This window comes from Ranitomeya variabilis, chromosome 6 (genome assembly GCF_051348905.1).
Source record: "Ranitomeya variabilis isolate aRanVar5 chromosome 6, aRanVar5.hap1, whole genome shotgun sequence".
Classification (NCBI taxonomy): Eukaryota; Metazoa; Chordata; class Amphibia; order Anura; family Dendrobatidae; genus Ranitomeya; species Ranitomeya variabilis.
In genome coordinates this window covers 330,328,752-330,472,930 of record NC_135237.1, presented here as the reverse complement: position 1 = coordinate 330,472,930, position 144,179 = coordinate 330,328,752, and the positions used below count along the sequence as shown (strand labels likewise).

At 43.8% G+C, this 144,179-nt stretch overlaps 1 protein-coding gene across 1 annotated transcript; it reads right to left on the bottom strand.

The window, feature by feature from the left end:
• Positions 1–46,812: 46,812 nt before the first annotated feature.
• On the bottom strand, positions 46,813–142,312 carry CDYL (chromodomain Y like). The gene is made up of 7 exons (XM_077269809.1): positions 141,926–142,312; positions 110,542–111,205; positions 61,895–62,148; positions 58,320–58,492; positions 55,275–55,485; positions 47,660–47,803; positions 46,813–47,569 (listed from the first exon to the last, which is right to left on the bottom strand). Exons 1-7 carry the CDS (start codon positions 141,947–141,949, stop codon positions 47,411–47,413), a joined length of 1,629 nt encoding a protein of 542 aa, XP_077125924.1. The 5' UTR covers positions 141,950–142,312; the 3' UTR covers positions 46,813–47,410.
• Positions 142,313–144,179: the final 1,867 nt, after the last annotated feature.

Below are 144,179 nucleotides of genomic sequence, written 5' to 3'. Positions count from 1 at the left end.
ACGTTTATGAGCCACCTTGCACACATGCAGCATTACCGCTGTACAAGGTGGCTGTAAAATGTACAAATGCCTGGGGGAGGGGGGACAGGTTCCCTTCAATTTCAGTTCTTGTGTCTGCGTGGCTTTTGCAGGACACGATGCCGGCTGCACAGCAGGGGAACAGCTGGCGGTGCTGAACCCCACTGACACATTGGCTGGTGTTTTTCTCTGTGCAGCTAGCAGTACCGGGCCCCAACTGGTGGTGTTAGAGCCCGGGGGCAGCAGGAGGAGGAGAGGGAGCAGAGTGTAAGCCGAAGCCTGCACTGGCGGCAGCTTTGGGTCTGTTGTGTCTGCGTGGCAGTTGCAGGACACGTTGCCGGCTGCACAGCAGGGGAACAGCTGGCGGTGCTGAACCCCACTGACACATTGGCTGGTGTTTTTCTCTGTGCAGCTAGCAGTACCGGGCCCCAACTGGCGGTGTTAGAGCCCGGGCTCTGCAGGGGGAGCAGAGTGTAGGCCGAAGCCTAATTGAACCAATTTCAAAGGTAACCTTTAACCCCCCCTCAGGGGTTACAAAGTAGAAGAGCCACAGCTTATGCAGCAGTAGTGCTGCACAAGTCAAAGGTTGCTCTTTTAATTTTGCTCCTTGCACACGCTGAAAGGAACACGTATAACATTTAGGCCCTTACACAGTCAAACTGATTTTGAGGCGTGAGTTCCCTTCGTAAAGAGACGCAGTACAGCTGGCAAAAATGCCACCTTGGTGCTTTGCGCGGCCTCCTGAGCATCGTTATTTGTTGCACAGGAGTCTGCGCTTTTGTGTTATCCCTTGGCCTTGCGCTGTTAGCGCTGCCCATCTTCTGGCATCATTTAATGTCGGCCGGTGCGGTTCGCGATGACCATGAATCCCAGCCCCGCAGTGTCTTAACATTGTTAAAACACTGCGGGGCTGGGATTCATGGCCTGGCGCAGCACATATGTTCGCCTCTCACACTCGGGTCCTTACACCCGCTTCAGACTGTGCGGCGTCAGCTGATCCCTTCTCGCATGCCACGGCCATGAAGACGCACAGTCCGAAGAAGGCGGAAGGAGATGAGGGACAGGCGAAGAAATGCACCGTTCATGCCCATCAATCACACCCTCGCAGTCCCAATAAATAAGACACCGAGGGGCGTTGTGTGGGGCAAGGCGGCCGCAGAGGCGCAGGCAGCCAAACAATGATGCCAGAAGACGGGCAGCGCTACCAAGGAGCTTGTTGCGTGTCAATACAAAGGAAAATCACACCTGAGGGACGTTTTAATGGTCGCAGAGGACTCATTTTTAGACGTGTTCACTTCAACATGGGCAAGGAGAATAAGTTTCTGAGCCACCTTGCACACATGCAGCATTACTGTCGCACAAGGTGGCTGTAAAACGTAAAAACGCCTGGGGGAGGGGGGACAGGTTTCCTTCAATTTCAGTTCTTGTGCCTGCGTGGCTGTTGCAGGACACGTTGCCGGCTACACAGCAGGGGAACAGCTGGCGGTGCTGAACCCCACTGACACATTGGCTGGTGTTTGGCTCTGTGCAGCTAGCACTTCTGGGCCCCAACTGGCGGTGTTAGAGCCCAGGGTCAGCAGGAGGAGGAGAGGGAGCAGAGTGTAGGCTTCGCGAAGCCTGCACTGGAGCAAGTTGAAAGGGAAACTTTAACCCCCCCCCCTAGGCGTTTGTAGCTGAAAGAGCCATCGTGTACAGCACTAATGCTGGAAAAGGTAAACTTAGCTCTTTTAATTATGGTCCTTGCACATGCTGAACCTAACACTTATGAAAAGTGTCCCCTCCTGCCGTGATACCGTCCGGTTGGTGGAACTTTCCTTTGTGATGTGACGCAGCACAGCCGTCATTCTTACCCCCTTGGCGCCGTGCGCCGCCTCCTGAGCGTTGTTTGAATCAGTCCCGTAGCCTGCGCTGTTAGGTTAGCCCTTGGCCATGCACACATTTTGCGCTGCCCGTGTTCTGACATCATTTGGTGTCAGACTGGCTGCGCCTGTGCGCCTGCGCTGGCCGAGATCCCGCCTCGCAGTGTCGTCTAATGTAATCCCACCGCGGGCCTGGGATCTGTGGCCATGCGCAGTGCATATCCTCGCCTCTCACTCCCCTCCCTACGGCTTCTTCAGACTGTGCGGTGTCACGGCCGTGGCATGCTATTAGGGACCAGCTGACACCGCACAGTTTGAAGAAGCCGTAGGGAGATGAGTGAGAGGTGGAGGTTCAGATATGCACTGCGCATGTCCATGGATCTCAGGCCCCCAGTGGGATTAAATCAGAAGACAGTACGAGGCGGGATCTCGGCCAGCGCGGCCGCACAGGCGCAGCCAGCCTGACACCAAATGATGTCAGAAGACGGGCAGCACAAAATGTGTGCATGGCCAAGGGCTAACCTAACAGCGCAGGCTACGGGACTGATTCAAACAACGCTCAGGAGGCGGCGCACGGCGCCAAGGGGGTAAGAATGACGGCTGTGCTGCGTCACATCACAAAGGAAAGTTCCACCAACCGGACGGTATCACGGTAGGAGGGGACACTTTTCATAAGTGTTAGGTTCAGCATGTGCAAGGAGCACCACGAAAAGAGGCACTTTTTCCCTTTGCATCATTACTGCTGCACAAGGTGGCTCCTTCAGTAACAAACGCCTGGGGGGGGGGGACAGGTTCCCTTAAATTTAACTTGTTGTGCCTGCGTGGCGGTCGCAGTACACGTTGCCGTATACACAGCAGGGGAACAGCTGGCGGTGCTGAACCCCACTAACACATTGGCGAGGTGTTTGGCTCTGTGCGGACAGCACTTCTGGACGGCAACTAGCGGTGTTGGAGCCCAGGGACAGGAGGGGGAGGTGGAGGTGGAGGAGATAGGAGGGATTGCCACACACACAGCAGGGGAACAGCTGACATTACTGAACCCCAATAACAGAGGAGGGACTGTTGGGACTGTGCGGACAGCACTACCAGGCAACAACTAGCGGTGTTGAAGCCCAGGGACAGGAGGGGGAGGTGGAGGTGGAGGAGATAGGAGGGATTGCCACACACACAGCAGGGGAACAGCTGACGTTACTGAACCCCAATAACAGAGGAGGGACTGTTGGGACTGTGCGGACAGCACTACCAGGCAACAACTAGCGGTGTTGGAGCCCAGGGACAGGAGGAGAAGCAGAGGAACACAATGTAGGCCGAAGCCTGATTGGAGAAAGTCAAAAGGGAACCTTTAAGGCGTTTGTAGCTGAAAGAGCCAGCTTGTGCAGCAAAAAAGATGCAAAAGGAAAAGGTGGCTCTTTTCATGATGCTCCTTGCAAACACAGAACTAAACACTTATAAAATGTGTCCCCTGATACCGTGAGACCGTCCCGGAGGTGGGACTTTCCTTCGTAATATGACGCAGCACAGCCGTCATTCCTACCTCCTTGGCGCCGTTCCCCGGCTCCTCAGCGTTGTTTGATTCCGTCCCGGAGCCTGCGCTGTTATGTTATCCCTTGGCCAGGCACACTTAGCGCTGCCCATCTTCTGACATCATTTGATGTCAGGCTGGCTGCGCCTGTGCGGCCTCGCTGGCCGAGAGCCCGCCTCGCAGTGTCGTCTAATGTAATCCCACCGCGGGCCTGGGATCCGTGGCCATGCGCAGTGCATATCCTCGCCTCTCACTCCCCTCCCTACGGCTTCTTAAGACTGTGCGGTGTCACGGCCGTGGCATGCTATTAGGGACCAGCTGACACCGCACAGTCTGAAGAAGCCGTAGGGAGATGAGTGAGAGGTGGAGGTTCAGATATGCACTGCGCATGTCCATGGATCTCAGGCCCCCAGTGGGATTAAATCAGAAGACACTGCGAGGCTGGCTCTCGGCCAGCGCGGCCGCACAGGCGCAGCCATCCTGACACCAAATGATGTCAGAAGACGGGCAGCGCTAAGTGTGCCTGGCCAAGGGATAACATAACAGCGCAGGCTCCGGGACGGAATCAAACAACGCTGAGGAGCCGGGGCACGGTGCCAAGGGGGTAGGAATGACGGCTGTGCTGCGTCATATTACGAAGGAAAGTCCCACCTCCGGGACGGTTTTACGGTATCAGTGGACACATTTTATAAGTGTTAAGTTCTGCGTGTGCAAGGAGCTAAACAAAAATAGCTACCTTTTCCTTGTGCAGCATTACTGCTGTACAAGGTGGCTCTTTCAGTAACAAACGCCTTGGGGGGGGGGCAGGTTCCCTTACATTTCAGTTGTTGTGTCAGCGTGGCGGTCGCAGGACACATTGCCGGCTACACAGCTGGGGATCAGCTGACGTTACTGAAACCCAATAACACTGGGTCGTATGTTTTGACTGTGCAGACGGCACTTCTGAGCCTCAACTGGCGGTGTTGGAGCCCAGGAATTTAAGTTCAGGTGGTAGAAAGATGAACACAACAGGAGACCTGGATACTGTAGACAGTCACCTAATTATTCAATCAGGAAGAGGAGTGGCAAATTCCTGCGAGATCCAGGCCTTGTTCATTTTCAGGAAAGTAAGCCGGTCAACGTTATTGGAGGATAGTCGCATGCGACGGTCAGTTAGTACACCACCAGCAGCACTAAAGACACGTTCCGATAATACACTGGCCGCAGGGCAAGACAGCACCTCCAATGCATACTGGCTTAGCTCTGGCCATGTATCCAGCTTTGAGACCCAAAACTTGAAAGGGGAAGAGCCGTCTGGGAGTACAGCAAGAGGGCAAGACATGTAGTCTGTCACCATCTGACGGAACCGTTGCCTCCTGCTGACTGGAGCCGTCTGTGATGGTGTAGACTTTTGTGGCGGGCACAGAAAACTGTGCCACAGTTGGGCCATACTGGTCTTGCCTTGGGCAGAGGCACTGCTTCTGCTCCCTCTTTGTGCAGAGCCTCCACCACTGCCTGGACGCACTGAGCTGCTTTGGAATGCACTAGCAGCACTTCTCTCAGTTGGAATGGAGAAGATGATGGAATTCACCAGTGTGTCTTTGTACTCCCGCATTTTTCGCTCCCGGTTCAACGGTGTGATGAGGCTTTCTACGTTGTCCCGGTAGCGAGGATCGAGGAGGGTGAACACCCAATAATCAGACATGTTGAGAATGTGGGCGATGCAGCGGTCGTTTCTCAGGCACTGCAGCATGTAATCCACCATGTGCTGCAGACTGCCAACTGCCCAAGAAACGCTGTCCCCTACTGGAGGCGTGATCTCTGCCCGCTCGTCATCACCCCACCCTCGCTGTACACACTGAGTACTGGACAATTGTGTAACTCCCTCCTCTGGACGGATGTCTTCCTCCTCCATTGACTCCTCCTCATCCTCCTCACAAACTGTCCCCTGCCTACGCGTTTGTGAGGAACCACGTGGCGCTGACTGTCCAGAAGATGATGGAAATGCTGAATCCTCATCCTCCACCTCTTCCACAACATCATCCCTTAGCGCTTGCAGTGATTTTTCAAGCAGGCAGATAAGGGGGACAGTCATGCTGACTAGTGCATCATCTGCACTCGCCATCCGCGTGGAATAATCAAAGGGACGCAAAACCTGGCAGACGTCATTCATAGTGGCCCACTCTGTGATTGTGAAGTCTGTACGGCGCTGAGTGCGACTTCTTTGCACCTGAAGCAGCTGGTACTCCATTACAGCTTGCTGCTGCTCACACAACCGCTCCAACATATGTAATGTGGAATTCCACCTGGTAGGTAGGTCACATATGATGCGATGTTCCGGCAGGTGGTGTCGGCGCTGCAGAGCCGCAATGCGCGCTTTTGCCGTGCTGGAACGCCGCAAGTGAGCACACTCTAGGCGGACCTTGTGCAGCAGTGCATCAAGATCCGGATAGTCCCTCAGAAAACTCTGCACGACCAAATTGAGCACATGTGCCAGACATGGGATGTGAGTGAGGTTGCCGAGGCCCAGAGCTGCCACCAGATTTTGGCCATTATCACACACTACCATGCCTGGCTGGAGATTCGCTGGCACAAACCACACATCGCTCTCCTGCTTGATGGCATTCCAGAGCTCCTGCGCTGTGTGGCTTCGATTCCCCAAATAAATTAATTTCAAGATGGCCTGTTGACGTTTGGCCACGGCTGTGCTCATGTCGGTCGTAACAGGTACACGTTCATCACGGGTCCATGTGGAGGTGGACTGTGACGGCTCCTGCAGCGATGATTCTGAGGAACTGGTGTAGGAGGAGGAGTCAATGCGTACAGAATGGATTCCTGCAATCCTTGGAGTGGGCAGGACACATCCTGCGCCACTCGCACGGTCTGTACCCGGCTCAACGACATTAACCCAATGGGCAGTGAGGGAAAGGTATCGCCCCTGTCCATGTTGACTGGTCCACGCATCGGTGGTGAGGTGGACCTTGCTACTGACGGCGTTCAGTAGCGTGTGTTTTATGTGTCCCTCCACATGCTTGTGCAGGGCAGGGACGGCTTGCCTGCTGAAGTAAAAGCGGCTGGGCACATTGTACTGTGGGACTGCCAATGACATCAAGTCACGGAAGCTGTCAGTCTCCACCAGCCTGAATGACAGCATTTCCAGTGACAGAAGTTTGGCAATGCCTGCGGTCAGAGCCTGTGCTCGTGGGTGGTTTGACGAGAAAGGCCGCCTTTTCTCCCATGCCTGTACTACTGATGGCTGTAGACTGGGCTGGGAATGTGTGGATGACTGGGAAAGTGGTGCTGCGGGTGGAATTACAGCGGGTCTCTGGACAACAGGGCCAGAGGTTCTTCCACGGCGATCCTGGGAGGAAGCCGAACCAGCTGCGTGTGAGCTGGAGGAAGAGGCAACATGAGCTGAAGAGGTGGTAGCTGCCGCTGTTGGTTGGCCTAGCTCTTCAGTGTGTTTTTCTAACTCCGCCGGGTGCCTGGTGCGCACATGTTTCCACATGTTGGAGGTATTGAGGTTGCTGACATTTTTCCCTCTTGACTTTGTAATGACACACCTTGCATTTGACATAGCAAATGTCATCTGCAACTGTGTCAAAAAAGGACCAGGCGCTGCAAGTCTTGGGAGCGCCCTTTTTGGCTTTTGGAAGAGACATGCTCCTAACGGGTGCCAAAGCGGAGGCTGCAGGATCCGCAGTCTTCCCCCTCCCTCTCCCTCTTTGGGCCGTACGGGGAATCTCTTCCTCAGAGCTGCTCCCACCACCTTCCTGTCCCTCACGCCAAGATGGGTCAAGGACCTCATCATCTACACTACCCTCTGCCCCCAACTGCTCCTCCTGGGTAGTCTCAGCAGCAGAGCACGCACCAGTAAGTGGCACCTGAGTGTCATCATCAGCTGATGCGGCCTGCGATGTGGTGAACGGAGCCACTGGCCCACCCGCCTCTTCAGAGGAAGAGAGAAAAAGCTGTTGGGCATCACTGCACCCTGCCTCTTCTTCCATTTCTCCAATGCTGCTTGGCTGGCCCCCTGTTTCCAAGCCAAGAGATTCAGAGAACAGAAGTAGAGACGGCTCCTGTCCTGGGCTCTCTGTCTGCCTGGGCAATTTGGCAGGTGGTGAAGAGACAGATGGCTGCTCTCCAGTGCTCTGTGTCTGAGAGGATGTGGCACTAATTGAAGTTGATGCATTAGCTGCCATCCATCCGACAACGGCTTCAATTTGTTCTTCACGCAGCAGCGGTGTACGGCGCTCTGCCACAAAGCTGCGCATGAATGACTGTTCCCTTATGAAAGTGGGTGCTGATGAGTCACCGGTGCCCGCAGCAGGCACAGAATCCCCACGTCCCCTCCCTGCTCCGCGCCCACGCCCACGTGCCTTACTCACTGCCTTCTTCATCTTGGTTGACTGATAAAGATAAGCAGAAAAGTACTAACGGCTTTGTGTGCTTATTCCTGAACAACTCCTCCTAACAGGTATAAGAAACACTAATTTTCTAAAGTGTGGACTAGACTTTAATATGAGCTAATGTGGCCTACACAAATGTAAAGTGGTGTCACTGGTGTGTTTGGTGAACTTTATTATTTATTTATTTTTTTGGGGCTGAACTGACAACGGATAGAGCTGCAGTCACACGGAGACCGTGCAGACAGCCGTAAACAGCGCTGCAAGGCCCAAAAACCCTCCTCTACGTTATCCTATGTAGTGTTTTTCCACAAATTAGCTGGAGACGGGTGGAAAGACACTAATAGGAATTTTTTGAAAAAATGTGCAGCAGCCTGCACTACTTAAAACAAAATGAAAATTGATTTTGCGGTATGACGCAGTGAAGAACCCTGAGCTGGAGACAACCAGGCTATGGCTGCTCACAGACTACAGGGCGAGCTGCAGTCACACGGAGACCGTGCAGACAGCCGTAAACGGCGCTGCAAGGCCCAAAAACCCTCCTCTATGTTATCCTATGTAGTGTTTTTCCACAAATTAGCTGGAGACGGGTGGAAAGACACTAATAGGAATTTTTTGAAAAAATGTGCAGCAGCCTGCACTACTTAAAACAAAATGAAAATTGATTTTGCGGTATGACGCAGTGAAGAACCCTGAGCTGGAGACAACCAGGCTATGGCTGCTCACAGACTACAGGGCGAGCTGCAGTCACACGGAGACCGTGCAGACAGCCGTAAACGGCGCTGCAAGGCCCAAAAACCCTCCTCTACGTTATCCTATGTAGTGTTTTTCCACAAATTAGCTGGAGACGGGTGGAAAGACACTAATAGGATTTTTTTGAATAAATTAGCAGCAGACTACACTACTTGAAAAAAAAAAAAAAAAAAGGCAGTATGAGGCAATGAACCACCCTCCCTGAACTGAATACAACCAGCTATGGATGGCCTATGTGGCTGCACTCAGACTAGAGAGTGGGCTGCACTCACACACACACACACACACAGACCTTGCAGATTGCTGTGAAAACAGCGCTACAAGGCAAAAGCAAGGTGAATAGTAGGTGAACACAGCGGTTGCTAAATTAGCCTTTGGAAAGCACAAAGAAGCAAATCGCTATCTCTAAACTGGCCCTCAGTCAGCAAACAGCGTCCTGTCACTAACTGAATTCACAGCAGAGTGATCGCAAAATGGCGCCAGCGACTTTTAAACTGCATCATGACATCATTTCAGCAGCCAATCACAGCCATGCCAGTAGTTTCATGCCCTCCATGTTGAACAGGATGTGCCCACACTTGAAATCATTCTCATTGGCTGAATTTGTGCATTTTGAATCTGGGAACTTCCGATTCCGGTATCCGATACGCGGCAAGTATCGGAATCCCGGTATCGGAATTCCGATACCGCAAGTATCGGCCGATACCCGATACTTGCGGTATCGGAATGCTCAACACTAATATAGACCCCTCAAAATGACTTCAAATGTGATGTGGTCCCTAAAAAAAAATGGTGTTGTAAAAATGAGAAATTGCTGGTCAACTTTTAACCCTTATAACTCCCTAACAAAAAAAAATTTTGTTTCCAAAATTGTGCCGATATAAAGTAGACATGTGGGAAATGTTATTTATTAACTATTTTTTGTGACATATCTCTCTGATTTAAGGGCATAAAAATACAAAGATTTAAAATTACAAAATTTTAATTTTTTTTGCCATATTTCTGTTTTTTTCATAAATAATCGCAAGTAATATCGAAGAAATGTTACCACTAACATAAAGTACAATATGTCACGAAAAAACAGTCTCAGAATCAGCAGGATCCATTGAAGCATTCCAGAGTTATAACCTCATAAATTGACAGTGGTCAGAATTGTAAAAATTGGCCTTGTCATTAAGTACCAAATTGGCTCTGTCACTAAGGGGTTAAAATAGCACGCCGAACGCAACATCTTGCATTTTCTTGCATTCAGCGGGCAAGTGAAAGCCTGCTAAAGTCTGTGTTACTTGCTGGCTCGTACGGGTGCCCACATAGTGCATTAAGTACAAGGTTAAGATCCCAGGGTGGGACATGTCTCCTCACCAAGGGCTTCAGCCTCTGTGCAGCACTGGATAATCTCACTATCCAGGGGTGTGCCACTAGGGGATAATCAGAAAATACGCTTAATGCTGAAATCTGTACTCTCAGGTTACTTGGTCTGAAGTCCCTGTTGAATTCTGCCTGCATCCTGGATATATCAGGGCGAGATGTATCTACCGAGGATCCCAAGCACTCCATAAAGAATCGCTTCCAGATCTTGCTGTATATGGATGATGTTACAGGCTTTCTACTTGCCTGAAGGGTAGATATCGCCTTATCGGAAAACCCCTTTAACTCAGGACCTGCCTCTCAGGATCCATGCAGAAAGGTGCAGACTGTCTGGGTTCTGGTAAAACACTGGGCCCTGGAAGAGAAGGTCTTCTCTCCGTGGGAACAGGATAGGCTCGTCCACTGACATTTTCCTCAGCAGAGGAAACCAGCTCCTTCTTGGCCAGAAGGGCAATACTAATATTATCTTTGCCCTTTCCTCCTGCACCTTCCTCAATATTCTTGGAATCAAGGGAAGAGGGGGAAACGCATAGGTCAGTTCTCCCCCCCGATTGGGATAACGATGTTTGCTGGATTGTCTAGGGGATTTAGAGAGAATTCTCTGACCTTTACATTCTCTTTGGATGTGAAAAGGTCTATTTGTGGGATTCCCCAATGCTGGCACAGAATGCGGAACACTTCGTTGCTTAACACGCACTCTGTGGGCGATATCCTCTGCTTACTTAAGAAGTCCGTTACCTGATTTTTAAACCCTTCTAGGTGAACCACTGAAACAGATAGAACTGTTTTTTCTGCCCATCAAAAGATCTTCCCTGCTAGATGCTGCAGAGAGGGATATTTTGGACCTCGCTGATGGCATAGAAAAGTCACGGTGTTGTCTGACAGGATTGTCACATGTCTTCCCTTATCTACCGACAGGACCTGGAGCAGGACCTTCCATACAGCATACAGTTCCCTGTAATTTGAGGACCTGGCTCGGATTTGTGGAGTCCATGTTCCTTGGAAAAATCTTCCTTCCATATGACCACCCCAGCCTACTTGACATGCGTCACTGGTGATCACCGTGCAGGGGAAGAGAACCCAAAGGACTCCCATCCCGAGGTTTTCTGGAACGGTTGACCAGAATAGAGATCACCTTACTGAGGCGAAGAGGGGCATCACTGTGTCCAGGGACAGTGGGTGTGTGTCTTAGGCAGATAGAATGGCCCTGAGGATGCCCCGCAATTGGAACTGACTCCACTGAACTCAGGGGATACAGGATGTCATTAGTCTCATCGTCCTTGTCACCTCTCTGACGGAAAAACGGCTTCTTGATGGATCTTGTCCCCTGCGGATACCTGCTTCACTGCTGGTAAATAGATGTTCTTAGGTGTGAGTCTAGGAGAACTTCTTCCTGGATTCTAGAGATCTGACTTCTTCCAGTTTATTACCCAGCCCAGCTTTTCAAGCGTGCAGACTGAGGTCTGACAGTGCTCCACGAGTTCTTCCCTGGAGCTTGCTATGATATGGAAGTCATCCAGGTAGGGGAATATGATAATATCTAACTTCCTTAGATAGGCAACCACCTCCACCACTAGCTTTGAGAACACTCTGGGTGCTGAGGCTAGGCCGAAGGGAAGGCACTTGAACTAGTAGTGATGGTACCACCCCTGGACCCTTAGAGCGAACCTTAAGTGCTGTTGGAAGGAAGTATGGATGGGAAAGTGATAGTACACGTTCTTTAGGTGTAGGGTACACATCACTGTGTTTTTGTCTATCAGGGGGACTGTGGACCTGATTGACTGTTCTTGAATTTTTTGTGCTTCATCCAGCGGTTTAGGTTTCAGATTTATCATTGAAAGTCTTGAAAGTATTGAAAAGAGACTGAAAAGAGACTGGAATAGTGATACTTGAATCTTTCTTCCTTGGGAACACAAAGGATCGCTCCGATCTTCAGAAGATCTTGAACATCCGACCACATGGGGGAAGCAGCAGACTGGAGGTGGTAGTTTGCTAGAATTAACACTCCTGGTGGGGTCTGGGTAAAATCTATCCTGTAACCTGAAGAGATTATCCCCAACACCCACTGATTCTCCAAGATCTCTCACCAACCTTCCAAGTACAGTCTTAGCCGTCCCCCCACTCTCATGGCATCATTTTCTACCTGACCCTGAACTAAAGATAGAGCCTTTACCCCTACCTCCTTTGGGGTAGTTTCATCTGCCTGAATTACCCTTTCCCTTGTAGCCTGACCTCTGGTTGGGTTAGGATCTACAAAAGGGCTGGAACTTTTTTTTGTCTCTTAAGGAGACCATCTGCTTTCCGCTCCATTGGCTCCTTAAAGCTAGATGAGTCTTCAAACAGAATTGAAGTCCTTTTTGCCACCTTGGTATAGGAACATCGACTTTTGGGATGTGCTCTGTCTCGAAGGGAAGGCAAAGCCTAAAGTCTCTGGGGATAAGCATTTTCTCGACATCTTCCCACTTCTCCATGATCATCAAGCGGATGTGGCTGGTAATCGGGAAGACTCTTCCTCCGGGATCTTAAACCACCAAACATCTTGTCCTGTATAGAGAGAGACTTCTTCCTCCACCTGCATATCCTCAACTTGGCCTTTTGGCACAGGGACTATTCTCTGGGGTAAGGAGACTGTCAGTGGGTATCTACACCAACCCTCTACTCACATGCCCCTGGCCTTGTTCAGTTGTAATCTCAGCTTTGGCAAGTTCCTAAATGCTCAAGCATAGAGTAGGGCAGCCCTGCAGACGTTTGGGACCCTATTTATACGATTCTCACAGACAATGCATCGCTAGGATCCTTGCTTCATCCGCATACTTCCTGCGTTCCACCATGGAAAGCAAGTTGGCCGCGACCCAGAAGTGCTCTGCCCGGCCCGAAGTGATGATGCTACCGGAAGTGCGCTCACAGGGGATTCAGCATGCCGAACGCCGGAACCAAGAGCCTCCTAGCAGGAGGAAGCAGCTCAAAGCCCGTGAACAGTGCTCACCAGGTAAGGCTGAAGGACCCCCTTCGAGAAGGGAGAGGCTGGGCCCCTCGATCCGCACTGGGTCTGCCAGATACAGCCAAAAGAGATACGCTGGAGCTCTTCTCTCGTTCCTATCCTCAAGGGGACAGGAAAAACACTGAGGGGTGGAGTTGGGAGGGTCCTTTTAACATCTCATTGTTTCCTGTCCCAGCAAAGATAAGGACGACCTCCATAGTGCTGTCAGGAGGGATGACCTGGAAATGTCTTTTTAGATTGGAAGCTCTTGTAAGAGCATTTTTATGATTGACTGAGTATGCACTGATTTTGAGCTCACACCATTTGTTTTCATCTGTCATACACTGACACAAAATATTTTTTATATTGAGTTAAATGCTCAAATACAGCTGACTTTATTGAAAGCTTCTTATACATTTTGTAATCATATACATTTGTTCCCAAAATAATTTGGACTATTGATTTATACAGTTTATTGAAAGTTTAGATATGGTTTAAGAAGTAATTGCCTTAATCCTGTTTTCCTGTTCATGTTAGCAGTTCTTGAGATGAGTGCAGGGCTGCAGGAATTCCTTATCAGTGCCTTTTTGCTCTGATCTGTAGAGGAGGAGCTTTACTGTGGATCATGTATTTAAAGTGCAGCACAGATAAATCTCAGGGGGAAGCGGTATTTTGAACGTGAAAAGAGCGTCGGGGTACGTGGCCGAGGGCAAGGCAGGACAAACTACCACTATGGGTAATTATTGCTTTATTTAAATATGTTTGTATGTTAACTCTGTGGGTAGCAGTGGTGATCATTGTATCATGTGTCATGGTGGTCAGCTTTAGTACATTTAGGTATATGGATATGATGTGCTTCAGTCCATGGTGATATATTATATATTTGGCAGCTGCAGCCCTTACATACTGTATATATGTCCTGACCTTTCTTCGGCCTCAGTTTTTCACACCTGTGGATTTAATCATCTATTGATTCTTTAAACCCATATATTGTACCATTGCAGATGTATGGTTAATTTGTTATGTATTTGCGTTGATTTTTGCATAAATAAACTTTGATCTAATTTTATTGGCTATGTAGACTCGATTTTCTCCGTGATTATTTATAGTATAGCGAGTGGCCTTGTATATGGGTATATTACATTATACTACTGGTATTTTATTTGTGGATCTAACTAGAGTAGATAGTTGAGAAAGCCAATTGTACTGTTAGTATGAAATGTCTGATTTAGCCATTGAAGCAATTCCAACAATAATCACTTCTGCATGGTAGTCACATTTTTCGCAGACTGTTAGGACAACAGAATGTGGAACTCTGTAACCTAGAAGCCTGCTAATGGATTCACAAGGCAGCATGGAGAATGTCTAAGGCTACTTTCACACTAGCGTCGGGCTCGGCCCGTCGCAGTGCGTCGGGCCGAGGTTACCGACGCTAGCGTTCTCTGCGCCGCACAACGGGGGCAGCGGATGCATTTTTCCAGCGCATCCGCCGCCCCATTGTGAGGTCCGGGGAAGTGCGGGGAGGTGGGGGCGGAGTTCCGGCTGCGCATGCGCGGTCGGAAAAAGCGGACCGTCGGCAGCAAAAAACGTTACATGTAACGTTTTTTGCAGCCGACGGTCCGCCACAACACGGCGCAACCGTCGCACGACGGTTGCGACGTGTGTCAATTCGTCGCAATGCGTCGTTAATGTTAGTCTATGGACAAAAAACGCATCCAGCAAGCACTTTTGCAGGGTGCGTTTTTTGACCAAAACGACGCATTGCGACGGAGGACAAAAAACGCCAGTGTGAAAGTAGCCTAAGATTACCTTGCTCTGTTCTCACAGATTCTTCTGATTAACGGATAGCTCTTAGTAGGTTTAACCCCTTCACCCCGAAGCCTGTTTTCAACTTCCTAACGAGGCCATTCTTTTCAATTCTGACCACTGTCACTATACGAGAACATAACTCTGAAACGCTTCAACGGATCCTGATGATTCTGAGACTGTTTTCTCGTCACATATTGTACTTTATGATAGTGGTAAAATTTCTTCGATATGACTTGCGTTTATTTGTGAAAAAAAAATGGAAATTTGGCAAAAATTTTGAAAATGTCGCAATTTTCAATCTTTTAGTTTTTATGCCCTTAAATTAGAGAGTCATATCACACAATCTAGTTAATAAATAACATTTCCCACATGTCTACTTTACATCAGCACAATTTTGGAAACATAATTATTTTTGTTAAGAAGTTATAAGGGTTAAAAGTTGACCAGCGATTTTTATTTTTTTACAACAAAACTGTAAAACCATTTTTTTAGGGACCACCTCACACTTGAATTGACTTTGAGGGACCTATACGACAAAAAATGCCCAAAAGTGACACCATCCTAAAAACTGCACCCCTCAAGTTTATTAACCCTTATGGTGCTTCACAGGAATTTTTGGAATGTTTAAAAAAGTGAACATTTAACTTTTTTTCACAAAAAATTTACTTCAGATCCAATTTGTTTTATTTTACCAAGGGTAACAGGAGAAATTGGACCCTAAAAGTTGATGTGCAATTTGTCCTGAATACACTGATACCGCATATGTGGGGGTAAACCACTGTTTGGGCGCACGGCAGAGCTCGGAAGGAAGGAGCACAGTGTTTCTTTTTCAATGAAGAATTGGCTGGAATTGAGATCGGGCGCCATGTCACATTTGGAAATGTGCCTAAACAGTGGAAACCCCCCAATTCTAACTCCAAACTTAACCTCCCACACACATCTAACCCTAATCCCAACTACACCCCTAACCGGAACACACCCCTAACCCTAATCACAACCCTAATCACAACCCTAACCCTAACACGACCTTAACCCTAATCCCAACCCTAACCATAACCCTAACCACACCCCTAACCCTGACACACCTCTAACCCTAATCCCAACCCTAACCCTAATCCCAACCGTAAACGTAATCCCAACCCTAACTCAAACCCTAACTTTAGCCCCAACCTTAAACCTAATGGGAAAATGGAAATAAATATGTTTTTTTATTTTATAATTTTTCCCTAACTAAGGAGGTGCTAAAGGGGGGTTTGATTTACTATTTAAAGTGGGTTTTTATGTTTTCCAGCTGTCACACACTAAAAGATGCTTTTTATTGCAAAAAATAGTTTTTGCATCACCACATTTTGAGAGCTATAATTTATCCATATTTTGGCCCACAGAGTCATGTGAGGTCTTGTTTTTTGTGGGACGAGCTAACGTTTTTATTGGTACCATTTACGGGCACATGACTTTTTTGATTTCTTTTTATTCTGATTTTTGGGAGGCAGAATGATCAAAAAACAGCAATTCAGGAATTGATTTTTTAATATATTTTTTATACCGTTCCACGTGTGGTAAAATTGATAAGGCAGCTTTATTCTTTGGGTCAGCACGCTTACAGCAATACCGCACATATCTTTTTCATGTTTCGGCGCTATTACACAATAAAAACTATTTTATAGAAAAATCATTATTTTTGCATCGCTTTATTCTGAGAGCTATAACTTTTATTTTTCGGCTGATGTAGCTGTATGGTGGCTTGTTTTTTGAGGGACAAGATGACGTGGTGGTACCATTTTTATTTACATCTTTTTTTGTCACGTTTTATTGCACTTTTTATTCAACAGTATGATGATAAAGCATTGTTTTTTGCCTCATTTTTTACTTATTTTTTTACGGTGTTCACTGAAGGGGTTATCTAGTGGGATTGTTTTATAGAGCGGGTCGTTACGGACACGGTGATACCAAATATGTGTACTTTTATTGTTTTTATTTACATAAATAAATGGATTTATTGGAAAAATATATATCTTTTTTTTTCTTTATTTGGGGATTTAAAAAAAAATATATTTTTACACATTCTAATTTAAAAAAAAAAAAAACTTTATAACAATGTACCAGCAACAACAAATTCAAAGCAACGGATAAACAAGGGACCCAGGCAAGAAAATAGGTGACATTTTAAATTAAATTTTATTACACTGGTCAACAGTAGTGTTGAGCGATACTTTCCGATATCGGAAAGTATCGGTATCGGAAAGTATCGGCCGATACCGTCACAGTATCGGAATCCAATCCGATACCGATACCCGATACCAATACAAGTCAATGGGACTCAAGTATCGGACGGTATTCCTGATGGTTCCCAGGGTCTGAAGGAGAGGAAACTCTCCTTCAGACCCTGGGAACCATATAAATGTGTAAAAGAAAGAATTAAAATAAAAAATATCGCTATACTCACCTGTCCGACGCAGCCGGGACTTCAGCGAGGGAACCGGCAGCGTTGTTTGTTTAAAATTCGCGCTATTACTTGGTTACGTGAATTCCCGGCTTGTGATTGGTCAGGTCGGCCATGTTGCCGGGACGCGGACCAATCACAGCAAGCCGTGACGAAATTACGTCACGGCTTGCTGTGATTGGTCCGCGTCCCGGCAATATGGCCGCCCTGACCAATCACAAGCCGTGACGTCACGGGAGGCTGGACACGCGCTCATTTTAAAATGGGCGCGTGTCCAGCCTCCCGTGACGTCACGGCTTGTGATTGGTTGCGCCGCGATCAACCAATCACAAGCCGGGAGGCTGGACGCGCTCATTTTGAAATGGGCGCGTGTCCAGCCTCCCGTGACGTCACGGCTTGTGATTGGTTGCGCCGCGATCAACCAATCACAAGCCGGGAGGCTGGACGCGCTCATTTTGAAATGGGCGCGTGTCCAGCCTCCCGGCTTGTGATTGGTTGACCGCGACGCAACCAATCACAAGCCGTGACGTCACGGGAGGCTGGACACGCGCCCTTTTTAAAATGAGCGCGTTTCCAGCCTCCCGTGACGTCACGGCTTGTGATTGGTTAATGGCGGCCATGTTGCCGGGACGCGGACCAATCACAGCAAGCCGTGACGTATTTTCGTCACGGCTTGCTGTGATTGGTCCGCGGCCCGGCAACATGGCCGCCCTGACCAATCACAAGCCGGGACTTCGCGTAACCATGTAAAAGCGGGAATTTTAAACAAACAACGCTGCCGGTTCCTGCGCTGAGGTCCCGGCTGCGTCGGACAGGTGAGTATAGCGATATTTTTTATTTTAATTCTCTATTTTACACATTTTAACATTAATGTTGTTCCGATACCCGATACCCGATACCACAAGAGTATCGGAATCCCGGTATCGGAATTCCGATACAGCAAGTATCGGCCGATACCCGATACTTGCAGCATCGGAATGCTCAACACTAGTCAACAGCATTTTTGGTGCCAAAGATATTTCATCGAATTTAGGGTATTTTTGGGGTGCTGATTCTGAATATGTCATCAGTTTTGCCAGATTGGCTCAAGTTTTTGACATTTTTGGTATCTTATTTATAGCACTTGTTGGTAAATGCGACTCATCATCTCATTAATTTCTTTGGATTAGTACTTGAACTGAGCAGTTCTCAATATAGTTTTGTGTTAATTAGTGTTCTAAAAGTTTGTTCATAGCTTGATTTTTGCACTAACTTTATGTTGTTGTCTGTTTTCCAGTGAAAAGCATGAACTCATCAAGAAGAAGTTGTCTTAACGATCCAGACTCATTCTGTTACATTTGTGGTGAATACACACTGCCAAAACATAGAAGAAACATAACAGACTTCGTAAAAAAAGTGTATTTTGCCTATTTTGGGGTTATGCTTGGGGACCAAGACAAGTTTTGGGCACCACACATAGTGTGCAAAGCATGTATCGAATTATTACGAAAATGGAGCAAAGGACAAAGAAAAAGCTTCAAATTTGGTGTTCCAATGGTGTGGAGAGAGCCAAAACATCATCATGATGACTGTTATTTATGGTAAACACAGGTACAGGCACATCTTCACAATGAGGGACAGGCCTTCTTGCAGATTCCATGTTACTCCCATTTTCGTTTCTTATGCTTATTGAATCCTTGCACTTGCACTGCACAGAAATAACAGTCATCATGATGATTTTTTGACTCTCTCCACACCATTGGAACACCAAATTCGAAGCTTTTTCTTTGTCCTTTGCTCCATTTTCGTAATAATTCGATACATGCTTTGCACACTATGTGTGGTGCCCAAAACTTGTCTTGGTCCCCAAGCATAACCCCAAAATAGGCAAAATACACTTTTTTTTACGAAGTCTGTTATGTTTCTTCTATGTTTTGGCAGTGTGTATTCACCACAAATGTAACAGAATGAGTCTGGATCGTTAAGACAACTTCTTCTTGATGAGTTCATGCTTTTCACTGGAAAACAGACAACAACATAAAGTTAGTGCAAAAATCAAGCTATGAACAAACTTTTAGAACACTAATTAACACAAAACTATATTGAGAACTGCTCAGTTCAAGTACTAATCCAAAGAAATTAATGAGATGATGCGTCGCATTTACCAACAAGTGCTATAAATAAGATACCAAAAATGTCAAAAACTTGAGCCAATCTGGCAAAACTGATAGCATATTCAGAATCAGCACCCCAAAAATACCCCAAATTCATTAAAATATTTTGGACACCAGAAAAAATTTTTTTTTTGTTGACCTGTGTTATAGTATAGTATGGCAAACAACATTCCACAGAGATAAAAGAAATATAGAAACAAATGCGCACGTATGCTGGACCTATTAACCCCTTAAAGGTATATTACTTTTATTCTATACCCATTATACTGTGCAAGTTAACTTGTTATTTCTTCACATGCACTTGTTCACTTTATAGTCTGTCAAAGAGTGTATTGATGTATTTAGGGGCCACTGGTCCTTCACTTTGTAAAGTATTGATGATTGGCTGCTTTGCACTTTCTGAGGCTGTAGCCCTCACCTTTCTATATTTGAATATTTAACATTTTTATATATACTTCACATTGTTTTTGTAACCTCCCCCTATTTTTAACACAGTATTTGGGTCTTAGTATGATACTATATTTACTCACCTTCAGGGGCCTTTAATTATTTTTTTTCCTATATATACATCTATATATATAAGAGGCATCGTGATTACTCGCTAATCCCGCCCCCTGCACAGTAGCTCCGCCCCCACCACATCACCACACATAATCCTGCCCTCCGCCACATTACTACACACAATCCGCACCACATCACCACACACAATCCCGCCCCCCACAGATCCCGCCCCCCCACCACATCACCACACATAATCCCGCCCCCCACCACATCACCATATATAATCCTGCCCCTTCAACACATCACCACACAATCCCGCCCCCCAACACATCACCACACAATCCCGTCCCCAACACAACACCACACATAATCTCGCCCCCCCACCACATTACCACACATAATCCCGCCCCCCACCACATTACCACACATAATCCCGCCCCCCACCACATTACCACACATAATCCCGCCCTCCACCACATCACCACACATAATCCCGTGCCCCCAACACATCACCACTAGTGTTGAGCGATACCTTCCGATATCGGAAAGTATCGGTATCGGAAAGTATCGGCCGATACCGTCAAAGTATCGGATCTAATCCGATACCGATACCCGATCCCAATGCAAGTCAATGGGACGAAAATATCGGAATTAAAATAAACCCTTTATAAACTTGTAGGTTCATTCTACATGAAGGAAAACAACTAAGAATAATGTAGGATGTATTGGGGGACGTGGCGGAGACATTAAAGGCACAGAGGTTTAGCCCAATCTAATAGAATAGCAGGATTTTGTTTTGTTTTTTATGACGTTCGGCGTTAGAAAGATTTTGACTATGTTAATTTTTTTTTTATCTTGTCAGATATTGATGTTTCACTACTTCCACGCCCTTCACCTTCTTTTTTACTTCTCCCACACTTTCTTCTTCATTATCTTCATCATCAGCTTCTTTGACATCAACTTCTTCACCTTATTCATCTTCTTCTTCATCTTCTACCTATTATTTTTTTGGTTATATTGTTCATATTCTTTTTATTTTACTATTATCTTCATCATATTCTACTTCTTCATCATATTCTTATTTGTGACAGGCATTCCCGTAGTTGTTATCTATAAAAGTTTGAAGATTACACCTTCCGTTCTGCCTGTCACAAAACAGTTACATTTGTCCGCGTTCAGTTTGGCCTGCAGCATCAGGCTTTATCCAGGAGCACCACGAGGAGGAACGGACTCACCCCCATACACTGCTTAGTCTTCTTCTGCTTATAATTTAGATAATATCTTTTGCTCTGATATTTAGTGTTATGCTTAATGTTCTTCTGCTCTTTGTTCTGCAGCCTCTTGTTCTTCTGCTTCTCGGTCTTCCAGGTCGTCGTCGTCTCCAGGGTCGTCGTCTCCGGGGTCGTCGTCATCGGGGTGGTCTTCAGGGTCATCGTCTCCAGGGTCGTCGTCATCACGGTGGTTGTCGTCTCTGGTGTCGTCGTCATCTTAGGGGTGGTCTTCCGGGTCATCGTGTTTAGTCTCTTGAACTTGGAAATGTAGCAGAAGGTACAAGAAGGCTGAGAAAATGCCGAGAAACAGCTGATGGAACTGGAACTCGGATGGCTACCCGAAGGTCCAAGAGCCAATGGAACTACCGAGGACCAGCTGACGTTACTGGAACCCGGTTACTAAGCAGGAGGTACCCGTGCCTGAAAGCACTACCAAGGACCACCTGACATTGGTGGAACTCGGATACCCAGAGGGAGGCACCTAAGCCAAAGGCTCTGCCTGGAACCAGCTGATGGTACTGGAACCAGGATGGGGAGCAGAAGGTACAAGAGCAAAAGACACTGCCGAGAACCAGCTGACGGTGCTGGAACCCGGATGGGTAGCCGAAGGTCCAAGAGCCAATGGAACTACCGAGGACCAGCTGACGTTACTGGAACCCGGTTACTAAGCAGGAGGTACCCGTGCCTGAAAGCACTACCAAGGACCACCTGACGTTGGTGGAACTCGGATACCCAGAGGGAGGCACCTAAGCCAAAGGCTCTGCCCGGAACCAGCTGACGGTACTGGAACCAGGATGAGGAGCAGAAGGTACAAGAGCAAGTGTCTGCGTGGCTTTTGCAGGACACGATGCCGGCTGCACAGCAGGGGAACAGCTGGCGGTGCTGAACCCCACTGACACATTGGCTGGTGTTTTTCTCTGTGCAGCTAGCAGTACCGGGCCCCAACTGGCGGTGTTAGAGCCCGGGGTCAGCAGGAGGAGGAGAGGGAGCAGAGTGTAGGCCGAAGCCTGCACTGGCGGCAGCTTTGGGTCTGTTGTGTCTGCGTGGCAGTTGCAGGACACGTTGCCGGCTGCACAGCAGGGGAACAGCTGGCGGTGCTGAACCCCACTGACACATTGGCTGGTGTTTTTCTCTGTGCAGCTAGCAGTACCGGGCCCCAACTGGCGGTGTTGGAGCCCGGGCTCTGCAGGGGGAGCAGAGTGTAGGCCGAAGCCTAATTGAACCAATTTCAAAGGTAACCTTTAACCCCCCCTCAGGTGTTACAAAGTAGAAGAGCCACAGCTTATGCAGCAGTAGTGCTGCACAAGTCAAAGGTTGCTCTTTTAATTTTGCTCCTTGCACACGCTGAAAGGAACACGTATAACATTTAGGCCCTTACACAGTCAAACTGATTTTGAGGCGTGAGTTCCCTACGTAAAGAGACGCAGTACAGCTGGCAAAAATGCCACCTTGGTGCTTTGCGCGGCCTCCTGAGCATCGTTATTTGTTGCACAGGAGTCTGCGCTTTTGTGTTATCCCTTGGCCTTGCGCTGTTAGCGCTGCCCATCTTCTGGCATCATTTAATGTCGGCCGGTGCGGTTCGCGATGACCATGAATCCCAGCCCCACAGTGTCTTAACATTGTTAAAACACTGCGGGGCTGGGATTCATGGCCTGGCGCAGCACATATGTTCGCCTCTCACACTCGGGTCCTTACACCCGCTTCAGACTGTGCGGCGTCAGCTGATCCCTTATCGCATGCCACGGCCAAGAAGCCGCACAGTCTGAAGAAGGCAGAAGGAGATGAGGGACAGGCGAACTGATGCACTGCTCATGCCCATCAATCACACCCTCGCAGTCCCAATAAATAAGACACCGAGGGGCGTTGTGTGGGTTAGGGCGGCCGCAGAGGCGCAGGCAGCCAATGATGCCAGAAGACGGGCAGCGCTACCAAGGGGGTTGCAGCGTGTCATTACAAAGGAAAGTCACACCTCCGGGACGGTTAAATGGTCACACAGAGGACACATTTTAGACGTGTTTTCAGTTCCACATGTGCGAGGAGAATACGTTTATGAGCCACCTTGCACACATGCAGCATTACCGCTGTACAAGGTGGCTGTAAAACGTACAAACGCCTGGGGGAGGGGGGACAGGTTCCCTTCAATTTCAGTTCTTGTGTCTGCGTGGCTTTTGCAGGACATGATGCCGGCTGCACAGCAGGGGAACAGCTGGCGGTGCTGAACCCCACTGACACATTGGCTGGTGTTTTTCTCTGTGCAGCTAGCAGTACCGGGCCCCAACTGGCGGTGTTAGAGCCTGGGGTCAGCAGGAGGAGGAGAGGGAGCAGAGTGTAGGCCGAAGCCTGCACTGGCGGCAGCTTTGGGTCTGTTGTGTCTGCGTGGCAGTTGCAGGACACGTTGCCGGCTGCACAGCAGGGGAACAGCTGGTGGTGCTGAACCCCACTGACACATTGGCTGGTGTTTTTCTCTGTGCAGCTAGCAGTACCGGGCCCCAACTGGCGGTGTTGGAGCCCGGGCTCTGCAGGGGGAGCAGAGTGTAGGCCGAAGCCTAATTGAACCAATTTCAAAGGTAACCTTTAACCCCCCCTCAGGAGTTACAAAGTAGAAGAGCCACAGCTTATGCAGCAGTAGTGCTGCACAAGTCAAAGGTTGCTCTTTTAATTTTGCTCCTTGCACACGCTGAATGAAACACGTATAACATTTAGCCCTTTATACAGTCAAACTGTGTTGGAGGCGCGAGTTCCCTTTGTAATGAGACGCAGCACAGATGTCAAGAATCCCACCTTGGTGCTGGGTGCAGCCTCCTGAGCGTTGTTTTATGCTGTACAGGAGTCTGCGCTGTCGTGTTATCCCCTGGCCTAGCGCTGTTAGCGCTGCCCATCTTCTGACATCATTTAATGTCGGCCGGTGCGGTTCGCGATGACCATGAATCCCAGCCCCGCAGTGTCTTAACATTGTTAAAACACTGCGGGGCTGGGATTCATGGCCTGGCGCAGCACATATGTTCGCCTCTCACACTCGGGTCCTTACACCCGCTTCAGACTGTGCGGCGTCAGCTGATCCCTTATCGCATGCCACGGCCATGAAGCCGCACAGTCTGAAGAAGGCAGAAGGAGATGAGGGACAGGCGAACTGATGCACTGCTCATGCCCATCAATCACACCCTCGCAGTCCCAATAAATAAGACACCGAGGGGCGTTGTGTGGGTCAGGGCGGCCGCAGAGGCGCAGGCAGCCAAACAATGATGCCAGAAGACGGGCAGCGCTACCAAGGGGGTTGCAGCGTGTCATTACAAAGGAAAGTCACACCTCCGGGACGGTTAAATGGTCACACAGAGGACACATTTTAGACGTGTTTTCAGTTCCACATGTGCGAGGAGAATACGTTTATGAGCCACCTTGCACACATGCAGCATTACCGCTGTACAAGGTGGCTGTAAAACGTACAAACGCCTGGGGGAGGGGGGACAGGTTCCCTTCAATTTCAGTTCTTGTGTCTGCGTGGCTTTTGCAGGACACGATGCCGGCTGCACAGCAGGGGAACAGCTGGCGGTGCTGAACCCCACTGACACATTGGCTGGTGTTTTTCTCTGTGCAGCTAGCAGTACCGGGCCCCAACTGGCGGTGTTAGAGCCCGGGGTCAGCAGGAGGAGGAGAGGGAGCAGAGTGTAGGCCGAAGCCTGCACTGGCGGCAGCTTTGGGTCTGTTGTGTCTGCGTGGCAGTTGCAGGACACGTTGCCGGCTGCACAGCAGGGGAACAGCTGGCGGTGCTGAACCCCACTGACACATTGGCTGGTGTTTTTCTCTGTGCAGCTAGCAGTACCGGGCCCCAACTGGCGGTGTTGGAGCCCGGGCTCTGCAGGGGGAGCAGAGTGTAGGCCGAAGCCTAATTGAACCAATTTCAAAGGTAACCTTTAACCCCCCCTCAGGTGTTACAAAGTAGAAGAGCCACAGCTTATGCAGCAGTAGTGCTGCACAAGTCAAAGGTTGCTCTTTTAATTTTGCTCCTTGCACACGCTGAATGAAACACGTATAACATTTAGCCCTTTATACAGTCAAACTGTGTTGGAGGCGCGAGTTCCCTTTGTAATGAGACGCAGCACAGATGTCAAGAATCCCACCTTGGTGCTGGGTGCAGCCTCCTGAGCGTTGTTATTTGCTGTACAGGAGTCTGCGCTGTCGTGTTATTCCCTGGCCTAGCGCTGTTAGCGCTGCCCATCTTCTGACATCATTTAATGTCGGCCGGTGCGGTTCGCGATGACCATGAATCCCAGCCCCGCAGTGTCTTAACACTGTTAAAACACTGCGGGGCTGGGATTCATGGCCTGGCGCAGCACATATGTTCGCATCTCACACTCGGGTCCTTACACCCGCTTCAGACTGTGCGGCGTCAGCTGATCCCTTATCGCATGCCACGGCCATGAAGACGCACAGTCCAAAGAAGGCGGAAGGAGATGAGGGACAGGCGAAGAAATGCACCGTTCATGCCCATCAATCACACCCTCGCAGTCCAAATAAATAAGACACCGAGGGGCTTTGTGTGGGGCAAGGCGGCCGCAGAGGCGCAGGCAGCCAAACAATGATGCCAGAAGACGTGCAGCGCTACCAAGGAGCTTGTTGCGTGTCAATACAAAGGAAAATCACACCTGAGGGACGTTTTAATGGTCGCAGAGGACTCATTTTAGACATGTTCAGTTCAACCTGGGCAAGGAGAATAAGTTTCTGAGCCACCTTGCACACATGCAGCATTACTGTCGTACAAGGTGGCTGTAAAACGTAGAAACGCCTGGGGGAGGGGGGACAGGTTTCCTTCAATTTCAGTTCTTGTGCCTGCGTGGCTGTTGCAGGACACGTTGCCGGCTACACAGCAGGGGAACAGCTGGCGGTGCTGAACCCCACTGACACATTGGCTGGTGTTTGGCTCTGTGCAGCCAGCACATCTGGGCCCCAACTGGCGGTATTAGAGCCCAGGGTCAGCAGGAGGAGGAGAGGGATTAGAGTGTAGGCCGAAGCCTGCACTGGAGCAAGTTGAAAGGGAAACTTTAACCCCCCCCCAAGCGTTTGTAGCTGAAAGAGCCATCGTGTACAGCACTAATGCTGGAAAAGGTAAACTTAGCTCTTTTAATTATGGTCCTTGCACATGCTGAACCTAACACTTATGAAAAGTGTCCCCTCCTACCGTGATACCGTCCGGTTGGTGGAACTTTCCTTTGTGATGTGACGCAGCACAGCCGTCATTCTTACCCCCTTGGCGCCGTGCGCCGCCTCCTCAGCGTTGTTTGAATCAGTCCCGGAGCCTGCGCTGTTAGGTTAGCCCTTGGCCATGCACACATTTTGCGCTGCCCGTCTTCTGACTTCATTTGGTGTCAGGCTGGCCCACTCTGTGATTGTGAAGTCTGTACGGCGCTGAGTGCAACTTCTTTGCGCCTGAAGCAGCTGGTACTCCATTACAGCTTGCTGCTGCTCACACAACCGCTCCAACATATGTAACGTGGAATTCCACCTGGTAGGTAGGTCACATATGATGCGATGTTCCGGCAGGCGGTGTCGGCGCTGCAGAGCCGCAATGCGCGCTTTTGCCGTGCTGGAACGCCGCAAGTGAGCACACTCTAGGCGGACCTTGTGCAGCAGTGCATCAAGATCCGGATAGTCCCTCAAGAAACTCTGCATGACCAAATTGAGCACATGTGCCAGACATGGGATGTGAGTGAGGTTGCCGAGGCCCAGAGCTGCCACCAGATTTCGGCCATTATCACACACTACCATGCCTGGCTGGAGATTCGCTGGCACAAACCACACATCGCTCTCCTGCTTGATGGCATTCCAGAGCTCCTGCGCTGTGTGGCTTCGATTCCCCAAATAAATTAATTTCAAGACGGCCTGTTGACGTTTGGCCACGGCTGTGCTCATGTCGGTCGTAACAGGTACACGTTCATCACGGGGCCATGTGGAGGTGGACTGTGACGGCTCCTACAGCGATGATTCTGAGGAACTGGTGTAAGAGGAGGAGTCAATGCGTACAGAATGGATTCCTGCAATCCTTGGAGTGGGCAGGACACGTCCTGCGCCACTCGCACGGTCTGTACCCGGCTCAATGACATTAACCCAATGGGCAGTGAGGGAAAGGTATCGCCCCTGTCCATGTTGACTGGTCCACGCATCAGTGGTGAGGTGGACCTTGCTACTGACGGCGTTCAGTAGCGCGTGTTTTATGTGTCCCTCCTCATGCTTGTGCAGGGCAGGGACGGCTTGCCTGCTGAAGTAAAAGCGGCTGGGCACATTGTACTGTGGGACTGCCAATGACATCAAGTCACGGAAGCTGTCAGTCTCCACCAGCCTGAATGACAGCATTTCCAGTGACAGAAGTTTGGCAATGCCTGCAGTCAGAGCCTGTGCTCGTGGGTGGTTTGACGAGAAAGGCCGCCTTTTCTCCCATGCCTGTACTACCGATGGCTGTAGACTGGGCTGGGAGTGTGTGGATGACTGGGAAAGTGGTGCTGCGGGTGGAATTACAGCGGGTCTCTGGACAACAGGGCCAGAGGTTCTTCCACGGCGATCCTGGGAGGAAGCCGAACCAGCTGCGTGTGAGCTGGAGGAAGAGGCAACACGAGCTGAAGAGGTGGTAGCTGCCGCTGTTGGTTGGCCTAGCTCTTCAGTGTGTTTTTCTAACTCCGCCGGGTGCCTGGTGCGCACATGTTTCCACATGTTGGAGGTATTGAGGTTGCTGACATTTTTCCCTCTTGACTTTGTAATGACACACCTTGCATTTGACATAGCAAATGTCATCTGCAACTGTGTCAAAAAAGGACCAGGCACTGCAAGTCTTGGGAGCGCCCTTTTTGGCTTTTGGAAGAGACATGCTCCTAACGGGTGCCAAAGCGGAGGCTGCAGGATCCGCAGTCTTCCCCCTCACTCTCCCTCTTTGGGCCGTACGGGGAATCTCTTCCTCAGAGCTGCTCCCACCACCTTCCTGTCCCTCACGCCAAGATGGGTCAAGGACCTCATCATCTACACTACCCTCTGCCCCCAACTGCTCCTCATGGGTAGTCTCAGCAGCAGAGCACGCACCAGTAAGTGGCACCTGAGTGTCATCATCAGCTGATGCGGCCTGCGATGTGGTGAACGGAGTCACTGGCCCACCCGCCTCTTCAGAGGAAGAGAGAAAAAGCTGTTGGGCATCACTGCACCCTGCCTCTTCTTCCATTTCTCCAATGCTGCTTGGCTGGCCCCCTGTTTCCAAGCCAAGAGATTCAGAGAACAGAAGTAGAGACGGCTCCTGTCCTGGGCTCTCTGTCTGCCTGGGCAATTTGGCAGGTGGTGAAGAGACAGATGGCTGCTCTCCAGTGCTCTGTGTCTGAGAGGATGTGGCACTAATTGAAGTTGATGCATTAGCTGCCATCCATCCGACAACGGCTTCAATTTGTTCTTCACGCAGCAGCGGTGTACGGCGCTCTGCCACAAAGCTGCGCATGAATGACTGTTCCCTTGTGAAAGTAAGTGCTGATGAGTCACCGGTGCCCGCAGCAGGCACAGAATCCCCACGTCCCCTCCCTGCTCCGCGCCCACGCCCACGTGCCTTACTCACTGCCTTCTTCATCTTGGTTGACTGATAAAGATAAGCAGAAAAGTACTAACGGCTTTGTGTGCTTATTCCTGAACAACTCCTCCTAACAGGTATAAGAAACACTAATTTTCTAAAGTGTGGACTAGACTTTAATATGAGCTAATGTGGCCTACACAAATGTAAAGTGGTGTCACTGGTGTGTTTGGTGAACTTTATTATTTATTTATTTTTTGGGGGCTGAACTGACAACAGATAGAGCTGCAGTCACACGGAGACCGTGCAGACAGCCGTAAACGGCGCTGCAAGGCCCAAAAACCCTCCTCTACGTTATCCTATGTAGTGTTTTTCCACAAGTTAGCTGGAGACGGGTGGAAAGACACTAATAGGAATTTTTTGAAAAAATGTGCAGCAGCCTGCACTACTTAAAACAAAATGAAAATTGATTTTGCGGTATGACGCAGTGAAGAACCCTGAGCTGGAGACAACCAGGCTATGGCTGCTCACAGACTACAGGGCGAGCTGCGGTCACACGGAGACCGTGCAGACAGCCGTAAACGGCGCTGCAAGGCCCAAAAACCCTCCTCTACGTTATCCTATGTAGTGTTTTTCCACAAATTAGCTGGAGACGGGTGGAAAGACACTAATAGGATTTTTTTGAATAAATTAGCAGCAGACTACACTACTTGGAAAAAAAAAAAAAAAAGGACAGTATGAGGCAATGAACCACCCTCCCTGAACTGAATACAACCAGCTATGGATGGCCTATGTGGCTGCACTCAGACTAGAGAGTGGGCTGCACTCACACACACACACACACACAGACCTTGCAGATCGCTGTGAAAACAGCGCTACAAGGCAAAAGCAAGGTGAATAGTAGGTGAACACAGCGGTTGCTAAATTAGCCTTTGGAAAGCACAAAGAAGCAAATCGCTATCTCTAAACTGGCCCAGTCAGCAAACAGCGTCCTGTCACTAACTGAATTCACAGCAGAGTGATCGCAAAATGGCGCCAGCGACTTTTAAACTGCATCATGACATCATTTCAGCAGCCAATCACAGCCATGCCAGTAGTTTCATGCCCTCCATGCTGAACAGGATGTGCCCACACTTGAAATCATTCTCATTGGCTGAATTTGTGCATTTTGAATCTGGGAACTTCCGATTCCGGTATCCGATACGCGGCAAGTATCGGAATCCCGGTATCGGAGTTCAGATACCGCAAGTATCGGCCGATACCCGATACTTGCGGTATCGGAATGCTCAACACTAATCACCACACATAATCCCGCTCCCCCACCCCATCATCATACATAATCCCGCCCCCCACCCCATAATCACACATAATTCCGCCCCCCACCCCATCGTCACACATAATTCCACCCCCCACCACATCACCACACATAATCCCGCCCCCCAACACCACCACACATAATCCCGCCCCCCACCCCATCATCACACATAATCCCGCCCCCCACCACATTACCACACATAATCCCGCCCTCACCACATTACCACACATAATCCCGCCCCCCACCACATTACCACACATAATCCCGCCCCCACCACATTACCACACATAATCCTCCCCCCCACATTACCACATATAATCCCGCCCCCACCACATTACCAGATAATCCCACCTCCCACCACATTACCACACATAATCCCGCCCCTCACCACATTACCACACATAATCCCACCCCCACCACATTACCACACATAATCCCGCCCCCCACATTACTACAGATAATCTCGCCCCCCCACCACATTACCACACATAATCCCGCTCCCCAGATTACCACTGTCACGATATGGTATGAAATATCATATAAGTTTAGTTTCTCTTGTCAGCCCAGGATGTGGGCTAAGAAACCCCCCTTCTCTTTTTCTTCAGAGTTGAGCTGCCTTTCCACTGTGCATGGGGGAAGAGAGTTTTATAGACGAAAGGCATTTACGACCGGTATTTCCTGTAGTAGACAGTGCTCAGCTTTAACTGTTAGAGAAGATTCTAGAATCATGAAAGTCCTTTGTTCTGTTTTTGAAAGATATTAGGCAAACGATTTAAAATACGAACACAAAAATATATCGTCATAATCACACTCGGAGGATCTACCCATCCCTCGAAACACAGGTTTCTAGCCCCCTCTGGTACAGAGGTAGGGATTTCTCGGTCAGTGTGCGTGACAAATAGGACTTATTTGATCTCATCGGAATGCCCACGATACTACGAGATGAATGATGGGTATGGTGCGATTATTTTATGTTCTGTAGCGAAGTTACGGGCATCAGATATATTTAATGCCCAGTGAGTAATACTGAAGAAGTAGGAGGGGTTGGAAAAGCCAGCCCTTTCTGTGAGGTCACAGCCTGCAGGTTTTAAGTTGCTGGGAGACTTTCAGGAGGCAGATTTGGAGTTTTTCCTGGACAGACCTGAGCACGCCCAATGAGCTGGGACGTGTGGTTGCCTGCAATGCAATGATCTAAGAACATGTGAGTGTTATCTTTTCTTCCTTTAATCCTTTTATTTTCATAATTACCTTGTACATATTTGCAATTGTCTCATTTGTAACATCTTTGTAAAATATTTTATAAACACTGCCTAAAAATCATTTATGGGGTATAATATTTATTACTAGTTCGTTTCCATGCTCTAAAAACGTACCCTGTCTTTGAAGGGAATTTACGCTACTGTTTTGGGTTAGCAGCCGGACCCGTTTAATCGGCGCTGGTGGCAGCTTACCGTGTGCCGGCTTTTGGGGGTCACTGTAGCGACTGCGGCTTGATAATTATTGTTCCTGCCTGAGTGGGAGTAGTTATCGCGTCGCTGCAGTGCACCCAATAGCCAGTACATAGCAGGCAGCGTTTCTGGCGACTAATCACCCTAGGTGCAGTACCTAATCTGACCTGAGAGAAAGGGGGGCGCCAGAGAGCTGCAAGTGTTAAGTGGAACTGTAAGCGGGATAGACACAAATCCCTGCAGTTCCTGGTATACTGAAGAGCAGTGGGATACCTAAAATAAAGCCCCTGCTGTAAACAAGAGGTCAATAGCCTCGTGTGTGGTTTTTTTTCATCACATTGTGGCAGTGGAGGGATAACTAGGATAAGCCCCCTGCACATGTGACAGCCGTCTGCTGGTCTAAAGTCACCCCGATCCGTGACCTATTGTGGGCAGCGGCTGAGGGATCTTGACAGTCACGGTGTGAATCGTGACAACCACACATAATCCCGTCCCCCACCCACATTATTACACATAATCCCATCCCCTAACCACAATACCACACATAATGTGTCCGCAGGAGATGTCGGTCCCAGAGTCTGGCTCAGGCAGATACTGTGCGCTTGGTTACTGCTGATCTTCCAGACCCTGCCATTGTAACCAGCACTGTTCTGCGGTGAGCAGATGCTCCTGGGACTAAATCCTGCTTTTCCTCTACTGGGCATGCCCAAGGGACGATCTCTCATTGGAGGTCGGGGGTCACATGCTCAGGTCCTGAAGCAGTTCCTATTGGACCACTAGGAAGGTCCTGGAGAGCTTCCTCTATAAAAGGTTCGCATGGCCGCACAGCCATGCGCTAGTATCAACTTAAGTTCATGTGTGTATGAGCTTAGCTACTTTTGTGGTCGCTGTCAGCATGTGCTCAGGGTCGGCTGTATAGCCACTAGAATTCTGGCACCTCCGGAGAGGAGTTTGTGAGAATGAATTCAGGGCTGGCGTATAGCCACTAGAATTCCGGCACCTCCGGAGAGTTGTTTGAGTGCTGTTGCTGACTGTGTGACTACTATATGCTACTTGCTCAGTTAGAGAGCTGTGACCCTCTGTGAGGTTAACAGGGCACAGCGTTATCCTTTATTCCGGCGACTCTGTGAAGCAACAGAGTTCGCTCCTATACAGACCGGGTGAGGGAACCCGTGTCTGTTCAGGCATAATACCGCCATATAGTGCCGCCATTTACTAGCAGCAGGTTCCACTCCTGAACGGGGGAACCCCGGGCTGCGAGCACACCAATATTATCTCCATATTTACTTGGTGCGTTCCGCCAGCCTTAACAGTATACTAGCGCCAGGGTCTGACTAGTAATGGCAGATGAAAAGCGACTGCAGCCGTTCATCCAGCAGCTGGAGGGCAGGTTGGCTGCTCTCGAGCGTGCAACCTCAGCTGTGGATGTTACCGCAGCAGCTGTTCAGGCTGCTAGCGTGGCTGCAGCAAGTTTGTCCACTGCCACCCCTGTTCCGACCTTATCCCACCTTCCGCTGCCTGATAAATACTCTGGTAATTGCAAGTCATGAAGCGGATTAGTGAGCCAGTCCGCAATACACCTCGAGCTTCTGGCAGTACGCTTTCCCACAGAGCGGGCAAAGGTGGGATTCATTATATCCCTTCTGTTGGACAGGGCGTTGGAGTGGGCTACGCCATTGTGGGAGCACAACAATCATGTGGTGCAGAGTGCTCCGTTGTTTCTGAGCACTCTGAAACAGGTCTTTTTAGGACCTCGAGTCACCCATGATACGGAGCTCCAACTGCTGGCATTGTCCCAGGGCTCATCCATGGTCAGCCATTTTGCCGTCCACTTCCGTACTTTAGCATCTGAGCTGGACTGGCCGGAAAAAGCCCTCATCCCTATATTTTGGAGGGGGCTGGCTGACCATGTGAAGGACGCTTAGGCCACCAGGGAGATTCCAGCCACACTGGAGGAGCATTGACCTCCGTTTTAGTGAGCGGAGGTTAGAGCGAGCCCAGTGTAAACAGAGGTTTCGACTGGCTCACACCTTTGCCAATCCTTTGGAATCTCTGGTCCGGGCGTCCGAGTCACATGAGGCCATGGAGATGTCCCGGACCGCACGTGCACTCAAGGTCTGTCATGTTTGCCGGCAGTCAGGACATTTTGCCTCCAGATGTTCCCAGTGGTCGGGAAAACGTCAGCGTCTAGTGGTTGTTGGAGGAGGTACACTAGACACGGCGAAGTTTTCCTCCAAACTGTCCTTCAAGGGGACAATTATCATACGCCCATCCACTCTTACAGTTGAGCTTTGCGTGTATTCTGGGGTGGAGGGGAATTTTATGTCCTCTGCCTTCGCCCAATGCCACGCAATACCCCTGGTGATGCTCGCCAAGCCGGTGACTGTACGAGTGGTGAATGGGTCGACACTGCCCTCACAAACAACACACCAGACCATCCCAATTTCATTCTCTCTGTCTCCATCTCATCAGGAGATTATTTCCCTTCTTGTCATTCCCGAGGGAATAGATGAGATTCTGCTAGGGATACCCTGGTTACATTACCACTCCCCTCATATAGAGTGGTCCTCAGGGAAAATTTTGGGATGGAGTGAATCTTGTGAGGGCAGATGTCTGAGGGAGTGCGTTCAGGTTGCTACTACTGAAGTACCCACAAATCTTTCCTCTCTCCCCAAGCACTATTGGCCCTTTGTGGACGTATTCTCAAAGAGGGCTGCGGAGACCCTTCCGCCCCACCGCCCCTATGACTGTCCTATTGACCTCTTGCCTGGTGCAGAGCCTCCCCGAGGTAGAGTCTATCCACGGTTTCTCCCGGAGACGGAGGCAATGTCCCAATACATCCAGGAGAATCTGGCAAGAGGATTCATTAGGAAGTCAGTGTCACCTGCAGGGGCAGGGTTCTTCTTCGTGCAGAAGAACGGAGAATTACGTCCATGCATTGATTACAGGGGTCTTAACGCCATCACCGTTAAGAACAAATACCCTCTGCCTCTGATATCAGAGCTATTCGATAGGTTGCGGGGAGCGAGGGTATTTACTAAACTTGATCTGCGATGTGCTTACAACCTGATTCGCATCCGTGAGGGGGACAAATGGAAGACGGCATTTAACACCAGGGACGGGCACTATGAATACCTGGTGATGCCCTTCAGGCTCTGTAATGCGTCTGCCATTTTCCAAGACTTTGTGAATGATATCTTCCACGATATGCTCTCCACCTCGGTTTTTAGTCTATCTGGATGATATTCTCATCTACTCTCCAGATATAGACTCCCACCGGAGAGATGTTTGCGAAGTCTTCGACCTCCTATGGGCAAACTCCCTCTACGCCAAGTTGGAGAAGTGTGTGTTTGAGCAGGAGTCCTTGGCTTTCCTTGGCCATATCATCTCCGCCCAGGGATTGGCTATGGATCCTGCCAAGCTACAGGCTGTGATGGACTGGCAGGAAACCCATTCTCTCAAAGAGGTGCAGCGCTTTATGGGGTTGATTAATTACTATCGCCAGTTCATTCCCCGCTTCTCAACTTTGGTAGCTCCCTTGGTTGCCCTCACCAAAAAGGGAGCAAATCCCAAATTGTGATCGGAGGAGGTCTCCAAGGCCTTCCTCTCTATTAAGTCCCACTTTGCTAGCGCTCCCATTCTACATCGCCCCGATGTAGATAAACCTTTCATAATGGAGGTGGATGCCTCATCTCTTGGTGCTGGAGCAGTCCTATTCTAAAAGGATGCTCAAGGTCGGAAGCATCCTTCTTTTTCTCTAAGACCTTCACACTGGCGGAGAGGAAATATTCCATCGGGGACAGGGAGTTGCTAGCTATGAAGTTGGCCTTCTCGGAGTGGAGACACCTCCTGGAGGGGGCTCGTTTTCCCTTCCAAGTCTATACCGACCACAAAAAATTTGGTTTACTTGCAGACTGCCCAGCGGCTAAATTCTCGCCAGGCTATATGGTCCTTGTTCTTCTCCAATTTTCACTTCACTCTCCATTATCTGTCCGGGGAGAAGAACATCCATGCCGACGCTCTCTCCCGCTCCGTAGTATCATCAGTGGAGGAGCCTCGGTTAATTGTCCCTTCAGAGAGCCTGAAGACCATGGCTCCGGTTTCGCTTGAGTCAGTGCCCCCGGGCAAGACTTTTGTGCCATCAAATTTGCGACCGGAGGTTCTCTCTTGGGCTCACTTGTCCAGGGTGGGTGAACACTTTGGGACCAAAAGGACATCTGAGCTTCTGGCGAGGACGTACTGGTGGCCGCATATGGTCCGTGACGTTGGAGACTATATTCGGGTGAGTGTCTCCTGCACCAAGAATCTCTCCTCGACAAAGGCCAGCTGGGTTACTTTACCCCCTGCCGGTGGCGGACAGGCCCTGGTAGATGGTCGGGATGGATGTGGTGGGCTTACCCAAGTCCCGTGGCTGCACCATTAGTTGGGTAATCACCGACCATTTTTCCAAAATGGTGCACTTGGTGCCTCTTCCACAGTTAGCTTCTGCACGGGTCTTGACAGCGTTATTTATCAAACACATTTTCTGCCTACACGGTATGCCGGACAAGATTGTCAGTGACCAGGGTCCCCAGTTTGCGTCTCGGTTCTGGAGAGCTTTGTCGTCTTCTCAGCATTGAGCTGAATCTCTCTTCAGCATACCATCCCGAGACGAATGGGTTGGTGGAAAGGGCCAACCAGACATTTTCTGTTAGTACAATAAACCTCATTTCAAGGCAGAAACATTACTGTGTCCAACAGTTATTAGATATATCAAACTGAAATAGCTGTTGCAAAAAAAACAATTTTCATAAAACATTAAGCTTAAGATTAATAGGAGTGCCCAAACTTTTTCATATAACTGTATCTGAGACATTTTGTTTCTGCCAGGCAAGATGACTGGGCATCTTTGCTACTGTGGGCGGAGTTTGCGCTGAACAACGCCGTAGCCGACTCCACTGGGCAGACCCCATTCCTCCTTAACTACGGTCAGCATCCGCGGGTTCCTGTGCCTATGCCCGTGTCTTCCACCGACTCCAGGGTGGCAGACAGGGCTGTGGAGGCACGTGACATTTGGGACCGTACACAGGATGCTATCCGGGCCTCCAAGGAGAGAATGAGGGTCTCTGCCGATGCACATCGGCGCCCCGCTGACTCTTGCTCCTGGCGACTTAGTGTGGCTCTCCGCCCGTAATATCAGGCTGCGAGTTGAGTCCACTAAGTTTGCACCTCGCTACTTGGGTCCCTTCAAGACCCTGGAACAGGTTAACCCTGTGGTCTACCGTCTGGCCCTTCCTCCACACCTAGGTATCACCGACACCTTTCATGTGTCCCTCCTAATGCCCGTTCACATGTTCCGGTTTTCTGAGTCATCTGCCGGGACATCGGGTTCATCTACGGATGATTATAAGGTGAACGCTATCTTGGGGTGTAAGGTGGTACGTGGCAAAAAATTTTATTTGGTGGATTGGAAGGGTTATGGCCCAGAGGACAGGTCCTGGGAGCCAGCGGAGCATATTAGGTCTCCGCAGCTTATTGCTGCCTTCGAATGTAGCGAGGTCCAAGGAGGGGGGCCCTAAGAGGGGGGGAAATCTTAGGTGTCGAGTTCCCACCGCTGCACAAGGGGAATCTTGAACCACCTCCGCTGTGGTCTCCCATTCTCCTGCCGCAGTGGAGCCTGCTCAGCGGAGACGTCGGTCCCAGCGTCGACGTCGGTCCCAGCGTCTGGCTCAGGCAGATACTGTGCGCTTGGTTACTGCTGATCTTCCAGACTCTGCCATTGTAACCAGCACTGTTCTGCAGTGAGCAGATGCTCCTGGGACTAAATCCTGCTTTTCCTCTACTGGGCATGCCCAAGGGACTATCTCTCATTGGAGGTCGGGGGTCACATGCTCAGGTCCTGAAGCAGTTCCTATTGGACCACTAGGAAGGTCCTGGAGAGCTTCCTCTATAAAAGGTTCGTATGGCCGCACGGTCATGTGCTAGTATTAACTTTTATTGTGCTCAGGGTCGGCTGTATAGCCACTAGAATTCTGGCACCTCCGGAGAGGAGTTTGTGTGAATGAATTCAGGGCTGGCGTATAGCCACTAGAATTCTGGCACCTCCGGAGAGAAGTTGTTTGAGTGCTGTTGCTGACTGTGTGACCACTATATGCTACTTGCTCTGTTAGAGATGCACATATACCCAGACTCAATGAAAGGTGGCCCAGGAAAATATCCCGGCCCCTATATTTATAACTCCCAATACATCATATACCAACACAGGAGGACAACAGGAGTATTTATCAAAGGTAAAAATATTTAAAGTTTATTGAAAACATCAGTAAAACATTATTTTATAACACACTAAAAAAACACCAAGTGAAGACACCATAGGATAACATCAGAACCCTTATCCTTGCTAACAACCATTGACAACCGCACAGGATTTCTACATATAATGATGTTTAGATGAAGGAACTGTAACCTTTAGAAACCTCCCCAGACCTGAGTTATACAGTGTTAAAGTATGGCCCATCTATCAAAAATCATGCCTGATCTGACATATCATAAGGCTCCAACACTAACACAGCTCAGGGAAGGGGGTATAGCCATGGAGAGTACCTACGGGGGATGCAAGTAAAAAGCCCACCGGCGTAAGAGGGCTCCCCATCAGGACACAACCCATGGACAATTCTTACCGGGTGCTGAAGATCCCTGAATTGGGCGCTCAATTCAGGGATCTTCAGCACCCGGAAAGAATTGTCCATGGGTTGTGTCCTGATCGGGAGCCCTCTTACGCCGGCGGGCTTTTTACTTGCATCCCCGTAGGTACTCTCCATGGATATACCCCCTTCCCTGAGCTGTGTTAGTGCCTTATGATATAACTCAGATCAGGCATGATTTTTGATAGATGGGCCATACTTTAAAGGGACACTGTCACCTGAATCTTGCCTTGTGCAGGCGTGTACTATGGAGGACAGAGAATGAACTTCAATCCCATATTGCAGCCAGCATGCAGCCAGCGGGTAAAGAAAGGGTGAATCAAACACCCGAAAACCCCGCCCCTATGGCTAAAGATTGTTCCCTCCAAATTCAGGTGACAGTGTCCCTTTAACACTGTATAACTCAGTTCTGGGGAGGTTTCTAAGGCCTTGTTCACACTATCCTTTTTTTGCTGCGGATTTTTCAGCTGTGGATTTGGAAAAACCGCAGTGCAAAACCGCGGTGGTTTTCACTGTGGTTTTTTGTGCGGTTTCTACTGCGGATTCCACTGCGGGTTTCCAACTGCACTTTCCTATTGGTGCAGGTGGAAAACCGCTGTGGAATCCGCAGAAAGAATTGACATGCTACTTCTTTTTTTCCGCAGAAAATCCGCACTGATTTTCAAGCGGAAAAACGCGACGTGGGCACAGCGGTTTTTGTTTTCCATAGGGTAACATTGTACTGTACCCTGCATGGAAAACGGCTGCGGATCCGCAGCTGCAAATCCGCTGCGGATCCGCAGCAAAAACCGCAAAGTGTGAACATAGCCTAAAGGTTACAGTTCCTTCATCTAAACATCATTATATGTAGAAATCCTGTGCGGTTGTCAATGGTTGCTAGCAAGGATAAGGGTTCTGATGTTATCCTATGGTGTCTTCACTTGGTGTTTTTTAGTGTGTTATAAAATAATGTTTTACTGATGTTTTCAATAAACTTTAAATATTTTTACCTTTTATAAATACTCCTGTTGTCCTCCTGTGTTGGTATTTGCTCTGTTAGAGAGCTGTGACCCTCTGTGAGTTTAACAGGGCACAGCGTTATCCTTTATCCTGGCGACTCTGTGAAGGAATAGAGTTCGCTCCTATAGAGACCGGGTGACGGAACCCGTGTCTATTCAGGCGTAATACCGCCATATAGTGCTGTCATTTACTAGCAGCAGGTTCCACTCCTGCACGGTGGACTCCGGGCTGCGAACGCACCAATATTATCTCCATATTTACTCGGTGCGTTCCGCTAGCCCTAACAGCTGGTCTGACACTTTGCATAGCACTGTGTCAGATCAGCGATCTGACAGGCAGTGTAGGAGGCTTGCCGGCGCCTGCTCGCAGCAGGCGCTGACAAGCCACCTCACTGAAGGACCTGGAAGGACACCGTGGCCATTTCGGAGCTGGGGGTCTCCATGGAGACCATCGGAACAATGCGATCAAATGGTGTTCTGGTGGGAGAGCGCAGGGAGCCCCCTCACTGCGTGATTTTTCTCTATGCCACTGTCAGTACTGACAGCGGCATCAGAGGGGTTAAATGCCCATGGTGGGCGCTAGCACCGATCGTGGGCATTGCTGCGGTGTCAGCTGTCACATACAGCTGACACCCGCACACGATCGCCTCAGCGCTCACCGTGAGACAGCGTGAATGTGCCACCGTACTAGTACTGCGGTTTGCAGGAGCGCAGTTCCCGCAGAACAGTACTAATACGGCACATGTCGGGAAGGGGTTAATATGTTGAAGAGGCCAACCAATGAAAAATTTCCAAAATCCAGGACACATACAGACTCCAAAGTACAAACATGCTATCCTAAATACAGCCAGTAAGAAAAGTACTATGTGTTGCTCCTTTAAAATATGCACTGCTGAGCGCTGCAACATCATTAACCCCTTTACCCCCACGGGTGGTTTGCACGTTAATGGCCGGGCCAAGTTTTACAATTCTGACCACTGTCCCTTTATGAGGTTATAACTCTGGAACGCTTCAACGGATCCTGATGATTCTGACATTGTTTTCTCGTGACATATTGTACTTCATGATAGTGGTAAAATTTCATTGATATTACCTGCGTTTATTTCTGAAAAAAAATGGAAATTTGGTGAAAATTTTACAATTTTCCACATTTGAATTTTATGCCCTTAAATCACACAAAATACTTAATAAGTAACATTTCCCACATATCTACTTTACATCAGCACAATTTTGGAACCAAATTTTTTTTTTTGTTAGGGAGTTATAAGGTTTAAAAGTTGACCAGCAATTTCTCATTTTTACAACACCATTTTTTTAGGGACCACATCACATTTAAAGACACTTTGAGGGGTCTATATGATAGAAAATACACAAGTGTGACACCATTCTAAAAACTGTACCCCTCAATGTGCTCAAAACCACAATCAAGAAGGTTATTAACCCTTCAGGTGGTTCACAGGAATTTTTGGAATGTTTAAAAAAAAAAATGGACATTTAACTTTTCTTAACAAAAAATTTACTTCAGCTCCAATTTGTTTTATTTTACCAAGGGTAACAGGAGAAATTGGACCCCAAAAGTTGTTGTGCAATTTGTCCTGAGTAAGCTGATACCCCATATGTGGGGGTAAACCACTGTTTGGGTGCATGGCAGAGCTCGGATGGGAAGGAGCACTGTTTTACTTTTCAATGCAAAATTGACTGGAATTGAGATAGGACGCCATGTCGCATTTGGAGAGCCCCTGATGTGCCTAAACATTGAAACCCCCCACAAGTGACACCATTTTGGAAAGTAGACCCCCTAAGGAACTTATCTAGATGTGTGGTGAGCACGTTGACCCACCAAGTGCTTCACAGAAGTTTATAATGTAGAGCCGTAAAAATAAAAAATCTAATTTTTTCACAAAATTTATCTTTTCGCTCCCAATTTTTTATTATACCAAGGGTAACAGAAGAAATTGGACCCCAAAAATTGTTGTGCAATTTGTCCTGAGTACGCTGATACCCAAGATGTGGGGTAAACCACTGTTTGGGCGCATGGCAGAGCTCGGAAGGGAAGGAGCGCCGTTTGACTTTTCAATGCAAAAGTGGCTGGAATTGAGATCGGACGCCATGTTTGGAGAGCCCCTGATGTGCCTAAACAGTGGAAACCCCCCAATTCTAACAGAAAACCTAACCCAAACACACCCCTAACCCTAATCCCAACCCTAACCACACCCCTAACCACACCCCTAACCCTGACACACCCCTAACCCTAATCCCAACCGTAAATGTAATCCAAGCCCTATCCCTAACTTTAGCCCCAACCCTAACCCTAGCCCCAACCCTAATGGGAAAATGGAAAAATACTTTTTTTAATTGTATTATTTTTCCCTAACTAAGGGGGTGATGAAGGGGGTTTGATTTACTATTTACAGCGGGTTTTTAGCGGATTTTTATGATTGGCAGCTGTCACACACTTAAGACGCTTTTTATTGCAAAAAATAGTTTTTACGTCTCCACATTTTGAGAGCTATAATTTTTCTATATTTTGGTCCAGTCATGTGAGGTCTTGTTTTTTGCGGGACAAGTTGACATTTTTATTGGTACCATTTTCGGGCACGTGACATTTTTTTGATCGCTTTTTATTCCGATTTTTGCGAGGCAGAATGACCAAAAACCAGCAATTCATGAATTTCTTTTGGGGGGCGTTTATATCGTTCCACGTTTGGTAAAATGGATAAAGCAGTTTTATTTTTCGGGTCAGTACGATTACAGCGATACCTCATTTATATAATTTTTTTATGTTTTGGTGCTTTTATATGATAAAAATTATTTTATATAAAAAATAATTATTTTTACATTGCTTTATTCTGAGGACTGTAACTTATTTTTTCGCTGATGACGCTGTATGGCGGCTCGTTTTTTGCGAGACAAGATGACATTTTCAGTGGTACCATGTTTTTTTATATCCTTTTTGATCGCATTATTCCACATTTTGTTCGGCGGTATGATAATAAAGCGTTTTTTTGCCTCTTTTTTTTTTTTTTTTACGGTGTTCACTGAAGGGGTTAACTAGTGGGAATGATTTATAGGTCGGGTCGTTACGGATGCGGCGATACTAAATATGTGTACTTTTATTGTTTTTTTTTTTAATTTAAAGAAATGTATTTATTGGAACAATATATTTTTTTTCTTTATTTAGGAATTTTTTAAATTTATTTATTTATTTTTTACATGTGTAAATATTTTTTTTTTACTTGTTTACTTTGTCCCGGGGGGGACATGACTATATAGTGTCAGATCGCTGATCTGACATTTTGCAGTGCACTGTGTCAGATCAGCGATCTGACAGGCATTGCAGGGAGGCTTCAGGCACTTGCAAGCCACCCCCCTGCAGGAGCCGGCAGGCCCCCTGTTGCAATTTTGGATCCAGGGCCTGCAGGGAGGAGGAGGTAGGCGACCCTCGGAGCAATGCGATCACATCGCATTGCTCCGAGGGTCTCAGGGAAGCACGCAGAGAGCCTCCTCCCTGCTCGATGCTTCCCTATGCCGCCGGATGCTTAATTGCAGTGTTCCGGGGGTTAATGTGCCAGGAGCGGTCCGTGACTGCTCCTGGCACACAGTGCTGGATGTCAGCTGACACCTGGCCCCGATCGGCCGCGCTCCCCCCGTGAGCGCGGCTGATCGGTGATGACGTATTATCACGTCTGTGGTCATATGGGCCCATACCACCTCGACGGGATAGTATGTCATATGTCAGAAAGGGGTTAAAGGCAATCTGTCAATAGAACTTACAATCTATATTATTATTTTACTCCACTTATATAGTGCCATTAAATTCCACAGCGCTTCACAGACATTAATATCACTGTCCCAACTGGGGCTCACAACTCACAATCTAAATTCTCTATCAGTTTGGTAGAGGAGCAACTGATGAATGTCATAGGTGTGGGGAATCGGGAGCAAATTTTTGGCACCTTATTTGGAACTGTAGAATTATACAGAGATATTGGAGTGACGTCATAGATACACTGGAGCAGATAATTGGGATGCCGATCGAATGTAGTCCGGAGTTGTGCATCCTGGGTGCCGTGGATGAGGAGATGTGGGTTCACCATGATATAATATCTGTTCGGGAAGTTCTATTTATGGCTAGGAAAGCGGTAGCGTTGAGGTGGATGGGGGGGAAATCTCCTTCGATTAATCAGTGGAAGAAACTAGTGAATAATAGAATTCCTTATGAAAACATATTATACAGAAACAGAGGATGTCCCCAGAAGTTCTACAGTATAAGATTTGGGAAAAGTGGTGTAACTCACCCTTGATGCACTTGGCTCCTAATGCTATGGTCTCCTCGATCTCACGATACAGTCCCTGATGTATATTCCTTCTAGACCATGAAAGTGATGATTTGTGTAGGCTTAATAATGTGTCTATTAGAATCTGATTTGGTACGAGTTTAAAACTTTTATAAAGAATCTGTTGGTATGGAGGTGCAATGCCTGGTAGAGTGCATTGTGCTGAATGCTATATTTCATTTGTTTTGTTTGTTTACTTTATTATTTAAAGTGTGATGTCATATCTATGTCAATGTGAACAATGATTTTACGGATTATTTTGACTTTATACTACATTGTCATACGTTTGTTATCTTATTCTGTAGAATCTTTCAATAAAAAGAGTAAAAAAAAATCTCTATCAGTATGTCTTTGGAGTGTGGGAGGAAACCAGAGAACCCGGAGGAAACCCACGCAAACACAGGGAGAACATGCAAACTCCTTAGAGATGTTGTCCTTGGTGGGATTTGAACCCAGGACCCCAGCGCTGAAAAGCAACAATTCTAACCACTCATCCACCGTGCTGCCCTTTTATAGATATGAACATATGGACAAAAGCGCATTTTGAACAAAACTAGAAAAATCTTTATTAATCCACTAAAACTTGTAACCATTTAAAAAGTAGCCAATAGTGCTCAGAGTTGAGCCAAAAAGACTGAAGTGGCATCACCATAGGGCTGGCAATACTATCGCATCAATGGGCAGCACGGTGGCGCAGTGGTTAGCACAGCAGCCTTGCAGCGCTGGAGTCCTGGGTTCTAATCCCACCTTGGACAACATCTGCAAAGAGTTTGTATGTTCTCTCCGTGTTTGCGTGGGTTTCCTCCGGGCACTCCGGTTTCCTCCCACATTCTAAAGACATACTGATAGGGAATTTAGATTGTGAGCCCCATCGGGGACAGCGATGATAATGTGTGCAAACTGTAAAGCGCTGCGTAATATGTTAGCGCTATATAAAAATAAAGATTATTATTATTATTATAATGTAACAATGATTATACAGTGCAATGTACCCATGCATTTATGGTATATCCAGAGACAAGAGGAGGGCACTATTAGTACCGTATTTTCCAGCGTATAAGACGACTTTTTAACCCCTCAAAATCTTCTTAAAAGTCGGGGGTCGTCTTATACACCGGGTACAGACAAATGTGCATATGGTGGGTGGGGGGGGGGAGTGGTCCCGATGACGAAGAGGGGGCGTCTCACAGGAAAGTGTGAGTGGAGTAGCCCCGTTACCTCATTGCGGCAGTGTGGGGGTCTCTGTGCTGGGGAGCGGCGGCTCCTCATTGTGGTAGCATAGGGTTTCTGTGCTGGGAGCGGCAGCTACTCTTCGTGCCGTGGGGCGGTGCATCTTCTTGCAGCGTCGGGGCTCCTCCGGCATCTCCTCAAGGCCCGGAGGCACCGGCAGCTCCATTGCTGCGATGCGGTGGCCTCCGGGAAAATGGCAACTGGGGGCGGCGCATGCTCAGATTCAGATCTCATCCCGAGTGCCTTCCCTGACGAAAGCATGCCGCCAAAACGCGCATAGGGGCAGTGGCACCATCATTTGGGCATTGGTAAGGTATACTTATAATTAATTTGAGCTTTACTGTTTGTGCAAATGTTTATGTATTAGTACGGACCAGTGATACAGAGCTATGGGGTTTGGGCATGCTATATGGCTTAACCGACTTAATATAATATAATGTACTAATACTGCCCTCCTCTTGTCTCTGGATTTACCATAAATGCATGGATACATTGCACTGTATAATCATTGTTACATTGATGCGACAGTATTGTCAGTCTTTTTGGCTCAACTCTAAGCACTATTGGCTACTTTTTAAAAGGTTCCAAATTTTAATGGATTAATAAAGATTTTTCTAGTTTTGTTCAAAATACTCTTTTGTCTATATGTTCATATGAATTTTGCTTAGCCACAGTTCTTTATATTATCCGACTTGGATACAATAACTGTTTGTATTTCACCTTTATAATATATGGTGTATCAAATGTGTATCCTATAGCGGGAGTAATAATCAGATTCCTTTTATAGATATGTAGGTCATAGAAAGTTGAATCAAATAATACCGTAATATCTGCAATTTGATGTGTTTTTTCTGTGAAATCCACATTCCTGAAAGCAGGTTTGCTTTGGGATTTATGGGCAGGACACAGATCTCCCTGAGAATCTGCCCAAGAGCTTATTTTAAATGACTTTGGGGAGTTACCAGTGTGAGACATCTAGACTATGAGAACAGGCTGTCAGTTATTAAATGTCTCACAGTGGTAACGCCTCCAATCATTTAAAATGAGCTCTAGAGGCAGATTCTCAGGGAGATCTATGTCGGGCCATAGATCTTAATAACTAATTTACATATTAAGAAAACTGTGGATTGTTCTGAAAAAAGACATGGCTCTCAGATATCAAGGTATCAATTTATTCAACTATCTATGACCTACATACTCATATAGACGGCTTAGGAGGGTTGATCCTACTGACAAGATTCCCTTCAAAAGAACCACCACACCAAACAATATAAGTTTTCATTAAAAGATCTGATCTTTACTCCATGATACTACTTGGAAAACAGGAAGAAATGCTGTAACCTCCTATCAAACATTATTATTTTAAAGCAACAGATCAATAAATCATGAACGCCTACCAGGACAATATTAATTAAGTTAAGAAAAATTAGTTTTATTTTAGCCAATTTCACAGCTGTATATTTTAGAAAACTTTACAGACTGTACACTTTATATATATATTTATATATATATTTAATCTTTAGAACAGAAGCATAGGTCCAATGAATGCAAATACTGTACCAACCCAAGCTACAGGCAGATTTACACAGAGCAATTCTCTGACAAGAATGGGAAATTGTAAAGTTTGAAGTAAAAATGTAAAAACTGTACAAAAATAATGTGGAGTATTTTTCTCCATACATTCAGCTACTTTGCAAGCACAGATATTTTAGTATCCATAGTATTATATATCTGTAGTCACAAATCAGTGATTCTCTCTGGGAATTGATGGCACATTTCATATATTTACAAGACACTCCTAAACTATACAGAAAAGTAAAATATATATTTGGGATTTATATAGTGTATCGATTAAAAAAGGCAATAGAATAGAATAGCACACTCCTAATAAAAAAGGTAGTTTGGGAAGGGTATTTTGCAATTTAATAGTGTACCAAAATTAACTTATTAAATAAAATATATTCTAGTGAGACCTAACATTTATACATGTATGAACATAAAATAATTTTTGGTGTAGTACAGCTAGGAAATTTTACTCTGTAACTAAACAGCTACATAAAATTGCCTCTCAAGAATAAATGAACCTCACCCTTAAACACCAGTAAATCAGTGACCTGTTAATACTGCATCACACAAAGGAAAATACCTTGACAGTGGTTTCATCATGCTAACGTAAAATTAACTAGACATGTTCCCGTCAGTATATGAAGATCCTTTCCATTTTATTAGCATATGTCCTGAGTACACATACACTTTTTTTTGGGGGGGGAGGGGGGTGTTAAAATTCATCCTTACACAGATATAGTCCTGTGGGAATTGATTATGTTCTTTTTTTAAAAAAGAAAAAAAAATAATAAAAAGTCCATGTCTGAGGTATTTTACATTCTTATGAACAAAAGCATTTCCACAGTCCAACCTCAGTGGGCAATGAAAGTTAGGGCTTGCCGCTACCCGTTTTTCATTTTAAATATATACTTTTTATAATTTCATATATATATATATCTCTTATGAACAAAAAAAAATGCATTTTTCCATACTTCCTTGTTACGCACAGGTCTTTGAACATCTTCTTTCGGTACAAGGTTTCAAGAATTCAAGATGTAAGTATACTCCATATCTTGCTTATGCCTGGGAAGAATTGATGGCAGGCTTCAGATTTTTGTTCAAAGCGTAAAAAAATAAAAAATAAAAATGAACAGAAAAACAAAACCAAACAAAAATTTTAAATAAGCTAAGGTATCACAATGGGTGCAAATGTCCCGTTAAGTGTTTCAAGGCTACTTCATAAAAAAGCAATGGATTTTTAGAATTCATCAATCTTTCTTTGCAAGTATTTCAACATGGAGTCCATTCCTTGTGCAGATCCCCAAATTTTCTTAAGCAGTTCACACTCCCTTTCATTTGCTTGTTCCAAATCTCCTCTCATGACATTCCGAACTAAAGCTTTGGACTCTTCAAGTACCTGATAAACAAGGAAAAATCAAATTAATATTTTCCACCTCCTCTATAACCAACCAAAAAGTACAATAGTCATAACATCAGATTCACTTACGACGGGATTGCAGGTCACAAGTTCCTTAATGCGGACCATTACTTCTTGAGTGAATGTCCCAGGCCAAAACACCTGAGATACAAGGCCTTTTGCACATGCTTCTTGAGCAGTCAATTTTCTTCCACTAAGTAACATCTCATTAGCCTAAATAAGAAAGAAAATGAAATGTTTGCACAAAAGCCAGAAATGTTTGCAATTGTTCACCTAACTAGAAAAATCAAAATCCAAAATATACTATGTTGCTAAACATCTACACCAAAATACAATCTTAGACCATTTTAACATTGTGTTCTAGTATGATGCTAACAGTTAACATAATATATAAAATCTTGTTTAGAGTAACATTTAGGCTGTGTGCACACTTTCCGGATTTTTCGTGTTTTTCAGCTATAAAACCGCGAAAAAAACACTCACATTAAGCATCCTATTAATAGAATGCAATCCGCATTTTGTATGCACATGCTGTGTTTTTTTCCTGAGCGGAAAAGCATTCCAGAAAAAAAAGCAGCATGTTCATTAATTTACGGAATCACGGGGATTCCACACTATAGGAATGCATTGATCTGCTTACTTCCCGCATAAAAGGTTTTTTCTAAACAACCATGTTCATATTTTAGAGTATGGATTCTTGATAGAGCAGTTCAAAGCAGCTTATAAAAGGGCATGGACTGGTGCAGCAACTTCAGCATGGTGGTGGAGAAAGCAAACAGAAAGCAAAATAAAGTAATGGGATGCATTACATTTGCAAAGGCTGATCAAGAACAAAAATAAAAAATAAAGTTTAACTACTTTTTAAAGAGAACTGGTCACCTGGTCAAATATTTCCAGGTTTTTTTTCATATTTTATTTTGACTGCTACTTAGTATTTGTTTTTTTCTGTTTGAAAAAAACCATACAATTCCAGATATATGGGTGCCTAGAGGTTATTTTTATGGTCTTTACCAGGAGAGCATTGCTCACAGGATTCTCTGGGGGTCTTGCCTTTTAGGCTGCTTTGCATTAATCCCCTTTAACCCCTTCACCCCAGGAGCTTTTTTTAGTTTTGTGTTTTCGTTTTTTCACACCCCTCCTTCCCAGAGCCATAACTTTTTAATTTTTCCATCAATATGGCCATGTGAGGGCTTATTTTTTTGCAGGACGAGTTGCACTTTTGAACAACACCATTGGTTTTACAATGTTGTTCACTACAAAATGGGAAAAAAAATCCAAGTGTGGTGAATTTGCAAAAAAAGTGCAATCCCACACTTGCTTGTTTTTTGCTTGGCTTTTTTGCTAGGTTCACTAAATGCTAAAACTGACCTGCCATTATGATTCTCCAGGTCATTACGAGTTCATAGACAGCAAACATGTCTAGGTTATTTTTTATCTAAGTGGTGAAAAAAAAATCCAAACTTTTTACAAAATTAAAAAAAAATAAAAAAATAATTATACCATCTTGGTGTGCAGATACGTTCTTTTGATCGCCCGTGATTGCATTTTAATGCAATGTCGCGGCCACAAAAAAAACATAATTTTGGCATTTTTACTTTTTTTCTCGCCACGCCATTTAGCGATCACGTTAATCTTTTTTTATTGATAGATCAGGCGATTCTGAACGCAGCGATACCAAATATGTGTATGTTTGATTTTTTTATTGTTGTATTTTGAATAGGCAAAATGAGGGTGATTTAAACTTTTATATTTTTTTATTTTTTTTATATTATTAAAAACATTTTTCTTTAACTTTTGTCATGCTTCAATTGTCTCGATCAGCTCAGCTATATAGAGGTGATGATCAGTTCATCTCTATAGCAATCCGGCACTGAGAACCATAGAGGTCTCAAGGAGACCTCTGGTTCTCATGCCGACAAGCGATGACCCCCCGATCACGTGACGGGGGTCACCGATGCGCAAATTTCTGGCCCGATGGCCAGAAGGCTGCTGTCAGAGTTTGACAGTGGTATTTAACTAGTTAATAGCTGGTGGATCGCAATTCCACCCGCCGCTATTGCGGGCACATGTCAGCTGTCCAAAACAGCTGACATGTCCCGGAAAAGATGTGGGCTCACCGCCAGAGCCCACATCAAAGTGGGGGATACTGACATCGGCGCACTATTATGCCTGATGTCGGTAAGGGGTTAAGCACCAAACCCTTTTAAAGGGCCATAAAAATAGTACTATATAAAAAGGCTCATAACTCTGGGACCGTATGTCAGATTTAAAAAAAAAAAAAAAAAACTAAAAAAACAAACAAACAACTGAATACTCAGGGGAGCAGCGGCAAAAAGAAAAGAACAAAAAATGGCCACTATTGACCTGGAGACAGGTCTTCAATAACTATTAAACAATTTTGAAAGAATGTTAAAAAAACAAAACAAAAAAAAAAAAACACCTTTCATTCACTTCAGTCCAATAAAAAAAAAAGAAGATTCAAGACATAACAGTATTTTTAAAAAATGGCAGTTGTACACAACTCAGTAAAGTGTGTTAAGTAATTCTACTATATGTATAACTGTACGTTGGATACCAATACCAATTAACTATCACATGTTCACATCAAGGTAAAAGTAAAAATTACGTGCCCTATTAGAAGTATTTGTATGAAAACACAGTTTTTAATTATAAAACCACTGAGCAATTATATTTGAACAACAATTTAATTATCTGACAAGTAAAATTTTGAGGTCCTCTAAAGATATATTATTGCAATTTCCACAAGTCATCTGCAAATCATTACACAAACAAAATGAATTAAAAATGGTCACAGCATGTGCATTACTGAAGTGTATAAAACCACTTCTATTTACACATACAGGTTGTTACAGTCAACATTTCCATTCTATATAAAAAATGTAATATGCATCTAATGGTAAAAAGCAATTAAGCAATTACATTTTTTTGTAATATTAGTTATTCCGCAAACTATATATTTTTACAGATCTGAGAGAAAAATTACCGTTGTTGAAAATTATATACGGTATATATACAGCTCTGGTAAAAATTAAGAGACCACTGCACAGTTTTATAAAAATCAGCTTCTCTACATGTCATTCCATTCCAGTGTCAGTTGAATTCCAACCAGAGTACACCTCATTCTACTTAATGTGCTTCTGATTAGGTGATCACCTGAACCAAATCTTATTTAATGAGGGAAAGTATAAAAAACACTGCTGTGGTCTCACAATCCTCTTGCAATAGGACAAGCTGAATGGCAAAACAAGTGCTAGTAATATCCCAAAAGTAATCGGAAAAAAAACCCAAAAAACTTTCAACCATGCCAAATGAGTTGAAAAGAAAAGTTTTGCGTGAGGAAAAGAAGGGCTCAATTCTGGCTTTACTAGCAGAGGGACACAGTGAGCGTCATGTTGCCTCCATCCTTAAAATTTCTAGGACAGCAGTCCATTACAAGGTCAAGCAGCAGACATTGGGGACAACAAAGCCTACAGACCGGCAGAGGGCGAAAACGACTGTCCACTGACAGGGATGACCGTCATCTTATTCAAATGTCACTCAGCAACCGCAGGAAGACATCAAGTGACCTACACAAGGAATGGCAAATGGCAGCTGGGGTGACGTGCACGGCAAGAACAGTTCGTAAGAGGTTCCTAGAGATAGGATTCAAGTCATGTAAAGCTAGAAAAAAAGCCTTTCATCAATGAGAAGCAAAGGAGAGCCAGGCTGAAGTTTGCCAAAGACCATAAGGATTGGACTATAGAGGACTGGAGTAAGGTAATTTCAGCTTTGCACAACACCTGGTCGTCTAATGGTTAGACGGAGACCTGGAGAGGCATACAAGCCACAATGTCTTGCACCCACTGTGAAATTTGGTGGAGCAGTAGTGATGGTCTGGGGATGCTTCAGCAAGGCTGAACAGTTGATTCTTTCTGCTCAGGCAATGTTCCCCAACTCTGACAACTGGTTTTTCCAGCAGGACAATGCGCCATGCCACACAGCTAGGTCAATCAAGATGTGGATGAAGAACCACCACATCAAATCCCTGTCATGGCCAGCCCAATCTCCAGACCTGAACCCCATTGAAAACCTCTGGAATGTAATCAAGAGGAAGATGGATAGTCACAAGCCATCAAACAAAGCAGAACTGCTTAAATTTTTGTAACTGGAGTGGCATAAGGTCACCCAAAAGCAGTGTGAAAGACTGGTGGAAAGCATGCCAAGATGCATGAAAGTGGTGATTAAAAATCATGGTTATTCCACAAAATATTGATTTCTGAACTCTTCCTTTTTCTTTAAAAAATTAGTATTTTTGCTTCTAAATGATTATGAACTTTTTTTGCATTATTTGAGGTCTGCAAGCAATGAATTTTTTTGTTACTTTGACCACATCTCATTTTCAGAAAATACCAAAAATCAATGCTTTGAACTTCGGAGACATGTTGTCAGTAGTTTATAGAATAAAAGAGCAATTTACATTTTACTCAAAAATATACCTATAAAGAGAAAAATCAGACAAACCGAAAATTTTGCAGCGGTCTCTAAATTTTTTTCTGTATATATATATATATATATATATATATATATATATATATATATATATATATATATATATATATATATATATATATATATATATATATATATATATATATATATATATATATATATACACAGTATACTAGACTGTGGCCCGATTCTAATGCATCGGGTATTCTAGAATATGCATGTCCCCGTAGTATATGGACAATGATGATTCCAGAATTCGCGGCAGACTGTGCCCGTCGCTGATTGGTCGAGGCAACCTTTATGACATCATCGTCGCAATGGCAACCATTATGACATCTATGTCGATACTGTGCCCGTCGCTGATTTGTCGAGGCGAATTCGCGGCAGACTGTGCCCGTCGCTGATTGGTCGAGGCAACCTTTATGACATCATCGTCGCTATATATATATATATATATATATATATATATATATATATATATATATATATATATATATATATATATATATATATATATATCTATATCTATCTATCTAATATATAAAGCTGAATGTGTGTATGTCCGGGATTGGCATCCGAACCGTCGCAGCTACAGGCACAAAATTTTGCACAGTCACACGTCTGGACCCCGAGAGCGTCAAAGCTATGTTGTGAGGTGAAATTTTAACCCCGCGCTTTCCAATTCACCAAACAATTTTGCCCCTATCTACATAATGGGGAAAAAATGAAAGGAAAAGTGTTGGAGGCAAATTAACAGCTGCCAGATGTGAACAAGGGGGACTTAAAGAATGAGAGCGATGGCGCCAAAGAGTATATACTGTACAGTTCCTAAGGTGGGGCCCCGACATGGGATAATCACACCACCACGGGGATATGAACACACAAAATGCGCCACACACTACCACGTGCTCGAACACATATACCACCCTCAGCGCACATTTCACCACACATACACCAACCTCGCCACATAAAAGTCGAAACACAAAAGTCGCCGCTCAAAACTCGCCACGCGCAAAACTCTCCACATGCAAAACTCGCCACACGTGCAAAACTCACCTCATGGAAAACTCGCCACACGCAAAACTTGCACAAGCGGAAAAATTGCCACATGCACAAAAGTTGCAACACATGCAAAAGTTGCCTCACAAAACTTGCACATACTCAAAAGGCACCACACATAAAACTCGCCACGCGCAAAACTCACCATGCGCAAAACTTGCTGCACACAACTTGCTACACTAACCTGTCACATGCAACTCGACACACAAAAAGTTGCTACACGCATGTCGCCACACGCAACTCAACACACACAACTTGACACACGAAACTCGCCCTAAAACACACACAAGTCTGGTATTATCCTTCAAAAATAAAAATCTGATTAATAAGCAGACAAACTACAAGAGCAACAAATGTACCATATAGGAATCCGGCAGCTGTCAGTCACATGACCAGTCTATTATGTGTATGTGTGAGCTAATATATACTGCCAGGGGGTGGGCTTACTGTTGGCTGGGGATTTATCAGGCTGCCAATTTAGCTTACAAATACTGAGGTAAAAATACTGACCAAATAACGTGTGAACGAGGTCTAATACAGTAGGAGATGACATACAGATATATACTATATACAGGAGATGACACACAGGTATATACTATTTACAGGGGAGATGACACACAGGTATATACTATATACAGGAGGAGATGACACACAGATATATACTATATACAGGAGAGATGACACACAGGTATATACTATATAGAGGAGATGACATACAGGTACATACTACATACAGGAGGAGATGACATACAGGTATATACTATATACAGGAGGAGATGACACACAGGTATATACTATATACAGGAGCAGATTACCTACAGGTATATAGTATATACAGGAGGAGATGACATACAGGTATATGCTATGTATAGGAGGAGATGACATACAGGTATATACTATATACAGGAGGAGATGACACACAGATATATACTATATATAGGTGAGATGACACACAGGTATATACTATATACAGGAGGAGATTACATACAGGTATATACTATATACAGGGGAGATGACACAGCAGGTATATACTATATACAGGGGAGATGACATACAGGTATATACTATATACAGGAGATGACATACAGGTGTATACTATATATAAGGGAGATGACAAACATGTATATACTGAGGTGAAAATGAAAAGGTGTGAGTGCAAAATGAGAGGAGTGAGGGAAAATAGTGGAGTGATCGGAAAATGACAGATGTGAGGTCGAAATGACAAGTGTTAGGGGGGAATGAGAGGAGTGAGGGAGAAAATGAGAGATGTGAGGGGGAAAATGAAAGATGTGATGGGGAAAATGAGAGGCGTGATGGGAAAATAAGAGAAGTGAGGTGCTATAACTAACCACAGATATTTACTATGCCCAGTCAACGCCGGGCTCTTCAGTATATATATATATATATATATACCCACATACATACACACACAGAATTTGTTACCAGCTATAAACTATCTGGAAGTTCAAAATTTGCAAAATATTTTGGTAGGCTTCTAATTACCCCTTCCCCCCTCTTTTGTGTCTTCTTTTTTATGTGGAAAGCTTTTAGTTTAGGAATGTTTGTTGCTTTTATTACCTGCAAATTTCAATATCTACCTTAGAGGACTGTAAAAACCATTATAAATCTTAATTTTTTTTAATGTTCTGAATAATTTGTTTGAATCAAATACTCCAGAATTCTGTGCGCCCCACAAAAAAAAAAAAAAAACAAACAAAACTATCTTTCATGACCTGCGTTATACTATAGATGTATATAAGGCACTTTCCCTGCCTTAGCTGGAAATTGGCGAGGCTTATTGAGAAAGAGGAATGGTGTAACATGTGACAAAGTGTAGGAAAAAATGCCGCAGAATTGTGGAGCATCTTTCTATTGATATCAGCATTTTAGAACATCATAGACTTCTCAAACAGGAATGAGCCACTTCAAAAAACTAGCGCAGTTTAAGACTTTCTAGACTAAATTTGTGCTGTTGAAGAATTATACAGTATTGAGAAATATTGACAAGTCTTCCCCATTACCATCTAATATGCTACTACTGTAGAGCTTCAATATCTTCATTGAAGCCGAGAATCTCAAATATGAAATATCCAAAATCTATAGAAACAATACTTACTGAAGCAATGCCCATTATTTTAGGAAACAGTAATGACGAACAACCATCTGGGCTTTGTCCAAAAGTAGTGTACGGCGTTTGAAACCAAGCTTTCTCATTAGCCCATATAACATCACAAAGAGGTAATATGGATGCACCAAGGCCAATTGCAGGTCCATTTACAGCAACGATAATTGGCTTCTTAAATTGTATAAAAGTATTCACAAACACTCTGCAACATAAAATAATTAACAGTCATTATAAAAAAAAACATTGATAGATCTTGGAAGGAAAAAGTATAATAGCCATTCTGAATTTGTCATACAGTTGGTAATCCAATGATTCCAGTGCATGTGAGGGCTGTCTTGACACATTTATTTACAAAATGACCAACATGTAAGCTGTCGCCAGAGAAGGATTTCAACACTGACTGTTGCATTCATTGGAAAACTTTATAAGAATCAAATGGAATAAAACTGGTAAAAAGAAACCTCAAGTGTAAAAAAGGCACACAGACAAAATAAAAAAAATTCAAACAAACCTAACCTTGCTTCATATTGCCCTTTCATTGGAAAGTATGCTTTATCATACAGAAATCAAAAATGAGAAATATACAGCATAAGGGACCGTAGAATTGGCCCTTCCTCGTCTTTAGAAGCACACCTACAGTTGTGGCCAAAAGTACTGACACCCCTGCAATTCTGTCAGATAATACTCAGTTTCTTCCTGAAAATGATTGCAAACACAAATTCTTTGCTATTATTATCTTCATTTAATTTGTCTTCAATGAAAAAACACAAAAGAGAATGAAGCAAAAACAAAACGTTGATCATTTCACACAAAACTGCAAAAATGGGCCAGACAAAAGTATTGGCACCCTCAGCCTAATACTTGGTTGCACAACCTTTAGCCAAAATAACTGCGACCAACCGCTTCCGGGAACCATCAATGAGATTCTTACAATGCTCTGCTGGAATTTTAGATCATTCTTCTTTGGCAAACTGCTTCAGGTCCCTGATATTTGAAGGGTGCCTTCTCCAAACTGCCATTTTTAGATCTCTCCACAGGTGTTCTATGGGATTCAGGTCTGGACTCATTGCTGGCCACCTTAGAAGTCTCCAGTGCTTTCTCTTAAACCATTTTCTAGTGCTTTTTGAAGTGTGTTTTGGGTCATTGTCCTGCTGGAAGACCCATGACCTCTGAGGGAGACCCAGCTTTCTCACACTGGGCCCTACATTATGCTGCAAATTTGTTGGTAGTCTTCAGACTTCATAATGTCATGCACACGGTCAAGCAGTCCAGTGCCGGAGGCAGCAAAGCAACCCCAAAACATCAGGGAACCTCCGCCATGTTTGACTGTAGGGACCGTGTTCTTTTCTTTGAATGCCTCTTTTTTTCTCTTGTAAACTCTATGTTGATGCCTTTGCCCAAAAAGCTCTACTTTTGTCTCATCTGACCAGAGAACATTCTTCCAAAACGCATTAGGCTTTTTCAGGCAAGTTTTGGTCAACTCCAGCCTGGCTTTTTTATGTCTCGGGGTAAGAAGTGGGGTCTTCCTGGGTCTCCTACCATACAGTCCCTTTTCATTCAGACGCCGACGGATAGTATGGGTTGACACTGTTGTACCCTCGGACTGCAGGGCAGCTTGAACTTGTTTGGATGTTAGTCGAGGTTCTTTATCCAACATCCGCACAATCTTGCGTTGAAATCTCTTGTCAATTTTTCTTTTCTGTTCACATCTAGGGAGGTTAGCCATAGTGCCATGGGCTTTAAACTGCTTGATGACACTGCGCACGGTAGACACAGGAACATTCAGGTCTTTGGAGATGGACTTGTAGCCTTGAGATTGCTCATGCTTCCTCACAATTTGGTTTCTCAAGTCCTCAGACAGTTCTTTGGTCTTCTTTCTTTTCTCCATGCTCAATGTGGTACACACAAGGACACAGGACAGAGGTTGAGTCAACTTTAATCCATGTCAACTGGCTGCAAGTGTGATTTGGTTATTGCCGACACCTGTTAGGTACCACAGGTAAGTTACAGGTGCTGTTAATTAGACAAAATTAGAGAAGCATCACATGATTTTTCGAACAGTGCCAATACTTTTGTCCACCCCCTTTTTATGTTTGGTGTGGAATTATATTCAATTTGGCTTTAGGATAATTCTTTTTGTGTTTTTTCATTTAAGACAAATTAAATGAAGATAATAACAAAGAATTTGTGTTTGCAATCATTTTCAGGAAGAAACTGAGTATTATCTGACAGAATTGCAGGGGTGTCAATACTTTTGGCCACAACTGTAGCTGTCACGCCACTGGCTGCAAAATTTCTGCAAGACTGATTGTCGGTGTACAAAAAAAATGTAAAAATATATATAAGAGCTGAACAGTAACTGAGCTACAGTGTCAATGAACACCTTACTAACTGCCTTTATTAATTAACAACTAATTGACGTCTGTTGACATTGCTGTGTTGAAGCTCCTGCAGTTTAGCAGGAACATGTCGCATGCCTTGAGAAGACAATAGAAGCAGGTTATAGCTGCTTCTGTCACTAGTCTCCAGTCTGAGATGGATGCCCTAGTTACAAACTTATAGTTAGTATTTAGTATGAAATACGTTTATTTTCTTGCACAAATATTACATTAAATCAAAAGGTCTACATTTATTAGGAGACCACACACCCATAGTAAACAAAATAGTTCTATATGTTATTTACTCTGAAAAGTGAACCAAACAGAAAAACACCCAAATCATTTATTCATTGTGCAAAAATGATTTATATCCTGTAGATTACAAATAATTGATAACAGATTAGTTTGCAAGCATCTCCAAACAGAGTTCCCAAAAATGATAATTTTTCAAGCATAAAACAAGGTCGCATTAAAGCCATATTTGTAAGAAATAACAATAATAATATTAATGCATTATAGAAACTGAAATGCAAAGAGGAAAAAAAATCTGGTTAAGTCATTAATTGATGCCTTTTCAGGCCCACATTAACGAGTTAATCCATTTTCCAATGCTTAAAATTGTTCTAAAATGCAGCCAATTTATGGAAAACATACATACCTAATTGCATCAGCCATTTTAGTGCTTTCTTTTTTTCGATCATCTGTCAAACGTCTTATAAAATAAATAAAATCCAGGCCACAGCAAAACACGCTCCCAACTGCACTGAAGAGAACAAGTTTGCTGTCATCTGCAGCTGCTGTAGCAAAAGCACCTTGGACCTCCTTCATTACCTGCAACACAGAGAGAATGTTCAATTTACACGATTAGATTATTCTCGGCCAGGCAATGGGAAACTGCTAAATCTAGTTATTAGCAAGAAACGATGGCTGCAGAAAAGTTTGTTTTGGGGTTGGGTTGTCTAGCATTTATTTTTTAAGACTGTAATGTGAAGGATAAAAAATGTAAAGTGAACTTGAATCAATTAGGATATACTAGCAAATAATGAAGGTGTGCAGCTGTAACAATCAAGTGTCTAAAGAACTGTATACACACCAGAAAAAGTACAGTTACAGGAAGTTAAATCCATGTTCTAACACAGCACATTTCTTTCACAGCATATTCATTAGCAGCCGTGCAAGGAGGTCATCTCTTTTTCATTGCTTGCTTGAATATAAGAACATGACTCCTCTCCTTCTCCAACAGATGCTTCATTGTATTCTATAACTTTTACACATTAACGGACAGCAGGATTGTGCTGAGTAATCTGCAGACAGTGTCAGGTTGGCGCTGTTATACTGATTAAAATAATACTTTGGTTGATGAAACCCATTTTGTGGTTGTTGTTTAATCTGCATTTGTTGTTTTGAGTTAATGAGATTCTCGTGCTCCAGGGTGGCCCTTTATGTGGTGCTCTGCTTAGGTTTTCATACTGATGGCTTCTGACAGGTCACTGATCCCTCAGTGACCTGCCCCCTATTTTACATACTGAATATAACATGTATTGAAAATAAAAAAATAAATAAATCACATTCGGCAGGCAGGCACAGCAGCATGATTTAATCTATAATATGCATTAAATTACTTTATTTCGTGATATACATTTATTCTGGAAAAAAAAAATCGGTCTCAAAATGGCACTGGCCGTACCTGAGCAGTAGCATCTATCGGCAATCTTGGTGGAGACAATTTTTTTTTTTTCCTGTAGCATCTATGGGATTGCCGCTTTAAGACAGATTTTTTTTTTTTTTCAGAATGTAAAATAGGGGGCAGGTCAGTGAAGGATAAGTGACCTGTCACAAGCCATACAGATGCATATGTAAGCTGCGCACCACATAAAGACCGCCCACAGGCTGTCCTGATACACGAGAATCTCATTAACTGAAAACGTACAGATTAAACAATAACCACAAGAAGGGTTTCATCAACCCAGGTAATATTTTAATCAGTATAACGGCACCAACCTGACACTGTCTGTAGGTTACTCAGCACAATCCTGCTAAAAGGTTCCCTTTAAAGAAATATTAGGATTTAAAAAAGAATTCCGATAAACAGAATTATTAATACCACACAAGATGCCTCTGTTGAAAATAAAAGTAGTATTACCTTTAAATTAAATAGCTTTAAAAACTATTGCATTTAAAAGAGGATGTCAACAGTGGAGTTTTTTTAAATGGTCAGAATGTCATAAAAAGAAACAAATAATACCACTCTAACCCTAACCCATCTATGCCACTCGCATTCCAATGCTTCCTGGGTGCCTCCCTGGTCTCTATTTTCTGCACCCTCTTGTCAAACTGGAAATGACTGCTCAGCCAATCTCCTGATTCCTTTGGAGGTAGAGACCTGCAGAAAACAGGCACCATTGGACTGTAAAAGGCAATGAATCTGTCAGGTGGGGATCAATTTTTTATGCCATTCTAATCCATGCTTTACCTTTTCTGCTTCAGCCGAAGTCACTGGAGCAGCACCAGACATGAGTATAAGGTGTTTTTAATCCATGTGGGGAATATTATAATTGAGAAAAATTTGTCGAATAGTTGCCAACCACTTTAAGAGACAAAACTTTCAGAGGATTAAAGGAAATCTGTGAGCACAATTCACACCCCCTCAGAAATATAATGTTGTCCACACTTTTACAGCTCCCTGACTGAAAAATCGCTATTTAATAAATAGTTAAATTAGGCTTAAAGGGCCACTGTCACCCCCCTCCAGCCGTTATAAACTAAAAGAGCCACCTTGTGCAGCAGTAATGCTGCATTCTAACAAGGTGGCTCTTTTAGTTTTAGGTTCAAGCATACCCCAAATAAAACGTTTTTATACTTAGCCACAATTCCTGTCTCTAGCCAGGTAGGCGGGTCCTCACTCCCCAGCTTGGCCAGCTCCTCTGCCGTCACTCACATCTTCCTGCGCTTTCGGCGCCGCCCCCTCAGCGCTGTTATCGTTTCAAATCCGGCGCCTGCGCTGTGTACTGGTGTCCTGCGCAGACGCAGTAAGCTCTGGCCATCTGATGTAATGGCTGATACCAGAGAACAAGACATCCACAGAACACCAGGATGGATCTGCTGCACAGCAAATAGCTGTAGGACCTGCGATGATGTCACTGCCATGTGATTAGGGCAATCACATGGCAGTGACGTCATCGCAGGTCCTACAGCTATTTGCTGTGCAGCAGATCCATCCTGGTATTCTGTGGATGTCTTTTGCTCACTGGTATCAGCCATTACATCAGACGGCCAGAGCTTACTGCGTCTGCGCAGGACACCAGTACACAGCGCAGGCGCCGGATTTGAAACGATAACAGCGCTGAGGGGGCGGCGCCGAAAGCGCAGGAAGATGTGAGTGACGGCAGAGGAGCTGGCCAAGCTGGGGAGTGAGGACCCGCCTACCTGGCTAGAGACAGGAATTGTGGCTAAGTATAAAAACGTTTTATTTGGGGTATGCTTGAACCTAAAACTAAAAGAGCCACCTTGCTAGAATGCAGCATTACTGCTGCACAAGGTGGCTCTTTTAGTTTATAACGGCTGGAGGGGGGTGACAGTGGCCCTTTAAGTGCTCTGGGGGTGCCAAAGAACTTAGAAAAGTCTCTGCTTCCCTGGCTCTATTCACCGCCCAGTCTCCTCTTCCTCTATCTGATGGGACAGTTCACTGGCTGTGTAGTAAAGCCAGTTTGCTGTCAGTCAAGTAGAAATAGGTGGGGCTGAGCAGAATATAAACATGGGCAGGCAGAGACTTTGAAAATGCTTTAACACTCCCAGAGCTCTTAAGCCTCATTTGAATATTTATTAGAACAGCGATTTCTCAGTCAGGGAGCAAAAGATTGCAAAAATAAATGTAAAGATACCATTATCTTTCTGAGAGCAATATGACCACATAAGCAGTTGGTGTGTATGTGTGGGGGGGAGTGGAGGAGTTAAAACAATCTGTCAGATTCCCTTTAACAGCGTATGAAGTATTTTTCCAAAGTTCTTGAAAGAGTCAAGAAACAGAAATATCATTATGTGCCAGTCTAAGATGCCATTTATATCATAAAAAAATTGCATATTTCCAAGGTATATTTGCAATCAGAGGCTCAAATTAAACAGCCAGGACTTCACACAAAGCAGACACCAAACAGCACATGAAGATTAAAAGAAAAATCACATGATTATGTTAAAGTAAAACTTGCAAATGAATAATTTACTGCTAAAACTAACCTCAGGATTCAGTGAATTATTCTCCGAGGATTTTGTGGAAAGTAATATATGTGTGAATCCATCCTGTTTCCGCACAACAATATCCCTGTATCGGTAAGCACTTTCTGTTTGTCTTACACTGAACCGTAGCCTTTTATCAAAAGACTGGTCTCTTCGCTCATCAATAAACCGCCGCTTTCCCGTAACTCCTGCCACTGATGTCTGCAAAGTGTTGGTACCATTTGCAGTCAATGCTTGCATAAAAGTAGATGGCCCTACAAATAGTTAAAAAAATGTTATGCCTTGGTTATATTAAAGATTGTTATATACATAAACCATTCTGTAAATATTCCAGATGTCGCCCTAGAAATGAATGAGAGGGTTTTTTTTTTATTAAATTGTGGCACTTTTTGATTCCAATTGCTATGAAATCCACTGTTTAATGTGGTATATGTGATGTAGCATTACACATCTCTATCCATTCAGGTGTGGTTCCAGCCACAACAGAAAATTTTATATCTCACTGCTCAACATACTTCTCCCAATGATCCGAACCTAAAGACATGCAGCCAGGTAAAGGCCAAAAATAAAGAAGTGGCAGGAAGACAGCAGTCCATCACAAAACATCACCTGCAATCTTCATAACATTCAATCCATAGCCAAATTATACTATACTTAAAGGGTTTTTATTGTCACAAATAAATATACAGTGTACAATGAGTCCGCTGTCAGTCGGTGACTGAAGCAGCGCCTCTGACAAACTTGGAGGCTGCAGGGAAGAATAAGCTTCATTTCTTACCAGTGGCCGGGCTTCCCCTCCCCTCTCTCACCACACTAACCCATTCACTCACCAAGTAACCAATCTACCGTACTTTATTTTCACTTACATAGGGTTACACCTTTACCACTTTCATTGATCACCTGCTCTTTATACTATATTGATCTGGTAGCACTAAATGTGCAATGACCATCCACTTATGTATGGTTTTAATATTAGTCTACCTTACACTATCCCCTTATCAATTTTCTTAGTTCCCAATTAAAACCATCCACTTATATATGGTTTTATTATTGTTCTACCTTACACTAACATTTTTTTAGTTCCCAATTATCAGCACTGGCACCATTCACCCAGCATGATGTCATTAACTGGCTGAATTCATCCCGTTCATCACATTTCCTGGTCCCCAATTACCAGCATGCATTCATTATGTCACCTTCATGTATCTATTGTACTTTTTTCACTATGTCCTTACCCCACTGGTGATTCGTCAATGCACATGCGCCACTGGCGTCACGCTGGACTGTCTTGCCTCTGGCACCCGATGGTAGTGGTGACTTCCGCCCGGCTCTGGCCGGGTGGAATGCATGCATTCCATTGAAGCCGGAAGTGGGAGGTCCCTTGCTACGGTGACGCCAGGACCGAATGCGCTGTTGGTTCCCTGCACCAGTGAACCTGGCCAACATGGACAGGATGATGCTGACGTTAACACCTGAATTCCTTCTAACAGACATCACATGTTCACACAGGCACTCTTGGATTGGTTCGCGGGCATTTATATAGTTATTCTGCAACTCCTGCCGCGGGTATATCGCATGCGGAATTGGCGTGCATATTCCCGCTAAAAACTAGCGTTTTGCAAGCGTAATTAGCTTGCAGAATGCTAGCGTTTTCCAAGCGATCTGTACCATCGCTTGGAAAACTGAATGACAGGTTGGTCACACTTGTCATAGTGCTTGACAAGTGTGACCAACTTTTTACTATTGATGCAGCCTATGCAGCATCAATAGTAAAAGATAGAATGTTAAATAAAAAAAATGGTTATTTTCACCTTCCGCACACAGCCGATCTCCTCAGCGGCTTCCGTTCCTATAGATGCTTTGTGTGCAGGACCTTCGATGACGTCGCTGTCACGTGACCACGACGTCATCGCGGTCATGTGACCGCGACATCATCGCAGGTCCTTCACACAAAGCATCTATAGGAACAGAAGCGGCCACGTGCACCGTTGAGAGGCGGGAAGACTCCAGGGCCATCAGAAGGTGAGTATATCACGATTTTTTATTTTAATTCTTTTTTTTTACCAATTATATGGTGCCCAGTCCGTGGAGGAGAGTCTCCTCTTCTCCACCCTGGGTACCAACCGCACATGATCTGCTTACTTCCCGCATGGTGGGCATAGCCCCATGCGGGAAGTAAGCAGATCAATGCATTCCTGGTGTGCGGAATCCCCGCGATTCCGCAAATTTAATGAACATGCTGCGTTTTTTTCTGGAATGCGATTCCGCTCAGGAAAACACAGCATGTGCACAAAAAATGCGGATTGCATTCTATTAAATAGGATGCTTAATGTGAGCGTTTTTTTCGCGTTTTTATACCGAAAAACCACGAAAAAAACATGAAAAATCTGCTACGTGTGCACACAGCCTTAATCATTCAGCCGAGGCGATGTAAACTAATTCTCCGAGCACTAAAAAAATACTCAGAGGACACCCGAGCGTGCTCGGGAAATCTCGAGTAACGAGTATATTCGCTCATCACTAATTAGCAGGTCTCAAAAAAACACTTTCACAATGAAAGAAAAAGACACGAGGCAGAAATAATATTCATAAGAGAGATGAAAGGTACAAAGCAGTGCTAACCAAAAAGAGCAGAAATGTTTGTTTCACATGTGCCAAAAATATCTAAATGACCTCAAAGACTTTTTGGATAATATTTTGTGGACTGATAAGCCAAAAGTAGAACTTTATGGCAACCATATGTCTCATTATTACACCCAAAAATTCATTGTACAGTCAAACATGGTGGTGCTAGTTTGATGTTGCTTTCCTTCTACAGGAAGGGAATAAGCCGGATTACTCACCGGTAATGCTCTTTTAATGAGTCCACGACAGCACCCCACATGAGAGAGAGGGATCCGCCCATAGGAACAGGAAACCTACAGAATAAAAGGAGGCGGTCCCCTCTCCTCCTCAGTTTAGTTTACAGAGTATAAAAAGGGAACCGCAAAAGCTTTAGTATTAATTCTTATTCAGCAAAATATCTTAAAAACTCTATACAACCATTATTTGTGAATTAAAGAAAGGGCTGTGCATAATCAGGGAGGGTTGTAAATGGGTGCTGTCGTGGACTCATTAAAAGAGCATTACCGGTGAGTAATCCGGCTTTTTACCCTTCGCCACGACAGCACCCCACATGAGAGACTTTCAGAGAGTCATTATTCGGGTGGGATTACTGTACTAAGCACAGCTCTACCAAAGGTCAAATCAGAAGATGAAGATAGATCAAGTCTATAATGGTTGTAAAAGGTAGAAGGTGTAGACCAAGTTGCGGCCTTACATATTAGATGGATCGGGACATCCGCTTGTTCCGCCCAGGAGGAAGCCATGGCTCGTGTTGAGTGCGCTTTAATACCCACTGGAGGAATCTCGCCTTTTGATGTATAGGCCAAGCAGATAGCATCTCTGATCCACCGAGATATGGTAGCTCTCGTGACCCCATGTCCTTTCTTGTGGCCCTGAAAGGAGATAAACAGAGCCCTACTCTCCCTCCATGTTTGACACCTTTCTATATAAGTCAGGATGGCTCTTCTGACATCTAAGGTGTGGAACTTATGTTGTTCAGGGGTTACAGGAGAATCAAAAAAGGAAGGGAGAAATATTTCCTGTGACCTGTGGTAGGTGGATGCTACCTGAGGGAGGTATGAGGGGTCTGGTTTTAGGACTATTCGATCATGGAATATCAGTAAGAATGGTGGGTCTACTGATAGGGCCTGGATGTCGCTAACACGTCTGGCTGAGGTCAGGGCTACCAAGAGGGCTACTTTATATGTGAGGACATTTAGAGGTATAGAATCTAGAGGCTCAAATGGGGAGCTGGTTAAGGCTTCTAGCACTAGATTTAAATCCCACGGAGGTAGACGGGGAATATGTACCGGGTTACTTCTTTCACAAGACTTAATGAATCTGGAGACCCATCTATCAGCGGCTATATTATATCCATATAGGGCTCCTAACGCTGATATCTGGACTCTTAAGGCTTTTCCTACTGCTGTTAATTCTTTCCAATTTGACGAACATGATGATTCTGACTGATTCCAGGTATCCTGGACTATGTCATCCTCCATATGTGCACCCCATCCCGTAGGGCTGGCGTCTGTAGTAATTATTTTGGATGGATCTACTATCCACGGTACACCCCCTGAAAGGTGCCCCATATCTAGCCACCAGGATAGAGATTCTATGGCATCTCTAGAGAGAGTTAATTTACTCTCTAGGTGTCCTTTCCGTCCCTGGGCTGACAGTACTTCGTACTGTAATTGGCGGGTATGGAATTGAGCCCATGGTACAGCCGGGATACATGAGGACAATGATCCTAGTAAGGACATAGCCTTTCTCAGTGTCATGTAGGGGTTTTTTATTGCTTCTGACACCTTTGACTGTATAGTCGTTTTCTTTGAATGCGGGAGGAAGCTTTTTTGACTTACGGAGTCTAGCTGGATCCCTAGAAACATTTGAGTAGTGTCTGGATTCAGTCTGGACTTTTCGAAGTTGATAATCCAACCCAACTCCTGCAGGGATGAGATTGTGTTAGACAACCGCAATTTACATTGAGCCACAGAATTCCCTATCACTAAAAAGTCATCCAGGTAGGGTATTATTAAAGTGTCCCATTGGCGTAGATGAGCCATTACCTCTAACATTACTTTTGTAAAAATGCGGGGGGCCATAGAAAGCCCAAATGGCATTGCTACGTATTGGAAGTGACGAACCTGTCCCTCCAGGATGACCGCTACTCTTAGATACTGCTGGTGTTCGGCATGTATAGGAAGGTGATAGTAAGCATCTTTTAGGTCTATCCCGGCCATGACACACCTAGGAAACAAAAGCTTGATGGTAGAACTAATGGATTCCATTTTGAAAGTGTGGTTACGTAAAAAGGAATTTAGTTTTTTGAGGTTTATGATGGTTCTGAATGAACCATCTGGTTTATTGATCAAGAATAAAGGGGAATAGAACCCCCTCCCTTCTTGATCTCGGGGAACCTCTATCAGTACTTTTTTAGATAGAAGCGACAGGATCTCTGATTCCAGAGCTTCTTGTTGTTGTTGACCTCTCGGAGATGTTACAATAAAAGAATCCCAAGGGATCCTATCAAATTCTAATCTTAATCCGTTTCCAATAATGTCCAGAATCCAAGGACTAGATGTTATCAACTTCCATTTAGCAAAGAAATATTTCAATCTACCGCCCACTTCATAATTAACGGTACTTATTACGTTTTTGGTTATAGGATCCGGAAAACAGAGCACCTCTTTGTTTTGGATCCTTTGCTTCCCAGCGCTCCCTTTGTTCAGTAGGTTTGTTCCTGGTGAAGGGGCGCCTCCTGAAAGCTCTCCTGTAAGAGGGAAGGTACTGGTTAGGGAAGCCTTTCTTCCGCTCTCCTGCCTTATTTAAGAGCTCGTCCAGAGTTTTCCCAAATAGGAACTCACCCTGGCAGGGGATCGCACAAAGTTTTGCCTTGGCCTGTGCGTCCCCTTTCCAATTTTTCAACCAGAGTGCTCGCCGGGCTGTGTTTACTAGGCCGGCTGACCTGGCTGTTAGACGTAGCGAATCCACCGACGCATCGGCTAGAAATGCTACTGCATCTTTCATTAGAGGGATTTTCGACAGAATTGTATTTCTCGAAGCTCCACTTCTAATTTGTTCCTCCAGCTGCTCTGTCCATACTAGCAGTGACCTTAGAGTACAGGTGCTAGAGATGACTGGTCTGAATGCCCCCGTATTAGCCTCCCATGACCTCTTAAGTAAGGCTTCTGCTTTTCGGTCTATCGGATCAGTTAAGAGTCCCTGAGTCCTCCACAGGCAAGACCGACTGTTTAGAAGTTGAAGCCACTGCCGCATCAACTTTTGGTATTTTTTGCCAGGAATTAAGTTCTTCGTCACTGAAGGGGTAGCGTCTTTTAGCAGAGGATGGTAAGAATCCTCTTGTATGTTGTTTCTCCCACTCTTTTTTAACCAGCTCCTTAATTGTGGGTATGGCGGGGAAGGACCTTCGTTTTCTTTGTCCTAACCCCGCGAACATGATGTCCTGCGCTGACTTCTTTCCCTTCTCATCTGGGCACCCCATCGTGCTCCTGACGGCTTTAATTAAACTGTCTACACTACTATTTGGTAGACAAAGCCCTCCTTCATATTCTGATGAACTTGGCTGGGACTCCTCTTCATCAGAGGATTTTTGTACTACCTCTGACTCCGAGCTTACTGGAGATCGGGACCTGCTAGGCTGACGGGTACTGGTGCTGCTTGTATGGGCCAGACCCTGCATCTCTTCACGAATTATGGCTCTAACGTCAGACGGAGTCATTACATTTTCTTGCCGTAAGGTCAATACGATGCACTCTGCACATAACCTCTTAGTATATGAGTCCGGGAGGGGTTGCAAACATAAGGCACATTCTCTGTGTTTGGTTTTATGTGTCCTTTTCTTAGTCTAGAGGAAGGGGATATAGGAGGAACATATATCAGCATATGGGAAGAGACTCTTTTAAACTCACCCAGTGAAGCTGACAGGTACCGGTTCTGGAGGCGGATTCTTAGCTGAAAGACCTTTCTGTTTGGTGGCAGATCGCTTTTCCTGGGATCGATCTCCACTTTTGGTGCTGCTCCTGGTGCTTGTCTCCTTACTGGGAGACTGCTCTGTTGCAGACAAGTGCGCTACATCGGCCGGTGAAGCCATACTTACACACACCGGCCGACGCTAGTGCTGCACTTTTAAATCTGGCGCCGAATCTCCTGCCTCCCCGGACCCAACCCGGAAGTGCTCCAGCGGCTTCCGGGTTAGACGCGCCGCTCCTCCTTACCATGCGGCGGCTGCTGGATAAGAAGCCGGCCGCTGAGCGCGCGCGTCCTCATGGATCCGGGCGGACCAGCGGCACCGAACCCGGACCATGGCGATGATCAGACGAGGGGGGAGGCTGCAAACAGTGGCTCCCCCGCCGCTGCCTCTGGTACCGCAGCCCCTGCCGTTCCCACAGAGACCGACGCAGGCGGGTGCATGGCCCAGGAATCCTCTTGGACTGCAGGTACTTCGGGTTCCCATAGAAACAGGAAACCTAAACTGAGGAGGAGAGGGGACCGCCTCCTTTTATTCTGTAGGTTTCCTGTTCCTATAGGCGGATCCCTCTCTCTCATGTGGGGTGCTGTCGTGGCGAAGGGTAAAAACTTGTCATAATTGCTGGAACTTTGAATTCTGCAAGCTATGTGAAAAGGAGAAAGTCCGCCCATTGGTGTATGACCTTAAGCTCATTTGCAGTTGGTTTATGCAGCAAGATAATGATCAGAAGCACTCAGGCAACTCCACCACTGAATGGCTCAAAACAAACAAAATTAAAAAGTTTTGAAGTGGCCCAGTCAAAGTCCTGACTTTAATCCCTTTGAAATTCTGTGGCAAAACCACAGAGAGTTCATGCTTAAAAACCTCTCTTTACTTAATGGACACATTTCTTCAAACAAAATTGGGCATCTACCATAAGGTAAAAGACACATTCCAAGTTATTTCAAGTGTTTAATTGCAGTTGATCCTGCTAAGTCACGCAACCTGTTTATGGGGGAAATTACTTTTTCACATATAGGTTTTAAATAAATCTTTATCTAATATATAAAGCTGAATGTGTGTATGTATGTATGTATGTATGTATGTATGTATGTATGTATGTGTGTATGTCCGGGATTGGCATCTGCACCGTCACAGCTACAGCCACAAAATTTTGCAGTCACACGTCTGGACCCCGAGAGCGTCATAGGCTATGTTGTGAGGTGAAATTTTAACCCCGCGCGTTCCAATTCACCAAACAATTTTGCCCCTATCTACATAATGGGGAAAAAGTGAAGGGAAAAGTGTTGGAGAAAAATTGACAGTAGCCAGATGTGAACAATGGGGACTTAAAGAATGAGAGCGATGGCGCCAAAGAGTATATACTATACAGTTGCTAAGGTGGGGCCCCGACATGGGATACTCACCACACACGGGGATATGAACACAAACACAAAATGCGCCACACACTACCACGTGCTTGAACACATATACGACCCTCAGCGCACATTTCACCACACATACACCAACCTCGCCACATAAAAGTCGAAACACAAAAGTCACCACTCAAAACTCGCCACGCGCAAAACTCGCTACATGCAAAACTCGCCATATGCAAAACTAGGCTCACGCAAAACTTGCCACACGCAAAACTCACCTCATGGAAAACTCACCTCATGCAAAACTTGCACACACAGAAAAATTGCCACATGTACAAAAGTTGCACCACATGCAAAAGTTGCCTCACACAAAACTTGCACATACTCAAAACGCACCACACATAAAACTCGCCACGCGCAAAACTCGCCATGCTCAAAACTTGCTGCACATAACTTACTATACTAACCTGTCACATGCAACTCGACACACAAAATGTTGCTACACGCATGTCGCCACACAAAACTCATCTCACAAAAGTCGCTACATGCATGTCGCCACACGCAACTCAACACACACAACTTGACACATGAAACTCGCCCTAAAACACACACAAGTCTGGTATTGTCCTTCAAAAATAAAAATCTGATTAATAAGCAGACAAGAGCAACAAATGTACCATATAGGAAATACGGCAGCTGTCAGTCACATGACCAGTCTATTATGTGTATGTGTGAGCTAATATATACTGCCAGGGGGAGGGCTTACTGTTGGCTGGGGATTTATCAGGCTGCCAATAGCAACCAATCACAGCTCAGCTTCTATTTTGCTACAGTTAATTAATCTGAGCTCTGATTGGTTAATATAGGCAACAAAGACATTCTCAGTATAACAAAGCTAATATATGTTGTGAAATTCTTCTATTAGCTTAGTTTTTGCCTTTTAATAATTACATTTATATCTATTTGTTTTGTGTTTTTTGTGTGCAGAATAAATTTTTGTTAACACATTCTATTTTGCTAACAGCAGTCATTAACCCGGGCGAAGCCGGGTAGTACAGCTAGTCTTCAATAAACACCAATTTGTGTTTACTTGTTTCGTATTTATCTTCTATTAAAATTAGTTGGATGATCTGAAACAACAATTTGAGAATTTATTTTTTCACAGCAATGTACACATCATGAGATATGATTGTGGCTGATGATTTATAAGACAGTGGACATTTTTAGCAGCATTCTTCTTACAGAAATGTTACACTTTTAACCCCTTCACCCCCAAGGGTGGTTTGCACGTTAATGACCAGGCCAATTTTTACAATTCTGACCACTGTCCCTTTATGAGGTTATAACTCCGGAACGCTTCAACGGATCTTGGCGATTCAGACATTGTTTTCTCGTGACATATTGTACTTCATGATAGTGGTAAAATTTCTTCGATATAACTTGCGTTTATTTGTGAAAAAAAACGAATATTTGGCGAAAATTTTGAAAATTTCGCAATTTTCCAACTTTGAATTTTTATGCCCTTAAATCACAGACATATGTCACGCAAAATACTTAATAAGTAACATTTCCCACATGTCTACTTTACATCAGCACAATTTTGGAACCAAAATTTTTTTTTGTGACGGAGTTATAAGGGTTAAAAGTTGACCAGCAATTTCTCATTTTTACAACACCATTTTTTTTTAGGGACCACATCTCATTTGAAGTAATTTTGAGGGGTCTATATGATAGAAAATACCCAAGTGTGACACCATTCTAAAAACTGCACCCCTCAAGGTACTCAAAACCACTTTCAAAAAGTTTATTAACCCTTCAGGTGTTTCACAGGAATTTTTGGAATGTTTAAATAAAAATAAACATTTAACTTTTTTTCACACAAAATTTATTTCAGCTCCAATTTGTTTTATTTTACCAAGGGTAACAGGAGAAAATAGACCCCAAAATGTGTTGTACAATTTGTCCTGAGTACGCTGATACCCCATATGTGGGGGTAAACCACTGTTTGGGCGCATGGCAGAGCTCGGAAGGAAAGGAGCGCCATTTGACTTTTCAATGCAAAATTGACTGGAATTGAGATGGGACGCCATGTTGCATTTGGAGAGCCCCTGATGTGCCTAAACATTGAAACCCCCCACAAGTGACACCATTTTGGAAAGTAGACCCCCTAAGGATTTATGCAGCCAAGCTGGAATCTCTGGAGAGGCAGATTCACCCTCCATGACTTTAGTTAGATGTGGAGTTTTTGTATTATCTGTGGTGGACATTTCATAGTATTTTAATACTGACCGCATAGTTCTCTGTCCTATCTTTCCTATTTTAGCTAGATTGGCCTCCTTTGCTAAATTCTGTTTTCAGCCTGTGTATGTTTTTTCCTCTCCTCTCACAGTCAATATTTGTGGGGGGCTGCCTATCCTTTGGGAATTTTCTCTGAGGCAAGATAGTTTTCCCTTTTCTATCTATAGGGTTAATTAGTCCTCCAGCTGTGTCGAGGTGTCTAGGATTGGTAGGTACATCCCACGGCTACTTCTAGTTGCGGTGTTAAGTCCAGGGTCTGCGGTCAGTACAGTTACCACATTCTCCAGAGTACGTCTCATGCCGCTCCTAGGCCACCAGATCATAACAGTAATGGGGAGCCAGTGCAGGGATTGACAGAGGGGAGAGGCTGGGGAATAGCGTGGGGACAGGTGGATTAGTCGGGTAGCCGAGTTTAGAATAGATTGGAGGGGTGTGAGAGTGTAGAGGGGAGGCCACAGAGCAGGAGGTTGCAGTAGTCAAGGCGGGAGATGATGAGTGCATGGATCCGGGAAATATTTTTGAGTTGGAATCGGCAGGAAGTGGAAAGGGCTTGGCTATGTGGTTTGAAGGAGAGATCAGTGTCAAGGATTACCCCGAGGCAGCCAGCTTGTGGGACTGGGGAGAGTGGGCAGCCATTTACTTTAATGCATAGGTCTGTTGGGGGAGTCAAGTGAGATGGGGAAAGATGATGAATTCTGTTTTGTCAATATTAAGTTTTAGAAATCTAGCAGAGAAAAGGGTGAAATGGCAGTCAGACATTGTGGGAATCTGGTTAGTAGGGTGATGATATCTGGTCCAGAGATGTAGATCTGTGTGTCGTCGGCATAGAGATGATACTGAAAACCATGGTATTCCAAAGGCCAAAGGTATAGATGGAGAAGAGTAGAGGCTCTAGGACTGAACCTTGCGGGACTCCGACAGGTAGGGGGCGAGGTGAGGAGGTGGTGTTAGAGACGCTGAATGTCCGGTCTGTTAGGTATGACAAAATCCTAGATAGGGCCAAGTCAGTGATGCCAAGAGATGAGAGGGTCTGTAATAGTAGGCAATGGTCCACTGTGTCAAAGGCAGAGGACAGGTCTAGGAGGTGGAGGACAGAGGAGTGCCGCTTGGCTTTGGCAGTTAATAGGTCATTGATGACTTTAGGGCAGTTTCAGTGGAGTGATGTGTCTGGAACCCAGATTGAAAGCAGTCGAAGGGGGAGCAGGAAGAGAGGTGGGAGGACAGCTCAAGATGCACGTGTTGTTCCAGTAGTATTGAGGCATAGGGAGAAGTGATATGGGGCGATAGCTAGATGCATAGGATGAGTCAAGAGAGGGCTTTTTGAGGATAGGGTCAAGTGCACAGGTGGTGAGCTGTGATCTTGAGAGTAGAGTGGAGAGTCGAAATTCTGTAATGGTGGAAAAGTTTGTTTTGTAGGAGGAGGGCTGGGCAGTTAGGAGGAAGGGCTTCGGGGGTTGTGGACCAAAACTGTCTCTGATGTTATCAATCTTCTGCTTGAAAAATGAGGCAAAGTCTTCCGCCGAGATGAGTGGAGAGGGAGGGGAGTGCTGGGGGACAGAGGAGAGAATTGAACTTGTTGAATAACTGTTTAGGGTTGTGAGACAGGGAGGATATGAGAGATGAGAAGTAGGTTTGTTTTGCTGCAGTGAGTGTAGCCTTGAAAGTAGTGAGGGACATCCACTGCTGCTTGTTTCTGGAAAACATCCATAGAGTCAAAATCATCACTACACCTGTAGATAAACTCCCAAAGGGGTATCCATTTTAAAATGGGGTCCCTTAATGGGGGATTCTGCTCTTCCAGCACTAAGAGACTCTGTATTTGAAGTCTGTAAACTATTCTATCAAAATCTGCACTCTAGTAGGCAAATAGCTCTCTGTCCCTCCCGAGGCTAGCTGTGTTGCTAAGTAGTACTGTACAGCCACATTTGGGGTATTTCCACATTTTTCAAAAATTGTATGAGAAATTGTGGTGCCACTTCTTGTGTGAAAATGTAAAATCTGAGGCTAAAACAAAATTTTGGTGCTAAAAATGTAATTTCTTTCCTCACTGCCCAATGGTATAATATTCTATGACACAGCCATGGTGTCAATATGATCACTGCACCCCTAGAGTAGTTCATTGAGAGGTGTAGTTTGTAAAATGTGGTCACTTATGGGGGGATTCTGCTGTTCTAGCACCTCAAGGCCTCTACCAATGTGACATGGCACCCTCAAAGCAGTCCAGCAAATCTTTCACATTACTTCTGACCTTTGCACTGTGCCTCACAAGTAGTTTTCGACCACATATGGGGTATTAGTGTACTCAGGAGAAATTACACTATTTTCTCCTGTTACCCTTGTGAAAAAAAAAATTGAGGCTAAAAGAACATTTTGATGGAAACAAATGTGAATTTTTTTTATATTTTTTTATTTTTAATGGCTCAATGTTATAAACTTCTGGGAAGCAACTGGGGGTTCAAGGTGCTCACTGCTCACCACGCATCTAGATAAATTCCTTGGGGGGGTCTAGTTTCCTAAATGCGGTTACTTGTGCGAGTTTTCCACTGTTTAGGCACATCAGGTGCTCTCCAAATTCAACATGACACTTGCAGAGCATTCCATCAAAATCTGTATTCCAAAATGTAACTTCTTCCTTTCTGAGCCCTGCCGTGCGCCTAAACAGTAGTTTTTTTCCCCACATGTGGGGTATCTGCATACTCAGGAGAAATTACACAACACATTTTGGAGTAAATATTTTTATTTTAACCTTGTGAAAATAAAAAAGTTTTGGCTAAAAGAAAATTTTGGGGGGAAAATGTAATTTTTCTTGCCATTTTAAAAATTAAAAAAAATTATTTGAGTCTAAAGTTGAATTTTTGTTAAAAAAAAAGTTAAATGTTAATTTTTTCATTCCACTTTCCATTAAATTCTGAAAAGCACCTGAAGGGTTAATAAACTTCTTGAATGTGGTTTTGAACACCTTTTTAGAATGGTGTCACTTTTGGTTATTTTCTATCATATAGTCCCCTCAAAGTCACTGCAAATGTGATGTGTTCCCTAAAAAATTATTTTGTTGGAAAAATGGGAAATCGCTCCTCAACTTTTAACCCTTATAACTTACTAAAACAAAAATGTTTCAAAAATTGTGCTGATGTAAAGTAGACGTGTGGGAAATGTTATTTATTACCGTAACTATTTTGTGTGACATAGCTATAATTTAAAGGGAATCTGTCACCCCACTTTTGGCCTATAAGCTGCTGTCACCTCAAAAGGGCAAATCAGTATGCCTGGGCAGGAGCCGCTACAGGAAGCAAGGAAGAGGACAACATCGTATGAAGATGGGAGGCGCCGGACCCTGACCGCGATGCCCATTGGACCAGACCACATCGGGACCGCCCCTGGGTGAGTATAATCTAACTTGTTTTTCTTATCTTTAAGGTTACATCGGGGGCTTATCTACAGCATTATAGAATGCTGTAGATAAACACCTGATGGCGGTGGCCGCTGCTTATAGGCCAAAAGTGGGGTGACAGATTCCCTTTAAGGGCATAAAAATTAAAAGTTTGAAAATTGCTAAACTTTCACAAAATTTCTGATATTTTCACAAATAATTGCAAATCATATCGAACAAAGTTTACTACTATCAAGAAGTAAAATATGTCAAAAGAAAACAATATCAGAATCGGTGGTATCCGTTGAAGCGGTCCAGAGTTATTACCACATAAAGTGACACTGGTCAGAATTGTTAAATTTGGCCTGGTCAGGAAGGTGAAAACGTTCTTTGGGGTGAAGGGGTTAAGCTTAGTTAAAAACCTGAGATCACAAATACAGTTTACTACCTAGAGCAAATAAGTAAGGGTATAACAAATATCCAGGAACGGTTTAACCAGATGCTATTGTGACGTTAAAATCCCCAGTTAAATCCCTCAACACAAAAGTCCTGCCTGGCTGCTGAGGTTGGCACCCTGTTAAACACAAATGGCACCCCTCTCAATGTAGTCTCGCCCTTTTTCTTTTTACAGTTTCGTTAGGAGTATATAATTTCCAAAATAGTGCTTAGCTCAAGAAATGCTGGTAGTGGTAGCGCATTGGTGGTTCAGTTCCGCCTGGTCCTGATGTAGGATGAAGGAGAGTCCCTCTATGAATGGGACTCTCCTACATGCTACATTGGGACCAGGGAACATTCTCACTTTTTTGTTCTAGGTCACTTTGAGGTATACTCTATTTGTGAGCCCAGGTTTTTTTTTTTCTATTCTTAAGGTCTTTCTACATACTTTTTTAAAATTAATAATCAATAAGTTTTACGAGTAGTATTATTCTGTGATCTACTTTTACTCTATAGTATTTATCTACTTCACTCAGTGATTCAAGCCCAGATATTACTCTAGGAAACTCTGTGACCCAAAAGCCAAATGCATTCCTCTTCTAAGCCTTACTGTGTGCCCAAGCAAAAGCACATGACCACATGTATGGGGTATTACCGTTCTTGGGAGAAATAATGTAATAAATCAGCATTCAGTATAAATTGCTTAACACATTTTTTTGTGCGTTTTCTCTCATTACAGCTTGTGAAAATGGAAAATTTGAGGTTAAATCAACATTTTAGTTGAAAGAATGTAATTTTTCATTTTAGTTATTAGTACACTTTTTCATTAATTTCTGTAAAGTACCTGAAAGGCTAACAAACAACCTGAATGCAGTTTTGAAGACTTTTGAGCATGGCTGTGGAGTCGGTAAGGCTACTTTCACACTTCCGTCTTTTTGCCTCCGTCGTTATGGCAAAAAAACGGATCCTGCAAATGTGCCCGCAGGATCTGTTTTTTTGCCATACACTTTAATGGATGACGGATTGCAACGGATGGCCACACGTCGCATCCGTCGTGTGACGGATGCGTCGTGTTTTAGCGGCCCGTCGTGACAAAAAATGTTCAATGTAACGGTTTTTTGTCCGTCGGATCCGCCATTTCCGACCGCGCATGCGCGCCCGGAACTCCGCCCCCTACTCCCCGCTCATCACAGTGGGCAACGGATGCGTTGTAAAACTGCATCCGCTGCCCACGTTGTGCTAAATTTAGCACAACGTACGTCGAGCCGACGGTTTGCGACGGCCCCGTACCGACGGAAGTGTGAAAGTAGCCTAAGCCAAACCACCGACTCCGACTTTGAATCATCAATTTCCCTGACTTCCAACTCTAATTACACAGCCCTGCCTCACTACTGAGCATGAAGTTAAAGTGCAGCACAGATTCATCTCAACTAAAAGCTTAGATCAGGAATAGAACAGGCATTTATAGGACATTTCATAACTTTTCCAAATTATGGAAACATTTACAGCACATCATGCACTGAACTACTGAACCCAACTTATTATACATTTTCAGAGTCTGTCCATTTTATAGTGACTCCACCAAAATGGACTCCGACTCTTGACTCCACAGCATTGTTTTGAATGGTATAGTTTTTTTTTAAAGTATGTCTATGGAGAGGTTTCTGACATATAGGCCCCTCAAAGTCACTTCAGATCTGCATAGGCCTATAAAAAAATATATTTTGGAAATTTTTGTTGAAAAAATGAAAATTGTTGTTTAAGTGTTAACACTTCTAACCTGATAACAAAATGAAAAAGGGTGTTTCAAAAATTACACTGATGTAAAGTGTATATATATGGGAATTATTTCTTAATTATATTGTGTGGCATGACAGTCTGTTATAAAGACATAAAAAATAAAAGTTTAAAAATTTCTCATTATACTAAAATTTAATGATGTCATGATTAAGGGAGCTTAGTCTCCAGAAACGCGTTGAGATTCTTACCCATATGGCTTGTGCTGAAGTCTGTATCCTCTATGCTTAAAAGTATGTGAATAAAGAAAACTCTTTTTTACGGATTCGGTGAAGCTGGACATTCCTTTCTTTTTTGGACTATCATTAAGTACAATGTGTCACAGAACACAATATCAGTATTCTTGGTATATGAAGAAAGTCCTAAAGTTATTATCACATAAAAGTGACACGTCAGATTTGGGCTGTGTCAGGAAGGTGAAAACAGACTTCAACGATAAGGGTTTAATAACTTGCGTACTCCACAAAGCTACCATTGAAATATATATCTTGTGCCACTAAAATAAGACCTTACTAAACTGAACTAAGTAGAGGAGGCTGTTGCGCTCTGATTGGGAGAGCCGCCGCCTGTCCGTACACTGCGTTCTATCACGGTGTGATTTATAGGGACGTCTTGTCCGAATACTGACTAGTCAAAATTTGCACTAAAGGTACCTTCACACTAAAGGACTTTGCAGCGATAACGACAGCGATCCGTGACGTTGCAGCGTCCTGGATAGCGATATCGTTGTGTTTGACACGCAGCAGCGATCTGGATCCTGCTGTGATATCGCTGGTCGTTGCTGAAAATTCAGAACTTTATTTGGTCGTCAGATCGGCGTGTATCTTGTGTTTGACAGCAAAAGCAACGATACCAGCGATGTTTTACAATGGTAACCAGGGTAAATATCGGGTTACTAAGCGCAGGGCCGCGCTTAGTAACCCGATATTTACCCTGGTTACCATTGTAAAAGTAAAAAAAAACCACTACATACTCACCCTCTGATGTCTGTCACGTCCCCCGGCATCCGCGCTGCTGCTCAGAGCTTCCTGCACTGACTGTCAGTGCCAGCCGGAAAGCAAAGCACAGCGGTGACGTCACCGCTGTGCCCTGCTACTGCCGGCGCTTACACAGTGCAGGGAAGCGGACGCCGGGGGACGCGAATGTAAGTATGTAGTGTTTGTTTTTTTACATTTACACTGGTAACCAGGGTAAACATCGGGTTACTAAGCGCGGCCCTGCGCTTAGCAACCTGATGTTTACCCTGGTTACCCGGGGACTTCGGCATCGTTGGTCGCTGGAGAGCTGTCTGTGTGACAGCTCTCCAGCGACCACACAGCGACGCTGCAGCGATCGGCATCGTTGTCGATATCGCTGCAGCGTCGCTTAGTGTGAAGGTACCTTAAGAGTTGGTATTGATAACGTTAACTTTTTCCGACGTCCTTAATAATACGTCCCTATGTACGTATTGACACGGGACGGATTATTACGTCCACGTGCTCGTGCACGCACACAGGCTGTGTGTCATCCAGCTGACAAGTGGCGCTAAGTTTCAGGTACAGTTACGCACCGCTTAAGGCACTTTAACCACCTAAATGCTGTGATCAAATTCTATCGCAGCATTCCAGGAGCTGACAGAGGGATAACATCCCTTCTGCCCTTGGATCGGAGACCCTGCGGCATCACGCGGGGTTCCAATCGTTGCCATACGATACGATACACTTTATTGATCCCGGGGAAATTACGGAATGGTGAGCCGATTGCCATGGTGACCCGATTGTCGTCATGACTAAATTCGTGTAACCAGAGCTAGTAAAGCTGCTAGATCATGCTCAGAGCATGATCAGCAACTTTCTGTCAGTGCAGAGCTGACAAATTGCATAGCATAGGGATGCTGCTGCATCTCCATGCTGTACAAGTAATCAGCCTGCAAAAAATGATAGTTCCATATTGGGACAAAGTATACAAAAAACTTTTAAATTATTGTAAAAATATTTTAAAAAAAATTAAATACATAAAAAGAAATCAAAATATATTGTACCTCTAAATAAAGACAGCTCTGGCAAAAATTTAAGAGACCACCACATCAAAACCCTGTCATGTGCAGCCCAATCTCCAGACCTGAACCCCATTGAAAACCTCTGGAATGTAATCAAGAGAATGATTGATAGTCACAAGCCATCAAACAAAGAAGAACTGCTTAAATGTTTACACCAGATGCAGTGTGAAAGACTGGTGGGAAAGCATGCCAATATGCATGAAAGCTGTGATTAAAATTCATGGTTATTCCACAAAATATTGATTTCTGAACTCTTCTGGAGTTAAAACATTAGTATTGTTGTTTCTAAATGATTATAAACGTGTTTTCTTTGCATTTTTTTGAGGTCTGAAAGCATTGGGGGTTTTTTATTTTAACCATTTTTCTATGTCAGGAAAAAAAATACAAAATGTATTGCTTGGAAATTTGGAGACATGTTGTCAGAAGTTTATAGGTTAAAAGAACAATTTACATTTTGCTCAAAAATATACCTATAAAGAGAAAAATCAGACAAACTGAACATTTTGCAGTGGTCTCTTAAGTTTTGCCAGAGCTGTATAAAAGGTCATTTCGGAGTAAGAAATGTTTCCACAGGAGGCTTCCAAAAGAGCAAAGTAGATGTGAAGAGGGAAACAAGAAAGGTAGAGGTTTTATCTTTGGGAGTTCCTCTAATGATAGGAAAACCTCCTAGTGACGGTCCTTCCCAGGTGGGGGGCAGACTATTCTGCTTCTTTCCGGCCTCGGGAAAAAATGTCCAGCAGTCCCTGGATACTAAGCCTAATCAAGTCAGGCCTAAGGATAGACTTTCATTTCCATTCCCGAACTTTGTAGTAACTCTTCTATGGTCCTCTACGGAGGAACAACAGGCCTTGGAAAACGAGGTGTTCCATCTAGTGGACAAAGCTGTGCTCCAGGAAGTCCCTCTTCGGGAAAGGACGGAAGGATTCTACTCCCCATTGTTTCTGGTGAACAATGTAAACTTGAAACAACTGAACAAGTATGTAAGGACTCAGACTTTCAAGATGGAGTCACTAAAATCAGCCATCAGAATATTGTTTCCCGATTGCTTTAGGACAGTCCTGGACGTGAGAGATGCATATTATCACATCCCCATAGGGGGAGAAATAAAATTATTTCAATACAAAGCCCTTCCATTTGGCTTGTTGGTGGCCCCTCATGTATTTACCAAGCTGTTGGCGGATGCAATGGCGCACCTGAGGGAGCAGGACATCTTGATCATCTCTTATTTGGACGATTTCTTAGTGATAGGCAACTCAGTCCAACATAGCGGAGTGCAACTTGAGAGAGTAATGACCTCTTTAGTGAACCTGGGTTGGCTATTGAATGTATAAAAATCAAAGATCGAGCCAAAGATGCTACAGGAGTTTCTGGGGCTTACATTAGACTCCCAGAAGCAAGAGTGTCTCCTTCCAGAGGACAAAAGGGAAACAATTGCGGGTCAGGTATTGAGGGTATCACAATACCAATCTATGACTTTGAGAAAGGCCATGTCCCCCTGTTAGGTTCCCTAACCTCCTGTTTGCCAGCGGTTCAGTGGGCCCAAATACACACAAGGGAGCTTCAGTGGGACATCTTTAAAAATCAGGTCTCCCTATAAGGTCAATTAAAAGCTCATATGACTCTGTCTTCAAAACTATTCGTTCCCTGGGTTGGTGGAAAGAAATGGGCAATCTGACCAAAGTGTCCCTTGGGTGACCACAGTGTCTCAAGTAGTCACCACAGATGCAAGCCCCACGGGGTGGTGGCCTCATCTGGACAACAGGGTTACTCAGGGGGTCTGGACGGGTCAGCAGATGTATTTCCTCAAACCAGAAGAAGGAACTATTAGCAGTCAGTCATGCCCTGATAAAATTCTTAGATGAGCTTCAGGGTCAATATGTATGAGTATTTTTGGACAACCAGGTAGTGGTAGCCTATCTGAACCATCAAGGAGGAAACAGGTCACGGGCCTTGATGGACGTAACCCAGATATTCCGGTTGGCGGAAAGCAATCTCCTCTCCATGATAGCGCTCCACATTTGGGGGATAGAAAACCACAAGGCAGACATTCTGAATTGCACTTAGTTGAAACAGGGTGATTGGGTACTAAAAGAGTCCATTTTCAACCAGATTGTGGAAATGTGGGGTCTCCCGGTCATAGATCTCTTCGCCAGTATCAACAACAAGAAGGTTTTTGCTCCATAGATCCCAGAGGGAACCCTCAGGTTCTAGATGCCTTTATGATTTCGTGGAATCAAAGCCTGGCCTATGCCTCAAACACAGTTATCCTGATCCCAGCGGTTCTAAGGAGGATCAGAGAAGACAGGGCAAGACTAATGATGATAGCCCCTTTCTGACCAAGAAGAATTTGGTTCTCCTGGCTGAGGATGATGTCCATCGCCTACCCTTGGGTACTACGAGAAGTTCCAGACCTTTTCTCACAGGGACCGCAGCGAATTTACACTTAACAGTGTGGAACTTTTAAAGGGCGCTTTTGATTGACAGGGTTTTCCCCAAACTTGGTATCCACCCTACTTCAGAGTAGGAAAATTGTCACTACCAAAGCCTACGGTAAAACTTGGAAAAAAATTCCTATCTACCTTGGGGGTCAGAGTCAAGGATGGGGTTCCAATTGTGGCCATCCTGGAGTTTTTACAAAAGGGGTTAGAGCAGGGCCTTTCTACTAGCACCTTAAAGGTTCAGATGGCTGCTTTGGGGGCACAGTATAATCATGATATAGCGGGCAATCCTTGGACAGCAAGATTCATTACAGCCTCTGCAAGATCTAATGCCATAAATTGCCACCATTGGATTTAAATTTGGTCTTATCAACCCTAACGGGTCCCCCCTTTGAACCCTTAAATTCTGCCTCGCTCAAGATTCTTTCCATCAAAACGGTCCTTCTAGTGGCTCTGACATCAGTCCATAGGGTGAGCAACATTCAGGCCCTATCTGCAGGCCCTCCCTTTACTAAAATCCTAGAGAACAGAGTTATTGTAAAACCTGACCCTGCTTACTTGCCCAACGTAGCATCTCTGTTCTATAGGTCCCAAGAGGTAGTCCTTCCTTCCTTTTGCTCCAACCACATATGCAAGAGAAGAGACTTTCCATTCATTAGACATAAAAAAGTATTTGGTTCAGTACCTAACGTCCACCCAGGGGTGTAGGAAGGATGGGTGTCTGTGCTTCCAGGGGCCTAGGAAGGGTCTCAAGGGCAAGATGGATAAGAGATGCAATCTCATTACCTTACTCATCTAGTGGAAATGTCGCCTCGGAGGATTTGAGGTCATTCCGTGAGATCATTGTGAACCTCCTGGGCGGAAGGGTCGGATGTATCAATAGATAGAGCAGATTTGTAAGGCTGCCATTTGCTCATCACCACCTACCTTTTATAATCACTATCGGCTGGACCTAGCCTCTTCTGATCTAATTTTTGTGAGAAGGGTTCAACAGGCTGTAGTCCCTCCCTAAGATACAATTCTCTGCAATTCTCTCCGTGGTGTTGTCATGGGCTCTAAGATACCCTGTTACTGGTAAGTAACTATGCCTTTCTCCTTCCCCCATGACAGCATAGTACTTTTTTTTTTTTGACCCAGCATTGACAAGTCTCTATGAGTGGTTTGTTTATAATGATAAGGATCATTTAAGTAAAGATTAGTACTATAGGCAGAGTAGCCTTAGGGTACCGTCTCACAGTGGCACTTTGATCGCTACGACGGCACGATCCGTGACGTTCCAGCGATATACATACGATCTCGCTGTGTCTGACACGCAGCAGCGACCAGGGACCCCGCTGAGAATCTTACGTCGTAGCAGATCGTTTGAAACTTTCTTTCGTCGCTGGATCTCCCGCTGTCATCGCTGGATCGGCGTGTGTGACGCTGATCCAGCGATGTGTTCGCTTGTAACCAGGGTAAACATCGGTTACTAAGCGCAGGGCCGCGCTTAGTAACCCGATGTTTACCCTGGTTACCATTGTAGATGTAAAAAAAAAAAAAAAACACTACATACTCACCTTCTGATGTCTGTCACGTCCCCCGGCGTCTGCTTCCCGCACTGACTGTGAGCGCCGGCCGTAAAGTAAAAGCAGAGCACAGCGGTGACGTCACCGCTGTGCTGTGCTTTACGGCGGGAAGCCGCCGGCGGGGGACGTGACAGACATCAGAAGGTGAGTATGTAGTGTTTTTTTTTTTTTACATTTACAATGGTAACCAGGGTAAACATCGGGTTACTAAGCGTGGCCCTGCACTTAGTAACCCGATGTTTACCCTGGTTACCCGGGGACTTCGGCATCGTTGGTCGCTGGAGAGCTGTCTGTGTGACAGCTCTCCAGCGACCACACAACGACTTACCAACGATCACGGCCAGGTCGTATCGCTGGTCGTGATCGTTGGTAAATCGTTTAGTGTAACGGTACCCTTACTATTGAATTATGTTTACCCCTATGCTTTAACTGTTTGCCTTACAGCTAAGTATTTCTATTCCTAAAAGTGGGTCTGGCAGATAGCAACACAGATAAATTAACCATGAAGTTTAAAATAAAATTTAAAAAATAATATCATACTCCTCCCATCCCCAACATGTCACGGATGTGGATTGTGGAACCAGTGTGCCAAGGACCGTGGAGAGCCTGGAGGGGTGTGACTAAGCAAACACCTGACTGTTCACTAGAACCTCTGATGGTGAGGTTAGACTTGGCTCCCGAGCAGCTGTTCCCAGAGAACAGACAGGTTGGAGCAGCTGGCAGAGTTCGCATCAGAGTGCGGCAGACAGTGTTTGTATCAGCGTGCAGCTGACAGGATCTGCAGCACAGTGCAGCAGGCAAGGTCTGTATTAGAGTGCAGCAAGCAGGCTCTGCAGTTGAGTGCAGCGGGAACAGGTATGCAAACTTACACAACTTAGACTGCAAAACAGGAAGGTTGCTCAGGCACCTCCCCAGTGGGGAGGAAGCAATATATGCATAATGTCCCATAGTCATTGGCTTGGGAGGAAATGGTAAGTGCACATGCTGGGCCTTTAGAGGGCGGGAGCGCACGCGCGCATTCCCTAAGGACATGGCTAGAGGACTCCTTGGAAGCATGCTGAGCATGATGAAAGGGAAGAACTGTCTGCAGCATGGGTGAGTGAAGAGACACGCTGGCAACCCTGCCAGTCAGAGCAGGGATCCGATGTGGTGCTAACACATGTATATATTCTATCTGGCACCTTAGGCCAGGTGCACACGATCCGAAAGAAGTAGCGATTTGGATGCAGCGCATGTTCGCTGTGTCAAAAGCACTGCTGTCTATTGAATGCAGGTTAATCTTCATGTGTTCACTGAACTGTGCAGATTCACTACATCTAATACATTTAACGGGTGAAATTTATCTTGTGGAGGCTCGCGTCTCCACAGGATAAATAGACATGCTGCGGTCTGGAAAGACACGCCACATGTCAGTCTCCGTGGGTGATCCGCAGGTGTCTGTGGACGCATAGTGGGCATGGGATTTCTTAAAATGCCATCCACTATGCTGTAACATCTGACTGCTGCGGGTTTGACGCTGCACAAGTACGAAGCGTGAAACCCCCAGCAATTACTGATGTGTGCACATACATTTATAATCATAGGCATCTTTATATAACTTTACTTAACCCCTTCCTGACATCTGACGTACTATCCCGTCGAGGTGGGGTGGGCCCGTATGACCACCGACGGGATAGTACGTCATACACGATCGGCCGCGCTCACGGGGGGAGCGCGGCCGATCGCGGCCGGGTGTCAGCTGCATATCGCAGCTGACATCCGGCACTATGATGTGCCAGGAGCGGTCACGGACCGCCCCCGGCACATTAACCCCCGGCACACCGCGATCAAACATGATCGCGGTGTACCGGCGGTATAGGGAAGCATCGCGCAGGGAGGGGGCTCCCTGCGGGCTTCCCTGAGACCCCCGGAGCAACGCGATGTGATCGCGTTGCTCCGAGGGTCTCCTACCTCCCTCCTCGCCGCAGGTCCCAGATCCAAGATGGCCGCGGCATCCGGGTCCTGCAGGGAGGGAGGTGGCTTACCGAGTGTCTGCTCAGAGCAGACACTTGGTAAGCCTGCAGCCCTGCACAGCAGATCGCAGATCTGGCAGAGTGCTGTGCACACTGCCAGATCAATGATCTGTGATGTCCCCCCCTGGGACAAAGTAAAAAAGTTAAAAAAAAATTCCCCACATGTGTAAAAAAATAAATAAAAAAAATATCCTAAATAAAGAAAAAAAATATATATATAATTATTCCCATAAATACATTTCTTTTGCTAAATAAAATAAAAAAACAATAAAAGTACACATATTTAGTATCGCCGCGTCCGTAACGACCCAACCTATAAAACTGCCCCACTAGTTAATCCCTTCAGTAAACACCGTAAGAAAAAAAAAAAAAAAAAAAACGAGGCAAAAAACAACGCTTTATTATCATACTGCCGAACAAAAAGTGGAATAACACGCGATCAAAAAGACTGATATAAATAACCATGGTACCGCTGAAAACGTCATCTTGTCCCGCAAAAAACGAGCCGCCATACAGCATCATCAGCAAAAAAATAAAAAAGTTATAGTCCTGGGAATAAAGCGATACCAAAATAATTATTTTTTCTATAAAATAGTTTTTATCGTATAAAAGCGCCAAAACATAAAAAAAATGATATAAATGAGATATCGCTGTAATCGTACTGACCCGACGAATAAAACTGCTTTATCAATTTTACCAAACGCGGAACGGTATAAACTCCTCCCCCAAAAGAAATTCATGAATAGCTGGTTTTTGATCACTCTGCCTCACAAAAATCGGAATAAAAAGCGATCAAAAAATGTCACGTGTCCGAAAATGTTACCAATAAAAACGTCAACTCGTCCCACAAAAAACAAGATCTCACATGACTCTGTGGACTCAAATATGGAAAAATTACAGCTCTCAAAATGTGGAAACGCAAAAAATATTTTTTGCAATGAAAAGCGTCTTTCAGTGTGATGGCTGCCAATCATAAAAATCCGCTAAAAAACCCGCTATAAAAGTAAATCAAACCCCCCTTCATCACCCCCTTAGTTAGGGAAAAATTAAAAAATTAAAAAATGTATTTATTTCCATTTTCCCATTAGGGTTAGGGTTAGGGCTAGAGTTAGGACTAGAGTTAGGACTAGAGTGAGGGCTAGGGTTAGAGCTAGGGTTAGGGTTAGGGCAAGGGTTAGGGCTAGGGTTGGGGCTAGGGTTGGGCTAGTGTTACGGCTAGTGTTACGGCTAGTGATAGGGCTAGGGTTATTGCTCGGGTTAGGGCTAGGGTTGGGGCTAGGGTTGGGGCTAGGGTTGGGGCTACAGTTAGGGTTGGGGCTAAAGATAGGGTTAGGGTTTGGATTACATTTACGGTTGGGAATAGGGTTGGGTGTGTCTGGGTTAGAGGAGTGGTTAGGGTTACTGTTGGGATTAGGGTAAGGGGTGTGTTTGGATAAGGGTTTCAGTTATAATTGGGGGGTTTCCACTGTTTAGGCACATCAGGGGCTCTCCAAACGGGACATGGCATCCGATCTGAATTCCAGCCAATTCTGCGTTGAAAAAGGAAAACAGTGCTCCTTCCCTTCAGAGCTCTCCCGTGTGCCCAAACAGGGGTTTACCCCAACATATGGGGTATCAGCGTACTCAGGACAAATTGGACATCATCTTTTGGGGTCCAAGTTCTCCTGCTACCCTTGGGAAAATACAAAACTGGGGGCCAAAAAATAAGTTTTGTGGGAAAAAAAAGATATTTTATTTTCACGGCTCTGCGTTGTAAACTGTAGTGAAACACTTGGGGGTTCAAAGTTTTCACAACACATCTAGATAATTTCCTTGGGGGGTCTAGTTCCCAATATGGGGTCACTTGTGGGGGGTTTGTACTGTTTGGGTACATCAGGGGCTCTGCAAATGCAACGTGACGCCTGCAGACCAATCCATTTAAGTCTGCATTCCAAATGGCGCTCCTTCCCTTCCGAGCTCTGTCATGCGCCCAAACAGTGGTTCCCCCCCACATATGGGGTATCAGCGTACTCAGGACAAACTGGACAACAACTTTTGGGGTCCAATTTATCCTGATACCCTTGTGAAAATACAAAACTGGGGGCTAAAAATCATTTTTGTGAAAAAAAAAAGAATTTTTATTTTCACGGCTCTGCGTTATAAACTGTAGTGAAACACTTGGGGGTTCAAAGTTCTCACAACACATCTAGATAAGTTCCTTGGGGGGTCTAGTTTCCAATATGGGGTCACTTGTGGGGGGTTTGTACTGTTTGGGTACATCAGGGGCTCTGCAAATGCAACGTGACGCCTGCAGACCAATCCATTTAAGTCTGCATTCCAAATGGCGCTCCTTCCCTTCCGAGCTCTGTCATGCGCCCAAACAGTGGTTCCCCCCCACATATGGGGTATCAGCGTACTCAGGACAAACTGGACAACAACTTTTGGGGTCCAATTTATCCTGATACCCTTGTGAAAATACAAAACTGGGGGCTAAATATCATTTTTGTGAAAAAAAAAAGAATTTTTATTTTCACGGCTCTGCGTTATAAACTGTAGTGAAACACTTGGGGGTTCAAAGCTCTCAAAACACATCTAGATAAGTTCCTTAGGGGGTCTACTTTCCAAAATGGTGTCACTTGTGGGGGTTTTTAATGTTTAGGCACATCAGGGGCTCTCCAAACGCAACATGGCATCCCATCTTAATTCCAGTCAATTTTGCATTGAAAAGTAAAATAGCGCTCCTTCCCTTCCGAGCTCTGCTATGCGCCCAAACAGTGGTTTACCCCCACATATGGGGTATCGTTGTACTCCGGACAAATTGCACAACAACTTTTGTGGTCTAATTTCTTCTCTTACCCTTGGGGAAATAAAAAAATGGGGGCGAAAAGATCATTTTTGTGAAAAAATATGATTTTTTATTTTTACGGCTCTGCATTATAAACTTCTGTGAAGCACTTGTTGGGTCAAAGTGCTCAACACACATCTAGATAAGTTCCTTAAGGGGTCTACTTTCCAAAATGGTGTCACTTGTACAGGGTTTCAATGTTTAGGCACATCAGGGGCTCTCCAAACGCAACATGGCGTCCCATCTCAATTCCAGTCAATTTTGCATTGAAAAGTCAAATGGCGCTCCTTCCCTTCCGAGCCCTGCCCTGCGCCCAAACAATGGTTTACACCCACATATGGGGTATCAGCGTACTCAGGACAAATTGCACAACAATTTTTCGGGTCCAATTTCTTCTCTTACCCTTGGGAAAATAAAAAATTGGGGGCGAAAAGATCATTTTTGTGAAAAAATATGATTTTTTATTTTTACGGCTCTGCATTATAAACTTCTGTGAAGCACTTGTTGGGTCAAAGTGCTCAACACACATCTAGATAAGATCCTTACACAGATAAAGCTGGACAAGAAAAAACATGCAATGCACTGAACAATGAGGCCCACAACATGTGGGCAGAAAAACAAGCAGAACTTATCTTGTAGAAATGAACTGCAAGCAGGAGCGACCAGGAAGGGATGTGAATCCTCCAGAAACAATGAACAACTGGCACTCACTAAAGGGTGAAGCCAGACTAAATAGCCCCGTCCGAAGTGGATGCACCTGATGACTGCTGTGAAGGACAAACAGCAGCACTACCACTTATAACCACCGGAGGGAGCCCAAGAGCAGAACCCACAACAGAATTCACAACAGTACCCCCCCCTTGAGGAGGGGTCACCGAACCCTCACCAGAGCCCCCAGGACGATCAGGATGAGCCAAATGGAAGGCACGAACCAAATCGTCAGCATGAACATCGGAGGCAACAACCCAAGAATTATCCTCCTGGCCATAACCCTTCCACTTGACAAAATACTGAAGTCCCCGTCTTGAAAAACGAGAATCCAAGATCTTCTCCACAACATACTCCAACTCCCCATCAATCAACACCGGGGCAGGAGGATCAACAGAGGGAACCACGGGCACCACATATTTCTGCAACAAAGATATATGAAAAACATTATGGATGGAAAAAGAGGCTGGAAGGGCCAAACGAAAAGACACTGGATTGATAATCTCAGAAATCCTATAAGGACCAATAAACCGAGGCTTGAACTTCGGGGAAGAAACCTTCATAGGAACATGACGAGAAGACAACCAGACCAAATCCCCAACCTGAAGCCGGGAACCCACACGCCGACGACGGTTGGCAAAACGCTGAGCCTCCTCCTGAGACAACACCAAATTGTCCACAACATGAGCCCAAATTTGCTGCAACCTGTCAACCACAGAGTCCACCCCAGGACAATCAGAAGACTCAACCTGCCCTGAAGAAAAACGAGGATGAAACCCAGAATTACAAAAGAATGGTGAAACCAAGGTAGCAGAACTAGCCCGATTATTAAGGGCAAACTCGGCCAATGGCAAGAAAGCCACCCAATCATCCTGATCGGCAGACACAAAGCATCTCAAATAAGTTTCCAAAGTCTGGTTAGTTCGCTCGGTTTGGCCGTTTGTCTGAGGATGAAATGCGGAAGAAAAAGACAAATCAATGCCCAGCTTAGCACAAAAGGACTGCCAAAACCTAGAAACAAACTGGGAACCTCTATCGGACACAATATTCTCCGGAATGCCATGCAAACGAACCACATGCTGAAAAAACAACGGAACCAACTCAGAAGAGGAAGGCAATTTAGGCAAAGGTACCAAATGAACCATCTTAGAAAACCGGTCACAGACCACCCAGATAACCGACATCCTCTGGGAAACAGGAAGATCCGAAATAAAATCCATAGAAATATGCGTCCAAGGCCTCTCAGGGACCTGCAAAGGCAAAAGCAACCCACTGGCGTGGGAGCAGCAAGGTTTGGCCCGCGCACAAGTCCCACAGGACTGCACAAAAGAACGCACATCCCGTGACAAAGAAGGCCACCAAAAGGACCTACTAACCAAATCTCTGGTACCAAAAATCCCAGGATGGCCAGCAAACACAGAACAGTGAACCTCAGAAATTACTTTACTAGTCCATCTGTCAGGAACAAACAGTTTCCCCGCTGGACAGCGATCAGGTTTATCAGCCTGAAACTCCTGAAGAACCCGTCGCAAATCAGGGGAGATGGCAGAAAGAATCACCCCCTCCTTCAGAATACCAACCGGCTCAAGAACCCCAGGGGAATCAGGCAAAAAACTCCTAGAGAGGGCATCAGCCTTAACATTCTTAGAACCCGGAAGATACGAGACAACAAAATCAAAATGGGAAAAAAACAGGGACCATCGGGCCTGTCTAGGATTCAGCCGTTTGGCAGACTCGAGGTAAATCAGATTCTTATGATCGGTCAAGACCACAATACGGTGCTTGGCCCCCTCAAGCCAATGTCGCCACTCCTCAAATGCCCACTTCATAGCCAACAACTCACGATTGCCGACATCATAATTGCGTTCCGCAGGCGAAAACTTTCGAGAAAAGAAGGCACACTGTTTCATCAAGGAACCATCAGAATTCCTCTGAGACAAAATGGCCCCTGCCCCAATCTCAGAAGCATCAACCTCAACCTGAAAAGGAAGAGAAACATCCGGCTGACGCAACACAGGGGCAGAAGTAAATCGGCGCTTAAGCTCCTGAAAGGCAGAAACAGCCTCAGAGGACCAATTCGTTACATCAGCGCCCTTCCTCGTCAAATCGGTCAGGGGTTTAACCACACTGGAGAAGTTGGCAATGAAACGGCGATAAAAATTAGCAAAGCCCAAAAATTTCTGAAGGCTCTTCACGGATGTGGGCTGGATCCAATCATGAATGGCCTGAACCTTAACCGGATCCATTTCTATAGATGATGGAGAAAAAATGAAGCCCAAAAAAGAAACCTTCTGTATTCCAAAGAGGCACTTAGACCCCTTCACAAACAAGGCATTATCACAAAGGACCTGAAATACCATCCTGACTTGTTTCGCATGAGACTCCCAATCATCTGAAAAAAATCAAAATATCATCCAAATATACAATCATGAATTTATCAAGATAATTCCGAAAAATATCATGCATGAAGGACTGAAACACAGATGGGGCATTAGAGAGTCCGAATGGCATCACAAGATATTCAAAATAGCCCTCGGGCGTATTAAACGCAGTTTTCCATTCGTCACCCTGCTTAATACGAACAAGATTATATGCCCCTCGAAGGTCAATCTTAGTAAACCAACTAGCTCCCTTAATCCTGGCAAACAAATCAGAAAGCAAAGGCAAAGGGTATTGGAATTTGACCGTGATCTTATTCAAGAGGCGATAATCAATACAGGGTCTCAAGGAGCCATCCTTCTTGACAACAAAAAAAAAAACCTGCTCCTAATGGAGAAGATGGCCGAATATGCCCCTTCTCCAAAGACTCCTTAACATAACTCCGCATGGCGGTATGTTCAGGCACAGACAGGTTGAAAAGTCGGCCCTTAGGGCACTTACAGCCTGGAATCAAATCAATAGCACAATCACAGTCCCTATGCGGTGGAAGGGAACTGGACTTGGGCTCATCGAAAACATCCTGGAAATCTCACAGACACTCAGGAATTTCAGAAGAGGGGGAGGAGGAAATTGACATCAGAGGAACGTCATCATGAACCCCCTGACAACCCCAACTAGTCACAGACATAGATTTCCAATCCAACACCGGATTATGTACCTGTAACCATGGAAACCCCAGCACAATAGCATCATGCAAATTATGCAACACCAAAAAATGACAATCTTCCTGATGGGCTGGCGCCATGCACATGGTTAACTGTGTCCAAAACTGAGGTTTATTTTTAGCCAATGGTGTAGCATCAATGCCCCTCAAAGGGATAGGACTCCACAAAGGCTGTAAGGGAAAACCACAACGTCTGGCAAATTCTAAGTCCATTAAATTTAAAGCGGCGCCTGAATCCACAAATGCCATGACAGAAAATGACGAAAATGAGCAGATCGGGTCACAGATAACAGAAATTTAGATTGTACAGTACTGATGGTAACGGAATTAGCGATTCTCTTGGCACGCTTAGGGCAATCAGAAATAACATGAGCAGAATCGCCGCAGTAAAAGCACAACCTATTCTGACGTCTGAATCCTTGGCGTTCAGCTCTAGACACAATCCTATCACACTGCATAGGCTCAGGACTCCGCTCGGAAGACAACGCCATAGTGTGCACAACTCTGCGCTCACGCAAGCGCCGATCAATTTGAATGGCCAGAGACATAGAATCACTCAGACCTACAGGCGTGGGGAACCCCACCATAACATCTTTAACAGATTCAGAAAGACCCTTTCTGAAAATTGCCGCCAAAGCATCCTTATTCCACTTAGTAAGCACAGACCATTTTCTAAATTTCTGGCAATATGATTCTGCCGCTTCTTGACCCTGACACAGGGCCAACAAGGTTTTCTCAGCATGATCCACAGAATTAGGTTCATCATACAATAACCCAAGCGCCTGAAAAAAGGTGTCTACATTAAGCAAGGCCGGATTCCCAGATTCCAGGGAAAATGCCCAATCCTGAGGTTCGCCACGCAACAGAGATATGACAATTTTTACCTGCTGGATGGGATCACCAGAGGAACGGGGCTTCAGAGCAAAAAACAGTTTACAGTTATTTTTAAAGCTCAAAAATTTGGACCTGTCCCCAAAAAACAGATCGGGGGTAGGAATTCTAGGCTCTAAAACAGGAGTCTGCACGATATAATCAGAAATACCCTGTACTCTAGCAGCAAGTTGATCCACACGAGAAGCAAGTCCCTGAACATCCATGTCAGCGCCTAACTCCTGAGCCACCCAGAGATAAAGAGGGAAAAAAAAAACACAACAGAGTACAGAAAAAAAAAATGGCTCACCACTTTCTTTCCCTTCTTTTGAGATGCGGTTAACTCATTGTTGGCCAGTTGTACTGTTATGATCTGGTGGCCTAGGAGCGGCATGAGACGTACTCTGGAGAATGTGGTAACTGTACTGACCGCAGACCCTGGACTTAACACCGCAACTAGAAGTAGCCGTGGGATGTACCTACCAATCCTAGACACCTCGACACAGCCGGAGGACTAATTAACCCTATAGATAGAAAAGGGAAAACTATCTTGCCTCAGAGAAAATTCCCAAAGGATAGGCAGCCCCCCACAAATATTGACTGTGAGAGGAGAGGAAAAAACATACACAGGCTGAAAACAGAATTTAGCAAAGGAGGCCAATCTAGCTAAAATAGGAAAGATAGGACAGAGAACTATGCGGTCAGTATTAAAATACTATGAAATGTCCACCACAGATAATACAAAAACTCCACATCTAACTAAAGTCATGGAGGGTAAATCTGCCTCTCCAGAGATTCCAGCTTGGCTGCATAAATCCTTACACAGATAAAGCTGGACAAGAAAAAACATGCAATGCACTGAACAATGAGGCCCACAACATGTGGGCAGAAAAACAAGCAGAACTTATCTTGTAGAAATGAACTGCAAGCAGGAGCGACCAGGAAGGGATGTGAATCCTCCAGAAACAATGAACAACTGGCACTCACTAAAGGGTGAAGCCAGACTAAATAGCCCCGTCCGAAGTGGATGCACCTGATGACTGCTGTGAAGGACAAACAGCAGCACTACCACTTATAACCACCGGAGGGAGCCCAAGAGCAGAACCCACAACAGAATTCACAACAGTACCCCCCCCTTGAGGAGGGGTCACCGAACCCTCACCAGAGCCCCCAGGACGATCAGGACGAGCCAAATGGAAGGCACGAACCAAGCCCAAGAGCAGAACCCACAACAGAATTCACAACACATTACCCAACGACTCCAGTTCACAACCCTAGCCATGACATACAAAGTCATCCACAACCTGTCTCCTACATACATCTGTGACCTCGTTTCATGTTCATGCTTCTGGAGACCAGCACTTTTAAACTAGGCGGACTCTCATAGCTATAGAAATTCTAAACATATGGACACTAAATGTGCTTTAAGTTTAGGCACACTGTGGGGCTCAGAAGGAAGGGGGGCATTTGGATATGGGAGCACAGAAATTGCAGAGTATCTTTTGGGAGGGGGGGTGTGAGGAGTTACAGCACTTTTAGAGAGACTTTGTACTACCAGTAATGTGGAAGCCCCTACATTTCCATTGACAGATGGACCTGAGTGGGGACTTGCTTTTTTGTGGATTGAGTTGAAGCTTTTGTTGGGAACATTTTATATACCATTTGAGATCACAATTATCTGGCGCTCAACGCTGAGCACTTAAATAGGGTTTACATCTAAATTTCCAAGTGATGGGATTCAAATGAAACTCACAAGGGATCTATTCACTATAATGAGGCAGCAGAGTTACTAAGGACGCCACCTGGTCACTGTTAAGTCATGCCCTTCTTTTCAGAAGTGCACAAAATTGTGGCGGACTGCACTTTCATGCACGCCTAAAAAGACGGTCACCGCCGTATCGCAGTGCCTCCATCTGCCTTATTATTGGGAATCTTCTGCCAGGAGTTCAGTCTGGATCACGTATTTCAGAGACTTACATGGTTACCCCAGTTTAAGTGCTCAGAACAGAGTGCAGGATAAATGTGAGTCGAGCCTGCAATCTTTGGGAGGAAAAAAAAAAAAATTCAACAGCAGGTGAAGAATTGGTTTTATTTTTTTAAGTCATTCATCGTGTAGATTAAGTGATTAGTTGACTTTGTTCTTTGAGTCGGTGTAATTACAGGGATACCAGTCAAAGCCCGAAGGCCCCCGCTCATCCGTTAATACTATTTTGTGGTGACCTCCAGGAACATGGCCACCGGGAAGATGGCCGCCGGGCCGGGGGCAGCGCATGCGCTGATTCAGATCTCATCCCGAGATCTTGGGACAAGATCTCGTTGCCGGGATTTGAATCTGAGCATGCGCCGGCCCGGTGGCCATCTTCCCGGAGGCCATGTTCCCGGAGGCCACCGCAACATAGCATTAACGGATGAACAGGGGCCTCTGAGCTTTGACAAAATGCCGGACCAGTCCCCCACAGAGCACAGACAACCGCCGCCACTACCCCGGAGCACAGCCTGCCACCACCACACCGCAGAGCCCGCCCCACCAGCCTGGGAAAGGAGGCTGCATCGGAACCACAGCCACAGCCACAGGATTTGAAAGTATACTGCGACCATAAGACGCACCCCCATTTCCCTCAAAAGTTTTGGGGGAAAAATTGAATCTTATAGTCCGAAAAATACAGTATACACCATGTTCCAAATTATTATGCAAATTATATTTTTCTCGGATTTTCCTAAATGGTCGGTGCAAATGACAGTCAGTCTAATAAAAGTCAACATCTGTTAGAGTATACATCGAATTTTATTGAAGAAACCTCCCAATGATAACAGTATAATCTCCAAAATGAATAAAATCTCAAAATGCACTGTTCCAAATTATTAAGCACAATTGAATTTCTAAACATTTGATATGTTTTAAAGAACTGAAAATGCTCATTTGTTGAATCTGCAGCATTAGGTCACATTCACTGAAAAAAAAAAGCTATTTAACTCCAAAACATCCTAACAGGCCAAGTTACATGTTAACATAGGAACCCTTCTTTGATATCACCTTCACAATTCTTGCATCCATTGAACTTGTGAGCTTTGGGAGAGTTTCTGTTTGTATTTCTTTGCATGAAGTCAGAATAGCCTCCCAGAGCTGCTGTTTTGATGTGAACTAACTCCCACCCTCATAGATCTTTTGCTTGATGATACTCCAAAGGTTCTCTATAGGGTTTAGGTCAGGGAAAGATGGTGGCCACACCATAAGTTTATCTCCTTTTATGCCCATATCAGCCAATGACTCAGAGGTATTCTTTGCAGCATGAGATGGTGCATTGTCATGCATGAAGATGATTTTGCTCCTGGAGGCACGTTTCTGCTTTTTATATCATGGAAGAAAGTTGTTAGTCAGAAACTCTATATACTTTGCAGAGGTCATTTTCACACCTTCAGGAACCTTAAAGGGCCCTACCAGCTGTTTCCCCATGATTCCAGCCCAAAACATGACTCCTCCACCTCCGTGCTGACATCGCAGCCTTGCTGGGACATGGTGGCCATCCACCAACCATCCATCTGGACCATCCAGGGTTGCTCGACACTCATCAGTAAACAAGACTGTTTGAAAATTAGTCTTCAAGTATGTCTGGGCCCACTTCAACCGTTTCTGCTTGTGAACACTGTTTAGGGGTGGCCGAATAGTAGGTTTATGAACCAAAGCAAGCCTTTGAAGGATCCTACACCTTGAGCTTCGAGGGACTCCAGAGACACCAGCAGCTTCAAATATCTGTGCGCTGGCTTGTAATGGCTTTTTAGCAGCTGCTCTCTTAATCCAATGAACTAGCCAGGCAGAAACTTTCCTCATTATGTCTTTATCAGCACGAACATGTCTGTGCTCAGATTCAGCTACAAAACTCTTAACAGCACGATGATCACGCTTAAGTTTTCGAAAAATATCTAATGTTGTCATCCCTTGACCAAGGCATTGCAGTATTTGATGCTTTCCGGTAGCAGAGAGATCCTTTTCCTTTCCCATGTTACTTGAAAACTGTGGCCTGCTTAATAATGTTGAACATCATTTTTAAGTAGTTTTCCTTTAATTAGAATCACCTGGAAAACTAATCATCACGTGTTTAAGATTGATTTCAGTGATCCATTGAGCCCTGAGACACAATACCATCCATGAGTTACGGTAATTTGAAAAACATAACAATTAAATCTTTATGACACCAAAATCCAATCTGCATAATAATTTGGAACACGGTGTATGTGAAAAAAATAAAGAAAATATATACACTTGTGAGAATGTGGGTAACAATCTGTGGGGTCCACTTTTTGATGTTACCTCTTGCAAAACTGAGAAATTTGGGAATAGAGCAAGATTTTTGCAAAATAAATAAATAAATAAATAAAAAAAGCTTTTTCAATATGATGACTTAATAAAATTCTCTATAGTATCTGAGGATTCAAAATGCTCACTATACCCCTGGATAAAATCCTTAAGGGGTGACGTTTCCAAAATGGGGTCAATTGTGGGGGGTTTCTGGTGTTTAGGCTCCTTAGGGGCCCTGGAAATGCGACATACATAGTGGCTGCCATCTCTTTCAGCCAAATTTGTGTTCCAAAATTTAAATATTGCATATGCCACTCTGAGCCCTGCAGTTTCTCCAAACAGAACTTTTTGACTACTGGGCTATCGCCATGCTCATCAGAAATTGTGTAACAAACTGTGAGGTCCACTTTTTGGGGGTTACCGCTTGCAAAAGTGAGAAATTTGGTGCTAAAGCAAGATTTTAGCGGTAAAATTTATTTTCATTCCACTTTTGCATTAATTCTTGTGCAGCACCTGAAGGGTTAAAACATTTCCCTACAACAGTTTTGAAGTGTTTAAGGGGAGCAGTTTTAAAATGGTATCACTTTGGGGGCTTTTCCAATATATAGGCCCTCACTGTCTATTTAAATCTGAATAGTTCCTTTAAGAAACAAGTTTTGTAAGTAGTGTTGAGCATTCCGATACCGCAAGTATCGGGTATCGGCCGATACTTGCCGGTATCGGAATTCCGATACCGAGATCCGATACTTTTGTTGTATCGGGAATCGGTATCGGGATTAATATCAATGTGTAAAATAAATAATTAAAATAAAAAATAGGGATATACTCACCTCTCCGGCGCAGCCTGGACTTTACCGCCGTAACCGGGAGCCGTTGTACCTAAGAATGCGCGCTTGAAGGGCCTTAGATGAGGTCACTGCGCTCTGATTGGTCCGTAGCGGTCGCGTGACCGCTACGCGACCAATCACAAAGCCGTGACGTCACCTAAGGTCTTTCAAGCGCTTGAAATACCTTAGAAGACGTCACGGCTTTGTGATTGGTCGCGTAGCGGTCACGCGACCGCTACGCGACCGATCAGAAGCTGCGGACGTCTTCTAAGGTATTTCAAGCGCTTGAAAGACCTTAGGTGACGTCACGGCTTTGTGATTGGTCGCGTAGCGGTCACGTGACCGCTACGGACCAATCAGAGCGCAGTGACCTCATCTAAGGCCCTTCAAGCGCGCATTCTTAGGTACAACGGCTCCCGGTTACGGCGGTAAAGTCCAGGCTGCGCCGGAGAGGTGAGTATATCCCTATTTTTTATTTTAATTCTTTCTTTTACACATTGATATGGATCCCAGGGCCTGAAGGAGAGTTTCCTCTCCTTCAGACCCTGGGAACCATACAGGATACCGTCCGATACTTGGTGTCCCATTGACTTGTATTGGTATCGGGTATCGGTATCGGATTAGATCCGATACTTTGCCGGTATCGGCCGATACTTTCAAGTATCGGACGGTATCGCTCAACACTATTTGTAAGTTAAACGAAAAAAAATGAGAAATTGCTGCTAAAGTTTTAAACCCCTCTAACATTTTAACAAAAAATAATGTTTCAAACATGATGCAGATGTAAAGTAGACATATGGGAAATGTTATTTATTAATTATTTTGTGTCGTATAACGATTTGATTTAAGGGCATACAAATGTAAAATAATAAAATTGCTAAATTTTCAAATTTTTTGCAAAATTTTCGATATTTTCATAAATATACACAAATCATATTGACCGAAATTTACCACTCACATGAAGTACAATATAATACGAAAAACCAGTCTCAGAATCACTGCGATATGTTGAAGTGTTATGACACTGGTCAGTTTTCGAAAATTTGACCTGGTCATTAAGCTCAAAACTGGCTCCGTCACTAAGGGGTTACATTTTCATTTGTACAATTATGGACTACATAACATTTCTTTGAATCATTTTTTTTTTAGATTTTTAAGTAGTAAAGTGAACAAAAAAAAACCATTTTATAGATTATTTATTTATTTTTTACTTTTTAACGCCATTCATCAAGAAATGATAAGAGAAATGTATGTTTTCGGTCAGTACGACCATAGTGATACCATAGTTTTTTTATGTTTTGCTTCTCCTGCACACTAAAAACTATTTTTTACAATTTGCTTTTGTGTGGTCATTTTTTGAAAGCTTTAACTTTTTATTTTTTTGCCAACAGCCATATAAAGGCATATTTTGTTTTTTTTTGCAGGACAAGGTGACGTGTTACTTTTTTCTATATCTACACATGACTTTTATAGAGAGGGTTGTTACGGATGTAGCAATATTAATTATGTGTACTTGTGCGTTTACTTTCATATTTACAGAAAAACTGCGCTTTTACTTTCAAAATATATATTTTTTGTTTTGTTATTCTTCGGCTACTTTCACACTAGCGTTGTTGGCTGTACGTCGCAATGCGTCATTTAGGAGAAAAAACGCATCCTGCAAAGTTGTCTGCAGGATGCGTTTTTCCCCATAGACTAACATTAGCGACGCATTGCGATGTATGGCCACACGTCGCAACCGTCGTGCAACGGTTGCGTCGTGTTTTGGCGGACCGTCGCCACAAAAAAAGTTACATGTAACTTTTTTTGCGCGTCGTGTCCGCCATTTTCGACCGCGCATGCGTGGCCGAAACTCCGCCCCCTCCTCCCCGGACCTTACAATGGGGCAGCGGTAGCGTCGTAAGACTGCTTCCGCTGCCCACGTCGGGCATTATTTTCACAAAGCACTTTGGGCCGAAGCATAGCGACGGCCCAGTGCCGACGCTAGTGTGAAAGCAGCCTTAATATCACTTTCGGTTGTTTAATTGCTAGTCTACTACTCTACAATTCTTATGAATTGCAAAATATTAGACCTATTACCCTTACACTGACAGGAAGCTTGTCAGGTCCTGTTTATGGCTAGCCCAAGGTCATCATGGGTGCCATCGACAATGTGTGATCGCAATTGCATGGTGCCGATGGAGACAAGTAGGGATCCTCCTCCTTCACATAAGCAGAGAAATGCCACTGTAAGCGTCAACAGTGGCATCACAGGGGTTCCATGGCCGTGACCAGTGCTAGCACCTACTGCAACCTTTTACAGTAGGGTGTCACCTATGAAATATAGCGGACATACACTGATGATTTTGAGAGCAAGCAAAATCACTGTCGCACACAAACAGCAGTTTGCGAAAACGCACTCTACACTGTGCTGTACATGAACTGCAGATGTTGGGAAAGGGTTATTTAGCTTTAATTTTTTAGGGTATTAACCTTAAATAATTAAAGCTAAATAACCCTTTTCCGACATCTGTTGTGCATGTACCCTAAAAAAATTAAAGCTAAATACGGTAACCCTTTCCAGACATCTGATGTGCATGTACAGCACAGTGCAGCGTGAGTTTTCACAAACTACTGTTCGTAAAAACAGCAATTAAACCACTGTAATAGAAATAACAACATTTGGTGTATATATGCTAAACATAATAGCAGTAACTTGATTTTACTCATGGCTATGAATTTGGCAATAACAAATATGTACACTTTTGATTTCTCCATTTTACCAATATTTGTAAATTTTTAAAGAGAACATAAGTTTTTTTCTTCAATTTTTTTCTAAAATAATTGTTATTTTATAAATGAATTTCCAAATGTCGTATTATGATCTTTATTACATTGTATCATGTCCTGTGTTTTATTGACAATCTAATAGGCCTTGCCTTGGGCACATTGCACATTAGATTGTCTGTGAAGATGACCCATTGACACCAATGCTCTGTTAGACATGGCCTGGTAGGATGCCTAAAAAAGTACCTATAATTGGCATCACCATATCTGCAACAATTCTAATGATAAAATTATATTTTTAATCTGCAAGATAAATACCACGAATAAGAAAACAATGAGAAATAATAAAAAATGAGTTATTACTCTCAGAGTATTGTGATACAAAGCCAAATAATTTTCATAATAAAAAGGGTTTTCATGCTGCAAAAGTAGTAAAACTTGAAAAAAAAAATGTAAATAAAAACTCATTGTACTAACCCGCAAAACAAAATTAAAATGTTATACTTACTGATTAGGAAATAAAGCAACATTTAAAATGGGTGAAAAAATGCAATAAATTACATTTTTTCTCCAACAACTGGAGGGTGTTTGAATTGACGCCCATCTCATAGTCAGAAAGCACTGATCAAATGTATGTCCAGCTCCACAAACTGGGTGGAAACCTAATAAGCAATGCACTTTGCTACACTGCATTGTGATCAACAGGTTTTTCAACATCTGTTTAATGCACATAGCCTGGTATAAAACTCTTCCTACAATGCAACAAAGCAACCCACGTTGACTGTACAAAGGCTGAAGATTCAAGTGTACTGAAATTAGATTGGAATCCAGATAATATATTTCGTGCAGCATTACTTGGGACTGAATAATCCAACATTAGAAAAGCATTTACAATTTACTTAACATTATATAGAAAACTGTAAAGTGAGATATTAAAGTAATTCTATGATGTAAAAGGTAAAATATACAAAAAAAATTTTTTTAAATGAAAACATTGGCAATGCAAACTACAATAAATGAGGCCAGGGCTTAGAATAGTCATTTTTATATAATGTATGCATTTCAAGGCTCTACCACTGCTGCAAAGAAAAGGTAGAATATGGAATTAGAGCGTGTTATTTTCTAATGTTGGTTTTCTATGGACTAACCCCTTAAAGTCCAATGACGGGCAGAGTCCATCATTGGACCCCTCCCCCTGTTTGGTGTGGGCTCCAGCGATGAGTCCATATCTTTTCCGGCACATGACAGCTGATCTGATCAGCTGACATGGGCCCCTATGAGCCGCGGGTGGAATCGCGATCTACCTGCGGCTGTTAACATGTTAAATGCCACTGTCAAACTCTGACAGCGGCATTTAACATGCACGCGCAGGAAGCTCGTCATAACCTCCATCGGCGACCATGTCACATGACCGCGAGTCGCCGATGAGTTGGCATGAAAACCCGGGGTCAGCAGGAGACCCCTGTGGTTGTCATAGCCGTATAGATATGAGCGCCGCAAGTGAGCATATCTGCTTCATAGAACAAGGCTGCAGCCCTGCTCTATGCAGCACAAGCGATTGGATGATCGCAGCTTCTAGTCTCTCATGGGGACTATTGAAGCAAGTAAAAAGTAAAAAACTTTAAAAATATTTAACCCCTTCCCGACCTTTGACGCATACGCTGCGTCATGAAAGTCGGTGCCAATCCGACCTGTGACGCACCGTATGCGTCATGGAGGGATCGCGTCCCTGCAGATCGGGTGAAGGGGTTAACTCCAATTTCACCCGATCTGCAGGGACAGGGGGAGTGGTACTTTAGCCCAGGGGGTGTGGCTTTGCCCCCACGTGGCTTTGATCGCTCTGATTGGCTGTTGAAAGTGCAACAGCCAATCAGAGCAATTTGCAATATTTCACCTATGAAAATGGTGAAATATTGCAATCCAGCCATGGCCGATGCTGCAATATCATCGACAATGGCTGGAAATCCTGATCTGCCCCCCCCCCCCCACTGCCACCGATCTGCTCCCCGGTCCTCCGTTCAGTCCCGTACTCCCCTGCGTCCGCCTGTCCGCTCCCCCGTCCTCGTGTCCGCTCCCCCCGGGCTCCGATCCACCCCCCTGCGCTCCGATCCACCCCCCCTTCATACTTACCGATCCTCCCGGAGTCGGTCCGTCTTCTCCCTGGGCGCCGCCATCTTCCAAAATGGCGGGCGCATGCGCAGTGCGCCCGCCGAATCTGCCGGCCGGCAGATTCGTTCCATGTACATTTTGATCACTGTGATATAACCCATCACAGTGATCAAAATAAAAAAAATTGTAAATGAACCCCCCCTTTATCACCCCCATAGGTAGGGACAATAATAAAATAAAGAAAATATTTTTATTTTTTTTTCCACTAGGGTTAGGGTTAGGGGTAGAGTTAGGGTTAGGGTTAGGGCTAGGGTAAGGCTATGTGCACACGTATTCTGGTACTCTGCGGATTTTTCCGCAGCGGATTTGATAAATCTGCAGTGCAAAAACGCTGCGGATTTACCGCGGTTTTTCTGCAGATTTCACTGCGGTTTTACAACTGCGTTTTCTATTGGAACAGTTGTAAAACTGCTGCGGAATCTGCAGAAAAGTGACATGCTGCGGAATGTAAACCGCTGCGTTTCCACGCAGTTTTTTCCGCAGCATGTGCACAGCGTTTTTTGTTTCCCATAGGTTACATTCAACTGTAAACTCATGGGAAACTGCTGCGGACCCGCAGCTGTGGAAACGCTGCTGCGGACCCGCTGCTGCGGATCCGCAGCGTTTTCCGCAGCGTGTGCACATACCCTTAGAATTAGGCTATGTGCACATGGTGCGGATTTGGCTGCGGATCTGCAGCGGATTGGCCGCTGCAGATTCGTAGCAGTGTTCCATCAGGTTTACAGTACCATGTAAACCTATGGAAAACCAAATCCGCTGTGCCCATGGTGCGGAAAATACCACGCAGAAATGCTGCGTTGTATTTTCCACAGCATGTCAATTCTTTGTGTGGATTCCGCAGCGTTTTACACCTGTTCCTCAATAGCAATCCGCAGGTGTAATCCGCACAAAAAACACTGGAAATCTGCGGTAAATCTGCATGTAAAACGCAGTGCCTTTTACCTGCGGATTTTTCAAAAATGGTGCGAAAAAATCTCACACGAATCCGCAACGTGGGCACATAGCCTTAGGGTTAGGGTTGGAATTAGAGTTAGGGTTGGAATTAGGGCTAGGGTTGGAAATAGGGTTAAGATTAGGCTTGTGGTTAGGGTTATGGTTAGGGGTGTGTTGGGGTTAGGGTTGTGGTTAGGGTTAGGATTAGCGTTAGGGTTGGGATTAGGGTTAGGGGTGTGTTGGGGTTAGGTGTTGTGGATTCTGTTTTTGGGCTCCCTCTGGTGGTTACAGCTGGTACTGGGTGACTTTGGTGGGTTGCGGTCTCTGGTTTCCACCTGTCCATCAGAGGCTGGGTGTTTCCTATTTAACCTGGCTTTCCTGTCATTCCCTTGCCGGCTATCAATGTATCAGTGTATCTCTGTTACCTTTGCTACCTGCTCCTAGGCCTTCAAGACAAGCTAAGTCTGGATTTCCCTGTTTCATGTTTGCTTTCATGTTTTTAGTCCAGCTTGCAGATATGTAATTCTCTGCTGCTGGTTGCTCTAGTGGGCTGAAATTACCACTCATGTACCATGAGTTGGCACATGAGTTCAAGTAATTTCAGGATGGTATTTTGAAGGGTTTTAAGCTGACCGCGCAGTTCACCTTTTGTATCCTCTGCTATCTAGCTTAAGCGGGCCTCATTTTGCTGAATCTGTTTTCATAACTACGTTTGTGCCTTCCTCTCATTTCACCGTCATTATATGTGGGGGGCTGCTATTTCTGTGGGAATATTTCTCTGGAGGCAAGATAGGTCTGTGATTCTTCTGATAGGGGTAGCTAGATCTCCGGCTGGCGCGAGACGTCTAGAGTCCCCCCAGGAACGTTCCCCGGCTGCTGTTAGTTGAGTGTTGAGGTTCAGGATCGCGGTCAGCTCAGGTTCCATCACCCTAGAGCTCGTCCTGTTTTTGCCCGTGTTATGTGTTTAATTCCCTGCCATTGGGAACATGACAGTTAGGGTTGTGGTTAGGGGTGTGTTGGGGTTAGGGTTGTGATTAGGCTTATGGCTAGAGTTGGCATTAGGGTTAGGGGTGTGTTGGGGTTAGTGTTGAAGTTAGAATTGAGGGGTTTCCACTGTTTAGGCACATCAGGGGTCTCCAAACGCAACATGGCGCCACCATTGATTCCAGCCAATCTTGCGTTCAAAAAGTCAAATGGTGCTCCCTCCCTTCCGGGCCCTGACGTGCGCCCAAACAGTGGTTTACCCCCACATATGGGGTACCAGCATACTCAGGACAAACTGGGCAACAACTATTGGGGTCCAATTTCTCCTGTTACCCTTGTGAAAATAAAAAATTGCTTGCTAAAACATCATTTTTGAGGAAAGAAAAATGATTTTTTATTTTCACGGCTCTGCGTTGTAAACTTCTGTGAAGCACTTGGGGGTTCAAAGTGCTCACCACATATCTAGATAAGTTCCTTGGGGGGTCTAGTTTCCAAAATGGGGTCACTTGTGGGGGGTTTCTACTGTTTAGGCACATCAGGGGCTCTGCAAACGTAACATGATGCCCGCAGGCCATTCCATCAAAGTCTGCATTCCAAAGCGTCACTACTTCCCTTCCGAGCCCCGGCATGTGCCCAAACAGTGGTTTTCCCCCACATATGGGGTATCAGCGTACTCAGGAGAAACTGGACAACAACTCTTGCAGTCAAATTTCTCCTGTTACCCTTGGGAAAATAAAAAATTCCGGGCTAAAAATCATTTTTGAGGAAAGAAAAATTATTTTTTATTTTCACGGCTCTGCGGTATAAACTTCGGTAAAGCACCTGGGGGTTTAAAGTGCTCACTATGCATCTAGATAAGTTCCTTGGGGGGTCTAGTTTCTAAAATGGGGTCACTTGTAGGGGAGCTCCAATATTTAGGCACACAGGGGCTCTCCAAACGTGACATGGTGTCCGCTAACGATTGGAGCTAATTTTCCATTCAAAAAGTCAAATGGCGCGCCTTCCCTTCCGAGCCTTGCCGTGCACCCATACAATGGTTTACCCCCACATATGAGGTATCGGTGTACTCAGGAGAAATTGCCCAACAAATTTTAGGATCCATTTTCTCCTGTTGCCCATGTGAAAATGAAAAAATTGAGGCTAAAAGAAATTTTGTTTGAAAAAAAGTACTTTTTCATTTTTACGGATCAATTTGTGAAACACCTGAGGGTTTAAAGTGCTCACTATGCTTCTAGATAAGTTCCTTGGAAGGTCTAGTTTCCAAAATGGGCTCACTTGTGGGGGAGCTCCAATGTTTAGGCACACAGGGGCTCTCCAAACGTGACATGGTGTCCGCTAACGATGGAGATAATTTTTCATTCAAAAATTCAAATGGCGCTCCTTCCCTTCCGAGCCTTACCATGTGCCCAAACAGTGGTTTACCCCCACATGTAAGGTATAGGTGTACTCAGGAGAAATTGCCCAACAAATTTTAGGATCCATTTTATCCTGTTGCCCATGTGAAAATGAAAAAATTGAGGCTAAAATAATTTTTTTGTGGAAAAAAAGTACTTTTTCATTTTTACAGAACAATTTGTGAAGCACCTGGGGGTTTAAAGTGCTCATTATGCCTCTAGATAAGTTCCTTGTGGGGTCTAGTTTCCAAAATGGTGTCACTTGTGGGGGAGCTCCAATGTTTAGGCACACGGGGGCTCTCCAAACGCGACATGGTGTCCGCTAAAGATTGGAGCCAATTTTTCCTTCAAAAAGTCAAATGGCGCTCCTTCCCTTCCGAGCCCTGCCGTGCGCCCAAACAGTGGTTTACCCCCACATATGAGGTATCAGCGTACTCAGGACAAATTGGACAACAACCTTCGTGGTCCAGTTTCTCCTTTTACCCTTGGGAAAATAAAAAAATTGTTTCTAAAAGATCATTTTTGTGACTAAAAAGTTAAATGTTCATTTTTTCCTTCCATGTTGCTTCTGCTGCTGTGAAACACCTGAAGGGTTAATAAACTTCTTGAATGTGGTTTTGAGCACCTTGAGGGGTGCAGTTTTTAGAATGGTGTCACTTTTGGGTATTTTCAGCCATATAGAACCCTCAAAATGACTTCAATTGTGAGGTGGTCCCTAAAAAAAATGGTTTTGTAAATTTTGTTGTAAAAATGAGAAATCACTGGTCAAATTTTAACCCTTATAACTTCCTAGCAAAAAAAAATTTTATTTCCAAAATTGTGCTGATGTAAAGTAGACATGTGGGAAATGTTATTTATTAACTATTTTGTGTCACATAACTCTCTGGTTTAACAGGATAAACATTCAAAATGTTCGCCAAATTTCCATTTTTTTCACAAATAAACTCAGAAATTATCGACCTAAATTTACCACTAACATGAAGCCCAATATGTCACGAAAAAACAGTCTCAGAACCGCTAGGATCCGTTGAAGCGTTCCTAAGTTATTACCTCATAAAGGGACACTGGTCAGAATTGCAAAAAACGGCCAGGTCATTAAGGTCAAAATAGGCTGGGTCATGAAGGGGTTAAAAAGTTCATTTCACCCCACTTTCGCCCATTCAACATAAAACAATATAAAAAAAACACAAATATACACGTATTTGATATCGCCGAGTTCAGAATCACCCGTTCTATCAATATATAAAAAAAATTGATCCAATCGGTAAACGGCGTAGCGAGAAAAAAAATTGAAAGGCAAGAATTACTTTTTTTTATGGTCGCTGCAACATTGCAATAAAAAAGGGGGCGATCAAAAGATTGTAAACACAACAAAATGGTATCAATAAAAACATCAGATAGGCATGCAAAAAATAAGCTTTCACCTGGCCCTAGATCCCGGAAAATGGAGACTCTAGGAGTCTCGGAACATTTTTCACCACTTAAATAAAAAAAAGAACCTAGACATGTTTGGTGTCTGTGAACTCGTAATGACCTGGAAAATCATAATGGCTGGTCAGCTTTAGCATTCAGTGAGCATGGTAAAAAAAAATCCAAAAAACAATTGTGGAATTGCACTTATTTGCAATTTCACATTTGGAATTTTTTTCCAGTTTTCCACTACATGATATGGAAAAATCAATGGTGCCATTCAAAATTACAACTTGCCCCGCCAAAAACAAGCCCTCACATGGCCATATTGATGGAAAAATAAAAAAGTTATGCCCGTGGGAAGAAGGGGAGCAAAAAGTTGAAAAGCAAAAATGGAAAAACCCCTGGTCCATAAGGGGTTAAGCAATAATGGTCTTTGCGTTGTAGTGTTTGTAACCACTTTTCAATTATATAGGTAGGACAAAATTGTGTTGAATGGAAACGTATCAAATTCATTAAATAAGCAAGGTGAAAATTAAAGGTTTTGCATATCTGAAAACTAATAATCCTGTACGGAGGCAGCATAGAGTGGCATATAACCACAGGAACGCTTGTGCCATGTTAGCGGCTCTGAGCACATAATTCTGCCTTGTTTATGAAGGAAAATGCTACAAACAAGATGGTTAGTTGGTTTCAACAAGCAAGGCTGATACACTATGTTAGGCCTCTTTCACACGTTAGTGTGTCCTGTACGTGTGGTGACAGTTTTCACACGTAGATACATTCAAATGGGTCTGTGCACATGTAAGTGCGTTTCCATGGACCCTGAGTAAAATATCCTGATATGTCAGTTTTTTAACAACAGCAGGAGCCACAAAACGTCCCTCTACAGGGCAAGTGGGAAGAGTCGGGTAAAGTGCCAGAACTGAGGGATATTCTTGTTTTTTATTTTTGTTACAGGAGATGTTGGCTTCAATGGAATGGGTGTTAGGTGAGCATAACTGTTCACTTTTAAAAAAAAAATATGGAAAATTGTGTTTTGTTTTGATTTAAAATAAAGGACTTTATAATTGCTGTGTGTTTATTTACCATACAACCATAGGTGTTTTTTCTATATGCCTCTCCATTACTAATCCGTGGGCTTGATGTCACCAGATAATACAAAGGTGACATCAACCCCCAAAATATTACTCCACTTGCCACCACTACAGGGCAAGAGGGATGTATCTAATAGATGTGTCTTTTCTGGGTGGCTGCATGCTGCTATTTTTAGGCTGAGGGGGATCAATATCCATGGCCCCTTACCAGCCTGAGAATACCAGCCCCCAGTTGTATGCTTTAGCAATGTTGTTTGTCAAAAAAGGAGGGGAACCCACTCCATTTTTTATTAATTTATTTAAATATTAAAAAAAAAAAAAAAGTGTGGGGACCCTTCTATTTGTTATAACCAGCCTTGCTAATGCTGACAGCGGAGGTTTGCAGTCTGCAGCTGTCAGTTTTGCCTGGCTAGTTATCAAAAATTCAGGGGAACCCATGCCAGTTTTTTTTTTTTATAGCGCAGGCGGCAGCTGATGAATACTCCCATCTGCCGCCGCCTGCTCTCATTGTTATCCCTTGAATATAACTCAACATTCTCCACCACTCGTGCTGATCAACAGCAGAGCAGAGGAGAATGATGACAGTGGTTTTCAGCACCTGGCGCCAGGGAACAGCGCTAACTGAACCGCTGCTTCCCAGGTGCTGGTACGTGTGGTACTCATACGACACACGGGTGGCATCCGGTTGCCACACGTATGCAACAAGTATTACACACAATGACACTGATATCTCCGGTACCGGAAACGTCAGGACGTGTGAAACTAGGCTTATGCCTAGAGGGGGACTAGCAAAAAAGAACAAAAGACAGCGATACAATAATCAAAGAGAAAGTGCCAAAAGGAGAGTTCATACTGCATAATTTATATGCAAATTATAGTGCACAGTACACAAAATGTGTGAAATCCAACAGCTAACCACCTCACATACTTTACAATAAGATAAAGCAACACTGCCATTTAAATGGTTCTAGAAAAAAAAAAAGAAGAAGATACTGTTGTGAATTTAAAATTCACATTGCGGAAAAAGTATGGTGGTGGGTAGCCACACACATGCTAGCTCCATTATATGGGGGTATTTAGCATTCTGAACCATGGCAGTTCAAACTACAAATCTGAGGGTCAATGTTGGATTTCTGCATAAGATTCTCTTGCAAACAAGTGTGCAAACAATAGAGGTCCATGTGAACATATCTATAGTATCAAGCACAGCTTATGTCAGTATAAATTATACCTATACAATATTACTAATCATCGACAAGCAGAAGTGTTGATTACGACATGTCCAGCCCGAAATAAGCAGAGAAAAATCGCCATACACAAGAATTTATTCTGATGAGTTTGTTAGGCATGATTTCTTACCTTTTCCATTTATAGTTAATGTTGATGCTGTGGTAACAGTCAACGGCAACTGAATTTGTGGCACTAGTGATGGTGGTCTTGGTCTGCTTCCCATTCGAGCCCTTTCTGCACCCGGTCCCAGTAAAGCTCCAACTGGTTTCTCAGCAGTTACCTCTGGTGCTACTGAATCCTGTTCTTGTTCAATATGGTTTAGCTTTTCTCCAGGTACATTTTGAAATCCATCTACTGAATTCCTGTTTTTCATTGGACTTTTTGGTACAAGAATTTTGATACCCGATCTAGAAAGGTCCATATTTTTCCTTATTGGAAGTAATTGAGAAGGACTTTTGCGTAACTTTGGACTGGTAGAATGTTGAGCATTTTTTGAGTCACCATCCTTATTAAGAGTCAAAGATTTTGGTGATGCTCTTGATAAGGAACTATGAGTTGACCTGGAGATTTGCTTTCTGGCATTATTAGGAGATGTCCGATTTGATTTTGATAACGTGTTGTTGTCCTTTGGCTTTTCACTGTGTCTTCTATTGAATTCAAGAATATATTCCTCACAGTTTACTAGATGTTGCTCTGGTTCCCAGGTATCATCACCACTGTCATATCCTTTCCAGTGCACCAAATATTCAACTTTACCTTTTTTATTTTTCCTTTTGTCAACAATTCGTTCCACCTAAAAATAAATTCAATACAATTCGATTCATTCAGGATATACAAACAAGTTACTATACCTCACGTTATAAATAATGCAATGAGTAAATAAATGAAATGAACAGATCAGACAGGCATGACAACAAAGATAATTATCCTGAAAGGTGCACTTTACATCAATTCATTCATAAAAACAACTTAACGCAAAGGCGTAAATAAGTAACACAACACTACAAAGTCAATCTATGTTGGCTCACAAGAAACTTGACAAGTTTAACAGCAGTTCCTAATTTCTGCAATGTATTAATAGAATTAAATGACAAATATCAAGTGTTGTGAATATAATGTTACAAACAACAACAAAAAAACTAGCTAATATTAATAAAACAGAGAAAAGAAGAACTGGAATTGCATTGGAATTAACAGCATCCATAATCCGGCACTCAGGTTCCAGTGGAAAAACCTTGCTTTTATGCCAGAGTAAGAATGATTAATCTGATTCAAAACGTGTCAGCAGTTTTATCCTCGGCTTTTATACATACTTAATAAAAAGCTATGTTTTGTTCTAATTTTTTCTTAGAACCTGAGTGCTGGATTATGGATGCTACAATGTTCTACATGCTACCAGCAGTGCATACTAGAAAAAGTTACAGAAATAGGAGAGTTTGAGTATGTGCTTTGCTGAAACCGATCTACTCCTGATATAGAAAAGGGATGTAATGCAGCCATGATTAGAGAGTACTAGCAACATATAACAGAAAGATGCATTAAACATTTTGATAAATATAACCACTACATATCAATTATATTATTAATTGAACAATTACAATGTTATACATTTGCAATCACAATAAGCTAGGCAAGTTATATTCACCATTCCAATTATCAGATTCTGAACTTTAATTTCCAAAGTTGACTAAAAGGTTTGTATCACAAATTTAGGACACCTAGGTAACTAGCTAGCAAAACTAAACATTATAACAAACATTTACAACCAATAAGACTTAGTTCACATCTGCGTAAGAGAGGCTGTTCAAAGGTTCTGTCACAGATAATAATAATAATAATAATTTAATATCTGATGGTAAAAACACTTGTATTTTTGCTTTATACTAATTCTACATTGTATTGACATTGGCTTGGTTTTTTACCATACTTCCTCTCTACTCTTTACATTTTGCTGACTACCCAATGTCAACTCTTAGCCATTTTAGTTGCTATCTGAAGGCCTCTATAAAAAAAAAATACTACTTGACTTAAAACTGTTTCAAAATCAATTTCAGAAAAAGCCATTTCGTACAATATGAGATTAAAAGTATATGCTGTTGGACTGTTATATTTTTTCCTATAGTACTGATTTTTTTTTTTTTTTTTTTTAAGTAGCCAAGAATGCCCATAAACATTAGACAAACCTCTGTCTAACCGATCAATATTGGATGGATCAGCTGATCATCCAATATCTTTGTCGGTGTCATGACTGTCCAATGGCAGCAGATGTTAGTGGAATGAAGGGCCAAGGTGTGTTGGATTGTAACTCAACCAATCTTTTGTTTCATGGAAGTTAAGCTGCCACAATCAGTGCCCAACAGTGGCTTTTTCACCTTTCTGTATTGAAAACACATGCAAATTCAGCCAAACCAAGAGTGTTGAATGCACACGTGGAGGGAGGGAGGATGACGGAATATGCTATGAAATAGGCATACAGTGTGACTTCTGCTTTTACTGCAGCTGTCCTCAATTTTATATATGAACAGTGGGGAAAATAAGTATTTGATACACTGCTGATTTTGGAAGTTTTCCCACCTATAAAGAATAGAGAGGTCTGTAATTTTTATAGTAGGTACACTTAAACTTTGAGAGACAGAATCTAAAAAAAATCCAGAAAATCACATTGTATAATTTTTACATAATTAAATTACATTTTATTGCATGAAATAAGTATTTAATCACCTACTATCCAGCAAGAATTCTGGCTCTTACAGACCTGTTAGTTTTTCTTTAAGAAGCCCCCCACATTAGTCTGCACTCATTACCTGTACTGATTGCATCTGTTTGAACTCATTACCTGTATAAAGTCACCTGTCCACACAATAACTCTCCAACCTCTCCACCATGGCCAAGACCAAAGAGATGCCTAAGGACACCAGGGACAAAATTGTAGACCTGCACAAGGCTGGGATAGGCTACAGGCAACAGGCAAGCTGCTTGGTGAGAAGCCAACACCTGTTGGCACAATTATTAGAAAATGGAAGAAACACAAGATGATTGTCAATCTTTCTCGATCTGGGGCTCCACGCAAAAACTCGCCTCGTGGGGTAAGGATGATACTGAGAAATCCTTACCCCACGAGGCAGCCCAATCTCCAGACCTGAATCCCACTGAAAACCTCTTGAATGTAATCAAGAGGATGATGGATAGTCACAAGCCATCAAACAAAAAAGAACTGCTTACATTTTTGGGCCAGAAGCAGTGTGAAAGACTGGTGGAAAACATGCCAAGACGCATGAAAGCTGTAATTAAAAATCATGGTTATTCCACAAAAGATTGATTTCTGAACTCTTCCCGAGTTAAAACATTAGTATTGTTGTTTCTAAATGATTATGAGCTTGTTTTCTTTGCATTATCTGAGGTCTGAAAGCACTAGGGTTTTTTTAAAAAATTTTGACCATTTTTCTTTGTCAGAAAAAAAATACTAAATTTATTGCTTGGAAATTCAGAGACATGTTGTCAGAAGTTTATAGACTAAAAGAACAATTTACATTTTACTCAAAAATATACCCATAAAGAAAAAAATCAGACAAACTGAACATTTTGCGGTGGTCTCTTAATTTTTTCCAGAGCTGTAGTACCCTATACACAAGCCCCAGACGTTACACGTGTAAAAGCACCACTTACAGGTGCTTCTCAAAAAATTTGAATATCATCAAAAAGTTAATTTATTTCAGTTCTTCAATACAAAAAGTGGAACTCGTATATTATATAGAGTCATTACAGAGTGATCGATTTCAAATGCTTATTTCTGTTAATGTTGATGATTATGGCTTACAGCCAATGAAAACCCAAAAGTCATTATCTCAGTAAATTAGAATTAACAAAAAAAACCTGCAAAGGCTTCCTAAGAATTTATAAAGGTCCCTTAGTCTGTTTCAGTAGTGTCCACAATTATGGGGAAGACTGCTGACTTGACAGATGTCTAGAAGATAGTCATTAACACTCCACAAGGAGGGTAAGCCACAAAAGGTCATTGCTAAAGAAGCTGGCTGTTCACAGAGTGCTGTATCCAAGCATATTAATGGAAAGTTGAGTGGAAGGAAAAAGTATGGTAGAAACAGGTGTACAAGCAACCGGGATAACTGCAGCCTTGAAAGAATTGTTAAGAAAAGGCCATTCAAAAATTTGGAGGAGATTCACAAGGAGAGGACTGCCGCTGGAGTCATTGCTTCAAGAGCCACCACACACAGATGTATCAATGACATGGGCTAGAAGTGTCACATTCTTTGTGTCAAGCCACTCATGACCAATAGACGCCAGAAGCGTCTTTCCTGGGCCAAGGAGAAAAAGAAGTCTTTTGCTCAGTGGTCCAGGGTGTTGTTTTCAGATGAAAGCAAATTTTGCATTTCATTTGGAAATCAAGGTCCAGAGTCTGGAGGAAGAGTGGAGTGACACAATCCAAGCTGTTTGAGGTCTAGTGTGAAATTTCCACAATCAGTGATGGTTTGGGGAGCCATGTCATCTGCTGGTGTAGGTCCTCTGTGTTTTATCAAAACCAAAGTCCGAGAGCATCAGTCTACCAGGAAATTTTAGGGCACTTCATGCTTTCCTCCACTGACAATCGCTCTCAAAATTCATAAAATTAGTTTTTACCCTGTTGACCCAACACACTTTTATAATTTGATGTACTGCACACAACTTGCACATACCGCCACATTATACATTCATGCACCAGTAAAACCAAAAGCATTATAATACTATAAAACTATGCTGCTAGATAAATTCCTCCAGAGGTGTAGTTTCCAAAATATGGTCACTTGAGGGAGATTTCCACTGTTTAGTCACAATAGGGGCTCTGCAAACGTGACATGACGCCTGCAGACCATTCCATCAAAGTCTGCAATCCAAAACATCACTCCTTCCCTTCCGAGCGGGCCTGCCGTGAGCCCAAACACTGTTTTTCCTCCGCATATGGGGCACAAGTGTACTGGGGAGAAAGTGCAGAACATCAGTAACAGTCCATTTTCTCCTGTTACCCTTGTGAAAATAATAAAAAAAAAAATTCAGGAAAAAGATCCATTTTTGTGGAAAAAAAAATGTGATTTTTTTATTTTCATGGCTCTACGTTACAAACTTCTGTGAAGCACTTGGGGTTCAAAGTGCTCACCACACAGCTAGATATGTTCCTTGAAAGGTCTAGTTTCCAAACATAGCATCACTTGTGGGGGTTTTCCACTGTTTAGGCACATCAGGGCTCCAAACGGGATATGGTGTCCGCTCTCAATTCCAGACAATTTTGCATTCAAAAAGTCAAAATGTGCTCCTTACCTTCCGAACACTGCCGTGCGCCCAAACAGTGATTTCCCCACATATGGGGTATCAGCATACTCAAGAGAAATTTAACAACAACTTTAGTGGTCCATTTTCTCCTGCTACCCTTGTGAACATAAAAAAAAAATCAGGGCTGAAAGATCATTTTTGTGACTAAAAAGTTAAATGTTCATTTTTTCCTTCCAAGTTGCTTCGCTCCCGTAAAGCACTTGAAGGGTTAATAAACTTCTTGAATGTGGTTTTGAGCACCTTGAGGGGTGCAGTTTTTAGAATGGTGTCACTTTTGGGTAATTTCTGTCACATATACCCCTCAAAAGGATTTGAAATGTCATGTGGTCCATAAAAAAATGATTTTGTAAATTTTGTTGAAAAAATGAAAAATTGCTGGTCAACTTTTAACCTTAACAACTTCCTAACAACAAAAAAATTGGTTACAAAAATGTTCTGATGTTAAGCAGACATGTGGGAAATGTTATTTATTAACTATTTTGTGTGGCAAAGTCTGATTTAAGGGCATACAAATTCAAAGTTCAAAAATTGCAAAATTTTCACCAAATTTCAAATTTTTTCACAAATAAAACGCAAGTTATATTGAAGAAATTTTATCAAAGTAAATAAAAAAACATCCAAAAATGAGGAAGGCACTTCAAGAATAATATGCAACAACAAGGACATATGTGGTACATGTGGGAGAAAACGAAGAGATCCAAGGCAAATACAATTAAAAATAAACTTTATTAAATATATATTAAAAACAAAGTATAAAAAAGCAGAATGTCATAAATGGACACCAAGCAGAAAATGAAGTGAAATATTGCAAAGAAATATAGCTAACAATGATAACCATGGGGGTAAAAGCACATATGATGGCTCCCCTATGAAATATATAATATCAATAACACCTCTATATAAACACCACCTCACTTGTTTGCACAGCGAGAGACCGGTACATAAAGTAACAGCAGGACAACATCAATCACAATCTCACTGAACACAGGGGCCAGATGTAGTAATAACACTATAATAGCCGTAATAATACTGTATACTAGGTGCCAAAAATGGGTATGCTTAGAATGGTGAAAGTTACATTACCGGTAAATGGTGGCCACAGTGGTCTGCTCGGCGTCCCCTCACCCCGGGTCCTTGTTGTTGCACTATCATAAAGTACAATATGTCACGAGAAAACAAACATTCTCAGAATCAGTGGGATAATTGGAGCGTTCCAGAGTTATTACCTCTGCCTCTGTAAGGCAGTGACCCCTGTTACAGCTAGGGGGCGCTGTATGTTCTCCTCAGAATAGCATGGCAGTCGCAGGCGTAACTGTGATGGTGAGACAGTGACTGGTGTCACTGTGAATGGCCGGTATGTGTCGCACAGACGGAGAATGTCCTCTGCGCTGTAAGCCGGTAAAGTACTTGCTCTAGAACCTGTAATTCTATGAGCCTTGTGTTTGTTTACTTAAAGGGAGGTTTACAGGGATAGTCGGAGAGCTGGGCGGGTCTGACTAACCACACATAGACAGCCCACCTATGGGGGTGGTTACAGCTACATAATGTGACCATGTTTTGGGTCACAGGTGGAGAGTGTATGGACCTGAATGGTCTGTGTTCTAAGGTCCTGCAAGACAGGACAGGCCTGTGTGTTGGAAGGTCCTAGGAGTGGACTTTCTGAAGAGCACATGGAGAGGCCGTATGTGCAGAGTCTGACGGCACTGCTTTGGGGAAGCTACTGTTCCTTCTGCAGGCCTGGACTGTCGTGAGTACCCTGGTCACAAGGACGGTGATCCCAGTAAGACAGCTTACCCAGGAGAGAGGACTGACAGGAGGTCAGTGTGTGGAGCAGGAGCTCCAGGAAGGTAACTCCAGAAAGGGTGTTATAATAACGGATGAAAGTATCTGCCATTGAAACAGTCTGTCGGTGGTTATTATGTTCCGTGATGTATATAATGAACGGTTTGTGGTGCGGTTTATGCTCTGGAAATAAACCGGATAGACTGTGTGAGAAAAACGTACCGATGTACTTTAATTCCTTTCACCTCATAGTGACAGTGATCAGAATTGAAAAAAAGTGGCCTGGCCAGAAAGGTGAAAACAGGCTTCGGAGTGAAGGGGTTAAGATCATGTTTGTACAACAAATTTGTTAGTGAAGGCTGGGTTTTCACAGCAAGTTTATTTTATTTTATTTTAGAAGATTTCAATAAAGGAAAGACTATGGTTAAATTTCCAAAATGAAAAGTCGGAGCATCTTACAGTTCCAGCAAAGAGGATGGGAATAATAGAAATCTCATGCCCAATGTGCTTTTTTTGCGCAGCATAAATTGACCTATTTGTGCATTTTTTACATCCACAGCATTTTATTTTCTCTTGCAAATATGCAGAATTTTATGTGTGGATTCTCATCACAGAATATTATGAAAAATCTGCAGATTAAAAAAAAAATGCATATTAGTTTTTAGCGTGTTTGTCAAAGTCAAATACCACAAAGCATCAAAAACAAAGCAACTTAATTTAACCCCTTAGTGACCACCAATACATCTTTTTACTGACCTTGATATGAGACTAGCATCCCCCAACGGGTGACAATCCAGCAGCGATCAGCTATACAATATAGCTGACAACTTAATGCATCAGCCACGATTTGTGTTGGTACCAACAATAGTTGTTTAACCCCTTAAATGCTGCTGTCAATAATGACTACAGCATCTAGATGGTTAACAGAGTGTGGGAGTTCCCTCTTCAACCCCATTGGCACCCTGAGATCTTGATTGTGTGGTCTTGCTGTTTTGCCATGGCAATTCATGGACAAATAATGGCCTTAAAGTCTGCCAGCTATAGCAGCCTATTCAGATGTGATCAGCGTTTAGATGGTAAAAATATATTTCTTCATTCCTGTTATGTCACTTTGCATTAATTTCTGAAAAGCACTTGAAAGGTTAATAAACTACCTGAAAGCAATTTTGAATATGCTGAGGGGTGCCATTTTTAAAATGATATCACTTTTGGGGGTTCCAGTATGTAGAACTTTAAAGCTTAATAGGTCCCTAAAAAAAAAAGTTTTGCAAATTTCCTTAAAAAATGAAAAGTTACTGCTACATTTTTATACCTTCTAAAATGCGAACAAAATAAAACAACTAATTGTGCCAGTGTAAATGGTTACAAATGGTGCCAATGTAAAGCAGACATAAGGGAAATGTTATTTATTAATGCTTTTTAGTGTTGAGCATTCCGATACTGCAAGTATCGGGTATCGGCCGATACTTGCTGTATCGGAATTCCGATACCGAGATCCGATATTTTTGTGATATCGGGTATCGGTATCGAAACAACATTAATGTAAAAATGTGTAAAAGAGAGAATTAAAATAAAAAATATTGCTATACTCACCTCTCCGACGCAGCCTGCACCTTACCGAGGGAAGCGGCAGCGTTCTTTGTTTAAAATTCGCGCTTTTCTTTCCTTTACGTGAGTCCCGGCTTGTGATTGGTTGCGTGCCGCCCATGTGACCGGGACGCAACCAATCACAGCAAGCCGTGACGTAATTTCAGGTCCTTCAGGATTTTAAAATTACGTTCCGGCGTTGTGATTGGTTGCGTCGCAGTCACATGGGGACGCAACCAATCACAGCAAGCCGTGACGTAATTTCAGGTCCTTAAGGATTTTAAAATTACGTCCCGGCTTTGTGATTGGTTGCGTCGCAGTCACATGGGAGACGCAACCAATCACAAGCCGTGACGTCACGGGAGGCTGGACACGCGCGCATTTTAAAAAGCGCGCGTGTCCAGCCTCCCGGCTTGTGATTGGTTGACCGCGGCGCAACCAATCACAAGCCGGGACGTCACGGGAGGCTGGACACGCGCCCATTTTAAAAAGCGCGCGTGTCCAGCCTCCCGTGACGTCACGGCTTGTGATTGGTTAATGGCGGCCATGTTGCCGGGACGCGGACCAATCACAGCAAGCCGTGACGTAATTTCGTCACGGCTTGCTGTGATTGGTCCGCGTCCCGGCAACATGGCCGCCCTGACCAATCACAAGCCGGGACTTCACGTAACCAAGTAAAAGCGCGAATTTTAAACAAACAACGCTGCCGGTTCCCTCGCTGAGGTCCAGGCTGCGTCGGACAGGTGAGTATAGCGATATTTTTTATTTTAATTCTTTCTTTTACACATTTATATGGATCCCAGGGCCTGAAGGAGAGTTTCCTCTCCTTCAGACCCTGGGAACCATCAGGAATACCGTCCGATACTTGAGTCCCATTGACTTGTATTGGTATCGGGTATCGGTATCGGATTGGATCCGATACTTTGCCGGTATCGGCCGATACTTTCCGATACCGATACTTTCAAGTATCGGACGGTATCGCTCAACACTAATGCTTTTATGTGGTTCGACTATCTGGATTAAAGGGATAATCATTCAAAGTTTGAAAATTGCTAATTTTTGGAAATGTTTGTAACATTTCTGATATTGTTATTAATAAACGCAGAAAATATCATCAATTTATCATAATCAAAGTACAACGTGTCGCGAAAAAAAAAAATCTCAAAATCAGTTACGGTATATATTTTGAAGCGTTCCAGAGTTATTACTACATAAGGCAACACTGGTCAGATTTCAAAAATTTGTGCAAATGTGGAATTTTTATCCTTAATATAAGTCTATCTGTGCAATTTATATATATGTGCATGAAAAATATAGTTTGAATGCCAAATATGGCTAACTGTATATACAACTAATATCCTACTGCTGTAGCCGTTCTCCCCGCTTATGTCTTATTTGGTTTGAGGCACCCTTTTTATATTTGTCATGTTTGTCATATTTTATATTTTGAAATAAAGTATTTTTTATTTTATTTACGTTTATGTGACACTCTTGATCTATATGTTACATAATTGTGACATGGTCTATATGATATGTTAAAGAATTAGTAAGAAAAAGAAAAAGTGGTAGGTAGTACAAAAGTCATAATCTGCAAATGGAAAAAAAAAAAAGTACAATACTTTTATAATTAATGACAAAGAAAAAGAAAGCCAAGCAAACAAGCTGAAATTAATATATCCTAAAAGTCCTAAAAAACGACAGGACTAGGGTCCTATTAGGGGCCGCCCAGGAACATTATTTTTCACACTAGCCTCTGTCTTAAGGACTGAGAGGTGTTTTTCATTAAATGTTTTTTTTCTTGAATCTTTCAATTTTTAAATAATAATGAATAAAGGAATTTTTAAGGCTTTTTTTCTTTATGGTTTATTCCTAAAAGTCCTAAAATAGCCAGAGAACCAAAGGCCATTCTAGCCTTCATGAATTACAATGTTGAGGATATTTAACCAAATCCGATCTATTGTAGAGTAACAAGTGGGGAAATACTGTGGCAATAACAGTAAGTTAAGGTTACATTATATTTCACAGAAAAGAAAAAGCATTTAAAGTCACAATGTAAATCAAGTTGTTTGTAGCATTACATCTAACCATGAAAAAGCAGACTGTACCAATATGGTGCCTTGTAACTGTAAGTCTACCTGACAGGCTTGCTAAGAAATGTCTGATGAAAATAAAACAGTAGTATTGCAGATATCTAAAACAGGATTAACGTAAAAAAAAAAAATCTAAAGAAGGGATTAAGGGGCAAGACATGAAATATGCAACTCAATAAAGGAATGGTTTTACATTTTAAACTCCCTCCATCCACAAAATAGATGATAAATTTGTGATTGCTGGTAAGCCCAACTGCTTGGATCCTAAACGGTTATGAGAATGTGATTTCCGAGAATCTTGACACTTGAATTCTGTCACTTTATGTAGCAATAACTCTGGAATGCTTTAACATATCCCATTGTTTTTGAGATTTTTTTCGTGACTCATTATACTTTATGATAATGGTGAATTTAGATTGATAAGTTTTGCTTTAAATTATAAAAATATCAGAAATAAGACAAAAATTTGAATGATTATCCTTTTAATCCAGATAGTCATATTACACCAAAAATACTAATAAATAACATTTCCTTCAGGTCTGCTTTACATCAGCAGCATTTGTTAAATGTTGTTTTATTTTGCAATCTAGAAGGTTTAAAAATGAAGAAGTAATTTTTCATTTTTTTCAAGGAAATTTACAAACTTATATTTATGGGGACGTGTTCAGTTTTGAAGTGACTTTGGAGGTCCTACATATACATATACAAATTGCACAACGTTTGGAGTCCAATTTCTCCTGTTACCCTTGGCAAAATAAAACAAATTGGATCTGAAGTAAAAAAAATTGTGAAAAAAAGTTAAATGTTCATTTTTTTTTTTAAACATTCCAAAAATTCCTGTGAAGCACCTGAAGGGTTAATAAATTTCTTGAATGTAGTTTTGAGCACTTTGTGGGGTGCAGTTTTTAGAATGGTGTCACTTTTGGGTATTTTCTATCATATAGACCGCTCAAAGTGACTTCAAATGTGATGTGGTCCCTAAAAAAAAAAAAGGTGTCGTAAAAATTAGAATTTGCGGGTCAAATTTTAACCCTAATAACTCCCTAACAAAAAAACAAACATTTGGTTCCAAAATTGTGCTGATGTAAAGTAGACATGTGGGAAATGTTATTTTGTATAACATATCTGTGTGATTTAAGGGCATAAAAATTCAAATTTGGAAAATTGCAAAATTTTTGTCAAATTTATTTTTTTCCACACATAAACGCAAGTCATATCAAAGAAATTTTACCACTATCATGAAGTACAATATGTCACAAGAAAATAATGTCAGAATCACCGAGATCTGTTGAAGCATTCCAGAGTTATAACCTCAAAGGGACAGTGGTCAGAATTGTAAAAATTTACCTGGTCATTAACATGCAAACCACCCTTGGGGGTAAAGGGGTTTTCCCACAAAACCAATCCTTCATCTGAGGTCGATTTGTTCATAGTGTCTCCCAAAGATCGCAGTAAGGCTCAGCTCACATTTATCCTGCGCTCTAGCTCTACGCTGAGCGCTTACACCAGGGCTTCCATGTAAACCTATGACATACATAATTCAGACAGAACCCCAGTTGAATATTTCCTATAATGAGGCAGATGGTGACACTGTGGACAGTCTGTCATATGATCCGGCGGTGCCTCGTGTTTTTAAGTGTGCATAAAAGCGCAGTCGATCACAGTTTTGTGAACCTCTGAAAAGAAGGACACTGCTAAAAAGAGACCAAACCAAGTCCACAGAAACTGCTGCCTCATGGTGAATGCATCCCTCGGGGGTTTCGTGTGAATTAAGCCATTCGGAAATTTAGATGGAAACCCTGATGTAATTGCGCAGTGTAGAGCGCCGGATGAATGTGATCCAAACTGTTATGTAAAATATTCACACTAAAAGCTTCAACTCAACGCACAAAAAAGCAAACTCCCACTCAGGTCCACCGTCTGTCAATGGAAATATAGGGGGCTTCCAAGTTACTGGTAGTACAAAGGCTCTGAAAAAGCAAAATGGCTCCTAACCCCCCCCCCCCCCACAAAAGAAATCCAGCGAATTCTGCACTCCCAAATGTAAGTGAACCACTCCCTTCTGAGCCCCACAGTATGCCTAAACTGTAGTTAACATTCAAGTTTGGTATTCTGTAGCGATGAGAGCCTATCTAATTTACAGCTGCATGTTTCTAGAAGCACGAGCTAGGCACAATGTATGGGCTCTACGATGTATGGGCACTACAGTTGCCAGTTTGCAATTTTCAGTCGGCAACATTCACTGCTGCTTGTTTCTGGCAAACACCCATGGAAATCGTCACTGCGCCTGTAGATTAATTCCCAGACAGCTGTAATTTCCAAAATTGGGGCACTTGAGGTGGGATTCTGCTCTTCTGGCACTTAGGGGCTCTATATATGGAGTCCGCAAACTATTCTACAATAATTTGTTCTCCAAGAGTCAAATAGCACTCCTTCCTTTCCAATTCTCACCATGTGGCTAAGCAGTACTGTACAGCAATATATGGAGTATTTCTACATTCAGAAGAAATTGTGGGACAAATTTTGGTGCCATTTTTACCCATTGTGAAAATTTAAAATCTGGGGTTAAAACTAAATTTTTGTGGGAAAAAAAAAGTAATTTTTCTTCACCACCCAATTGTAAAAAAAAAAAAAAGTCTATGGCATACTCCTGGAGTCTCATCTGATGTGCAACTGGAGCCAAGTATAACCCCACCATCAGGGCTCTAGCGAAGAATTGGGTGCACACTTAGCTACACACCTAAAGGCTTTTCTCGGACCATGGCACAGTGGTTCTACAACCACATACATAGAAGTTTACTCAGGTAATGGAATCCGCTGACTCTCATACTTCTCCATCCCTTGAGTTTTATCAGGAGATGATCCACCTGTGGGACCAACAGGAATCCATCCTGGCTCACTTGCGGGCTGTGAACATTCGTCTAGATGGCCAGATGTTGGTTGCTTCATCCACTCCAATCCAAGTAGCTGCAACCTCGGCAGTGACTACTTGGTCTACAACTCACGAGCCAGGAGCTGGTCCTTGTCTGTCTGCATTGCTATGCTTCAACAAAGATCCTAAGCAGTGCCGTGGATTTATCAACCAGTGCATGCTGCAATAAGAACTGCTGGCTCATCAGTTCCCCTTAGATCGGGCCAAAGTGGCATTTCTAATGTCTCATCTTGATTGAGAGACCCTAGCATGGCTCAACCCCATGTTGGAGGGGATTCCTGTACAGGCCTTTCTGGAGGCATTCCGTAAGGTATTCGAGCCGGGTCATTTCACTTCAGCTGCATTCTCCCTCCTTAGATTTTGTCAACGAAGCCGCCTTCTAATCCGGACAAATTAGGGAAAAACTAGCTGGTTATGACATACTCATCTCCTTGGATGACCTAATCTCCCTGGCCATCTGGATTGATCTCAGGTTTCAGGAATGCTCCAGGGAGGTGGTACGAAAGAAGAAACGGATATGTCTGACCCCTTCCTTTCAGCAGTCGCTCTTTCCTCAGCCACCTGCGGCAGCTGACCTTCCAGAATGTACACGGGTCGGTCATGTTAAGCTGGCTGAGAAATGGTAGGAACGTCGTGTCAAGGTATTGTGCTATTGTGGTAGCCCAGAATATGTAATCTGCACTTGACCCATAAAGTCGGACAGACTCTCTGGCTTGGGGTCTCTGCAGGAGGCTACTCTGGGCGGGAGGGAACTCCTCTTCACCATTGGCTCTGGTTGTTCCCATGTCTCTTGTAACTACAAGCTTCACTGAGGTGGCCTGTCTTTATTCCGGTTTGTCGGGAAATTACTTGCAACAAGTTGTGGTTGATTGTTATCAGATTCCCATCCGTCGCCTCCAGAGTGCCTTGTTTGTGTCGTCTGTCAATGAAGTGCCCTGTCCGAGGCAGTGTTTTTTTTCATACAGGTGGAGCTTCAGGTAGGAGGGCTGCAGACGGAGAAGACTACCTTCTATGTGTTGCCTTGTCTTTCACATCCACTTCTCCTTAGCATTGCGTGGCTTTGTAGTCATGAGCCAGTCCTAGACTGGAGATCGGGTACGGTGCTTCATTGGGGACAGTCTTTGCTATGAAGGCTGTTTTGTCTCTCCCAGTCCAGTCTTACAAGCAGACAAAAATGTTGAGATTGGATGCGCTTTATAGGTCCTTACCTTCCTCCAGTCAAAGGGATGAGCTCCGATTTGTTATCAAGCCTTTTAAGATGGTCACTATTGCTCTGGTGGTCTTGATTCCGCCAGGGAAGTCATTGGTACCGGATTCTGATAGGAGGCAAGTGCTGTTGTGGGGTTACTCTTCAATGTTGGCTGGTCATGCTGGGCAGAAAAAGACTTTGCAATTTATCTTGTGTGATTATCGGTGGTCAACAATGCGAAGTGACATTGTGGAGTTTGTTTCAGCCTGTCCCTCCTGTGCCCGTAACAAGACCCCAAGTCAACTTCTCTCTGAATGTATGAAAATGCAAACCACCAAGAGAAGCCTGGATCCACTAACCTTTCAGCCAGGGGATAAGCCACTCATCTTAAGTCTCTTAAGGGCTGGGTACCACTCCTGCACCAGTCTGCCCTGGGGATGCCTTCAAGGTAGAGAGCATCTGGGCCACAAAGAGGTTAAGAAGGACAACCTTTTTTCTATTTTTTTTCTAGTGGATTGGAAGGGGTTTGATCCCATGGAGAGATCACTGGAACCCAAGAAGAATATTCATGACCTCTACTGCTGGAAAACTTCCTTGCAGGCTTGAAAAGCAGGATGGAGGTGAGTACTGTAGCGCCGATGTTCTTACATGCCTTCGCTCCCTCCCCCTGGCCAAGGATGACGACTTTCTCACCGCTCTGGCCTCTCATCCGTGCCTCCTCTATTCACTCCCCAGAGTCTGTGCTCGTCTGGTAGATCTCCTGGCAGTGAATTTGGGCATGCGCACCCTCCTAAAGTGTCCCCAGCCAACAGATGATAGACTCTTTCTACTTAAGGCACCTCCACCTGCTGGGAGGTGTCTGAGCAACGTTTGAACATAGTTGGCTTATACTTGCCTGCCTGCTGTTAGGTCCCCTCACCTGCTGTTTCTTATCTGACCCTGGTTTGTTTAACCTGCATTCCACTGTCATTCCCATCCGGAAACTGCACAGACTGAACTAGTCCCAGTGGCCGGCCTGTCTGCTATCCGGAAACTGCAGAGGCTGAAGTTGTTCCAGTGGCCATCCTGTCTGTTATCCAGAACCTGCATACTATGATTCCATATTGTGGCCATCCCATGTTCCTGTCCTTGTTCTGTACCATCCCGCTACCAATTACTGACTGGTCCTGCTTCCGTCACCCATGGGGGTCAGATGCCATGGCTCCATCCTGGAGTAGAACCTGGCGTGCACCTTGAGCAAAGTCTAACCCCACCTTCAGGTCCTCTAGCAATAAATCAGATGCAAACTTAGTTACGCCCTCCAGGTTCTTTACAGAGCGTAACACAGTGGTTCCACAACCACATGAGTAACAACGCGTCTTCCCTTCTGAGCTTTGCACTGTGCCTCAAAACTAGTTTTCGACCACATGAGGTACTGGCGTACTCAAGAGAAATTGCATAACATTTTGTGGTCCATTTACGCCTACTATCCCTTTTGAAAATTGAAAACATGAGGCCAAAGTAACATTTTAGCGAAAAAAAATTGTAATTTTCATCTCAATGTTATACAATTCTGTGAATCTCTTGAGGGTTAACAATGCTCACTACACCTCTAGATGTGGGGGTTACTGCTGTTTTGGCATATCAGGGGCTCATCAAAAGGGACATGTTATCCGTAATCTACTGCAGCAAAAATTGTGCTCAAGAATTTGATTGTGCTCCAGGATTCAATTGGCGCGTCTTCCCTTCCGAGCCCTGCCTTGTGCCCAAACAGTAGTTTTCCATCACATATGGGGACTCGGCATACTCTGGACAAATTGAATGATGCATTTTCTCCTGTTATATTTGTGAAAATGAAAAAAATTGGGGCTGAAGCAACATTTTTCCTGGAAAAAATTAATTCTTTCATTTTCACATCTCTACACAATAAAATTCTGTGAAGGTTCCTTGAGGGGTATAGTTTAAAAAATGCTGTTACTTGTGATTGGTTTCCTCTGTTTAGGCACATCAGGGGCTCTACAAATATGACATGGAGTTCCTATTTAAAATTTCAGACAATTTTGAGTTCCAAAAGTCAAATGATGCTCCTTCCCTTCTGAGCCCTGCCATGCATCCAAAAAGTAGTTTTCCACCACATATAGGGCATCAGTGTACTCAGGAGCAATTGGGCAACAAATTGTATAGTCCATTTCCTCCAGTTACCTTTCTGGAAATGAACAATTTGGAGCTAAAGCAACATTTTTTGTGGGAAAATGTAAAATATCTTTTTTCTTCCACATTGTTTTAAATTCCTGTGGTGCACCTATAGGGTTAATATGCTATTGAATGTGGTTTTGAGCATGCTGTGCAGTTTTGAAACTGGAGTCACTTTGGGGTATTTTCTCTCATACAGCCATTCAAAGTCTCTTGAAATGTGATGTGGTCCCTACAAAAAATGTTTCATCAATTTTCTTGGAAAAATTGTTGATAAAATTTTAACCCATCTAACTTCTTATAAAAAAAAAATATGATTCAAAAATTATCGTAATGTAAATTTGACATCTGGGAAATGTTATTCATTAACTATTAAGTATAGTATAACCATGTTTTAAGGGCATAAAAATAAAAATTTTGAAAATTGAGAAATTTTCTAATTTTATGCCAAGATTGTCAAATTTTTGATATTTTTATTTTTAGAAATAAACTGAATTCATATCTGTTAACATGAACATGTCATGAAAAAACCTCAGAATCAGTGGAACACATTCAAGCGTTCCAGAGTTATTGCCACATAAAGTGACACTGTGTCTGTTATGTAGGCATAGGACCTTTTAATAACACTTACATTTGTGAATATGGTTTCTGTTTTGATGATATTGTGTCATATCGTATTGTGTTTTCACAGCAACCATCTCAGAACAGATGGATAACCGTGAACGCTAAAAAGCACGTCTTACACAACTTGACAAAGTCTTTAGTGAGGGTTCGAATAATATTTTAGATTCTAAAACCAGAGACACTATAGAATTAACCAACAAATATAAGTAACTACTCAAACGACCATGCTTTTGGTGGAATAATAAATTTTAAGAGATAAATCTCATGTAACCTTTTCCGTAGGGGACTACGAATTCAAGTCTTCCCCTCTTTTCCCATTACTGAGGATGACTGCATCCCAAAGTTCTAAAAGGTGTAAGAAACTTCTAACCAAGTCTAATGAAACCAAACTTAATGAATTTGATATTGAACTGAACACCATCCAGGATGAGATAAATAGCCAACTCCTGAAATGGTAACAAAATTTAAAAATGACTTGGATTTAGAACTGCAAAAATGGGAAAAGGATATTGCCAAAATAAAAAAATATATATCAACGTGATCTGTCGGATCGTCAAAAAGATCATGTCTATTGATGGAAAAGAAATAATGCTAGCAATAAGATCATAGTCACAAGCCCATATTGTATCTTTTTCATATGAGTCTTCTACTGAAGAAAGAACAAAATACTGAAATCGCGAAATCTCTGTGGGATAGAAAATGTCATACCAAGGATAACCAGTTTAAAGGGGGGAAGAACTAATCAGACACATAAGATGACAGTTTCACCGCAAAGTGATAAAAAAGCAAAAACAAACATGTTAGAGGTAATAAATCTATCCTCACATACCATTTCTGATGCACAAAAGGAGGTGTTGGGCTTGGGTCTCTCGTTCTCTCCATGTAATAACTTTGACTCTTTTACAGCCCTGGACCTACACCTGTTGTCCTGGAAATTAGTCTTGGAAAAACTCCACTCTAGTTCTCCTTCTGAATTGGTGGTGAGAGATGTAACTGAACAGGAGGCCATTTGTACACTTCAGGAATTGGAGAGTCTAACCCAGGATCCACAGATATTTCTTCACCTCCCAATTTAACAAAACCTACATTTCCCTAATGTCTTTGTTCCCACAGGTCAATATTTTTACTAAGCTGGTGGCGGAGGATTTCAAAACAATTAAAAATAATAGAAAAAGGGATAACCTTACCCCCCACCAGTAAAAGACACTGGAGGAGTTAAAATCATTTGACAACGTGATCATAAAGCCAGCTCATTGGGATGGGGGTCGTGGTCATATGGCCGGTGGAGAAATACAAAAGGGAGGTCTTTAACCAACTGCAGAATAAAGACACATACATACAACTGCCTCAAAATCCCCTTCTACCCTCTAAAGAGAAATTGATGTATATCTTGGAGATGGCATTTGAGAACGGGATCATCTCCAAACTCTTGAAGGGTTGACTGTTAAGTTTACAGTTATTCCCACCTATCTCCTCCCCAAGGTCTACATGGAGCCAGCCTGCCCGCCAGGGCTGTGTGATCCTATTTGCAAATTTATTAAACATTATTTGTGAACACAAGTTGAAACGTTGTCCTCCTATGTCAGGGACACTACGGACCTCCTGCGACGGCCTGTTCCTAGAATCTGATCTGTTTCTACTTATGGCAGATGTCAAATCATGATATAATAGAATCCACCACGAAGATGGTCTTTGAAGCTTCAGTTCTTTCTTGAGTCAAGCAATTTGGATGCTGACATAAGAGGGCGGGTGTTGGAGTTGTCGTGATTCATATTGACCCGTGATTCATATTGACCCATAATTTCTTTACATTCAAGGATAGCTTTTTACTACAAAAACGTGGTACATCAATGGGGCGGCATGTGCACCATCCTACGCTAATCTATTCTTTGCATACTGGGAGAGGAAAATATTTCCGAATGATGCACACGCCGCTCCCCAAATCCTTGGATGGTTTAGTTATATTGACGATATCCTTTTTATATGGCGGGGCTCTGCCAGTGATTTATACACTTTTATGTTGGTATTGAATAGCAATGATTCCAACATCAGACTTGTCTATACTTACCTTCACCAGGTAATATTCTTTCTGGATGTTGAACTCAGGGTGGAAAGGAATGGTTCGATACATACAGACATGTATAGTAAAGAGAACTCAGTAAATGTGCTATTACACACCTCATCGGCACACTTGGGCTCAACTATTAGAGCTATTCTGGTGAGTCAATTTCTCCGTACAAGGACAATCTGTACATCAGATGAATTATTCGAAAAGTCAGGCTGTGAACCTTCGGCAGAGATTTAGCCATTATGTTCATTTAGCCAGAGAGAGACATTATGTGACCAAGCCTCCAGATGGCTTCAATGCTGGGAGACAAAGAAGGGGGATTTGATCAGGGCCACATCATTCACATCGTCAGACGGCCTCAGGGAATTTAAGATCAATGATTACACCACTTGTGGTACAACACATGGTATACTATGCTAGATGTACCTACAAACTACATCAGGCTCACGTCCTGGGAATTATGTGTAAGAACACGTAAACAGAGAGACATTATGACAGCTTGAGATGTGGTTGACGTATCTTAAAAACAATCTGAGGCAGTTTAAGTCATGCCACAACTGTAACCCCAATGAGTTAATAATCTGGGGAACTGATCGGATACGTATTGGGATAAGAGGTGGCGATACAAAATGTATTCTTGCACAAAGGGAGTGCCGATGGATCTCGACTTTGGACACTATAATGTCAGCAGGTTTAAATGATCAATTGAGCGGTTTCTTTTCTTTTTTTTTTTATAAAATACCGTATTTTCCGGCGTATAAGACGACTGGGCATATAAGACGACCCCTTAACTTTTCCATATAAAATATAGAGTTTGGGATATACTCGCCTTGTAAGACAGGGGTCATCTTATAGGAGGAGACTCTCCTTCAGGCACTGGAATCCATATTCATGTAAAAAAAAAGAATAAAAATAAAAAATAGGGATATACTTACCTTCCAACGCCCCCCGGAGTTCTCCCGGCTCTCAGCGGTGCATGCGGCAGCTTCCGTTCCAAAGGATGCATTGCGCAAAGGACCGGAGATGACATCGCGGTCGCGTCACCGCGATATCATCTCCGGTCCTTCGTGCAATGCATCCTTGGGAGCGGAAGCCGCCATGTGCACCGCTGAGAGTCGGGGGCCATCGGAAGGTAAGTACAGTATATCCATACTTTTTATTTTTATTCTTTTTTTTACATGAATATGGATCCCAGGGCTAGAAGGAGAGTCTCCTCTCCTCCAGACCCTGGGAACCATCCAAGACCGCTCCCTGCACACGATGTACCCGGTGTAAAAGAAGACCCCCGACTTTTGAGAAGATTTTCAGGGGTTAAAAAGTCATCTTATACGCCAGAAAATACGGTATGTGGTCTCTGTATTTTTAACTTGTGTGTCTTTTTGTTAATAGTTTAATTGTGTGACAAGTTGTATCATTGATTTTGGTTAAAAAGCATCTACAGTAGAAAGTGTACCATATACCAAACTGAAGGAATAACAATATAAAGTATGTCATTATAATATGATGATCTGTTCATGGCCTGAGAAGTGTATATTATGTTCCTTTACTGTGTACTCACTTTGGTCTTTTCTATTATAGAATGTAATTCCAAACCATTTATCCGGTGACTACTTTTCTGTCTCATGAGATATACATTATCAATCATATTTGAATAAGCTGATATATGGATGATCCATTTTTCATTCCTTATACCTCATGCACTTAAAGTGATATTAGCAAAATACTTTATATACTCGAGTATAAGCTGAGATTTTCAGCCCATTTTTTAGGCTGAAAGTGCCCCTCTCGGCTTATACTCGAGTCACCTCCACCGGTCTGTCTCCCGTCACCCCCACCGGTCCGTGTCTCTGTCACATCATACTTACCTGCTCCCGGCGCGGTCCCTGCTTCTCCGATGGTCTATGGGCACCAGCAGCTCTTCCTGTGTTCAGCGGTCATGTGGTACCGCTCATTAAAGTAATGAATATGGACACGACTCCACTCCCATAGGGGTGGAGCGCATATTCATTACTTTAATGAGCGGTACCAGTGACCGCTGAACACAGGAACAAGCTGCCGGCGCCGGAGAGACCATCGCATCAGAGAAGCTGCCAGGGACCGCCCCGGAGGGTGAGTATGACAGGGGAGGGTGAGCATTGTGATATTCACCTGTCCCCGTTCCACTGCCACTCCGTCTTCCGCGTCCACTGGCTGTCACGTTCAGGTCAGAGGGCACGATGATGTGTTTAGTGTGCGCGCCACCCTTTGCCTGAACAGTCACTGTAGAGAGCCTGAAGATGGTGCGGCACGCTGCGGTGAAACGGGGACAAGTGAATATCGGAAGTGCTGGTGTCCCCGCCTGCTCAGGACAAGAGGTGAGTATGTCATTTTTTTTTTTTAAATTGCAGCAGCAGCATATGGGGCAAATGTTTCTATGGAGCATCTTATGGGGCCATAATCAACCTTTGAGCAGCATTATATGGGGCATATTTTGTATAGAGCATCTTATGGGGCCCATCATAAACTTTATGGAGCATTATATGGGGTGTATTTTGTATGGAGCATTATATGGGGCCCACATGAACTGTATGGAGCATTATATGGCGCGTATTTTGTATGGAGCATTATATGGGGCGTATTTTGTATGGAGCATCTTATGGGGCTTCTGGTTCAATATGGATATTCAAAAACACAACCTACTGATGTCTCAATTAATTTTAGTTTTATTGGTATCTATTTTTATTTTTGAAATTTACCAGTAGCTACTGCATTTCTTACCCTAGGCTTATACTCGAGTCATTACGTTTTTCCAGTTTTTTGTGGCAAAATTAGGGGTCTCGGCTTATACACGAGTATATACGGTACCTTGTGAAGATAATGGCAGAAGCTGGTAAGATTGTGTCAGTATCCACAGTGAAACAGTACTGTATCAACATGGACTGAAAGGCTACTCTGCCAGAAAGCAGCCATTACTCCTAAAGAAACATTAAAAAAAGCCAGATTAATGTTTGCAAATCCACACTGGAACAAAGACCTAAATATTTAGCGATATGTCCTGTGGTCTGATGAAACTAAAATTGACATTTTGGGGCATAATGACCATTGTTACGTTTGGAGGAGAAATGGAGAAGCTTGGAAGCCTAAGAACCCCATCCCAACTGTGGATGGGATTATCATGTTGGCGGAAATGGGTCTTTGAAATGGACAATGACCCGAAGCATACAGTACTGCCAAAATGGTAACAAAGTGGCTTAAGGATAACAAAGTCAATGTTTTGGAGTGGCCATCACAAAGCCCTGATCTCAATCCTATTGAAAATTTATCGGCAAAGCTGAAAAGGCAGGTGCGGGCAAGGCGACCTACAAACCTGGATCAGTTACAACAGTTTTGTTAGGAGGAATAGGCCCAAAACCAGACCAACTATTATGAGAAGCTTGTGGAAGGATATCCCAAACATTTGACCCAAGTCATTCACTTTAAGGGCAATGGTAACAAATACTAATGAAATGAATGTAAACTTTTGACATTGCAGTAATAAAATGACCTTAACCCCTTCATGACCGTGGGATTTTTCGTTTTTCCGTTTTCGTTTTTCACTCCCCTCCTTCCCAGAGCCATAACTTTTTTACTTTTCCGTCAATTTGGCCATGTGAGGGCTTATTTTTTGCGGGACGAGTTGTACTTTTGAATGACACCATTGGTTTTACCATGGCATGTACTAGAAAACGGGAAAAAAATTCCAAGTGCGGTGAAATTGCAAAAAAAGTGCAATCCCACACTTGTTTTTTGTTTGTTTTTTTTGCTAGGTTCACTAAATGCTAAAACTGACCTGCCATTATGATTCTCCAGGTCAGTACGAGTTCACAGACACCTAACATGACTAGGTTATTTTTCACCTAAGTGGTGAAAAAAAATTCCACACTTTGCAAAAAAATAAATAAATAAAATTGTGCCATTTTCCGATACTCGTAGCGTCTCCATTTTTCATGATCTGGGGTCGGTTGGGGGCTTATTTTTTGCATGCCGAGACGGCGTTTTTAATGATACCAATTCGGTGCAGATGCGTTCTTTTGATCGCCCGTTATTGCATTTTAATGCAAATCGCGGTGACCAAAAAAACGTAATTCTGGCGTTTCGATTTTTTTTCTTGTTACGCCGTTTTGCGATCAGGTTAATGCTTTTTTTTTATTGATAGATCGGGCGATTCTGAACGCGGCGATACCAAATATGTGTAGGTTTGATTTTTTTTTTATTGATTTATTTTGATTGGGGCGAAAGGGGGGTGATTTAAACTTTTATATTTTTTTTATTTTTTTCACATTTTTTTTTTCTTTTTTTTTTTAACTTTTACCATGCTTCTATAGCCTCCATGGGAGGCTAGAAGCAGGCACAGCCCGATCGGCTCTGCTACATAACAGCGATCATCAGATCGCTGTTATGTAGCTAAAATGCAGGTGTGCTGTGGCGCTCACAGCCACCGGCGATCAGTAACCATAGAGGTCTCAAGGACCTCTATGGTTACAATATCCAAGCATCGCCGACCCCCGATCATGTGACGGGGGTCGGCGATGCGCTCATTTCTGGCCGCCCGGCCGGATGCGGTAGTTAAATGCCGCTGTCTGCGTTTGACAGCGGCATTTAACTAGTGAATAGCGGCGGATAGCGGCGGGTGATCGCGATTTCACCCGCCGCTATTGCACGCACATGTCAGCTGTAAAAAACAGCTGACATGTCGCGACTTTGATGTGCGCTCACCGCCGGAGCGCACATCAAAGCAGGGGACCCGACATCGGACGGTATAGTACGTCCGATGTCGGGAAGGGGTTAAAAGGGAATCTGTCACCCCAAAAATCGTGTATGAGCTAAGGCCACCGGCATCAGGGGCTTATCTACAGAATTCTGTAATGCTGTAGATAAGCCCCCGATGTAACCTGAAAGGTAAGAAAAACAGGTTACATTATACTCACCCAGGGGCGGTCCCGCTGCGGTCCAGTCCGATGGGCATCGCGGTCCAGTCCGATGGGCATCGCGGTCCATGCCCGGCGCCTCCCATCTTCATGCGATGACGTCCTCTTCTTGTCTTCCTGCCGCGGCTCCGGCGTACTTTGCCCTGTTGAGGGCAGAGCAAAGTACTGCAGTGCGCAGGCACCGGGAAAGGTCAAAGAGGCCCGGCGCCTGCGCACTGCAGTACTTTGCTCTGCCCTCAACAGGACAAAGTACGCCTGCACCGGAGCCGCAGCAGGAGGACGTCATCGTATGAAGCTAGGAGGCGCCGGACATAAGAAAATATCCAATAGTGACACCATTCTAAAAACTGAACCCCTTAAGGTGCTCAAAACCACATTCAAGAAGTTTATTAACCCTTCAGGTGATTCACAGGAATTTTTTAAATGTGGAAGGAAAACAAATTAACATTTTTCCACAAAAGTGTTACTTTAGACCCATTTTTTGTATTTTCACAAGGGGAACCCAAAAAATTTGTTGTGCAATTTCTCCTGAGCACGCCGATACTCAATATATGGAGGAAAATGTTTTGGCGCATGGCAGGGCTCATAAGGAAAGGAGCGCCAGTTGACTTTTTGTATGCAAAATTTGCTGGAAAATTAGAGGACAACCTGTCACATTTGAAAAGCCCCTGATGTGCCTAAACAGTGGAAACCACTGACAAGTAACCCAATTTTGGAAACTAGACTCCTCAGGGAACTTATCAACGATGTGAGGTGAGCACCTTGAACCCCCATGTGCTTCACATCATTTTAGAATGTAGAGCCGTGAAAAAAAAAATTCCCACAAAATTCTTTTAACATCATATTTTTTTTTAATTCTTGCAAAGGTACCAGGAGAAAATAGACCCCAAAATTTGTTGTGCAATTTCTCATGAGTACGCCGATACCCCAAATATGGAGGAAAACTACTGTTTAGGTGCACAACAGGGCTCAAAAAGGAAGGAGTGATGTTTTGGAACACAGACTTTGATGGAATGGTCTGCAGGTGTCATGTTGCATTTGGAGAGCTCCTGATGTGCCTAAACAGTGGAAACCACTCCTTTAGGAATTTATCAAGATGTGTTGTGAGCATTCATCTGTGAGAAAAATTGTTGATTTAACCCCAAATGTTTTCATATTCACAAGGATAGCAAAATGTGTTGTTCAATTTCTCCTGATTACACAGATATCCCATATGTGGTCGAAAATTACTTTCGGCACAGTGCAACGCTCAGAAGAGAAAGAGCGCCATACTGGACTTCCAGAGGTGCCAGAACAGCAGAACCCCCCATAAGTGACCCCATTTTACAAACTACACCTCTCAATGGACTCATCTAGTGGTTAACTAGTGGGACAGTTTTATAGGTTGGGTCGTTCTGTACAGGGAAATATCACGAGTGATATATATATTTTTTTTTTTAGAAACAATTATTTATGGGTAAAATGTATTTTTATTTTGTTTATTTTTTATATTTTTACAATGTTTCTCATTACTTTGTCCCTCTATGGAGAATAGATATGCACTAGCACTGCTATGCTTTATAAACTGTCAGTGCTGCACTGACATACAAGCTTGATACACATGCTCTGAGAATGGTGTCACAAGTTTGCTAGTTCTCGTGAACCGGATGTTGTCATGACATCGAATCACCTTGGCAATGATCTACCCTTCATGACGTAAAGGGGGTCCCCTCTCTCTGTCTGCCTTCTAAATGCTGCGATCAACATCGATTGCAGCATTTAATGTAAAACTGCAGTGCATGTGAGGCGTCATCTGTCATATCAGCTGAACACCCAGTGATCGCCCACTCACAGCTTCCTGTGCGCGGGCAATCGCCATGACATATATACAATGCATTTGTTGGAAAGTACTTCCCAACTATTACATATAAATACCGCAAATGTCAGGAAGGGGTTAAATAACAATTAGCATAGCAAGTGTCTTCTCCAAATTCATCACGAAATGCCACTTTAAAGGAAACACTCAAAATCAAAATTTTTATCCTCTTAATATATTGGAATCACTATATATCGCTGTGTACTTACAATTGCTTATTTTGCCTTTCTACCCACTTAATGCTTCTCTTTTGCATTAGGTTTATGACATCACGTGATGAAAAAGCCTAGAAGTATTCTGATAGTCAGTTTATGTAGAAAAAGGAGGTCAATTTTCACTGTACGACTCGTCAGTCACTGCAAAAGTCAATGGCAAGGGGAGCAGCTGGGTAAGGAATTGAAGAATGATTTCTGCAAGGACAAGAAAGTTCCTGTTTCTACATAGAGCAGAGAAAAAAGAATTAACTGGGTAGAAAGGCAAAATAAGCAATTGGAAGTACATAGGGCTATATAATGATTGCAAAATATTAAAAGAATAAACGCTTTATGGGTAGTGCCTCTTTAATGACTACTGCTGTCACAGAATTATTCCACCCTTCATGACAAGCATTTTTAGTACATGGTAAAGCCTCCTTTGGTTGTTGTGACCTACAGCAAAGGTGATGCATAGCCAAACGCCAGCTTCTGTTGCTGAGGAATCTTAGCCCATAACTCATTGGTAATGGCCTCAGTTCACTAATATTATTGGATATGTGAGCTGCAAGTGTCTTCTTGAAATCCGTCAAAAGATTTTGTATAGGGTTCAAGTCAGGAGACTGATGGCAACCCTAGAATCTTCCAGGTCTTCTTCGGAAACCAAGCTTTGTTAGACTTTGAGGCGTGCTTGTGATCATTATCTTGCTGCAGCATCACATAACACCCAAGGTTCAACTTCCTCACAGTAAAACACATTATATTTTCTTTGGATTACCAGATATTTGATTGAATTTATTGTTCCTTCCACACATTGCAGGTTCCTAGTGCCAGAGGACTCAAAGAAACACCGCCATGCTTCACTTTAGGCAGGGTGGGCTTTTTTTTTTTAGCAAGTTTCATTCTCTCTTTCTTATCCAAACATACCACCAATGTATAGGACTGAAAATGTTCAATGTTGTTCTATTGCACCATAAAACACAATTCCAAATTTGTTTTGCTCATTTATAAAGTTTTGAGCATACTGAACCTGATTTTTCTTGTACTTTTCAAGCAGTAAAAGGTGTACATTTTGGAGTTCAGACATTGAGACTTTTGGAGTTGAGAATACTCTTTAGGATGGCCATACACAATAGAGGGTGTATGCAGATGGTTCAGCATACAGCTGTCTCGGTCTACACGTCCATACACAGAAGCGCTTCTCTATGAGTAAACTGCCAGCTGATGCGTCAGAAGGCAGTTTATCTCAAGGAGAACAATGGAATCAGCAGTCCAAAATTGGACAAACGCAATCAAGATCTCTCTTGACCATCAGTTAGCCAGTGTCCTTATACAAATCGGTCGGCCTAACCCCTCAATATAGGTGGGTTGAGCTTATTATAAGCTAATATTGGGGCTTTTATTGTTCAAACTGGAACCTTTGTGCTTGCCATCAAGTCTTGCTTCTGGTCTTTTGCAGTCACTTAAGGGTTTTCAACCACCTATCATCTCAGGAATCTGATGACAGCCAGTAGTGTAGCCAGTGTTCCTTTAACTTTGAGCTTGCAAACTGTACTTCCAGCTGCATCTCTAGGAACATTCAATGTCTTTTCAGTCTTTTTGTATTTTCTTCCTTGTTTGTGCATGGCAATGATCTCAACATTTTAGACCACTCTCTTGATGACCCAACGATACTAATGAATTGGAAACCATTGCCTATGAGGAATGGGCTAAGATTCCCAAGAAACGCTGCCAAAAGCTGATGTTTAATGCATTATGTTTCCAGCAGGTTATAACAGTCAGAGGGCGCTCTACTAAGTACTAAAAACACTTGTAATGAAGAAGTGGAATAACTCGGAAACTGCAATAGTCATTAAAAGTTGGATTAGGAAAAAAACACTTCTTATATCACGTGTGTTGAGCTACTTAAAAGGAACCTGTCACCCCCAAAATCGACGATGAGCTTAGCCCACCAGCATCAGGGGCTTATCTACAGCATTCTGGAATGCTGTAGATAAGCCCCGATGTATCCTGAAAGATAAGAAAAAGAGGTTATATTATACTCACCCAGGGGCGCTCCGGCTGCGGTCCGGTCCGATGGGCAGGGCAGACAAAGTAAGCCTGTGCCGGAGCCACAGCGTGAAGACAAGAAGAGGAAGCCATCGTAAGAAGATGGGAGGCCCCGGACCGGGACGCCCACCACAGCGGGACCGCCCCTGGATGAGTATAATCTAACCTTTTTCTTATCTTTCAGGATACATCGGGGGGGGGGGGGGGGCTTATCTACAGCATTCCAGACTGCTGTAGATAAGCCCCTGATGCTGGTGGGCTTAGCTCATCGTTGATTTGGGGGGTGAGAGGTTCCATTTAAATTCTTGTTTGTTCGGTTTATTTTATAAAGTTTGTAAATTTAGATAATAAACCTAATTTGCAGTTGAGATTGAATCATATTAATTGCAACAGCAATCTTCAAAAAGTCAATACATTACACAGGGCACTGCCTACCGAAATTAATTCAACCAAAAGTTAATGGACCAGATTCAACAAAGAAATGTTGCTAGAATTGTGGCGTTAATTGCTTTAAAAAGTCGGAAAGTTATGATGCAACTTCAAGTTGCCTAAAAATTGTGTAGCTTTTAGCGGTTTCATGCTAGCTTCTCCAAGCTGTGCAAAAATGGGCTTAGCTAGGGTGAAATAGGAGTTTGACGCCACTGCTCGTCTAATGCATGGCCAGCTGTGCCGTTCTCTACACCAGAAATCTTACTAAGGTAAGGTTTCCGCCATGGTGAAGTGAGGTGAACGCTACTGTGTCATACGCTCCAGATTCATAAGAGATGTGCACCTCTTCATAAATCAGGACCGTCCAACTCCACCACAACACTTATCAAGACTGAATAGAAAATTTACCAGTTTTGATTAACCATGGCTATTGCTTTCGAACAAGTGACAAGTGTAATAATGAATTCTTCATCTTTATGCTTTCAGGCCCACCTGGTCTTACTAGTATCCAAATTGTGATTGCCAACAGATCCACTGTAGCCCTGATGACTACAAGTGGCCAAAAGCTGATAGTTAACCTTTCCTCATCCATGCCTGTACTGTGACTCATACTATACAGAAATAGTGACGTGCACATTAAACGGACTACCTGCGTTTTATTTCTGTGATGCGCCATCGATAGATTGGCTGCAACACACTTTATAGTTTACCATCAGCATAAGATTGCTATGGTTCAGATAGCAAAAAATGTTGCTATTATTTCTGTGGTGGGCAAGAAACTAGTGCAATAAGCGTCTGAGAGTCACTTGAAATTACAAGTGGTGAAATCTTCTAGATTCATCTTTGCACCCTTCCTGAAGTGATCGGTTGACTAATATTTTGTGTACAAGGCCTCTCAATACTGCCTTTAGTAGAACATTAGTACGGTTCACTCTGATTGGTAACAAGATCACAGTTAGACAACATCAAACTCTGTAGTGAGCCAATGGGGCTAAATATTGTTTGACAAATTTGCATTCCTTTCAACTGATGTCTATGAAAGTTCTTGTTGCATGGTCACCAAAAGTTTGGCTGCTTGCTTGGCATGAAGGCACCATACGTATTTCAGCTATTCCTGTTCCATGTGATACAATGAATGACCACAAAGATATAACTTTTCCCTGGGTTATATGCTGTACTTGAGAAATGGGAGGTCCCCCGAAATGTCACAACAGGTGCGAATGGTGTGCCCCTAATGCAGAACGTGGCTGAAATGGAACCGTGAACACCCCGTCTTAATGGCGTGATTTCACTCCTGTGAAACTGGCGATGACTTGTTTTGCACCATGTGTTTCTCTTGTAACTTTTCTATATAAAGAAACATTGAAGAAAAATACTTTGTAGCAGTGTTTATAGCTGGATGATGTATAAAGGCATAGGGAGAGTATACAAGGATCTCTCGGTATCTTATTTAACAAGATGCTCCATATACATTTTTAAGAAGGGTCAAAAGTATATGAGCGGATTCTGTAACAATGTCTTGGCTAAGTACACAAAGTATCACTGACTTAACCCCTCATAATCCTTCAGACCACTGGATATCCGATCTGTGATCGTCATCACCACATAAGGAAAGCAAAAGAAAGGAAAAACCTCCTATACTTTTTATCAGCAAGTCTTCACTTGTTGGCCATTCGCTTGCCAAGTGATGTCATGTTATCTGGGCATTTCCCCAACATTACAGCTCTGAGGAAAGTCCTGGAAAGCACCCCTGGACAGGAGGACTCATCCTACGGCCTGCCTGCTGGGGAGTGGGGCACTACAAGTGCCAGCACTAGCAGGTAAGGACTTTCCCGACAGTTTGCCCCTGTCCCCAATCACACGTGTCTGCCCGCCTCCTTCTCCCTCACTACGTGCCGCCTCAGCACTTTCACAAAGATGACTTCTCCTCACCACCCGGCTCCTGCGCCCATATCAGGACTTTAGGAAGTGTGCGCCCCTCAGACATGGCAGCTGCCCTCATCCCCATCCCAGAAGGCCGGGCCACCACTTGGCTCTCCTCATGATTTCTGTCCAGCAAACTGCTTGCTGATGAGTGCGGAGAGCGCCGAGGAAGAGGAGGAGGAAGATGAAGGTGCAGCTGGGAGGAAGCAGGGACGGGAGTAACTCCACACACACACAACTACCGGGAGACACACGGGAGGAGGGAGAAAAAGGGAAGAACAGCTGCCTGCAAGGGTCAATGTCTGCCCGCCCTCCTCCCCGCCGCCCCCGGCCGGGCTCCCCGGGTTACTGTACCTCATAGAGTTCCTCGGAAGCCATGCTGGTGGGGGCCGGGGGTCTGAGAGCCGCCGCCGGGCTGAGCACAGTACTTTCTCTCAGTTGTGTGAGCCTGGCCTCCTCTGAAATGCCAGTGTGCTAGTAGTGTGCGCACACGAGCTGCGCAGCCGCCTCGCACACTCACTCGGGCACACTCACACGGGCACACCGAGCCGTGTATCCGAGGCTGTGTGTGCACTCGGGGCTCCCCGGCTCTCCACAGGCTCCACAATCGAGCGCAGATAGGGAGGGGGAGGGCGGGTGTGCGAGCGCGGTCCGAGCTCAACGATCTTCTTCTTCAGTGTATCCTTCAGCACCAAGCTCCGAACCGCCCACCTCCATTATTACACCCCTCCCTCCTTCCTCTCTTCGTCGGAGTCGCTAGGTCGCTGTTTCTCCCCTCCTCCTGCCCCCTCCCATTGTCCTTCCAACTCGCACCCACCCCCGCCTCCTGCACCGACCTTCCCTCCGCTGGGGAGCAGGCTTCAGTGTTGGGGAGTCTTCTATGGCCACCTCAAGCCAACAACTGGCCATCTTGGCACATGACTTGCCCAAGCTCATGGCACTGAACACATGCAAAGTGACCTCATATGTGGCACCAAACACCCCAAATCCTTGAGTCCCCCTGTTATTCACTGGACTAGCAGTAGGACAGCTCCCAACTTAGTGAGATGTAGACACCAGTTGGATTCTAGATTTTTAGGAAACACCTGATAAACATCTTGACTTCCTGGAGACATCTCGGTACAGTTGTGTCTTGTGTGCTAATGCACGCAGAGGCAAGATAGTCCAACTTCTGGTGGACAACCATCAATGTTTGAACCACGTATGGAGATCTATGTAGTGTTTCAGAAGACCAGAGGTCTATACCTCACTAGTAGAAATTGTGAAAATGTATTCATTATAAAGAAAACGACAATGAATTGTAAATGGTTGATCTCCATTAAATGATGAAGATGAGCTGAGAAGATCCATGTCAGCCCCAGAATAGAAAGCACTCTGTTAGGAATTCCATGTTGGTCTGTAGACTGAGACCATAAGGAGTTTTGGAAAATGCTTACTGTTGGGAGTTTCTCATTTTTCAGTTTATGAGAAGAATGAGAAAATGTAGCATTTTAGAATTATCAAAAGATCCATATTGCTCAGAATCAGAAGATTCACATAGTCCTAAATGTATAGATTTTGGAGGGCAATAGAGTTTTTCGATGGTCAGCAAGTGAAATTGGCCAGTAAGTGAAGACTTAAGAGTTTTCTGAGTATTGTAAGATTCATATTAACCTGCATGTATAGACTATGAGGAACTATTGACTTTTTGAACTATGAGAAGATGCAACTTGGGTTGCATGTGTAAATTTTGAGGGGCTCAAGAGGTTTTTGTTAAGAGATAAAAGTTGTCCAATGTGTCGGACTCTTTTATGAGTATTAAGAGAACCATATTGACCTACATGTGGTGTTTGAGGGGCTATAGAGTTTTCTACCAGGAGATTTGCTCTTGCCAGTGTGTGAGGACTATGAAGATCTATAGATCTTGGTGTATTAGACAATCCACTTTGACCAGTATGTGTCTAGATCACTGTTGGCCAGAATTATGAGGAACTATAGTTTTCTGAGTATTATAAGATCCACATTTGTCCGATTGCTTGAGCTTGTAGAGTCATCTTCTACGAGATGCATGCTGTCTGGTGTTTCAGAACTATGAGAAACCATTGAGATTTTTTGAGTATCAGAAGATCCAAAATGTCTTACATGTCTAGACAAGGGAGCTAAAGAGTTCTCTGCCTTCTAGGAGATCTTGTTAGCCCTTGTATGGGTATTGTGACAAACTATAAAATGATCTGTAAACAATTTGGTCAATGTGTTGAGAACATGACAAGCTATAGGGTGTGCAGGAGATCCATATTGGGTGGTATGGGAGTATAAGGAGTGTTAGAATGTTTTGAACATTAGTTGACCCATGTTAGACATTGAATTGTCTGAAAATCAGAAGATCCACTTTAACGTGTATGTCTGGAATATGAGGAGCTATTTGAACATTAGGTGACCCAAGTTAGACACTGAGTTGTCTGAAAATCAGAAGATCCACTGTGACCTTCATGTCTGGAATATGAGGAGCTCTAACTTTCAGGATATGTATGTTGGGGGACTTTGAGAACAGCTGCATGTGTAGATTTCAAGTAGAATTTATTTTTAATAAGGAGATACATTTTGACCAGTGTGTAATAAGACTATAGGA

Bases quoted from the DNA above. Each gene is read 5' to 3' on its own strand.
- CDYL (XM_077269809.1), bottom strand. From the start codon at position 141,949: ATGGCTTCCGAGGAACTCTATGAG. The intron at 111,206-141,925 runs GTACAGTAACCC...ATTTATTTTTAG, and splicing joins CTTCCGAGGAACTCTATGAG to GTGGAACGAATTGTTGACAA. The intron at 47,804-55,274 runs GTAAGTATTGTT...TTTCTTATTTAG, and splicing joins AAATAATGGGCATTGCTTCA to GCTAATGAGATGTTACTTAG.